Source organism: Mustela nivalis, assembly GCF_964662115.1.
Source record: "Mustela nivalis genome assembly, chromosome: 14".
NCBI classification, from domain to species: domain Eukaryota; kingdom Metazoa; phylum Chordata; class Mammalia; order Carnivora; family Mustelidae; genus Mustela; species Mustela nivalis.
Window position 1 is genome coordinate 35,745,827 of NC_139033.1, and position 128,117 is coordinate 35,873,943.

The 128,117-nt window shown below is 47.0% G+C and overlaps 1 protein-coding gene across 19 annotated transcripts; it reads right to left on the reverse strand.

Annotated features, from left to right (window-relative positions):
• Positions 1-1,762: 1,762 nt before the first annotated feature.
• ZNF532 (zinc finger protein 532) lies at positions 1,763-107,283 on the reverse strand. 19 transcript variants are annotated; one of them, XM_082699458.1, is made up of 11 exons: positions 107,044-107,283; positions 104,581-104,662; positions 104,385-104,496; positions 58,267-60,629; positions 45,070-45,251; positions 40,704-40,880; positions 33,930-34,092; positions 30,001-30,282; positions 7,484-7,596; positions 5,326-5,473; positions 1,763-3,816 (listed from the first exon to the last, which is right to left on the reverse strand). In XM_082699458.1, the coding sequence occupies exons 4-11, from the start codon at positions 60,610-60,612 to the stop codon at positions 3,322-3,324; spliced, it is 3,906 nt and encodes a 1,301-aa protein (XP_082555584.1). In that variant the 5' UTR covers positions 60,613-60,629; positions 104,385-104,496; positions 104,581-104,662; positions 107,044-107,283; the 3' UTR covers positions 1,763-3,321. The 19 variants fall into 19 exon arrangements, with proteins under 19 accessions (XP_082555584.1, XP_082555583.1, XP_082555585.1 ...); XM_082699457.1 differs by lacking the exon at positions 107,044-107,283 and adding an exon at positions 106,291-107,011; XM_082699459.1 differs by lacking the exon at positions 107,044-107,283 and adding an exon at positions 106,355-106,397.
• Positions 107,284-128,117: the final 20,834 nt, after the last annotated feature.

The following is a 128,117-nucleotide window of genomic DNA, read 5'->3' on the forward strand; positions in this document are numbered from 1 at the left end:
GTTACGTTTACTTGATGACCATGGCTGAGCTGGCACCACATCTTTACCAATTTAAATGTTATTACTGTGACAGCCATTTATGTTGTTCAAATATGGGCCATCTTCCGTATTCTGGGCATGTTGTAGCGTTGTACTTCCAGCCTCCTCAGGAGGAGGTAGGATCATGAAACTGGTTTTGGGCAATGAACTGTGAAGAGTGACATCTATCACTTCTGGTCCAGAGCATGTAATCACACTTCCCTTTGCCAGAAGAACGAGCAATTTCAGTGACAGTGGGAATAAGAGGACAAGGGGGTTTGGAGCTATGTCTCCTTAGTCAACTGACAATGAACATTAAATGTGACCAAGAAATAAGCTTTGTTGTTTTAAGACGTTAAGATTTAGGGTTGTAACCACAGCGTAACCTATCCTGTCCTGATTGATACACTCCCCCACCTTCCATCCTAAATACTGCCACTGACTGGTCTGGTTTTATCACTCCCCTGTGCAAATAACTCATCTCTGTCAAAGAGTACAAGCCTTAGTCCATCATTCAAGGCTTTTTACTGTTGGCCTGAGCCTACGCTGAAAGCCTCAGCTCACCCACAGAGAAAATGGGCTTCCTAAGAATTCAGAGCATGGCCCAGTTTCTGCCTTTGGTCTGAAAATACTGTTTCTCCATTCCTCACATACACAACTTCATCCAGGTCTACCACTAATGAAGAATGGGTAGAACTACAAGTTCCTCTGCGGATTTCTGGGCAGCAATCACTGTGTTGACCCAAGTATTCACATCTTTTGTTAATGGCCAAGAATTTTTCCACATAGCTTCTTTCTAATTGGTCCTTCTTTCTGAAACAGCTATGAATTCTGCTGTTTTGTCCTTCTTGGCTTCTAATCTCTTCCATAGACTCATCTCCTCACCTCTGTGCTTATTCCAGGTAATTTCTCCACAACCTATCTTCCAGTTCACCAATTCTCTCTTTAGTTGAATCATCTGGGTTCTCTCCCAGGGCTACAGCCTTGTGTGCTGTTTTTCTACTCTGAATTTCCATTTCTTCTTCATTTTGGATCTCAGGGCATTCTTTGAAACCTTCTTGGATGCTCCAACTGGGCATTTATGGATGCTAACTTCATACCGGCAAGCATTTCTGGGTGCTTTAGAAAGGCTTTCACTTTATCTGATAAAAAGCCATAGTGCCACAAACAAAAATTCTAGTATCGTGTTTTGCACATACTTTTTATTTGTTGAATAAATGAATATTTGTCAATATGTACATAAACACATAGAGCGAGCACTACGATTTAGAGCAAGAATATCTGGGTTCTAATACGTGAAGCCGCTTCCCCACTGTGGGGGCTTAGGCGAAGAACTGCATCTGAGCTCAGTCTCCTCGACTATAAAACTAGACTATGAAGACCGTGCAACCCACCACACAGGTTTATTGCAAGGTTCATATGCAGAAACACATGAGAGTGCTATGATACAACGCAGAGCAATACAAGTATAAATATAACAAGTAACAGCAATGGAATTTCAAGTGTAGGAATCCTTTAATCACACCCTTGCATTATACCCATGAATCGATGGAGTCCACGAGAAAGTGACAAAGGGCTGACTGCCAATGAGAACGAATATGTCGTTCTTCCGGAGGTGGGGGGTGGGGCAGGAGGAGGAATTCTGCAATATTGTGGCACCTGTTCCTGCCATCAAGCACTTCCTCAACTTCATGAAGATGCCAGACCACCCCCCCCATCAAGAACTCTCTCACAGAAGCGCAAGGGCCAATGTCCCACGTTTATTTACATATGAAATGTGTTTAATACAGTTATGACGGACGTAGTGCGTAACACCTGACAGCAGCAAGACCTTCTGAGGAACCGAACGTCGACTACAGTATATCATGCAAATATCTATATATACACAAACGAGTTTCTTTTCTTAAAAAAAGAAAAAAAAAGTACAAAATGTGTTTAGGGGATAAATACAAGATATAAAATGCAAACGAAAACACACACACAAAAAAACCCAAAACGGAAAGATAGAACTCTCCCAGAGAACTATAAACGGAAGGGACAGGGGAGGAGCCCTGCTGTGTTTCGAGGCAGCAGAACCACTGATATTGAAGATGCTTATTCAAACGACCGAACTGGAGCCCGGTGGCTCAGTGCGTGACCGCCCGGCCCATCGCGCCCCGCCCCTGCTGCACTGACAGGTCGGCGGCGGAAGTAGAGCATCCCAACTCCAAGTACCGGGACGTCTGGCAGTAGCACCCAGAACAGGAAACGCCAACTCTTTAGACAGCAAAGGGTTATTAAGTCAACTGTGATTTTTTTTTCCTGTCAAGAGCCAGAGAAATACTTGATATATTTAGTTGTGTCTTTGTAAGAGTTAATAAATTACATGACAAAAAAATTCGACTATAGAAATCTATTGGTCTAACGACAGGTGTGTAAGTTTTTACAGTAGTCCAGCCCTTGGGCGACTTGACGACCTTGTGCTCTCTTGGCCGGCCTTGCAAAAATCCACCCAGAAGACCACCAGCCTCTGGCTCTTCCCTCGGGGATACCCTTCCTTCCCCATTCTACAGTGGAATTAAGGGAAATGTACGGTCCTTCCTGGAGTTCGGGCCGAAGTTTTGAATCCGCCGCTGTGAAGGGAAGCTACCTGCCGGGCTGGTTTCGACACCGTCTGGCGTGGCCTGGACACGCCAGGGGTGCGGTGATACATCAGAGGCGCACTGGCCGGCTCAGAGCAGGCACGTTGAGGGTAGTGCTAAGACACTTGAAAGTCCCTAGTGTTTTTGAGACCCACGATACCTACAATTTATGTAGTTTAATTCTAAAAATTAAAAACACTAAAAAAGGCCTTATTTTAGCCTGGAGTTAGTTACCCCGTTCAAATTGGTTAACATACAAAATGGTTTATTTGAATTCAGGAACTGCCCCTGTTACTAAGAACTCTGTTTTAAAAGAAAACAGTACAAAAAGAAAAATTCTAACCCAGAAAAGAATAAAGGAAAAAAAAAACACCAAAAAACCAAAAAAAAGGGAAAAAAAAAAAAAGACCTCAAAACATCTTCCACTAAATACTGATACAAACATGTAACAAAGAGTATAAAAAAGTTATTCATTTAAATATATACAAACTCTTTTAAACTCAAATACTGTTTTAATACTTATCGAGGATGTACACGACCAGGTGAGGAAGGACACTCGGAGAGAATATATTGCAACAGCCTAGACAGTACTGTTAACTCTATTATACTGCAAACTTTCTGTAACAAAAATGTCTCTTTTCTTCCAATGTGGACAGGGATCTTCCTTACGGAAGGGCTGTGGCTATTTCTCGGCCGAACTCACTCTTTTGGACTTGATGAAGGCCATGCCGTGTGTCCGCATGTGAGCATTTAAGGCAGCTTCAGTTTCGAACGTTTTCGCGCACACTTTGCACTTCCGGTCGGACACGGCGCCATCGGGCGACTCGTCCTCGGGGCTCGGCTTGTTCTCCTGCTGGTTCTCCTCCCCGGCCCCGTTCTGCTTGGACACGGGCTGCGGCTCCTTCAGCTTGTGCACGATGAACAGGTGCCTGGACAGGGACACGTGCGACGTGTAGCAGAGGCCGCACTCCCGGCACTGGTAGGACGAGCCGTCCGACTTGTGCTGCGGGATGTGCTCGTGGAACTGCAGGAGGTTTTCGGTGGTGAAGCCGCACACGGCACATTTGTGAACCTTGAAAACGTTGATCTTGAGCTTTTTCAGTGGCTGGGTAATTGCCCCTCTGGGAGGTCTGAACTCTAAAACTGGTTCTTCCAACTTCCGCTTGGGGCTGGGAACCTTGAAGAGAAGAATAAAGGGGACGACACGAGTGAAAATCGCTCCACCCCCCGGGGGATCCACGACCGGTTCTCCGGCGGACTGTGGGATTCAGGATTTGGGGCTTCCTACAGCTGCGTGTCTACCTACCCCCCACACACCCCTGCTCCCCTGGGGCTCCTGCCTCTCATGTGCTGCACACACAGGACCCGAGCTCCTACATTCCCAGGCATCACGGCCGCTGTGGGGCCCCACAGAGGACAAATGAGTCCCTGCCCCCCCCGAATGCGGGCTCTGACACAGCGGGACTGAAAACCACAAGCCAGGAGATCGGCCGTCGGTCAGACCCCAGGAGGACAGAGCAGGCCATGGAATGGGGCTGGGACGAGACGGGGGTTTGGGAGGCTCCCCGGTACCATCAGGAATGGCCCAGGGACCGTAACACTCCAACAGAGGCCTGCTGTGGGGAGGGCCGGGGGCCGGGCCCGGGAAGCCGAGGCAACAGCCAAGCCAGCAGGTGGTGCGGAGAGGAGGCAGGGGCTGGGCAGAGAAATGCCAGGGTATGGCCTTCTCTGGGACTGGCACGGAAGGTGCTGGAAGGCCCAGCTGGTCCAGTTCCCGAGCTCCCCCAAACACTCACTCCCCTTTGTCACACGGCTCACCTGCCAGCCATGCTTTTCTCCTTCCCTTCTGGCTTTCTAACTCTGATCCCTCACGCTTCCAGCTCTCCGAAAGAGGGACACTCCCTCCTCCCTGCTCGGTGGCCCATCTTTTCGGCCCGATGACGGGGCACCACTCACACACAGCCTCGGCCTGAAGCTGCCCTTGCACAGAGGTTCTGTAATTCTGGCCCAACCCCCTCCCCCTAACCCCATCCGTCGAGGGGAAAAGATTACAATTCAATGCGGCTCCGGTCCGGCTTGTACTCTGACTCGGCTTTACTCGACGATTAACGCAGAGGCTGTCTCCCAGGTACATCCCAGACCAAGGCCAGTGCCAAAGACAGCAGATCTCCCTACACGTCTGCCGGACGGCTCCCTCCTCGAATAGCACTTGGCACACACACCCCTGATACGCAGGCTAACATATACACAGTTGTCTGAGTCAAGTTCGCTACCCACTGACCTAAAGACAAGGCTAATCTGTGACTTTCTTTCTTACTATGACAAAGTGAAACGAAGAATCTCTTCACTTTTCTTAGGTACCTTTCACAACCGACACACTGCCAACAAGATAGAACCTAGCTTCCTACGTTCCCTCCGGCTAAGAGACCGTTTACGTGAGTCCACACAAAATTCTGTAACGTATATACGCAAGGAGATCCCTAAAGCTCTTTCTGGAAAGAGACAGAAGAAACTTAACAGCTCGTAGAGCAAGATGAAAGATCAGAATGGGTGTGTGGGGAGATGACCTATTATGTTATACCTCCATGCATAGGCTCGGGTTTCAAAAAATTTAAAGTGAACAGCATGAATGGAAAAAGCAAGTCAACACAACGTCACTGTAAAGAGAACATCTGCAATGTTTGACCTTGGCATCTTCTTTTATTTCTGTTTCCTCCTCATTGGTGGCTTCTGTCATTTCTTTCCAGTCAGGATCCTTAATACCGTGCATGAGCTGGATATGTTTCTCCAGCATCAACCGTTTCGTAAAGGTGCGCCTGGAGTCTGGGCAGTGCCTGTGGAGCAAAGACAAGGAGGTCACCTGCCTGCCGGAAAGTCACCCACGCTGAAGAGTCCGCTCACCGAGGAAAGACCTCCACCAGCCAATGGAACGCTCCGTGGGGTCAAGATCATCTGCATGGACACCACTGGTCCGAAAGGAAATAGCGATTTCACTGTGACTCGGTGTCCAATTTGTGAGAAAAGTTTTTGCAGCCTTTGTAAAAGGCTTTCTGTCGCTTTTCTGTGTTCTCATGGGACCGGCCTAATTCGGTTCAGATAAAGTATTTCCTGTCTAGGTTTGGCTGAGGTAGTACTTAATTTATAATTCCAGAGGGCTTTAATTTTGAAGTAGAGAATATCAAATTTCAAAAGTTTTCTTTACAATGACTCAGTGTTCTCTCAGAATTTATGTCTTAAGACATACTTTAATGTGAAAAAAGTCCCTCGCTGATTCCTTCATGTGGATGTTAAGGATTCCTGCCCAAGCTGCCGTAACAAAGAGAAGACAGGGTGTCTAGCCCTGTCACATTCCTCACCAAGACACAAACACGGTGTCACAGGGCTCAAACTCATGGGTTCATTCAGTAGGCTAAAAAGTAGGCAACTCAATGATATCCAAAATGGGTCACTCTTTTAAGTTTTCACTCCCCTTTGTGTGGGAGAAAAAAACCCAAACCTATAGATTATGACTAGTTTTTTCCTTTAGAAGGTAGGAAGTCACCATTTTCTTAATGAATGGACAAAAAGAGACAAAGTTAATGGCCATGGTGACTACAGATGCTGTAAGGCACACAAGAAGGAAACTGCTTCGGTGAACGGGTGTGCACAGCACCTTGGGCCCTTACGCAGAATCAAAAGGCTTCTGGACATTCTGTAATGACTGGCCCCACACCCTGATGATCTCGTGTTCGAGGCCCGCTCCTGGGACAGCCTCGGGAACCGGCACCAACACCACAGAATAAAGGAAATCCGCCAGACAATCCAAGCACCTCGCGGCCTCACAGTGACTCCCACGAGAAAGACATAAACCTCTCTGAGGAAGGACAAAGCCACGCCAGAGCCCCTTTCCACCTTCCTCTCGGCCAGGGCTTCCTGGTAAATTCTCCGACCCTTGCAATGCGGTCTCACATGCGCAGGCCTTGGTCACGGGATGCTCTCACCTCACCAAAATCACTCCCAGCTTCAATCTCACCGAAGGCGGGTCGGTGTCCCAGTCTCCCTACCCAAGAAACCTCCCCTAGCTAACTGAGAACGGTGAAGTCCCGGAGCCCACAGCCAACCTCCGCGAGCGTCCCGAGCCACATGATACCCTGTGCCCGGTCATGTCACACGCGCCACGTGGCCACACGGCTTCTGTGTCCGTCAGTCCTCTCTTTTAGGAGAAGTTATACCAATTCACTCGAGGCACACTCTGGCTGAGCAGGTGCTAAACTTTTCCACTAAGGATACAACAAGTTCTGATTCTCACATACAAGGAAAGAGCTTGTGGAGGTGCAGAGCGGCTCTACCGTCCACTCAGTGTTCTGGTCCACTCAATTCCTGGAATTTGGTCTCTTCGCCAAAAGCGTGTGCTGAGAAAAGGCTGCCCTTCACAAGGGAAGAGGCCAGCCTCGTACTGACTCCACGACCGGGCGCTATCAGAGTCCGCTGTGAACCAACCAACCAGACGACCAACATGCCAGTGACTGCTGGCAGCTCCCTGGGCCTCTCATGACCAAAAAGCATCTCATTCGAATGTGTGCCTGCAAATCAACCACTTCTCCAAGATGCTCAGGTGTAGGAGATGTACAGCTCTGGACAACAAAGCTGTATATCCCCAGGAGCATACGGGATAGGCAAGAGGCTACTCCTGTTTATTTGACTTTTTTTTAAGTGTTACAACCCAGTCAAGAAACTGTATGTCAAAACAAGAGAATACGGAAATCTATAAACTACAGCAGAGAAATGGAAAGTTAACGGCAACATATGAACGTTTCCGCTTTGTTAATTTCCCTGCACTTCCCACGTTAGAAATCACGACTTACGAGCAGGTGTAAACTTTCCTGATGCCTTTGTGCTTGATCCGATTGTGACGGCACAGGCTGTGTGAGGAGCTGAAAGATTTGTCACACTGGCGGCAAGGGTGTTTTTTCATTTGCTTCAGTAGGAGAAAAAGAGATACAGGGTCACTTAAGGGAACAAACCCCGAATCGCCTTAAAAATTAAGAATGCTTTCATAATAGTTCAAGTTACAATAAGCAATACCGTTCAAGCAATACAACGACAACACAAAAAGATTCTTCTTAAAATGTAATAAAAAGGAGGGCCAAGGCTGGGGTAACCACGCAGGGGCTAAGTAATTTCTAGAGAATGAGAGAAATGTTACCTTAAGAGTAAAATATTACATTTTTTTCTCAAAACGCTTACAATGTTGATTCAGCAGAAACCCCTGCATTTTTGAAAACATCACGTTATCTTTGCAAAAGAGACATGTTATTTTTACCATATCATATAGTAGACATTATATGAAAGCAGAACACTTCAATAAATACCAGATAAAAACCATTAATTTGCTACAGATCCAGAAAGAATGTTAATTCATCCATTGCGCCACTTTCAATTAAATCTCTAGCTGATTTTCAACATCGTGAGTCCCCGCCCACCTCACCGATGAACGATTCCTACCATAAGAGAAGAGTTTTCCAAAAGGTCTCTTGAATAATACCATTTAGTTATTCCAAGAACACAAGAATGTGAAACCACTTCATACAAGCCACCACTAGTGTCTCCGGCGTGTGTGTGCACGTGTGCAAGGCCGAGTGTGCACAGGGGCCGAGGGACAGTGAGAGGGCCAGAGAAAGATCTCAAGAGATACAAAAGTCAAAGTGAAAAGCGACTTTGGCTATGATGATACTTGTGTTAATTCAAAAGATTCTCATGAGGAAACTCTGAAGCAAAATTAGGCAGCTTAACCCTAAAACACATTCTTTGGGTACCGTCCGCACTGCAGCCTGGAATCAACCAATGTGGTTTCACGAGGAAATCAGATCAAGAAGTAACTGCCAGCCTCATGAATGGAGCATCTGGCAGGAGCCTCCTGGACAATCAGGCTAAAGAATGATGAACAAGGTCTCGTGTGAAATAATGCCACTATTTTTGACAATAAGAAGAGGGAAGCAGCAAATGCGGGCTAAGTGATTAAAGAAGTGATAAATATTTTTATTTTCTTTTTAAGATTTTATTTATTTATTTGACAGACAGAGATCACAAGTAGGCAGAGAGGCAGGCAGAGAGAGAGAGAGAGAGGAAGAAGCAGGCTTCCCGCTGAGCAGAGAGCCTGATGCGGGGCTTGATCCCAGGACCCTGAGATCATGATCTGAGCTGAAGGCAGAGGCTTTAACCCACTGAGCCATCCAGGTGCCCCATGATAAATATTTTTAAACAATGTTTTTACACCCATCACGTGATAAATATGCCCTTACTCAAACTGGTAAGCCAACCTATCTATTTAAGTGCTGGAGCTTGGCTCTGGTGACCCAGGAATGGGCTGCTGCCTTCTCTCTACTGCTCACAAGTCAAACCGTGTCGTGTGATCCTGGGGAAGTTTCTCCACAAACATCCAATCCCCGAACTTAGAGTTGGGGATTGCCCCAGTTCCTTCCTCAGAGGGTGCTGGGAAAGCGGGGAGGGGTAGGGAATGAAAGAGAGAGCACAGTCCTTGGGCCACAGAGAAATCCTCATTAAGTATTCTTTTGTGAATAAGGATAAAGTTACATATCCACTTTCATTTTAAAAGTGGAAACTACTGTCTTTTAAATGAAACACATTGGTGTGTAAATGCTCAAAAACCTAGACAGAGGGGAAGTCTCTTCTCCATGCTGAAGAGTCCTGCCACTGCTTTGATCGTTTTCCTAAGCGTGTGATCTGGGATATTATGAGAATAATCTCGGGGCGGCGGGGAGGATGGGAAACAAAGGAATAACCAGCTAAATCCCTCTGAGCCACACTCAGGTTCTTCAGAATAGAGTTTTAAGGGGCGGCTGCGTGGCTCAGTGGGTTAAGCTTTTGCCTTTAGCTCAGGTCATGATCCTGGGGTCCTGGGATCGAGCCCCACATGGGGCTCTCTGCTCAGCAGGGAGCCTGCTTCCCCCACCCCGCCCCGCCTCTCTGCCTACTTGTGATCTCGCTGTCAAATTAAAAAAAAAAAAATCTTAAAAAAAAATTTTTTTTTAAAGAAAAGAGTTTTAAGAACAGTCAAGCATGAGTAGTCCTGTGTTTCAAAAAAGGTACTGAAATATCTATTGATATCTAATTCCTGCAGAATTTTTTATCTATAAGATGGACAATGTTAAGATCCTGGAAGAGTTAAAACACAAGACATTTTTCTAAAAATAAGACAGTTATAGCAAATAACCATAAAGTAAGTGGAGAGCGGACATACAGCTTTCCAACCATCCAACAGGGCAAGAGGCCTCGGAGGAATGCAAATGGATTCTCCATTAAGATGAAGGGTTTGAAATTCCATTTCCTGTTATGGTGTCATGATATTAATATCAAATCAAAATTTTAATAGAGAAATATCAGTCAAGAAGTCCTCAGTAGGTAACACATTAAATGAAAGCAGCTTAGCTAAATCAGTAATTACTATTTTCAAAAAGAGTTGACAATGTGTGAGATACTCTTGTTCTCCAACATCTTTATGAAAAAAAAAAAAAAAAGCAGAAACGAGCCATGCAATCCCCAAACAATGGAGCAGGGTTTCAAAATCAGTGGTGACAAGAAAATCACAGGCTTAAACACCAGTCTCCAGATCAGACTGCCACATTCCCATTACCTAAGAAAACAAATTACTTCCTTCTTTGTTAAATTTTAAATACTAACTTATTCAAAGGTGCTGTATCTAATTTATTTTCCTAACTTCTACCTCTTCAGTATTACAATACTGAAGCCACTTTCTGACACAGAAAGCAATTTTATCAACCAAACAAAAATGGGGGAAAAACAACTGTATTGGAAAAGCACAGTCTATCGTCACTCGGTTTTCAAGACTGATAAGGTCATTTGCCTCCTCCAGTTCCAGTAGTACGAGCGGATTTTGAGGGAACCAGGGCCCTGAGTGGGCTTCCGGCAGTCAGGTTTTCCTACTCAATTATGAGTTATTTTGTTTTTAGGTAGAACTCTCTGAGGAAGCAGTGGAAGCACAGCTGGGAGAGTCTGAACATTTTTTAAACTTTAAATACCAAATAAAACAAACACTTGGGTACCTTTCCTAATCGTTCTCCCTAACCTCCGATTGTTGACTCTTCTGCCTTCACATTCTTTAGGAAAGAAAGCATCAGCTCTTCTTAGCATTTGCTTTCCAAGGGCCCTCACTCTGGGCTCAAGTTCTGAGCTCTAGGATTTACAACACCTCTGCAAGCCATTCTTTCTGGGTAGTACTTGGTGAATGTGTTTGAAATGTCATGGGCTCACACACCGGACACTTCCCATTCTGATAGCTAGTCCCTCCTTGTGTCTTGGCTTGAAGCCCTCTTTCTGTTTCAGGAGACTCTCAAGAAGGGAGAGACGTTCCGCTGGCCAGACATGCACTTGGCCTTGTTCTGCGATTCCTGTTTCCAAGAGGTTATCGGCCTCCCAATGACTCAAAGAGCTTCCTCAACTCCAATCAGACATCCAACCCCACCTCCCCACCCCACCCCCCACAGATTCAGGACGAAAGGGAGCAGAATGATTCCCAAGCCATGATGACAACACACCCTCCAGCTCTATCCTAAACACTTCCTACGAAAAAGGAAAACCCCAACCACCTGTATAAACTTCAGCCTATCACAGCAGTAATCCCACTGGACAGAACTCCTAAAACCGTGGGCCCTTCTTCACTTGGAAATCTAGTCTACAGATAACACCCGCACGCCTTATGGTCAGTTCACATGTATCATGGGTCATTTGCACGACACAAAATCAAGCAAGAAAAACCACATGGCTTCCGGCAAAAATGAAGTTGGGGCGTAACACTCAAACCCTGTCAAGTGACACACCTAGTAAAAATGGCAGAGCACGGACTCAAGCAGGATGCCTGGGAAAGGCGCACCGGGGGTTGCGGCTTGCTGGGCTTTTGTGAAGCGGAGGAAGGAGGATTACCAGAGATAGGAGGGTCGGAGGGAAGGCGTAACCTGGGGTGAGCACCAGTGTGACTCCATGGGGAGAGGAAGTCGCTGACCGCAGTCTGAGGTGAGCGCATGCGTGTTTTGTGTATTCCTACGCGACTCCGTTCCACGGTTTTCTGCGCTCACCTAGTGTTTCTCAAGGGTGATATCACACATGTGCAAACTGAAAATTTATGTTAGGCTCCAAATGTTCCTCCCTGAGAGATCAAATGCATGAGAGGATCTGCTCCCAACAGAAGCGCTACAGCAGGACAGGCAGTGTAGACAGGTTCTTTGGGGCAGCACTGCGTGTGATGGGGAAAGACGGGAAAAAATCTGGCTCCACCGAGGGAGAGCTGGTTAAATGAATTATATGCACACCGACTGCTACATTCTTGCCTTGCAGCTGTGGAAAAGAATGGCAGATCCTGATGCACTATAAAACATACACTACATGGAGAAGCAGCTGGTGCGGAAAATCAGATTCGTGAGCTGCGATCTGCGTGGTAAAGAAATAAAAACAAGAACAGGTATGCATCTCTGAGGATACCTGCACAGAGACGCTTCAAGATACATAAGACACTTGGCGCTGGTGGGTGGCAAGGGTAGGAATGAGGCTTTTTGCCCGATGCCTTCATATTGTTTAGATTGTGGGAAAATGTGAATATAGCCCGTAGCAAAAAGTTGTTCTTCTGTTGCCTCAGAAAAAAAGAAAAATTCAGCCAGATGTACTGAGGTATAACTTATACAATGTAAAACCCACGGTTTTTCACGTATGATTCTAGAAATGTCGACAAATAGATACAAAGTTGACAGAACAGTTGCATCAGCCCTAAAATTCCCATGTGCCCCTTTACAGCTCTGGGCACCCACTGCTGTGTCTTCTTTCCTCTCCCTCGTTTTGTCTCCTCCCTTCGTCCCGCGGATGGAAGCATGTACTCTAGCGCCTGGTTCCTGGAGTCCGGCTCCTTTCCGGGCAGAACACGTGCAATCCAGCCGGGCCGCTGGGCGCATGCGCAGCCCGTCCCTTCCCACCCCGGGGGCCGCGCCACCGCCACCGCCACACGCTCTCCGTTTATCTGCTCCCCCACTGAGTGACATCTAGGTTGTTCCCAGCTTTTGGGACTTAGAAATTAAAGCCCCTGCAAGCGGGCACGTACAGGGTTTGGCATCAACATATGCCCTTATTTCTCCCTGGGAGTGAGATGACTGAGCGCCAGGGTGGAATAAGCAGGAAACTGTCCACCGTTTCCCAGAACGGCCGCCCCTGCCAGCTGCTCTGCCGCCCTCCCCGTGGCGGTCCCGCAGGGCAGCCGGGAGGGCCTCCCTGTGCGGTCACGTGCGTTTCCCTGAGAGAGTGTGAAGGTAAGACTTTCAGTGGACAAGACAACCTACTTATACAGTGTCCCTCTCCCTCCGAGGAAACACCTGGAACTCCACGAGTTTCTGGTTTTCCGTTTCTATTTCAGGAGGCATCTCGGTGCGGAGCGAGCGCCTGGAAAACCCAAGCCGTAAATCGCTCATCTCTGTACCCCTGGCATTCCGCACACAGAAGGTGCTCCGCGAATGTTTGCCGTGTGAATCAGTCAAGGAAAGAATAACTGAAAACACAGTTATCTACTGGAAAAATATAAGCAGGTTCTAGAAAGTAACCTAGAGGAGCACATTTCGGGTCTCGCGCTGGACACACGGCCAGCACGGCTTGTTGCCCGAGGCCGGGGCAGACCTGCCCAAGTCGGAGTTCTGGTAAGAGCCGGTGGACAAACCAAGCTACTGAAGACAGAGGCGAGAGGGGTCAGAGGGCAGGGAGAATCCAGACAGGAAGGAAGGACAAGTCTTCCTGCAGGACTGGAGAGAAGGCGCCCTCTGCAGACAAGTGTACTGCTTGCTGTGGCCAGGGGGGTGGGGGCAAAGGGACTGGGGGAAGGAACTCCTGCCCCAGCTTCCATTTCGTTTTTCCTTTGTAAAGATTTTATGTATTTATTTATTTATTTGAGAGAGAGAGAGAGAGCACAAGCAGGAGGAGTGCAAGGGGGAGAAGCAGACTCCAGCCGAGCAGGGAGCCCAACATGGGGCTTGATCCCGGAACCCCGGGATCCTGACCTGAGCCCAAGGCACACGCTTAATGGGCTGAGCCACCCAGGCGCCTCCCGGCAGCTTCCATTTCAAAGAGAAGTATATATGGTGCATCCAGGTAACCCAGTCTTCCTTTTTTTCCCTTATTGTTGCTAATTATAAAAATTACACTTATTGGAAAATAGATGAGAGAATAGACTGCCTCGAATGTCACTGACTGTCAATCTCCAGCTATATCTTCTTCCCGTTTCTCTTCCAAATCCACATTCATGTGCATTTAAGAGTCTATGTTATACATCTTAACATGTATATTAATGTATTAATGTACATGTATTGTAACATGATTTTTTTCACACACAGCTACACATATTTTGACATTTCTGTGTTTTTCTTAACACAACATAGTATTCTGTTGTATAAAAGGGCCACAACTTATTTAACTATCTCTCATTAATGATTTAGGTTGTTTCGAATCTTCAGTAATTATGGGCAAAAATTTCTGTTGTCAACCAACTACTTCTGTGATAGGAATTTCTGAAAGTCTTTCTAGTCTAGAAACCATGAAAAATGTCAAGGCTCGACACTTCTTGCCAAACTGTCCTCAAAAAGGAACCCCCTATTGCTGTAAGTCAGGGCTTATTTGCCAAAATTCTCACCATTCGACTCTACCAAAATGGCAGATAAAAGACTGTACTGCACTTTGTTTTGTTTTTCCTTAAGACCTGGACGTCTAGATGCTGGACATCTATCTAGACATTCCCGAGCCACTTATCTTTCTCTAGTGAACCAGTGAGGAGGCTATCTGTGACAATCCAGGGGACAGAAGAAGTGCTGTGGGTTTGGAAAGTCAAGGTGATGACAAGTGATTCGATTCGGTGTATATCACAAAGGTAGGTCTGTGGACGGGCTGACGGTGGATGACAAAGGAGAGAGAGAAGGGTGTCAAGCAGAACAGTTACCAGTTACTGACCAGGAAAGTAGGAGAGAAGCAGGTTTAGGGAAGGAGAGGAATCAAGAATTACATTTTGGATACATTGAATTTAAGAAGCCCATTGGAGATCTAAGCAGAGACACTAACTAAGTGGTTAGATTCAAGTACGCAACTCAGGGGAGCGGTCCAGGCCACAGACAACTCTGTGAGCTGGCTGACTGTGGATGGCATTTAAAGTCATGGGCCGGGATGAGCGGTTTCTGAGAATAAAGGGCACATCAATATTTACAGGCTGGAAAGAGGAGAAAGACCCAAAAAAGCTACCGGTGAGGCAGGATGAGAACCCAGAGGCCTAGCTAGCAGAGAAAGCATTTCATTCAGAAGGACCTAGCCGACAACCACTTCAACTCAAACGACAGCACTGAGAAAGCCAACACCCCCGGGCCCAAGTCCCTCGACCTACAGAACTAGTCGAGGAGTTTCTGTGGGGGCAGTAACAGGGTCGCCTCAGCGGGAGGCGGGTGGGGAGCACAGGGATTCAGAGCCATCTCAGGGATGTGGGCTGTAAAGCGGAGCAGAGGGAAAAGGTGACAGGCGAATGGGTCGGGAAGGCCGTTCAGTCAGGGTAAGAGGCACCATGGCAAACCTTAGGATTTTAAGAATCTGGGAAAAAGTGAAGATGCAGGGGACAGTGGACAAGTGTGGTGGTGAAGCCCTCCAGTGGCCCGAGAAGGGGCTGGAGGGAGCGCACAGGCAGAGGGATGGGCCTCACGGGGCCACAGAGTCACCCTTGTAACCGCAGAGGGCAGGATGAAGGGGTTTTCATCACCTGTCTCTCCTTGGGTGTGAGAAAAAATCCAAACTTCTTGGCTTTCCTTTCTTTTTTTTTTTTAATTTTAATTTTTTAAAGGTTTTATTTATTTGACAGAGAGACGTGGTAAGAGAAGGAACACAAGCAGTGGGAGAGGGAGAAGCAGGCTTCCCGAGAAGCAGAGAGCCCGATGGGGGGCTCGATCCCAGGACCCTGGAATCATGACCTGAGCCGAAGGTAGACAATTAACCCACTGAGCCACCCAGGCGCCCCACTTGTTGGCTTTCAAGACCGTCCACAATCTAATCCTCTGCGCACCACTCCTGACTGCATCTCCTAGAACTTCGTAAATGCTGCATTGAAAGCCACTCAAATCACATCTTCTGAAGACAATGGCGCCTTCCTCCCTTGCCCTTCAAAGACAGCCTTCCTTCTCCTCAAGACCTACTCCAACCTTTGGCCCCTTCGGCCAGCTCTCCTCTTCTTTGTACCTTCAGGGGCAGATGTCTTTGGACTTGCCTACCTCGCCAATCCCAACCTCGACCATAGCCTTCCAGGGCATCACACTCTGGAACGACTTCTCAGCCATCACTTAGGATGTCGTGGGGGGCTGGGCCACACCCCTCCTCCGCTCTTACACTGGGTGAATTCCTCCCAAGCATCCACCAGGTACATAGCAAGATAGTATTTCTTTCTTTCTTTTTTTTTTTTAAGATTTTATTTATGTATGTTAGAGAGGCAGAGAGAGACAGCATGAGCAGGGGGAGGAGCAGCAGGCAGAGGAGGAAGCAGGCTTCCCACTGAGAAAGGAGCCCAACACGGGACTCGATCCCACGACCCTGGGATCATGACCTGAGCCGAAGGCAGACACCTAACTGACTGAGCCACCCAGGTGTCTTGCAAGGTAGTGTTTCTTCTGTGAAGCCTTCCCGGGCATCCCCTAGCCCCGGCCAATTCACCAAGAAACAGTGATGCTCAAACCCCTGCTTCCGTGGGCCTCAGAGGCGACTCTAATCCTTCTTGTCCACGTATCACATGCAACTTTAATTTTTAATTTCACTCCGTCTTCCTCCGACCTCTTTTAAGCCTGTGCTGTATTTTATCACTTGCTCTGGTCAGAGCCTCAGAAAGCCTGAGCAGAAAGCTGAACGGGAAGCCCCTTTCCCTTAGTTTTAACTACAGTCCACCCTGTGATTCCTCTAAGGCCCACACTAGCGGCAGCTTTAAAAATATTTATGCTTTTTTATACCCAGCTGTAAGCATCTGTAGGACAAGAACTATTATCATTTCTTCTTTAGCATAACAAATGCTGTGCAACTTGGTAAATATTTATAGAATTTTTAAAAAAAGGATACACACAGAAGAACAAACATGATGAAAGCTAAACATTCCCAAAGTACGAAGGAATGGCCTGTCTAAATAGTTTCAGAATAGTGCCTCGTCCCTGTAATATGCAAGTGCCCAGATAAAGCAAGGACTGAAAAAGAGAAACTGTATAGATTGATAACCTGAACAGGCCAAAAAAAAATCTAGAGTCTACTACGTCTCCCATAAAATAAACGAGCTTTTCTATAGAATAGAAATGTACTAAGATTGCATATTAATTACAACCCAAGAAACTTGCTTTTTAAAAAAGAAATTCACTGGGGCGCCTGGGTGGCTCAGTGGGTTAAGCCGCTGCCTTCGGCTCAGGTCATGATCTCAGAGTCCTGGGATCGAGTCCCACATTGGGCTCTCTGCTCAGCAGGGAGCCTGCTTCCTCCTCTCTCTCTGCCTGCCTCTCTGCCTACTTGTGATCTCTCTCTGTCAAATAAATAAATAAAATCTTAAAAAATAAATAAATAAATAAAATAAATAAAATAAAAAATAAAAAAGAAATTCACTAAAGAAGTATGTAACATCCTCAGTGTATGTATTACATGAATAAAAGTATAATTTTCACTGAGAGATCCTGAAACTTTTCACCAGGTTATATATAAAAGAAATAATGCTTCATAGAGATTTCCCTGTCTTCATCGATTCATTTTAGATCCAAATATCGTCAGTGTGTGCCCCCAAAACTGGGCCCTCACTTTCCATTTATAAGATACCACCTACAGTTATAGAGGATAAGTTGTTGGGTTGTTTTTTTTTAAGACTTTATTTATTTGACAGAGACAGTGAGAGAGGGAACACAAGCAGGGGGAGTGGGAGAGGGAGTAGCAGGCCTCCTGCTGAGCAGGGAGCCCAATGGCAAACCCTAAACGACTGAGCCACCCAGGCACCCCGAGGAGAAGTTCTAAGCCGCAAACCGGCTTATCCAAGCCACCCACACTGTCCTAGAGAAATGTTTTTTTACATAGGCAGGTAGCCTTCCCCTAAGTGTGGAATACTGTAGGTCGTAAATTCTAAAGTCCTCACTGTGAATTTAATGTCTAGGACACAAGCGAGATCTTCCGGTCTCACTACATCCCAGAATATACAAATAAATGGGTAGTGAGCTGAGCACAGCATAGGAAACTCAGACTACATATGTCTGAAATCATCAAGAAAAACAATCTCTTGAGTACTGAACCATCCAAGTTTCTACAAATTGGAACGGAGTGGTTTTGGGGAAATATTTAAACACAGAGTATAAATTTAGACCAGAGGTTGGCAGACGTTTTCTGTAAAGGGCCAGACAGTAAATATTTTAAGCTTCGCAGGCCATAAAGTCTGTTGCAACTACTCAACTGTGCCTTGCAGTTCAAAAGCAGCCACAATGATACATAAATGAGTGGGTGTGGCTGTGTTCCAATAAATTATTTACAAAATGGGTGGCCAGCCTGTGAACCATAGTTTGAGAACCCTGATTTAGACCATGGTCTTACACTCTTGGAGAAAACAGAGCCAAGTCTCAAGTCAGAACCAAATCTAGTTAACAGAGTAGGTGATCAATCCAGGAAAAAAACAAGCTGGAATGCTAAGTAAGAAGGGTTTGTTTTTCCTACGGCATGCTCAGGCTATGTCCTGGGGACCGCCAGGATCACAGTACTGTCTCTAGGTCACTGAGGCCACGGCGGCCATAGCTAGTTGCTATGCTCGCTTAAAAACAACAACAAACAAGGGGCGTCTGGGTGGCTCAGGCAGTTAAGCATCCGGCTCCTGATGTCAGCTCAGGTCACGATCTCAGGCAGGAGAGATAGAGCCCCGTGTCGGGCTTGCACTGGGTGTGGTGCCTGCTTCCGATTCTCTTTCCCTCTGCCCCCCTCCCCCAGCTTGCACAGGCTTGTGCACACGCTCTCATTAAATATATAAAGCTTTAAAATAACAATAAAGGGGGCGCCTGGGTGGCTCAGTGGGTTAGGCCGCTGCCTTCGGCTCAGGTCATGATTTCAGGGTCCTGGGATCGAGGCCCGCATCGGGCTCTCTGCTCAGCAGGGAGCCTGCTTCCCTCTCTCTCTCTCTCTGCCTGCCTCTCCATCTACTTGTGATTTCTCTCTGTCAAATAAATAAATAAAATCTTAAAAAAAAAAAAAATAAATAAAATAAAATAAAATAAAATAACAATAAGGGGCACTTGGGTGGCTCAGTGGGTTAATCCTCTACCTCTGACTCAGGTCATGATCCCAGAGTCCTGGGATCGAGCCCCACATCAGGCTCTCTGCTCAGCAGGGAGCCTGCTTCCTCCTCTCTCTCTGCCTGCTTCTCTGCCTACTGTGATTTCTGTTTGTCAAATAAATAAATAAAATCTTTTAAATAAATAAAATCTTTAAAAATAAAATAAGTAAAAACATAAAACAACAACAAACGAAACCAAAACCAGTCTTCTAACTTTCTGGTTGCAGGACTAGGCGGTATGTGGATGACGTCGTACAACCAAGAAAGGAAAACCCAGAGCCGTGACTGAGGCCGAGTAATGAAAAGCCAAACCCAGAGCAGACAGGAAAGAAACGTGTCCCACGGCAGTCTCTGTGCCCGGAGTCACATCAGACCCTGGGGCCGGGGGCAAGGGGGACGCCAAGCGAATGACAGACACTCTGACAGGCTGCCAGGATCGTGGCGCCGGAACTCCACAATGCCTGCTGGGGTGTCGCGGGGTCACCACGGGTACGTGTCAGCCCGGGGCCTCTGCTTCTACCACAAGGGACCAGTGGGGACATGCAGTGGAGCTCTGGGGCTCCCGTGTACAGACCCAAACAGACCCCGTGTCCCTTCCCTGTCAGCAGACTCACTCGCCTCCACGCTCCTACACCCACTTCACTAAAGGTCCTCCCCAAGCCGCCCTGCTATTTCCCATCCTTCCCACTCACAATGAAAGAAACAGCAGCGACAGCGCCATGGGCTGTGCGTGGCTACATTTCACTGACTCTAGGACATTCGGACTCAAAGGCCACATGAGTACGAGAAAACCTTTGCTGCCAGCTTCTTCTGGGTCTGGTCCAGCTTCGCTCCCCATCTTCTCAGCCTCTGTTTCCTCAAATACATGCGTATAGATGGGGGACACATTATTTCTCTATTGTCTCTGTTCTCAGAGAATCCAGTCCTTAAGAGGGACCACAAGAAAGAATACAGTGGGTTTCGGTGGTTTTTTTGCCCTTTTGATTTAAAAAGCAACCTGAGTAGGAAAAAAGTCACTGTGAACGATATGTCCCCTCCAATCACTGTTACAAAAGTATAAATATTATTACAGAATAAAGATACTAAAACATAGTGTCTGAAGACTAGAGTTGGCTCCCTCTGCAATCATTTATTTCCACAAATCAGAAGACAAAAGAAACTAGACATCCCTCTTCCAGATAATCACTGGTTTTTATCCGATCATCTGTTAGACGTCTGTAAATACGCTCAACAAGCAGGCACAGAGATCCCACGAGCTACGACTAAAACCCACTGACTCCAGGCCTCGGGCACACGCTAACCCTCCTGGCTGTCTGGTGAAACGTACTGATGAGGTCCCGCGGCCTGGCACCATCGACTGCTCAGGCTGAAGGTCCCAGACTGCGTGACCCTGCAGCATCCCTGCTTGGTGCTGCTTTCCAACCTTACAATTCCTCGGCTCTGAAGGGCTCTGAAGAGAAAAGGCCTCTGTGCACACAGAGTCCCACTTTCTCCCCTGACGGCCCTTCCAAAGGCGTCCATACAGCAGTGCGGGCAGTGGACACAGGAAAAGCCACGGGGCTTGCTGAATTAATGAATTATGGAATCAAGCAGCAGAATCTTCTTCCTTGCTCATCTCCCCTGGGGCACTGGCTCTTCTTCTGCCAAATAAGATCTGTTCTCACCCCTAACCTGGAGACCCCACACTCCAACCTGGAGACCCCACACTCCAACCTTGAGGTGGAGGGAGGGGCTGCTGGGTTCTAGCCATTGCGGCACAAGTTAAAGTCTGAAAACGGCGACAGTCCTTCTGGGTCTCAAGTCTTCCTGTCTACTAACTGAACTGAGTGGGGTTTCGTGAGCTCTCAGTTACCTTCTAGAGCCATTTTAGGGTCCCTTAGAAGTCAATAATGGCTAGAATGGCTTTTCTTTCTTTCACCACCCCCCACTTAACGGTATGCAGAAATTGTTTTCTGCTTGCTCAGGGCTTGGAAGAAGTATCAACTTAGACACAGAATCCTATGCTAAATTCTTTTCTTTTCTTTTTTAAGATCGTATTTATTTGACAGTGACAGAGACAGCAGAGAAGGAACACAAGCAGGGGGAGTGGGAGAGGGAAAAGCAGGCTTCCCGCTGAGCAGGGAGCCCACGCGGAGCTCAATCCCAGAACCTTGGGATCATGACCTGAACTAAAGCAGATGCTTAATGACTGAGCCACCCAGGCGCCCCTCCTACGCTAAATTCTTAAAATCTAAAAATCTGGTCTGCCACTTGGATTTAGGGATGTACTTTCCGAAAGAAATTACAAATCCATGCTGCAATCCTGGACAGGAACATAAGTCTCCCCACATAATACAGCAGATCCAAACATCGTACCAATGTTCTAAAGCCTAATGACCATGTTCAGCACTGATTGGACGGAGAAACCTAACCCCAGAGCAGATGTGGGAACTTCAAGTCTGGGAGGAAACCACTCTCCTCCCCGAGCCCCATGGGCACAGGAAGGGGCAGAGCTTTGACAGATAAGAGGAAGGGCTGTGGCGGCCATCAGTCTGGGGCGGTGGAAGCAGACAGAATGGAAACTGCTCCGTCTGTGGCAGAGGGAATTAAGCCTCTGGCTGCAGGCGATCTTTTCCATGAGAAAGCTTCTTAAGCCAGCAGGGCCTGGTACCGAGCTCCCAGCACCTGAAGCAGACAAGTCAAGAATAGTCTTTCTCCTGTTCAGCAGCAGCACCCGCCTAGCCTCCAGGGAGCTTTAACTGCCTTAGCCTCTAGTGATAAACAGGAAAAGCCCGAGGCATCCTCCTCAGACTCCCAAATGAGAGAGATCAGGCCTTGCGGGCAAGGTCCCACAGTGGCCCAGCTGTCCGTAAACATCTCCGTGGTGGTGGGCAGCACCCAGCTCGAACCAGCAGCTGCTTGCGCGCCTTGCTGGGGGCGGGCTTTTGAGAAGAGCACCGTGGGCGCCCTACTTCAAGTGCAAAGGTACAACGTGGTCTCTGTAGCGCCGGTGACTGGGCCACACTGAGGGTCACAACAGCCTAAATAACCAGCACACCACTGCAGGCCCCCTGTGCGCTTTCATTCATTCCACAGTACGACGGGCTCCTCCTTTTACGCACTGGGAGTGCCCTGCCCTCAAGGAGATCACAGAGGGTCAAAGGCAGAACACAATGAAGACCGGATTTCCACGTTGACCTGGACTGCAGCAGTCACAGGTACATGGAGAAATAGAAAGGGGCCAAGTAGGCTCGGCCACTTCTACCAGCTGCGACTAGCTGAATCCGGTCTACGCGAGCACACCACGCAACGAGTCCAGGAAGAAAGGTGCACGTTGAGGGCCCTCGGGCAGCTCTCTATGGCTGGAACCACAAGGAGAGGCACAGCGGAGCAGGTGTGGAGAAGGTGCACGTGACAAGGGCACTGCACTCCACCTTAAACACACACAGGGAGGGGCCCCGCAGGACACACAGACTTGTATTGTACTCTGAAGAGATCAGACCCGCAGCTGGGGGGGGGGGTCTACCCAGCTGGGTGGAGGTCTACCCGCGAGCTCTGTTACCAGCTCCCGGGCTCTGATCACAGGGCAGTTGGACCCTCCAACGGGGCCCCCAGCAGCTCCGGCTCAGGCCCCACCAGTGCCTAAATCCTAACAGACTTCCAGAGGCAAGCCCACGGGTCCGGTTACTGGGGCTCAAAACATTTACACACTGGCCTACCACTCTGTATATTAATTTTATTGTACATCCCCAGATTTGGGGTTTTACACTTAACACCCAACAGGGTGTGTGGTAACATGCCCTGTCCCACAGTGTAATCAGAAAACATGCGCAGCGCGGCAGTAAGAGAAGTTAACAGAGAAGGCGGGTCTTTTTCTTAGACTACATAACTAGGTGTATGCAAATAAGTACTTGCAGTCTTCACCCTTGTTTGGAGAAACCTCCGGTGATTTTATAGAAAAATGCCTCCTGGGGTGCCTGGGTGGCTCAGTGGGTTAAAGCCTCTGCCTTTGGCTCGGGTCGTGATCTCAGGGTCCTGGGATCGAGCCCCGCATCGGGCTCTCCACTCAGCGGGGAGCCTGCTTCCTTCTCTCTTTCTGCCTGCCTGTGATCTCTCTCTGTCAAATAAATAAATAAAATTAAAAAAAAAAAAATGCCTCCTAAAGTGGCTATAACAGACCCCTGACCACATACAGACATTTCACCCTAAAAGCAAATCTTCCTAAGACTCCAAAAAACAAACAAACAAAAAAAAGCATCTATTCTGGCCAAAACCAAAATTTGGAATAATATACTCTTATTTGAGTCACATTTTCTAAATAACTTATTAATCTTTCTCAAAGGCATTTTATTTTTCTTCATTTTCTGTCCCTCATGGAATCGTCAGTAAATTTCAGACATGGAAATGAGTCGCCCACTTGTCATTTCATCTTTGAATTCAGAGTGCCACATCTCCTAGTTCCTTCTCTGCATCTCTGACTTCGCCTCCTTTCCATCTGAAGTGGGCGCAATGGGCCCCTGAGCACCCCAGGTCATTCGGCAGCCACAGTACAGGTGTGATCAACACTGCTTGCCCTTCCCTCCCCTTCGGTGCACACAGGACCACACACTTCACCTGGGGCTGGTCACATGACTCCTTCTGACCAATGACGCACTGCGTGTCACATCCAGAATAAGGGCGTGTAAGGACCGGACGGATTCTCCAGTCCGTACCCCCCCACACCCCCGGCCCTACAATGACCCCTATGTGGAGAGGGCGGGACTGAAAGAAACCACCTTGATCACTGAGTCATCAGTGGAAGGACAGCTGCCCCACTGAAGTGCCAAAACTCACAGCAAACTACATGTGCAAGAATAAACTTCCTGCAAAAATCAGTGAACTCTAGGGGATTTTACTGCCACACAGGATAAATGGGGGGGGGGGGGACTCTCAAAGGGCAGACTTCTTATTTATTTATTTGACAGGCAGAGACCACAAGTAGGCAGAGAGCCAGGCAGAGGGGGGCGGAGGGGAAGCAGGCTCCCCGCCGAGCAGAGAGCCCCACACAGGGCTCAATCCCAGAACCCCGAGATCATGATCAGAGCCAAAGACAGAGGCTTTAATCCACTGAGCCACCCAGGTGCACCCTCAAAGGGCAGACTTCTAAGAAATGCAGCTCTTCAGGTTCCATCCCAAACCTACTGGATCAGAAACCACTGGGGTGCAGCCCAGCAACCAGCCTTTTAATAAAATCTTTTTTGAAAAAAAGTTCCATAATGATCTCTTAATGTGTAGGGCAGCAGATAACCAAATGGCTATAAACAATTATCACAGATCAGCCTGTAATTTTCTAGATCCGGACAAGTACAGGCAACTTTCACTTTTTAACTTGCTATCAGGTTACCTAAGTGCAGACTGTGTGATCTGACCTCATGTTATCTCATTGAGGGGATCCTAATTTGAGGTTCCTAGAAGACCCCTAAAGCAATCAATAAAGAATGTCAGGCGGTGCATGAGCCCCTAAAATTGTACATAGAATTCTGTGTATTTGTACATTTATCTGGGGAAGGACTCACGGCTGGGACGAGACCGTCAGGATAATGATACTGACGAGCTCATCTTCCTGTTTTTGTATCTGAGAGCAGGGACACAGGGAAGATCAGAGGATTTCTGTGATCAAAACTATTTAATGTCCAAACCTAGACGCAACTGACACCAATTCCCCTTTCCAAATGGGCAACATCACAAACCATGGAAGCTACAATAGCAGATTTAGAACTTGTCCTCAAAGAGCACTGTAATTTAAAAAGGCAGCTACAACCTGCCCATAACAAAACAATAATATCAGCTTTAGAAAGTGATTGATTTTATTCTTTCTCTGTACTGAAGTTCAGTTAAGAATCGTTTCTAAATGTGGCTGCTTTGGGGTGTGCAGGAGGCCCAGCTAGTTAAGCCTCCAACTCTTGGTTTCAGCTCAGATCACGATCTTCCCCTCACGGGATGGAGCCCCAGGTCGGGCTCGTCACTCAGCATGGGGTCTTCCTTGTCCCTCTCTCTCTGCTTCACACTCTCTTTCAAATAAGTAAATAAAATCTTAGATAATCAATCAATCCAATCAGACTGCTTTAACTACTCTTTTTTAAATGGCTAAAATAATAATGTGGCAAATTGTTCTTAAATTATTACATCTCTGTAGATTTTTATGGATTATCTGCCCCCACTTTTTAAAAATTTATTTGACTTAATATCTAATTACAACAAATTACTTAAAAAAATTTTTAAAAACCACTGGAAGTGGATAGTGCATGTGTACTAGTAAAAAATATATATATACATACATTACTGAAATAAAGAAACTAGCTACTAAAAATAAATAACTAGCATAGCTGGAACCATGGTTTTGAACCCTGAAGACAAACCTCCTGAAGATCTTTGTTTTGATGTGGAACTCCATACAATATTTTTAGTAAAAAATTTTTTGAATAGGAATTGAGTAGAGAGAAAAAAAAAATCAGAAACAATTATTGAGACCAAAAGAGGCCATCTTGAAAAAGCAGCAGTGAATTACCCAGACAGGAGTTTTTAATTTATGCCAAGTAGGCTTACTCCTATCACAAAACCTTTTCTCCAAAATAACTGTATTAGCAGCAGTAACACTAAAGCAAACCGCTGTGGTTGGTAGAATGTGCTCACATTATTCTCAAAATTATATATACACACACATTTATTTTTTTAGGCATGATTACAGTATTAAAATGAAGTATCCCTTCATAGTGCTCTGGGTCAGAACATTTACGTAATGGTATTTCACTGGGTAATCTGATGAAATCAGATCTTTCCAGTAATTTCTCACCTGGTGGAAATAAAAAATTATGCTCTCCTGGGACATTTAGCCAGATACCATTTTCAAATCCCTCATCATTTCATATTTATGTCTCACCTTAAATCCAAAAGGACTGGAGGCCACTGATCACCTCACAGCAGTTCCTTCTAAGTTCCTTCTAGACACACGACACTGTGCGGTCCCTAAATATGTGATGACTCCCATTTTAAAGAAAAGAAATTAAGTCTAATGGGGGATAAGATGTCGTCCAAGTCAGCACTCATTCTTGATCCATTAATTCGAGAATTATCTACCGGCGTGCTGTGGGCTAGGGACAGAAGGCCCCCAGTTGCTCCGGATGGGAACTGAAGAGGAAGAAAGCATGAAGCAGCTACTGGGAGAAAGCGGTAAGAGGCAGCCTTCGCAGAGGGATGAGTCAGGGTAAGGGAAGCCGGGGCTGCCCTGGAAACACGTAGGGGAAGGGGCCGAGGAAGGCTTTCCAGATGGGGTGAGATCGAAGCTGAGACCCAAAGGACTAAGAGCAGTCAGCACCAGGGCAGCACACTGCTGTAAAGCCCCAGAGACGAACGGGCGAACAGTGTCTCAGGCAGGTGGGGCAGGGGCCCCAGGGTGGCTCAGCTGGTTAAGCATCTGCCTTTGGCTCGGGTCACGATCCCGGGACCCTGGGATGCAGCGCCGCGTCCGAAGCAAGTCTGCTTCTCCCTCTCCCTCTGCCCCTCTGCCGGCTCACATGCTCGCGTGCGTGCTCTCTCTCAAGTAAGTAAGTAAATGAAATCTTTTTAAAAAATAAATGAAGCAGGCAGGAGCAGTCTCATTTGTCTAGTGCACCCTACGTGAGACTGGGGAGATTGGAGAGACCCGGGGAGCCACCGGGCAGCTGAGGCCAGTGGGAACGCACTTCAGGGAGGCCTCTCTGAAGCCAGAGTGGCCTGAACAAAGATGGAAGGAAGTGTCAAGCCAGATTGGACACCAGGCCTTGGGCAGCAGAAGCCGCGGACCGGGGGCAAGCCTGGGTTCCCCATCGGGCAGACCAAGAGCGCCTGTGAATTGTCCAAGAAGCTGAAAGAGCTGAGAAAGTGGTTGGATTGGGGGACTGGAATGCAGGCAAGAAACCACAGCTGGTTTCTTCTTTCTGAGACAGAGATGTGGGAGTTATCTGCACATATATACAGGAAGTGAAGTCACGAGAGTAACCGAAATTTCCCCACAAGAGAGAGAGGGGGGACTGTTTTCCAGGACAGACACCTGATGGGCACTCCAGCAACCATGAGAAAACCCAGGAGGGAGAGCAGTATTCAAACTTAGGGTAGAAGATGCTTTTAGGAAGACCTGCCAATCATGCGAAATACTGCAGGGGTGAGGGCAGGGGAGGGTCAGGCTTCAGCCAAGGTAAAGACGAACCTTGTCCAGTTGCCTTGACAATAAGGAAGGTGGGTGTGGTGAGCTGACACCCACAGGTGACCAAGGGCGGGGGTGGGGGACAGGAGTGGAAAAGTGAAGCTGGCAAGGTGCCTTCATGGCCATCAGAAAGAAGAGAGAAAAGGGCAGAAGGCAGGAGATTTGAAGCGTGGGGTTAAATGAATATTTGGACAGGAGGGAAGAAGAACAGAACGGGAACAGAGACGAGGAGTCTGTAGGTGGGCTGTCCGGGAGTGCAGGGTTCCAGGCTGGTTCACATGGTAGAACTTGGTCCCTGGTTTCTGACGCACGGTCAGGCCTCCATTCATTTCACTGGTTTGTATGAAGACGTTTCTTTCCTTCCCTTCCCCACCTCCCTTCAGCTCTCTCCAGAGGACGAGGGAGCAGCATGGACACTGCAATCTAATCTATCTGCCTCCTTCCAGAAGGCGGCATCTCAGCTTCTTCAAAGCTAATCCCAAAATCCCACTAAGCCTAACACTTCCTCTGGATGAACGAACGGCTGCCTCCAGTGGAAACAGACGCGCTGCCCACAGCGTACCCGCTCCCCCCCGCGAGCGCTGCACACAGCGTACCCGCTCCCCGCCGCCAGCTCAGCACCGGCTTCCGTCCGAGAGCAGGTAGTCGGAGTCAGTGTTAAATTTACCCCCACCAAATCTGTCTTGGAGCTGCCCTTCATCTTATATTCTAGATCCAAAAATTGTTGGATGTGCAAGATAAAGGCAGTTTAAAAAAAAAGAAGAAGAAAAGAAAGAATTTTAAAATGTTCCAAGCTGGATACAAAAATCTCAAATGTATACATAATGAAAGCTGTGGGCTACTAGATTGAGGTCTGCTCCTGTTTTAGTATTTGTAAAATCCAGTTTGGCTCCAAGGAAAAAAAAAAAGCTTTTTCCCAGAATCAGCACATCAGGCTTGGCAAAATAACTATGGGCAGTGAATTCATACAGGAGATTAACCAAGTACTGCCCCTCAAGAACTGCCCAGTATTGGCAAGAGTATTCTGAGATGTTACAGTCCACGTGGCAAGCTTGAACTTGAGATGATTAACATAAGCCATGTGCTACTGGAGCCATATATATTCTGTAAGTAAGTAATATTTACACAAAGAGAGAATAAATTAAGCGTGTCAGACCAAATAAAGACATGTCAGCTACATGAGCTGCTCCAATAAAACAGTATCAATGAGATTATGAAGTCATGTTTGAACACTTAATTTAACAAACTTTTTTTTTTTTTAAAAGATTTTATTTATGCATCAGAGAGAGAGAGAGAGTGAGCGAGTGCATGCCGCACACCCAGGAGCATGAACAGGGGATGGCAGAAGCAGAGGGGGAAAGCAGGCTCCCGGCTGAGCAGGGAGCCTGATGCGGGGCTGACTTCAGGACCCTGAGGTCACAACCTGAGCGAAGGGCAGATGCCTAACCGACTGAGCCATCCAGGTGGCCCTCACTTAATGGACTTTTCAAGTATCTAGTATGTACTAATCACAAGCCAATTCCTAGATACTTTTTACACAGGTTCCTCAAGGAAAACAATTTGGTTCTACTGCCTTAAGTTAAAGCAGTTCAAGTGGTTTCTTTAAAAGTATGCTGTATGGATCATAGTATCACTGAGAGAAAGCAGCTGCTATTAGGTGCCTCAGGATTTGATACAGAAACAATGTAGCACCTATTTGTATCTAAAAATTCAACCTGGATCTAATCAAATTTCTAGGAATTATGGGATAAAGCGAAGCAAATTAAACAATATCAAAAGAAAACAATTGGGACACCTGGGTGGCTCAGTTGGTTAAGCAGCTGCCTTCGGCTCAGGTCATGATCCCAGCATCCTGGGATCGAGTCCCACATTGGGCTCCTTGCTCAGTGGGGAGCCTGCTTCTCCCTCTGCCTCGGCCTGCCATTCTGTCTGCCTGTGCTCGCTCTCTACCCCCCCTCTCTCTGATAAATAAATAAAATCTTAAAAAAAAAAAAAAAGAAAACAATTACCCATATCCAGAAACGTGCACAATAATCTACAGGACGTATAACCCAGTGTTTCCAAGAAATCAACAGCAGGTTAAAAAGTAGAACAGAGGGGCGCCTGGGTGGCTCAGTGGTTTGAACCGCTGCCTTCGGCTCAGGTCATGATCTCAGGGTCCTGGGATCGAGTCCCGCATCGGGCTCTCTGCTCAGCAGGGAGCCTGCTTCCCTCTCTCTCTCTCTCTCTGCCTGCCTCTCCACCTACTTGTGGTTTCTCTCTGTCAAATAAATAAATAAATAATCTTTAAAAAAAAAAAAAAAAAAGTAGAACAGAGTGGAGGGAGGGCTACTATAGAAGAAGAGACGACAGGTCTACAAAAACCAAATGCAATACAGCTTCTTTCCAGATCCTAACGGGAACAATCCAACTTTAAGACTACTGGAACCGTACTACAAAACTGTCTTGCCAGTTTCATGAGGTCTAATAATGGACTTAAAAAAATCCCTATTAGTTGGCGATGTGTACTTATTATTTAAAAAGGAGAAAGATATATATATACACATAAATATTCCAAATCCAGATTTTTCGGTGACTTCTGAGTTCCTGAGCTTCTCCTGGATAGCTTCAGGAAGGATGCAGTAGCCCTTCCCACTACCAAACCCAGGAAAGAATCACATGAAGTCATACAAATACTAATAGTTTTCCAAACATCACTTTCTCTTTCTCCTCCTTTCTTCCTTATCTGTTCATTATTGGCAGAGCCAAGCTCCCGAGTGCTGGACGTCTGCCCAGTCCTGTGCTCTTCCTCACACCCATGGGTGGCCTCTTGCTCTTACCTTCCCGTGCTCCTTCCTCACGTGGGAAATGTAAACATCTCTCTGCGTGAACAAGCGGTCACACTCCCAACACGTCCAGCCAGGACTGGCCACCTTCTTGGGTTCCATGGATTTTTTCACAGGTGATGGAGATTTCTTTTCCAACTTCTCTTTCCCATTCATGGATCTGGTATCCTCTTTGTTTTGATTTGCTGAATTTTGAGTTGCAGGCTTAATGCTCAAAGGCAAGTTTATACCCAAGTTTGGAGGCCCTTCAATACTTTTCAATGTTCCATGCATAGACTATGTTACAAAAAGAAAAGAAAGATCTATCATAAATGGTTACCATGGAGAAAAGCACATGTGTGGACTATTCTTGACACGTTACAGATATTCCAATAGGATTTTATATTCATTCAGAAACATTTCTTAATAGAGCAAAAAGGAAACCTATGCAAACAGACACTTAAAAAGAGACAGAGGGGAATTAACTTTTATGGTTGCTCTGAATTATGCGTTCCTAGTTCCCAGTAAGTTCTGAAAGCTTATTTGCTTGTGCCATTTTTAAATTCTTTCAAAAATAAAGCCTTCTGCTTTGAGTCCAAATTATTCCCGGCTCTGTCCTCCCCCAGTGAACCAGTGAGTCCTCTCCGCAACAGTCTCTTCCTGGGGAAGGAGAGGTTTACTTTCACACCTACCCAGAGACATGGGGCTAGGCTGATGCACGGGTAGGTGTTCGAGACTCCTGGCCAAGCCCCCTTCCACAAACACCTAAGACAACAGCGGGGCCTTCTCCCTCCCTTTCAGACCCTCCACATTCTTGGGACATGTGTAAGAGTTTGGGTTTTCATTGGGGTTTTTTGGGGTACCGTCAGGATCCCCGCATCCTATCCTGATCTGTCCCGTCTTCCCAACAATACCCAGGATTCTAGGCTGTATACAGTAGGGACTCAAAAAGCCTTTTACAATTGCTTAGCTTTATTGTCAGAAACATGACAGCCCCAACGGCCATCCCACTCAAACTCAGAGGACTCCAAATTCTACTAGGGGAAAGCGGGTGCCATTTGATCCTATGGAGCAGCGTGCCTTTGGTTTTTGTTTTGTTTGTGTTCTAGAAACAGAGTCCGGGGGGGGGGGGGGGGAGGCAACTAACTCTGTGCCTCAGTGTAGAATTTATCTTTGAACAGGCCTTCTCGTGTTATCAGCCTTCAGGCTAGAGTCCTGAACCTACAGAAAGGCACAACATGACACACGTTTCCCAAGTGTTCTAGGCCTCCTACATCCTGGAGATTCACACTGAGTGTATCTCGACTCCATATTCTTTCCTGATGTTGGGAGTCTGAAGCGGCTCCCTCCGGGTACTCTCCGTCACACCTTCCCAGGCAAGATCACCTCTCATCGGTGCTATGAATTTGCCAAGCCTCCTTACAGTCTTACCCCAAAAAGAAAAAGAGGGGGTTCTGTAATTTTCCCATGAGCAAAGGTGTCAAGTCTATCCAGAGGATCCTCAAACTGGTCTCTAAAAAGAGGCCTGGGAGGAAAATGTCTTTGGCACAATAAAGTCTGCAGGGAGGCAAGGCGTGAGCTCGGGACAGCCAGAAAGCCGAGCACTGGCTTCTCTGCCATCTCACAGGGCAGAGGCTTTTGGGTTTCCAATGGCCTTTTCCAAAAGAGAAGTCAAGTGTTTACCTTTTTAACCATTTAAAACCCAAAGAAAACAAAAACCCAAAATCTTCTAGTAAACTTTTTGTAAGTTTCTAGGCAAATACACTTTTACAAACTAGAAAGTTGAAGAGAGGGTCATGTATTTAGTAAGTATTCTTCGGTGAGACGACCTTGCGGTGCTACAGGAATTACAGAAAAAGCAGCAAAAAGTTCTGCCTTGACAAGAGGGCAAGGTCATGGGTGCTACAATGGAATTTCTACTTTATTCATTCCATTTTCACATCATGAAGTAAAAATAGTTATCGTTTATTAAAAGCAAAAGTCTTTATCAAATAAAAGAAATACCACTTAATTATTTTAGAACTGATTTTTCCTTAGATCCTGTAACAAGTAACTTGAACAACTGTAACTTGAAATTTGCTTTTTATGGAAATGCCAACATGCACACAGGGAATCAAGCTATACTCTGGAAGAAGAAATGCTACAAACTGATTAAGCGAAAAAAAGATCTACCTTGAAAAGAACATGTATGGGGGCCCCTGTCCTGCTTTCTCTTAATTTCCTCTTCACAAAAAAGTGAACAGCACAGGTATCAGGTGATATAAATAAACTCACAAGAACTAGTACAAATCTTAAAACTGAACACAAAAGTAGAGTGCCCCTAAAACTTTATCTTTATTCTTACCCAGCCCCAAACACATAAAGGCGGGCTATTTTAAATGTATAGGACATACTCGAAATGAGAACATGAGTATTCCCACTGTTTTTCGTGTCATGTGGTCTCGTAAAGGTTCAGATGAATAAAAATAATTCTTTCCTCCTTGTGGCCACAGGATTTTGCCACCCCTCTTCAGTCTCTACTCTTGGAACCTTGTATTCCTCCAAATTCACTATTAACACAAGGAAGACCCTAACCACAATGTCAAGGACCCCACTTCCAGATGTAAACATGAGTTCCAGAAAGCAAATACCTTAAAAGCCTCTTAAGAAGTTAACCTTTCTTTCTTTTTTCCCCCCTGTAGAAAGTATGCTAAAATATTTGGGTCTAATTCCAATGTCACTATGTTTTTATGAGCAGTTTCTAGGGTTTGGGGTTTTTTTTTCCCCCAGTCAATCATTAAGTATTTGTTGTCAAGACAGTTTTGTGATTTTAGTGAAAACCTTTAAAATATCTTAAGAGGATTTTACTGTACTTTAAGTGATAATGATGAAATGTATCTCCCATGCACTGATTCACTGTAGTAATGCCACAGAGCCACTACCTTAGCCCGGCCTCCAATGAGCAGACCCTCCAATGGGCAGGCGTTAGGTTCTTTGCAATAGGCAGTTATGCTACATGAGCTCACATCTGCTCAACACAGGAAATTTCAAGGATTAACAGCCCATTCATCTAATTAAGATGAGACAGGACTAACTTGGGAGACCTGATTGGCTCACCTTTCTTGTATTCCATATTTAAAAAGAGAAGAACTAAGAGGAAGAGAGATGGGAGTTCACGGTATCAGGACACTGTTGCTTTCTCCTTTTAAAAAGTCAAGTCACTTTAAGCTCTGAGAGCTCACAGATATTACGTCCTTACCACACAGGAATAAAACTGCTTACCCTTTCACAGTGGGCAGTTAGGAGGCTAAGACTAAGCACTGCCCTCCATGAGCTTCAAAGGCTGTAAAGAGATTTAGGTGCCCCTTTTGGGGTTTGGAGGGTGAGAATTATCCAACCTGGACATTTATTCATTTCGTTAACTGAACACTTGGCAGGGGCCACTCTTCTATCCTACACATTTTACCTTCGATTTGCAAGCAACCTTGATAGAAAAAAAGACTAGAAAAAAGACCCAGGGGAATCAATTATCATATAAATTTAATCGCTTACATAATTTCAAAGGAAAACCTTCATTTTTCTAATACACCGATATTTACAACGAATTAACACAACTCGTCAGAGTCCCTATTTCTAAGTCCATTACAACAGGACTTCTCAAAAAAAGGCAATTTCACAGTCGTCATTTTCACATGCAGGGACAGGAAGAGCGCTAATGCTTATTTCTCTTTGAGAGCCACAGCATGCATGTGTTACTCTGCACTGACCTGTCACAGGACGCAGATAAAAAGCATCTGTCAAGTGGATGATGGCATCGTTCTGTGAACTGCTCTGTACCAACAACCAGCATCCATCCCTTCCCTCGAGAGCAGGCATGCCTTCTCTTCACCTGCAGCTCAGCCCTGACTTACAATCAATGAATGGGTCTGCGATTGACTTAAAGGACACGAGAGATGCGCACACACCTTGATATGGTCCATCATGAGTTGCTTCTGTGCATATAAAAGAGAACAGTCTGGACACTTGAAAACAGACACCTTCTGGTTTTCGATGTGTTGGTCAAAGTGGCGATACAGCAGGGTTTGCAGGGTAAAAACAGTGTCGCACATGGAACACTTATATATTATTCTAAAACAGAAGAAGTGCGTGGAAATGTCAGTCAGCCCTCATCTCGGAAGCCAAAGGAACTGCTACTTTACATCTCATCTCAAGAATTCAGGCGGCAGGAACAGTGAGAACACATAAACACGGTAAAAAGAACAAAACAGTTTAGCTGTGAAACAAACTTTTGGAGGCAACCGGCATCACTCAAGGGCAGATCGGTCTTAACATTTCAAGTAAAGATGCATTCAACCACATTTGCATGGAAGTCTAAATTAATGACCATTTTACGACTTACAGATCTATAGCGGACACTGTTTGTACAAGACCTTCACCTGTTCATTACTTTAACACAAAGCAAAAGCATCTTGGTTTTTTGGTTTTTTGTTTTTGTGTTTGTTTGTTTGTTTTTTTTAAAGTATTCTTTAAGGGAAGACAAAGAAGGCAGCTGGGAGGTGGTCCCCTAACTTGAAAAAGCATCTGATAATGAACTAAGGAGGCCTGTTCAACTCCAACGCCGGCACGAGCTCTTATTTGTCCCAAGTTTTCTTTTCAAGTTGGGGGAAATTTTACACTTGGATTGCAGTATTTCCCTACATGTTCTCAACACAGAAAGCCCTACACAGTCAACAATTATACACGCCCCACCACCCCCAAAAAAAGAGAGACAGACAGAAAGAGGGAAAGAGAAAGAAAAAAGACAATCCATACCACCGTTGTTTCAATTTACATCTACTGAGCTTAAAATGGTTTAAAATACCGTCCACTACACACCATTTCCCTACCCAGGGTTAGCTGCCAAGCAGCCTCCCTAAGCTAACTCAGACCTGAGCCTTCTGCACACAACCCCTTCCAACCACTAACACCGTCCACTGAAGCTCAGGCGGGAGGGGAAAAACTAGACTCCCCAGCCACCAACTTCCACCCCCAGGGGCTTCGCTGCTCGCTCCGGATGCCCATGGAGGTCCCCTTTCTCCCGTAACTGCCCCAGGTCTTCCTGGTCCTCAGCGGAGGCCTAGAGACACCACCTGTGCCTCCTTTGAAGACAAGCACAAAGAATCTGAGGAAGCAGCTCAGGAAAATGGCAGACAAACCCGGACTGAAGGTCAAGTCAGAGAAGCAGAGATTCCATTTGTTGCTTGCACAGCAAGGTCAAAGAAAGGAAAGCTTCTGGAAACCACAGGTCTTCCCTCTCGGGCTCTTTCTAGGAAAGCCCATCTCGCTTCCCAGTTCTCTGCCAATAAATGGCAGACTTAGCTTTTTTTCACCTTTTCCCACATAAAATGTATAAATTTAATTGGATGAGCGGCACACGTTTTTACGAGGTCTTGACATATTAATAACTGAGTGCAGATCACAGGCACCTGTGGGGAAAGAAGGGGATTTTCGAGGACTTGGGGACATCACCACACAGCTCAAAGGAGGCACCCTGATGATGTGCTGTCGTGAACGGTACCAAGTATGACGAGGACGGTCACTTCCTTGCTGTTTAAAACAGCTTAGAACTGACAAGAGCTCAAACGGGCAGTCCTGTCAATCAGGGAAGGAAGAGCAGCTATGGCATTTCTCGCAGATTGTGCGACAGACACACGCCAGTACATGGGGAGATTTTCCTGAAAATTCAAACAACAGGGAACAAGACAGTATGTACAACACGTTCATTTTTTTTTCAAGGGCATCGAGAAGACACAGAAGGTCACACGACTGCCATCATCTCTGCCAGACGATACTATACGTGCTCTTACTACCTTGTCCACACTTCTTGATTTTTCTGTAATTACCGCAGAGCAAGAGGGAAAAAAGAGCAGCCTCGGGGAAGGAATGAAGATTAACCATCCAGGCTAAGAATTTTTCTCAGGATTCTATTCTTACATTTTTTAGGAAGAACTATTGCATGAAAACTGGCAGGGCCCATTTTCCTGCCTCTACATTCCTTTGGGGTGGGGTTTTGTTTGCTTTGACTTTTTTTTTTTGCTATCCACGGAATAGCAAAGAAAGTATAAAATAGGCGAAAAACTATTTACTTCAGCATTTTTCTGAGAAACAGTTTGCTGGTATAACACTGGAACACCACCCCACGAACTGCTAGTGCTTATCCAGGGAGAGGCGGGGACCATATGGCGGGGAGGCCTGGCGGGCACCTGCCTGACGAAGACCGCGCAGGTCGGCATCGCTGCTAGAAGCGCGCACGGGCACTGCCGGTCCCTGATGGGACACAAGGAGCCTCCTGCCAAGAGGACGTGTCCTGCGTCCAGCTGCAAGAAAGCACGACGGACGGAGGGGTCCTCCTGGGAATGAGGGGGGCCGAAGACATGAGAGGCGGGGGAAGAAGTAGCAACTGTTCCAGGCAGAAGAACCCTGACAAGACAGGACGATTAAATGCAAAACATGTTCCTGGATAGGATTTTGAACCTGGCGGGGCGGGGGGGGGGGGGGGGGGGGGCGGGGGGCATTTTCTCATCTATTAGAGAAATTTTCATGGGGTCTACGCATTGCGCAGTGATGTAATCACACCAATCTCTGACTGGGAGGGCTCAAAAGGGGGTGCCACACGTGGGTGACCTGTTTGGGAGGAGACGCAGAACACACTCCAATGCTTAGGTCATGCTGCCCCACTATTGGTCAACGAGAGAGAGAAAGACGGAGAAAGACATGGTGGGCGCGAATGTCGGGAGCGCGGCTGAAGGCTATCACCGTAGCGTCCTCCGGCTTCCCGGGGCACAGAAACTGCTGAGAAATGTGCAAATGGTGCTCATGTTAAAAAACAAAGCTCAAATCAATGAACCTCACAGACACAAGAGTCAGGACATAAAAGATCGAGCAAACTCTCCAACTACAATGGCCGAAAACCACGGGACGTAGCCAGGCAGGGGAGGGAAGCCCGGCAGGACGGTGAGGGTGAGGCCCGCGCGTGCGCAGGCCAATGCTTGGGCACGGCGTGCTGGGGGAACAGAAACAAAGAGTGTGGCTGGGTCCCCACTGTGGGAATGGTGGGCGACGTCCTGCAGAGCTGCCAAGGGCTCTGAAAGCCAAACCTGTATGTTTGACTGGATTCTACCCTAGTTGCAAGACTGAGGGAATAGTGGGTAACCACACTAAGAGCAGGGGCAGAGGGAAATGGAGAGAAGTGGGGAGAGGCAGGGAAGGGGGGGAGGAACTGAAACCTAAAACCAGGCATCTGGGTGGGCTCCTCGGTCGAGTGACTCTTGATCTCAGCTCAGGTCTTGATCTAAGGCTCACGAGTTCCAGCCCCATGCTGGGCTCCATGCTGGACCCTAACTTAATTAAAAAGCCTAATAGAAGGAAGGAAGGAAGGAAGGAAGGAAGGAAGGAAGGAAGGAAGGGAGGGAGGGAGGGAAGAGAAAGGAGGGGAAAGAAAAAGGAAAGGAAGAGAAAAAAGAAAGCTAAAGCTAAATACCCACACTCAGGTCCAACTTATAGCAACCCAAACTCTCCAGAATAGTGCATAACCCTCGAAACAAATGTAAAAGCTTATGGAACCAAAAATGCTAAGCTCAGAAATCACTACCACAAACCACCTCCTTCATTACTACTGAATCCAACTAAGCGCAAAGCACTGGCCTGAGCAACTGACCATCCGCACGTCGCCAACAGGTGAACCATGTCACGGACAGGCTCGGGGTGAAGAGACTCTGCCGGATGCTGCACAGATCCCAGGGCCACGGTTCAAATTCAGCCTCATCTCACTCCAAAGCCTCCCGTCGTTCTGCTCTTAAAATTTAGTACATGCTGAACTGATTCAGAAACTCTGTCTCTTATATAATCCCTAGACTTTGGAGGTCTCGCTTCTCACATACATTTAGAGTGGCAAGTCAGAGGAAGGCACAAAATAGCAAAAACCCTGCTGTTCATCAGACGTCAACGAAAAGACGAAAATAGACACAAACCTCTACCACCATGAAATCCAGGAAAGGGCATTCAAAATGAACTGGAAATCACCCAGAAAGGATTAAAGAGGGCTCACCGCTTTTTTTTTTTTTTTTTAAGACAGCAGGGTAACAAGCCTGACCACACACTGAAAAGCAAGAAATACAGCACTGGAACAGTGCCTGGCACATAAGAAACACTACATCAATGTTAAATAAAAATCTTAAAAAAAAAAAAAAATACAGAAGCAGAATCTGAATTTCAGTTTGAGGTGCTGGGACAACAGGACTCTATGGCGCTCTATTTTTAGACCTCATATAGTCTTGAAAGAAAATGGGGGAGGGTTATTTTTATATTGCTCTTTAAAAAAATTAATGCACACCATTTGCATACCCTTGTCATTTGCATAACCACCTGTGAACCCAATCCTGCTAGATTTCAACACCTGAGTCTCCAGTGTAGTCAGGGCTACTGATTTGGGAGGGAGGTGGGGGGCTTACATCAACAGAGCAGAGATGGATTTAATGTCAAAAGGAAGCTTCTGAATCACGTGGAGGCCAGGTAAGTGTTTCCCCAGGCACAGCAAGGCCTTATGGGAGGCGGATTGGGGCAAGGTGGCAGGAAGAGCGAGCTCAAGGCCCCCCTGTGATACAGTCGTGCCCCTTGGAGCCTGACGGGCAGCACCTGGGGTCCTAGCCAGGCTGCAGGTGGCGACTCGCCTCGACCAAGCACTGCCATTCACTGAAGGGATGCGGCTGAGTTAAAGCTGCCTGGGTTGGCAGCTTTGCTGCATTTTATCCCTAATTTTTTTTCCCTTTGGCTTTACAATTTAAAATATAGAGGTCGAGCTGGTACTTATTAAAGAACAATTGTAGCAAAAATAATTTTAGGAAAATACTGGAGTAATTTCTACCTATGCATTACTCAAACTGGAAAAATACCATTTTAGCTTACCTTAATCCATTGCTGCCCTGTATTCCCAGGTAACAAATACTATTCCGGATGTCAGTAAAGTTTTAATTATTTATTTGAATAAAGAACCTAATTACGGGCACCTGGGTGGCTCAGTGGGTTAAGCCTCTGTCTTCGGCTCAGGTCATGATCTCAGGGTCCCGGGATCAGGCCCCACACTGGGCTCCCTGCTCTGCAGGAAGCCTGCTTCTTCCCCTCTCTCTCTGCCTGCCCCTCTGCCTACTTGTGATCTCTGTCTGTCAAAGAAACAAATAAAATCTTTAAGGGGAAAAAAAAAAAAAAGAACCCAATTAAAAACTGTATTAATGGGGCAAGACACCCCCTTAGCACCTAGAAGCTTTACTACCATGAACAGCGAGGACCTCAGAGCTCACTCAAGTGTGTCTTTGGGGCCAAGATACCAGGTTATATACGGGTCGCCTGATCAGTAGTTTGCTTCATTTCAAGGATCCACAGAGACCAGAGGGGAGGTCTTCCTAGAACAGAATTCCAAACTTTATCCTCACTTTCTAATAAATGCTCCTATAGTGTTCCGTCATTAATATTTCCCCAAACTAAATGTTACCGTAAAAGGCCGGCCCACGTCACGTGGCTTGTCTGCACGTCTTCCCTCTAACACTTCCATGATCACGGAGTTACGGCAAAACACATCAGTAGCTTCGTGCAACAGACTAACCTCACACAACACACTCCACCTTGCCATAAATGATATGGGAATGAAATGAGCTTCACCGCGAGGCTGTGACCCAGTGCTATGCACACAACAAAGAAGAAATGTGGAAAGGACCAGTCCCCGGGCCCCTCTGTGCTCTGGACAGAGGGACTGTGTGCCACACATTTTAAATGTCACCTCCCTTCAGCCTCACACAGACTCTGGGCTGGAAGCACTACCCTCACTTTACAGGGAGAAAAATGGATGCTGAAACAGAGCCCGTGACAGTCCCAGCCCTCACGGCTGCTGGGGGCGTGGAGGGTGGCAGGCCTCCGAATCCAAAGCCCACACTCCCTCCTCTTGGCTAAGCTGCCTGTGACGCAGGCGGAGGCCCAGGTCTGCTCCAGGGTCACTTTGTTATCAAAGACTCACAAAGCAAAAAGTGCCCAAAATAAGGGCAAGATTAAGACAAACATGAAATTTGCTTTTGCTAATCAATGACTTAGACTGGCTATGAAGTTAAATTCACTGACCAGTGTTTTATTTTTATTTTTTTTTTTTAAAGATTTTATTTATTTGACAGAGAGAGATCACAAGTAGGTAGAGAGGCAGGCAGAGAGAGAGAGGGGAGGAAGCAGGCTCCCTGCTGAGCAGAGAGCCCGATGCGGGACTCGATCCCAGGACCCCGAGATCATGACCTGAGCCGAAGGCAGCGGCTTAACCCACTGAGCCACCCAGGCGCCCCTGACCAGTGTTTTAAATGGACATTGGTACCCTTTAAGAAACCAGGTTTATAAAACAAAAAAGGGAAGATGACAGTATTTTATCATTCCCCTCAAACTTAGTTGTTAATATCATCTTAAGAAAAAGGACAAAACTGATAAATATTCACTTGCTTTGTGACAGCTGAAGGGCATAAGCAGAAAGTGACATTTTTGGCCGGAGGCTTCCCCTGGAAGGAGCCGAAGGGTGCCGGGAGTGACAAGACACCGGCTGGACCTCCTGCTGCTGCGACCTCTTCGCAGTGGGTCTTTCCTTGTACCTTAAGTTTTATTTCACAGAACTACCCCGTCCTCTAAATCCCTGAGCAGGCAGTGGCATGAAGTCAGAAGGCGGCAGGACTTACTTTGGCTCTCCTATCTTGACGCCGGGATGCTGTGTGTAGGCATGGGAATGTGTGCTTGGGGCAGACTTAAACGCCATGGGACAAATAGGACACTTGTAGAAGACTTCACAGTGAGAGCCCTGGATGTGAGACTTCAGAGCGGCCACGTCAGAGTACACGACATTGCAATGGACACACCTGCCAGGAAACAAACACGCGGTCGTCAGCACCGGACCATCACACGGGGGCACCTTCACTGTCAAGGTCAGCGAAAATGAGCATCTTGTCAATGGCCTCTTGAGGCTTCTCATGGCCTTTAGGAAGTAAATCTTGTTTTGTTTTCTACTTAGAACAGGTCAAATTATTTTTATATACTTAAGAAGGAAGATCATGAGAAGGAAAACAAAACTCAACTGCCCCATGTCCTGTGCGTCGTCGACACTGCCGGGAGTTAACACCCACATGTGGGGAGACCGGCGGAGTGTGGAGGCGGTACCAGGCCCAGGGAACACGGCAAGACCCTAGGTCTTGTGGCTCTGGAAAACACTTCCACATGCTGGATTTGAACCCCAGCCCCTGAGACTCCTAACTACCCCCCAATGCCTAAATGGCATTTCCAATGGAAGAACTCTTCACCGCCTCAACCTACAGCCAACAACAGAGGGGCGGAGGGAACCAATCAGTACTGGCTTCGAAGCCATGGCCATGGTCTCCGGGGACACACTGATTTGTTCAATGGATCTGCAATGAAGGAGGCCTGTTCGGTAGACAAGGTTAACCACCTAGACTGTCTCCTGGAAAATAAGCTCATGTACACTTACATTTGTTTTAAGAAGTATCATGAATTATAAACTCCTGAAAAATCAACATGGCTAAATAGTCTTTCGAACTAACTTCTTTACTTCTTGAAAGTGTGATCATTGGATTAGCTCGGGAACGGATCTCATCTAGTCCTTGGGAAACAAGCTCTGACGCTTAAATGTACTTCTTCCCAAGCTCTTCTCTCTCCTGAAGGGACTCTGGGCAACACTGCTCACATGTCTGCTTGATGACGGACTGCCCCGTCTTCACACCTGAGAACTAACCTGAGGTGGGCTCTGCAGACACGAGTCTGTGGAGGTAAACCCGCAAGGCACCTGAGCGCCTGAGCGGAGCCGTTCCTGGACGTGAAGGTGGGGATGGATTTGGGGAAGCAGAACCTGGGGAAGGGGGACTGCAGACAGGGCCTGCCTTCCAGCTCCATTATGCCTGCATGAATTTAAGGTACTTTTATTCCTAGAACCTTCCGCATTCATGGAGATGCTTCCCAAGTCACACAGGAGCGGGATTCTCTGACGCATGGGGGTTCCATAAAGCATGCCTTGTTAAGCTTGGCCGGCAGTCCATATAAATTGTAACTCGTGTATTACCATTTTAAATGATTTAAGGCATAATGTTCAGCAGCATACACATTAAAAAATACACTAAATCTTATCAGGAGATAATTAAGGAAAGCTCCTCTATCTTATCTACTAGAAGTGTTATTTTAGGCAATAAAGCCACCCATGCACAATGAAATTAGTTAGGGTTAACCTGAACTTGTGTTGTCTTCAAGAGGTCACTGATCCTCTCTGGGCCCGTTTCTCATGCATAAAAGGAGAACAGTTGAACTCAAGTCACGTTTTAGTTCTTCTCAACCCTACAAGCCTGATTCCTACGTTAAGAGGAGGATCCCATCAAACAAAAATGGGTCACTAATGAAACAGAAGGGTCCTCTCCACCGGCACCACAAACAGAAAAATTTTCTCATCAAGGGCAGGAAGGTGGTGTTCAAAGGGCAAAGAATGAGGAAGGGCAGAAAGACACAAAGAACTAATTCTCTGATTTTGTCTGGACTGGGAAGAAGATTTAATGCTATGGAAAAAAAACAGGAAAGTAAAGCATCTAGACAACAGTGGAAGGAAAAGGCCCAAAGAGCACCAACAAGGCCAAGGGAAAACCGTCCTTAACGTGAGGAAGGAAAGCAGAGAATTCACAAACCAGCTAAGAAAAGAGAGAGTTTTGTAAAATATCTGCCCTCAGATGGAAGAAAATTTTCTGGGGCACAGAGGTCAACAGGGAACAGAAAGACGACAAACAAACAGAAGACAGGATTTGAAGGATTCACACAGTATCTTAATGCTACAAAAATCCTATCTATTAATAAATATTTCATGTACCTGAGGTCCTTTGTGTTTCTCTTCATGTTAAAAGTTAATTTTTTTTTTTACTGTTTATAGTATACAATCCTATATACCCCCTTTCGAAATGCAAAGCCAATGGATCAAGAAGTTGGAAAATTCATAAAAACCTAGGAGTTTCTAGTAGAAACCTAGAAACCAACGACCAGGAGCCAGGAGGGACCACTCTCACCCTCCGGGAGAGGCGGTATGATCAAGAAGAGAAAGAACAGGCTCACTGAGTCACGAAGGGACAAGTAAGGCATGAGAGCTTTTTCAGAGACTTCTCTGACCAAAAAAAACAAAAACAAAAACAAAAAAACAAAAACAAAGGGAAAATGATGGGAGTAGAGAGCCAGAAGTCCTTCTCCCCATACAGAGTTGGGGGAAATAACAAGGCCAAGGGACTGCTAAGTCCCTGGCAAATATCAGGCAGGATCATTATTTGAAGCAGCAGGTAAAAAAAATTAAGGTCAAGTATTTTCTTCTCCCACCAAAAGAGGTAAACACGAACTACACAGAATACACACACAGAAGCATTTTTATAGCTCTTCTAAGCCCCCAGTCCAAGGGAAAAAAACCTGCACTAAACACAAAATATTTTAAAAATTCCAAGTGCCAAGTGGGGGGCAGGGGATCGGCTTTTCCAACTGCATTGATTGCTTTTAGCCTGGGTGCAGAGCTTGTTTTAATTCAGGAAAGGCACCAGGAATAGTGAGAATTGCAGAAGTCCTACTTCCTTTATTCATTCCCCCCTAAGTTTACTTTCATTATACTCAAAAAAATAAACTCTTGAGGAAAGTTTGGCATCTGTTAAAAGAGGAGCAGAGAGAAAAATGGGGCAGAACTGCTTCCCATGACTAAACAAAGAACCCTGTAATAACAGTTTTAAACCCTGGGGTAAGAACCAAGGTACCCTCCTACCGGCTTTGTAGAATGAAGGGCACCTTCAATGTGTGACTTTCCTCGGCACCTAGAGCCCGCGGGCATGCACTTGCTTTCTCTGGGGCATCTCAGTGTGGCCGGAGCAGGCTCCACGCCGCCGTGGCCAGAGGCACCACGGGACAGAATTACCACCCCAAATCTCTAGTTCCTTAATTTCCAAACCTAACGTTTCCTACGAGGGTGGATCCGAATGCATTAAGCATTCCTGCGTCACAGGCTTGGAGGCATGTCATAAGACCGAGAACAAAGTCTCTCTTAGGGTTAAAGAAAGGGACAGAGCCATCGATACTGCTGTGACCTGAATGTAATGGAAATAAAACCATCAAATCATACAGACTAGTCTTCATTTTCATTAAATAGCATTAACTGTGCAACTAGAACATATTACTGTGTATTCACAGTCTAACATTTAAGTTATAGGCAAGCAAACACTTAATTTTAAGGAACACACACAGTACAGTAATACCTCTATTAACAAAGACACTGTGTGGCAACGGCGTGCTTTCTTGGCTGACCTTCGTGGGGTCAGAATAGAAAAGGCACAGGAATGCATTTCAGAAGGTCACCACATGGAAGGCAAAGCTCCAGTATATCATCACTCCATGCTCCCTAAATGAACATTAGATTTGCCAGATGTTGTAACAGATGTTATCTGAAATTCTCAAGGGGCAGTAAAAGGGGCCACAGCTAGGATGTACAGAGACGAGGGAAACGCCTGAACTTGGGTAATGAGGAAAAAGGGACAGAGGAAGATTGCCTGGGTAGAAGGTTCTTCCACAAAGAACGATGATGTTAGGAAAGGGCAAATACCCAATCCTTCGACAGGACGAAATAAAAGAGACCATGCATCTGTTTTGCTCAGAGGAGACGTATGAAAGGGTACAGAAATGCATGGTGCTCTTAGAGGGGTTCAAAGGCTGAGAATGTGACAGCAGAAGGTTGCTGGAAAGGGTGCAGACAGGAAAGGCTCTAACAGTTCATCCAAGCTGACCGCTGGCCCATGCACGGTTTTGCAGGAGGACGGGCTCCATCTACCCTCTGGAGTAGGGGACCAGAAGGCTAATCCCACAAAGATCCAAACAGATCAACGCCACTGCACATGGCCTTGGTTCCCAGAGGATCTGTTAATTGAGGTATCACTGTATGACCCCGCAAACGGTGTGCATGGACCCCTCAGAACTCGAAATGCCGCGCGGTGACAAGCGAGCGGGCTTTACTTGCATGTAAGCAAACAAGATACTGACCGAAAACCAACTCTCCGTGTGTAGTGCAGACAGTTCTTGGTGACGTGGCTCTGGAAGTGCACCGACCTGCAGACGGCCCCGCACTCGGGGCAGGTGTAGGGAGATTTGTGCTGATGGATTCTCTGGTGTGAGGCGTAGCTGCACTGGTTAGGAAGCAGCATCTGGCAGATAGTGCAAGTCTTCTAGATAAACCAAAGGGGGGAGACAGGGTTGGTCCTACGAAGGACTTTCTAATATGCAAAGAAGCGTGGTTAAAATCCCCAATTAACGGAACATTGCTCACGTCAAATACCAGCTCTCGTGGCTTCTAAGCCCAAAGAGAAAGCAAAACTTGAAAGTTAAACGTTTAAACCTAACATCCCTTACCCTGGAAAAGAAAAATAATAGGTGCTATTCTAGGTAATCAGGGTCCACCCCAAAGCAGGAGGTAAAGAGAATGTCAGTTTCAGGTCAACTTTCAATTCTGCTTTTACATTTTGTTCAGTGCAGAGGAGGGATGTTAGAGGAGGTAATCTTGCAAATTACATTAGCAAGTCAGCTCTCATGTAGAATTACATGTTTACAAGCATCTATCTCAAGAGTAGCCAGTTCTCACAACCCATAAAAAAGTTTCTTCAGAATAATAAAAAATAGAGACTAATCCAATTTGTTGGTTTGTTTCTTCTTTCTTTTCCCAGTCACTTCAGTTACCTGAACTCTAAAATACAGGAATACAAAAGAATGACCCACAGCAATCAGCTGTTGTTTTTCTACTTGAGTCAGTCTTTCAGTGGATAAGCTGGACACTGTAGGATTTATAATGAAATCAGTGAACTCCAATTCAGATACATAAATTTCGAAATTAAACTGCAACTCTGTAAAAGCTTAAAGTCTAGTCCCATATAAAATAAAGACAAAAATGCTCTTTGGAAAAGGCCCTACATTTAACTAATCAGGAAAAACTGAAACACTATTTTTGATCCCCTTAGATGTAAGCAGTAAACATGGCATATTTTTCAAACACAGAAACAGCAAACTTAAGGTAAATATAAAGTGAGGACTACTGCATCCACTCCAAAAATAAACCTAACACAGCACAAGACAGAATGTATTCAAATTCTAGTTAGCCATTAATGTAACCAGAATCCATCACCTTCTAAAATGTCTAACTTACACTAAAGTCAATTAAAGAAATCCTCAAAATACAGACTCCAGCGAAGATTTAAAATGACCTTTTATGCTGAGGAGTTATAAAATTTTTAAAAGATTTCGTTTTCTTTTAGCTTTTGAATCCAGTTTCCAAAATTAAGGCCTAAAACTTCTGAGCAACTAAAACTATGGAAAACTAGAAATTTGCTTGAAAAAAATCTATCCGGTTTTCCTCCTAAAAGGACTAAATACAAATATTATCTCACAAAATGTTTATTATAATCACAAAATAAAGAACATTATAGGCAGCTTTAATGAGGCCAGCGTCATTTAAAAAAAAAAGCATTCCTTGTCTAACAACATATACAGCCAAGGTTAAAACAAGCCACAACAAGAAAAAGCCATCTGCACCTTCCGTGCATTAGAAGATCCTGTGGATGTCTACGCTATCACAGGTAAATCACTGGTTCCTTTGAACTCAGGTCTTCTATTTGCTTTGGCCACATGGCCATCAATTCCAGGCAGTAAATCATAACATGTGCATGTCCACACGCACCTCAGACATGGACCCCATTCCATTACAGGCCAAGCGATGAAGTACTTAAAAATACATGGAAATGTAACATTCCATTCAATTCTACTAATGATCTAGGACTTGGTACTGAGATCACTGGGAAACTGTGTGTAATTCTGGACCTCAGAGCTCACTACTTCATTTGTTAGAACTACCCGACCGTTGCGTTAGGGTTCAAGTGGACACCATCTCTACAGCTTCTCCTTTATCTAAAGCAACATGGTCACACTAGTTTATGGTAGGGAAAAACAGCAACACAAATAAAAGAAATTCTTTAAAAAAAAAAAGCTGAAAGTAGCTTTCACATTCTCTCTCGTCAAGATCTATCAACAAATATCCTTCATGATACGTACAAAATTCACAATGAATCATTTAATCTTCCTTGTTTGGACATTTATTTGTTTATAATACATATTTAAACAGTCACAGAAATCCTGGTGAAGTGAAAAGGTTTCGTTGCTAGCAGGTTAACTAAAATAAGTATCAAAAGGATTCAAGAAGAGAAATTACAAACTCTTGAGTGTTCCTTACAACAGAATTCTTTAACTGCAAAGACTACGAAAAACGTTAGAGTAACAGATACCAGATGCGAACGACAAATACCAACCTTGCTCATACCCGTTTCCTGGAGAGGGGAAGAAGCGGTCCCTCCGTGACGCACCATGTGGCTGGGCGGTCCAGCCCGTGGGGCTCTGTGAGGGCTGCTGGCGGCCATCCCACCCCCATTTCCTGCCCCGGCCACGGACTAGCTCCCTGTGTTTGCACCCACCCATTTCCACTGACTAAGGCTCCTCACCCACTTTAGACACAGAAGTTCAAAGAGGAAATGGGAGCCAGTAGGCACGACCACCCCAAATCAAAATGCTTTCATATTTTGCAATTACTGAAACGGGAGAATTCAGTGGCTGGGGATCACACTGGTGACGGTCTTACCTCTAGTTCACACATATATACTCATGCACAGACACTGTATTGGCTCCCACATTTCTCTCTGGGTACCCACTTCTGCTCCTTGCCTCCCTTCCGTCTTGAGAAAAAGCATGGTATTTTGGTTGTAGACACTCTCTCCTTGATGCTTGTGTTATCAATAGTTGAATGCTCACATGACTCGCGTCCAGCCGTACTCCCCGGAGTTTTTGTCTGTTTCACTCTACCTGTTTCCGGTAACGCTGTGCTACCCCTGCTTCCCCAGACAGGGGTACAGCATTTTCACAGACTAACCCATCAGCTTCTCTGGGATACTTTGACCTCATGGTGATGACAGCTGTTTTCTGGATTTAGGGATAGAATAGCACGGGGGCAGGTCAGTATTTCTTTGCGGTTTTACAAGAATCTGACTTTCCTTTCCTTTTTTTAAAATCAAAGAACTGAAATATATCTGAAAACTCTAATTCTCTTCAATACAAGTTGAGGCTATTTACAAGAGGATAAAGCAGTTTAATGTGACAGTACTTAACTGAATAGAGAAAAGTATACTGTCGGCCCTTGAACAACATGGTTTGAACCACGTGGGTCCATTTACGCAGGGATCTTATACAGTACAGTAGTGCTATGTAGTTTCCCTTACTTGTGATTTTCTTAACATTTTCTTTTCTCTAGCTAACCTTATTATAAGGCTACAGTATATAATATATATAACATACAAAATATGTGTTAATCAACTTGTTTATGTTATCGGTAAAGCTTCTAGTCAATAGCAGGTTAGTAATTGGGGGGAGGGGCCGGGCTAAATGGGTGACGGGGATTGAGGACACTTGTTGGGATGAGCACTGGGTGTTATATGGAAGTGATGAATCACTAAATTCTTCTCCTGAAGCCAATATTTCACTACATGTTAACTAACTAGAAATTAAATAAAAACTTCAAAACAACCCAGTAGGCTATTAGTAGTTAAGTTTTGGGGGAGTTGAAAGATATACATGGATTTTTGACCATGTGGAGGATCGGTGCCCTTAACCCCCACACTGTTCAAGGGTTAACTATAATAAAATGCACTTAAGTGGCTTCATTTGTCTTCTGACATTTTACTTATAACATCTGAAAAAGGAAGTACTTTCAGTACTTTGTAAATAAACAGCTAACTTCTATGCTGGAGCAGATTCCTCTGCTCAGAGAACTGCTACTTTTTAAAGTTAAGATATTACCTTTCCATAGTCAAGTAACACAAGAAAGCTACAGGAAGATAAAGCTGAAGAAAAAAAAAATCACATTCCATACGTGACAATTAGTCACACTGTGCCTGCTCCGCAGACCCTGGCCCCGCCTCCCGCGGCCCTGGCCCCGCCTCCCGCGGATGCTAGCTGGGAGGAAGAGGAAAGGGACACATCATGGCCCCATTGAGGACTCGGGGATGCCAGAGCGGGGGCATCCTCCTTGCATGCGAGAGGAATTATCTGAGTAACAAGGAAAATAATTCCACGTGTTGCAATTCATGTTTTAAGGGTAAAAACTGCCTGCAAATTGAGAAAAGCTAGAGAAATAGGAGTAAATACACCATGTATTGTGCTTACATTTCCAACACACCAAAGCGGGCAGCAGCCTGAAACAGTGGGTCTGAAGATCAAAACACGGCGGACGAAGAAGCCCCCTTGCTACGGAAACCATGTCTGTGTCACTGACACTAGTTCCGTAGTCTTCTGGCTACAGCAAAATCACCCCCAAAATAATACCAGTAATAATAAAGCACACCAGTTTGCCTTCTGACTCTTACTTTCATCCCATTTTACAATGAATACACAGAGCATTTCATTTCAGATCTCGCTTAGATTGGAAATAACACAAAACAAGATTTATAACAGAAATGACTCTGACTCCTTTTGTTTCCAAACTGGTGGGTCGCGGTGGTTTTTGTCCTCAAGTCATTCTGTTACACTGAAAACTTCTAATAAGAGCTGACAGTTATAGGAGCACATTTACAGAAAGCGGTCTGGTCAGCACATTAAACCTACTCAGATGATAAACACGGGAGAAAAGGTTGATAAGGTAGAAGTGCAAAATGGGACACTGCCCCATCCAGCCAGAATTAAGTTAAGCACTTAGAAGAAGAGCAGGACCAAGCAAGAGCTGGAGTCTACGGCTAGGAATATTGTGGGTGGGCGAGGGCATGGAGGTAGCCTCCCTGGTTTCCAGAAGCAACTGCCCGGGCAGAGGGTGGCTAGAAACGAGGCCTGACCGGGGCTGCTCAAGATAATTTAATACACGTGGTGTGTTGTGTTCACAATGTGCAGAAACTACACTGAGTCAGCAATCCCTGAATATGGGACCACGGCAGAAAAAGGCACCTCTGCCTGCACTCTAGGAGCTGACATGGCTAGAACCCAAGATTCCATTCTCTTCTAATTCCAATGCTCCCTGTCATTGCCAAATGCTTCTAGATCCGAGGTTATCAGCATGACAGAATAATGAACCAGCCCTTGGGCACTCCTGCCTGGAGTCCCCATTCTGCCCCTCACTGGGTATTTGTTTCTCCAACTGTACAATAAAAGGTTGATCAAAGGACCTGTAACATTCTCTGCTACGAAAACATCCTACCAACTAAGAGGTTACAGGATGCACTTCTAGTCTGTTCTTGGCTAAATTTAGTCATGATTTTACTGAGGGGTGAAGCAATGACATTCCCATACATTTTAGTATCAATTATTAACAGTTCAGTTGTTGCTCTTAAATACTTCATGGAGAATCGGGAATCTTCTCCACCCTTCCACCCACTCCTCTTCTCCGTGTGCCCCAAAGCGGGGATTATTAGAAGCAAATAGGTCGGAATAAAAACCTCCAAGCAGGGCAGATGTACGGGTGTTACAAAGTCAAGCGCTTGTGTGGCTCCGTGTTCACAGCACAGCTCGGTTCCATGGCGGCTGGGTGGGAAAATGACTCACCCAAGATTCCTCACCATCTCCTCTGGGAGATCAGCAGACAGGGGCAGGGTGGTCCGACCCCAGCTAAGCATGCCTGGGGTCCTGTCCCTATCCCATGTCAAGAGTGAGAGGAATTCCAGGACTTGGACTCCAGCTGGGCCTTGCGCTAAACCATACATTTTCCAATTCCACTCTCAGCACCAGCAGGTGTGCGGAGCAAGAGGCCAGTTATGAGTAAAGTGGCACCCTTGATTCCCTGTGTCAAGCATTACTTGGGTACAGATGGTCCACAGGACATTTGGAAGAGGAGTAACTGGCAAATGCCACTAAAACCTTCCTTCATCCCATTACATTCTCGAAAGTTCTGGAAAGGCTGAACGCGCACATGTGAGGAGACGGTAGAAGGAGATCAGCACGTGTGGCCACAGCTGGGATCAACAGAAGAGACCCTCTGCTGGGTTCCAACAGGCACCGTTGGGAAACTCCTGGAAGGACCCATTCCAACAGCAACGGGAGTCAACATCTAAACGGGGAGGAAATCAGAGATGAAACGGAATGCTGACTGTGCTCAACCGCGATCAAGTGGTTCCCAAGGGAAAGGCTGGGTGGGGTCTTCCGAGCCTGGGCTCCACAGACAACAAACAGAAGAGATTCGCCACCTCATCCCTGACTGCTTTTACAGGTGGGCTAAGAGCCAGGATGCGTGGAAATGGACCTGGAGAACAGAGAGGAATCAAGCGGAATGCTGTGCTCACAAGACATCTAGTTCCCAACACAACTGAGAGTCACAGGCTGGAAGGCTCAGGGTGAGCCTAGCGATATAATCATGGGATCTCTCCCTGAAGACACAGCAGCTACACAGGAGGTTAATACAGCGAAACTTCCACTTATGGGGGAAATTCGGAAATACAAGAACCTTTCCCTATTCCTTCCACTAAATACCACTGAAACTCCTGGGCATTATACATAAAACAGACATTAACAGACTCTGAGAAGCAGAGAGAAGGCGGCAGGCTGGCTAGGGACCTCAGGAACCTGGAACTCAGTGATGAGTTCTCTCTGTTTCTTTCTGCCTCATGTATCTCCCCCATTTGGAGCTGAAGAAACTGGCAATCTGGAAACACCAAAAGATAAGAGACAAAATAATAATAATAATGGTAATCCCCAAGAAAAGCCTGCTATCACTAGCCAAAGGACCAGGGAAGGGTCAGGCTAACAAAAGAGAAAACTTTTTAGGATAACGACAGCTTCAGCCAACCACCACAGGAAACACCACAGCCCCACGCCCACCGGACCAAGTCCCAGAGCAGCCCAGAAGTCCACCCTCTTCGGGCTGTAGTAAGCTGTCCCAGCACCACCGCCAGGATGGTGTCAGAGAAAGCCAGTAGGGAAGAGGGGTTTTCATCCCTACATCAAGTGACAGAGTCCTTCTACCAGCTCAAAGGTGGTTTAAGAAAAGTCCCCAAAGCAATCTCCAGGCCCAGATGGTTTCACTGAAAAATTCTATCAAATATTTAAAGAAAAATGAACATTAACTGCACAGTCTCTTCCAGAAAATAGAAGAGAACACTTCTCAATGCTTTATATAAAGCTAATTCTAACCTGTCCAAAACCCACCAAAGACAGTATAAAAAAAAAAGAATATAAATGTAAAACTCTAATGCAAAATATTAGCAGATAAACTTCACCAAATATAAAAAGAATCATACAGCCTGAACAAGTGGGATTCATTCCAGGAATGCAAAAGGGATGGCTCATCCCTGAAAACTCAATATAATTTATTTCCCCAAACACTGAGTCGAATAAAGGAGTTCAACAAAGTCAGGGCAGTACATGATAAATATAGAAAAATTAACTGTATTTCAATATAGCAATAATGAACATGTCAACACTGAAAAACAGAATACCATTTACAATGGTTAGCAGAGAAAAAAGAGCAAAACAAGACATTTAGAGGACTCGTATGATGAAAACCACAAAACAATAAAAGGAATCAAAGATCTAAATAAACAGAGAGGGGAACCTGGGCGGCTCTGCCAGCTGAGCACGGAACTCTTCATTTTGGCTCAGGCTGTGATCTTACGGTTGTGGCACTGAGCCCCACGTCAGGCTCCGCACTCAGCATTGAGCCTGTGTGTCCCTCTTCCTCTGCTTCCCCCGACTCACGTACATGTTTTCTCTCTCTCCCCACCAAATAAATAAATTTTTTAAAATCCTTAAAATAAATAAATAAATAAATGTTCACGAACTGAAAGACTCAACATAGTAAAGATATTGATTCTCCCCAAACTGATACAGGTTTAAGGTAATTCCTATCAAAATCCCAGAAGATTTTGTAGATATAGACAAGACAATCCTAAAATTTATAAGGAAAGGCAAAAAAAACCAGGATTGCTAAAAATAAGTCTGAGTGTCGACTATACTTCAATTAAAGAAAAATAACTATTTTGAGAAAGAAGAATAAAGTTGGGCATACCAGTGTACTGGACTTTAAGACACTTTATGGTCACTATAGTCAAGACTGCGTGGTGCTGGTGGAGGGATAGACATGTAAATCAATAGGACAGAAGCCAGAATCCAGAAACAGCCACACACAACTACACCCAACTTTGGGGCACTTAGCTGGCTTAGAGGCAGAGTGTGCAACTCTTGATCTTCAGTTTGTGAGTTCGAGCCCCACACTGGGCATAGAGATTACTAAAAAAATCATATATATAAGTGTGTGTATAGATATAATGTGTATATATATCTATACACACACACATATATAGACATCCCCAACTGATACTCAACAAAGGTGGTAAGGCAATTCAACAGTAAAGAACCGCCTTCTGGACAAATGGTATTAGAGGAAGAAGATGTGCACAGGCAAAATAAACAACAATAAAACTCAGTGTAAATCTCATACCTTATATAAAAATAACCCAAATGGATCATGGGCTTAAATACAAAAACTAAAACTATAAAACTTTAAGGAAAAAACACAGGAAACATTTTTAGGATCCAGAGCGAAAATTAGGCTTGACAGCAGAAGCACGAATTGTAAAAGGGACAATGGATACAATGGACTTCATTAGAATTGAAAGCATTTGCTCTGCTAAAGACCTGTTTAAGAGACGCAAAGGCTCTGGGGCACCTGGGTGGCTCAGTCATTAAGCGTCTGCCTTCCAGACCACCATCCTGGGATCCCGGGATTGAGTCCCACATCGGGCTCCCTATTCAGAGGAAAGCCTGCTTCTCCCTCTCCCACTCCCCTTGTTTATGTTCTCTCCCTCACTGTCTCTCTCTCTCTCTGTCAAATAAATAAAATTTTTAAAAAATTATTATTTAAAGAAAAAAAAAAAAGATGCAAAGGCCCAACCAGGAGAAAAGACTCGCAACCACATACCCAGCAAAGGAGTAGTATCTAGAATACAACAACAACTCCTAAAACTCAACAGCTAAAGGACGCAAACATTGTCTAAATAGAAAATGGGCAAAAGACTTGAGATATTTCACCAGAAAGAACATCCAGAGGGCACGGGAAGAAACACATGAAGAAGGACGTTCCACATCATTAGCTACTAGGAAACTACAAATTAAAAACATGACAGTTATCACACACCTACCAAAATGGCTAAAATGGAAACCACCACCACCAAAAGCTGACAAGGGAGCAAAGAAAAGGCATCACCAGTACCCTGCCCAAGGAATACACACCAGTTCAGCTAATCTGGAAAACGGTTTCTTAAAAATATAAACGTGCAACTACCATACGACCCAGCAACTGTACATGTGCGCATTTATCCCAGCAAACTCCAACTCATGTTCACACAACCACCTGTACACAAATGTCTGCAGCCGCTTCATTCGTAATGACCCCGAACTGCCAACAGGGCAGACTGTTCTTCAAAGACCGAAAGGGAAACACCCCGTGGACAACCTCCCCGGGAATCCTCCTCAGTGATTTCAAAGAACATCCTCCTGGTACCAGCCGTTACAACCTCTGTGAGTCTCCAGGGAATTACACTGAGTACAAAAAGCCAATCCGCAAAGGTGAGACAGTATGGCCCCATTTACAAAGCACTTCTGAAATGACAACGGAATAAAAACGGAGAACAGATTAGGGAGGGGCTGCTGGGATTTAAGAAGTGGGTGGGAGTGGCTCTAAGAAGGCAATCCGAGAGATCCCTTTGGTGATGGAATATTCTGTAGGCTCAGGGCACTGATGTCGATATCCTAGTGATGACAACTGTTCTACAGTTTTGCCAAGTGTACTACTGGGGGAAACTAAATAAAGGGTATTTATTTCTTATATGAATCTAAAATTATCTCGAAAAGTTTAATTTTAAAGTCAGTGATTTGAGAAGGAAGACCCAGGACATCGCACAGAACTCTACAGCATTATCAGACAAAACTTTCAAGTAATTATGGTAATTATAAGTAGAGGCGGGCAGCGGGTAGGAAGGGAGGCGCAGGGAGGGCAGGAGGGCGGGCAGGCAGGCAGAAGAGCCCCACTGCCTGTGAAGGGGTACACCTCTCTCTGGGCCTGGTGGAGTCGAACGCTGGGAGTCCATGAACGAGGGGCAGTCGTGCCAGGGCCCTGAGGTCACACCCTTAACTTTCACAACCAACAGAGGCGGCAGGGGCAGTGTAGGCACCCGCTGTGAACAGTTCCCTAACTAAGACCACTCTGCAGACCTAGGGAACCCTGCCCCGCGAAGGGCTCAGTTAGTCCAAAAGAGAAAAGGAGCAGCCTGCAGGCACGGGCTGACCTTGCACCAGATTCCTGCTCCAGAAGGAACGGTCAAAGGGGGAGGCCCGAGGGGGCTGTTGCGAAAGCAAGGTAGTCCGCCCTCTCGGTCCACCAAAGACTTACCGAGAACGTGGAAGTCCAGAGAAATGGAGAGTAAGTGTTTTAATTACCTGACCGTAGAGACAAGAAAGGAAAGATGGGGTTCAGGAAAGGCCGGGCCTTGAGGGGCCTCAACTTCTACATTTTGTGAGAAGATGTCGTGTTTTAAGAGCCATTCTCAGGGAAGTAACAGTTTACGCCGGGAGATTTTTTTCTCCAGTTGAATTTAAGGTCACCAACTGTAAACGGACGGTCACGCGAACGGCAAACCGGAGAAGACGAGATGGAAGAATTTTCCCGCTTCTCTTCTGCTCTTCCTGTCCTCAGCCCCCACCTCCACGACCAGCGGTGCCAGGTGCCACACCAGGTGCCCGCGACGCATGAGGACGCCCCTAGCTTCCACGACCCCTGAAGCGGGTACAGTGACAGCCACGTGGATCCCACAGACATCCCGGACTGGGGAAGGGACTCGGGGCTGGCTGGATCAAACTGAGCGCTGGTGAAGTAGCAGCCAGGGCCCCCACCCCCACGGAGAGCCACGCAGGCTGCGCTGCCGAGCGAGAGACCAGGCTGCCTGCCTAGGTCCGCAGGGGAACCCTGCTCGGGCCTAGTCCAAGAAGGTCAGGGAAGTATGCAGGGTCGCAGAGGTTCTGGGCAAGGACCCCGACAAGACAAGGGGAAGTGGGGAACAAGCAGAGTGTACCCTGGGGCACATTCAGCTCTCCAGCTGGCCGTGCCTGAACGTGCAGGCAGCTGAGGCTTGTGACTGTAAACATGAAGTGAGTGGACACTTAGCCAGGCACAGTCGAAGAAAGAAAATGCAACTGCTGGGGGACAGGAGTTGGGGGAACGCTTGGCTCGGTGTGCTTCTGGCCCCAGAGCTCATGTTATTCAGCCGTGACTCACTCCTAAACATTCCAGGTGAAACGTGTGAGCAACACTATACACCTGTCCCAGCAAAAGACAGAAGTCAAGGTAAAACAGTCACGCACACGAGAAAAGATGTTAATTTCCCCCCAGTGTGACCCTCGTTTGGCTGCGGAGCCAGACCAGTCGGTGGAGAACAAGAGATGGAGATACCCATGGAGGAAGGGGCAGGCCTACCTCCCCGCCTACACCCCTTCTCCTTCCTCGAGAAGACGAGATCCCGAAGAGAACAGAGCCCACGGGAGGGCAGCTCAGCATGCCTGATACGGAGCAGCACACAGGATGCTGGAAGGCGGTGAGAGCCCCCGGAGCCAGAACCGCATCTGCCACGCCGCTCAGAGCACCAGCAGACCGAGAAACGAGGCAACACGACACACGCAAGGGAGGGAATATCACCTTCCTGATGAAGCCGTGACAAGGGAAGAGGCCCCAGAAAGAACCCAGGCCCTGTCACCGGGATATGCTGGAAGAGCACGTCAACCCCCGCCTTCCTGAACCAGCCACCCTCCCCCGAGTGTCCCACCGTCTGAGCCAAGGAAACCCAAGGCCGAGAGAATGCTCTCAAAACTCTAATTTCCACCTGCACTAAACTGAATATCCAAAGAAAAACACAATGGAGGTATTCTTGGTCTTTTGGTCGCCCAACTCAAAATCCCACCAAGAACTCGACTCAGGAGTCGCCCTGGAGGAACGGATCGTGACAACTGAACCCGACGCCTGGACGGCAGCATCACCCCAGCCAGCAAGATACAGAGGCAAGCGAAGGAAAGCTCAGCTCGCTGCCGGGTCTCCACAAACACAAATGCGAGCCAGCGTGTATCAGCTCAAACTAGGACCCAGCATGTCCAATTTCACAAGTTCTCTGCTTTGGACAATAAATCGTACGGTCTCTCTAACTTCAATCTGGTTCACTGGAAATACACAGTTACTTCCATTCCAAATAAGTATCATTATCTGTAAAACGCTGCTCTATTGGCCCAAGGATGCCTCATAGAGAAAAGCGACAGAAGATAAAAGGACTCACTGATGCCCACGGTCACGTGTATGTACTTCACCAACATCAACCTACACGTCACCTCCCCCCTCCCCCAAAAAAGCTGTAAAGAAATGCAAAGGCATTTTCTACTCAGATGGAAACGGTTTTCCATCTGTAGCTTAAAGTCATTGTACTAAGGACTATTACTAAAGATACTTCTAGACCGACATCATAAGTAAGCAGGCACACCATATAAGTGGGCACCAATGAAGTCTGTTTAACTGTACAAGACAGTAATTCTAAATAACATGAGGACTTTTTTTTTAAATCTCCAAATTGTCATTAATAACTCAACAGGTGATTTAACCTGACTTGAACATTTCATACAAAGGCATGATCCTCTCATTGGTCAGATCTCAGACTTCCTGCATATATGCCTACAATTACAAACTCATTTACCCTAAATCTGAGGTGCCATTAACTCAACTAGCACACAGTTTGTCTTTAAAAAAAAAAAAAAAAAAAAAAATGGTGGCTCAGTGGGTTAAAGCCTCTGCCTTCAGCTCAGGTCATGATCCCAGGATCCTGGTATTGGGCCCCACATCGGGCTCTCTGCTCAGCAGGGAGCCTGCTTCCCTTCCTCTCTCTCTGCCTGCCTCTCTGCCTACTTGTGATCGCTCCCTCTGTCAAATAAATAAATAAAATCTTTAATTAAAAAAAAAAAAGCACCTTCCCTTTCAATATTGTACAACTCTATGAAAACTTTTCTCTTGCACATCACACACACACATACACACACACAGCCATCTGACTGAGCCCCCGCCCCGAAAATCGAGGACAATGTATAGAGCACTCATGTCTACGGATTCGTCACCGAAACACCAAAATGTAAGGGATACTCTACTTGTCCACTCGTATCTGCAGCCTGCTGGAAGTGTGTAGCCAGCGACGTCTCGTCCTGGAAAACCTCGTTGCACTCCAGACATTTCAGACTATGCCTGCACAGCTTGGAGGGGTCCTCGTCTAGAGGCATAGCTGGAATGATGGGCGTGCTCGAGGGAGCGGATATGACGGTCCCGGTAATGCCAGACTGAATTTTCGCTACAGTGTGTGTGCTGGCCCCCACGGAGCTTGGAAGAGCGGACGATGGAGTAGAAGTATTGCTTGACGGAGAGACAATCATTTGATCAGCTGGGACTGGCTTTAAGATCAAGTGGGAGCACTGCATCACAACCCCCTTTTCCTTGTGCCCGCGGGCGTGGGAAAGGAGACTGCACTTGTTGTAAAAAACGAGGTTCTTGGTACAGTGGTTACACGTTACTTCGATGCGCACGCTGCGTCGGTCGTAGTGTTGGGTCAGGCTCTTTTCGAGGGCAAAGGAGTCCCCGCACTCCAAGCACTTATACCCGCGGGTCGGTAACGTGATGCCTGCGTTGGCAGGAGGACTGAGGTTGGGGATGTAAACTGGGACTGGGTTGACGCTGCTCAGCACCTTGTTGAAAGCTTCCACCACGGAACTCTGCAAGGACGACACCACCTGGACCCGAGACACCTTCTTGGGTGGTTGAGAGGCCGCTGCATTGATTATTGCCTGCTTTATTTGCTGCTGAGGTTTGGTTAGCACTTGGCGGAGCTCAGAGGTGGCCTGGGCGCCCTGAGGCAGAAGGTTAAGGTTGGCGAGGTGCACAGTCTTTGGCACGAGTTTGGCGTTGGCCAGGCTGGATGCTGGCACCACAACGGTTTGCTGCTGGATGGCGTTGGCGGCTTTGATGATGGCGCTGCTGGCACTCTGAACGGAGGCAGCAGATATGACCGTGGCTTTGACCGTCGTGTTGTTAGCGAGCTTCAGATTGATGACCTGCGAGCCCGCCGTCTTCACGGCAGACACTGGGAGGAAGGCGGTTGCCACGGGCTTAATGGTGACCTGTTTGGGGGTCAACTCTGCAGGGGCGACCGCATTGGTGACCACCGCCGACTGCAGAGGTGCTCTGGGCGGGGAGGAGAGGACAGCAGCCGAAGCCGGAGCGGACAGGAGCGACGTCACAGACGCCATCACGGAACCTGCCTGCTCAGAAGGCTTTTTCCCAGAGTCAAGATCGACCTCTGGCAACACCCTTGTCACTGTTCTCTTTATTTCTCCAGAAGATGTCTTAATGGTTTTGATGCGGACTTTGGGGATTGCTGGTGTCGACCCTGCGGGAGAGGACGGTGACCCCTTGCTGCTGTTCTCACTGGAGATGCTCCGGGGACTGTCCGGCTGCTTCAGGGACGCTTTTTTTGTCCCGTCGATGAGGCTCTGGGATTCAGGAGACTTTTCCGTGGCTCTGGGACTGTCATTCGCTTCCTTAGGTAACGGAGAGGACCCCTGGGAGTCGGCCACCGGCTCTTTGCAGGAGTCAGAAGCAGCCTTTTTAGCACTCAGGGCTGCTATCGCAGCTATACATGAGGACAGCTTGGATGATGGCTTTGACCGTGACAGGGCAACACTGCCGAGGCCCGGGTCGCTCTTCTCCGAGCTCGGCTTCCCCTCGTGGGCCCGATTTTCAAGCACCTTTTCAGAGTTTTCCTTCAGCTTCTCCTCTGCTTTTCTGGCTTTAAAAGGTTCGTAAACACTCAGATTCATGGAATTTGTTTCTGTTTCTCTCTTAACAGCTCTGTTTTTATCTAAATTGCCTGCAGGAGAGATTCCAGTTTTGTTCCCGCTGTCCCCTCCCAGCGCCTTTGGCTTGTCATAGTCCTGCTGGGCAGACGACCCCGTCAACACGTTCGACCGGAAACCAGAGCGCACGTCCTCCTTGTCTGGGGGGTCGTCCACTTCTATCTTCTCGTCGTCCTCAAACTCTTCAGCACTTGAGATGGGGCTGAACTGGCTGAACGTGGAGTCTTTCAAAGTCACCTCTGAGGTAGGCGCATCTCCTTTCAAGGACTTGGATCCATCTTTGCCGTAACTGTCGAGAGAGGACCCGGTGAGAAACCCGTTGTGTAAGCCGTTGCCAGTGGGATTGTGGCCGTCTTTCTCGGCGCCCTCGGCGGAGTCAATGTTCCGAACGTTCTTCACGATGACACTGACGCCCACGTCGGAAGAGGAGGGCGTGTGGGAGTCCTCGTCCCCGTGCGCGTTCTGCTTGATGTGGCTTTCCTGGTCATCGTGCGCAGACTCGATGGCTGCTTTTGGATCGACCATATCTGGGATGTCAAATGCTGCCAGGAGGTCATCAAAGTCTGGGGTCTTCATATCCCCCATGGTCATGAATTTGATCAAACGTTCTGTCAAACGAACAGAAATAATTCCATCAGCAAGGAACACTCTATAATGATAAGATAAAACATCCCTCTAGGACTTACACAGGGATGATCAGCAAGAACGAGCGGGTTGGTAATTGCGCTTCCGAAAACTAGGAAACTCTGAGTGGACGAACACCCAGAGAACATGTACAAAGCCTTGGTAATTACAGCTTCAAACCAATTTCCCCAAAATGCTGCGCGGCATTACCAGCACGGCGGCTCTCAAACAAGAATGAAGTTCACTGGCACAGGTACAGCACAAAATTTGTCCTTTACCACTGGATTCATCACAGTTTTCACAAAAAGCTACTCCCAAACCTATTTTAATCTCTACAGCACTCAATTCCTCTGGCACAATGTGCGCGATTATGGTCACCATCACATTTGGCCTATCCCATTAAAGGGAATAGATGACAATCAAAAAACCAATTACAGATTTCAATTCACCCACACAACACATGAGCATCCCAGCCCACCAGGGGCTATCTGCTGCTAATCAAGTTTGGCCTGAGATTTAAAAAAGAAAAAAAAATTCCTAAGAAGCTTTTTTAATCAGTTTTTATCAAATCCTAATTTTCTCTATTATGTTTGGGGAAAGATTTTAAAAAAAAGGCTAGCATCCCTTCCTTCTCCCTCCTCGGTTTAGTGCTTTCAGTGCTGAAGGTAACATAAGGTCATCTCCTAACTGCCACTCCACTGGCACAGATGTTGTCCAGCCGACTGTGGCTGCCGGGCCATGGCCCTGTGGCTGACGCTGCCCTCGGCACGTACACGTGGACCCGAGGGCATGGCAGAGCCTGGGAGAGGGCAGGCCTTCTCCTCTGCACTGGGGCCAGATTGGGGTGGGTCACATTCTGTGAAGTGCTCCCATTAATGTCAGCAAACTCCTGGACGGTAAAAGGACAAGAATTTTAGGAGAAAGGATGGTCATACCCATGGCTAAAGATGAATGATTATAAACGCATGAAATGCTTGGGGTCTTTAAAGGGTACCCTTCACCCCATCTGCAGAGGACACAGGATCGTAGAGATCGTAAGAGAAGCTCCACTACCAGAGAGATCCCTCTTCCTGCCTGAACCTCAGAGCACTCTGTTTCTATGCCCTTCTGGTGTGTAGCCCAGCACGTGTGTGTACTTGTCTCTTCATACCTACTGATCTGTCAGCTGACTGAAGATGGCAATGTCTCGCTCATCTCTGCACCAGAAATGCCACATGACTAACACACCACGAGCCAGGGGCCAGCACACTGGACTGATCAGAAAGATAGGCCCAGGCCCAGATCATCACTCCCTAGCTCTGGGACCCTCAGGAAAGGAGGGAACCTTTGGACCTATTCCTTCTTTCTGCTGTGGAGGGAGGCAAGCAGTCAAGAAAAGAAGGAAAACAGGAAGCAAAGTTCAATGTCAGAAGGGAAGAGGGTTGCAGCTGATTTTAGGCAACTTTCAATGCAAGAATCAGCCTAACTGATCTAAATACATTTATTCCTAAGGCTCTTTCATCTTCAATACTTACTACTGTTTCTCCTTTGAAGTTAGTTAGTTAGTTAGTTAGTTAGTTAGTTATTTGACAGAGAGAGATGACAAGTAAGCAGAGAGGCAGGCAGAGAGAGAGAGAGGGAAGCAGGCTCCCTGCTGAACAGAAAGCACGATGTGGGGCTCGATCCCAGGACCCTGAGATCATGACCTGAGCCAAAGGCAGAGGCTTAACCCACTGAGCCACCCAGGCGCCCCCCCCCGCCGCTTTTTTTTAAGATTTTTAAAATTTATTTTGGTCCTTCTTTAAATCTTCTTTAAATCACTGAGAAATTGTCCTCCACATTCTACCAAAGTATTTAACGATTTTTCTTTTGGTACGAAATGCAAGAGATCATACATTCCTTTTCTTTTTTTTTTTTTTTTTTTTAATTTTATTTATTTCTTTGAGAGAGAGAGAGGCACAAGCAGGGAGAAGGGGCAGAGGAAGCAGAAAAAGGAGACTCCCCACTGAGCTGAGAGTCGGACGGAGCTCATCCCAGAACCCTGGGATCATGACCTGAACGGAAGGCAGACGCTTAACCGACTGAGCCACCCAGGCGCCCTAATCACGCATTCCTAACAAAACCTACACGGGGGCAAGGCAGACTTCCTACTGAGATGACAACAGGCAATACCACTGAAAACACAGAAACCTCAAGCCCATCAGTAGGCGGTAACACACCCCCCTTGGCTTACTCACGGACTTTGGGACACATCCCAACGCTGCTCATTATCTGGGTGGAAAACTATGACTGAAGAAGAAATTAGCAGGCTTGGTTCAACAGGAGCCATAGAACAAATCACCTTCCATTCATGTTTGTCCTGGTCAATACAGGACTGAAGAAGTCACATATGCCTTTCTCTACATGGTCTGCTTGGAGAGAAAACAGCCCAGGGCCACCCTTCTCTCAGACGGATGCCTGTGGGACACACAGGGAATACTGGATCCTCAGCGTCAAACTACAGCCCCGAGAACACAGCAACACTTCTAAGTCGATACTGTTATGAAAATATCTATGACGAGTCATACTCACTGCAATTCTGTGATTATGATTTTCTTTCTAGAATGAAATTGAACATTTAAACTGCAGAATACAGGGAATGAAAAATCCATCTGCAAGATAATTCCCACGCAAGAGTCCACCCACTTAGGAATAATCCCAGAATGTCACTATATTTATTTTTAAGCAGCAAATGGCAATTGTAAGTGAAAACTCATGATAAAATTACCATTAAGGGGGCACCTGGGTGGCTCAGTAGGTTAGGCGTCTGCCTTTGGTTCAGGTCATGACCTCGGGGTCCTGGGCTACAGCCCCACGTTGGGCTCCCTGCTCAGCGGGGCGTCTGCTTCCCCCTCTCCCTCTGCCCTTCCTCATGCTCGTGCACACACACACGCTCTCTCTCCCCCCCCTCTCTCAAATAAACAAAATTTTTAAGAAATAAATAAAAACTAAAAAATAAAATAAAATAAAATCATCATTAGCAAAGCACCCAGCCCCTGTGGTTGATCTCTACCAAGCACGCTGACCGAAGTGTAGAGATCATGGTTTTTAGAGAACTTAAGACAAAGAATCACCAACTACTGCCCAACTCCCACCAGAGCAGAAACGGTCTGAAGAGAGTTGAAACACTGTGTTGTGTTTCTTTAAGCCACCACTTATCCAAAGCTTGGACCCACGCTCTAGACGTCCCAGGGAGTGGACAGGCTCTGTCCTCTCTCCATCCTTTCTTTACGGTGACACCGGATTTATGTCACGTGCCCTCTCCTTAGAACAAAAAACATCATCCAGTTTCCCATCATTCATTCCCGAGGGCAGTCGGTTCAGGAACAAAAAGAACATAAAAGGCCATTCAAAGACTCACAGGTGGTAGGCCCAGGACACACAATTCCAACAGATGATAAAAGGTCTCCCATAGAACAAAGCCTGCTTTGCAAGTGACAGCTTGGATCTGCAATGTGACTGGCACCCACGGGCAGGCACCCGTGGGAGACTAACACGTGAACCTCATCTTCCTCTCCTGCTGACACGAGGGCCCTGCTGTCCCACCCACACGCAGGGACGCCCACACTACCGCACAGCGTTCTGTCACTCGGTCAGTGGCAGGACAGTGTCCACCACGCCGCCCACATCTTTTCCTGTCACCTCACCACCCCCGCCCAGCCAAAGCAGAGTGAAGGCTTGGAACACCCCAGAGAGGATCCCCAAAGCCTGCGAATGACCCCAGGGGTTGAGAGGACATTCGCCACGCAGGAGCAACTCTCCCTCCATCGAACCGTGGACTCCCCGCTCTCCCGTCCCTCTGTGTCACCTAAGATTTATACTTTCTCGGCAGGAAGTGGGTAGACTTGAGGGCGAAATCATGGGACCTTCTGAAAAGCACTGAGGTGATGGCAACTTAGCGGAGGTTTCAAAAACTCTGAATCAGCCCCGCTGGTGCACCTGAAGGAATCCAGATGTGAAGGTCACAGACACAGGACAGGCATGAAAACCAGAGTGCAAAGCCCAGCACGTGCACACGGCACTGGCACTGCCTGGAACCTAACATCATGGGCGGGGGGGACCCGCGTCTGCAGGGCTACAGAACCAATGTACGGAACACTGCTCTCTGTAACTTCACACTTCTTACTTGGTTTCCGGAAATGTTTGTCATCCTCACAATCCCACTACCTATCACCTGCTCCCTTCCAGCATTCTGGAAGGCAAGAGCAAATTCTCCACTTGGGGGAACAGAATGTTTAACTCCCACTTCATTTCCCAGTTATATCAGGTACAAAGAGAAATGTTTATGTTTAAAAGTTTTCTCTCCATTTTTCATCCTGGTCCCGAAGAACCACTGTGTTGAAAACATTACAAAAATAAATTTCAGTCTTTTCTTTTAAAGATAATGGACAGGGGTGCCTGGGTGGCTCAGTAGTTAAGCGTCTGCCTTCGGCTCAGGTCATGATCGCAGGGTCCTGGGATGGAGCCCTGCGCCGGGCTCTCTGCTTCTCCCTCTCCCACTACCCCCTGCTTCTGTTCCCTCTCTGTGTCTCTGTCAAAAAAAAAAATTAATAAAATCTTTTAAAAATTTTTTTTAAATTAAAAAAATAAAAGATAATGGACAGGGAACTTGCTTGAGCATCTCTTTCATTGGACAGCTTGGTCTTCAGACAGAATTACCTTTAGTTGTTGTAATAATGTCTTCTATTTCATGCATATTCCATAAAACATACCTTCCTTCAAAGGCACCAACAGTCTTTTAATTTAAAACTAAACCCCATATAAATAACCTAGGATTCACTAATAGCATTTGTGCCTAATGCGGAATGTCCTTTTACCCACTGGAAATACTGGGGAGGGGGGAATGCTAGGCCTATTTACAGAAATGGAAACTAAAAGAACTCGAGTCTGTCATGTGATTGCTTTATTCTCTCCTATGACATGGACAAAACATTTCCTTTCTTACCAAAGCCTCTTAAAATTATAGAAAGCTATTTCATCTTTGTTGGCCAAAGTCAAGAGTTATCAGGTCCAAGAAAAATTTAAGAAAAACCTATTCACCCTTCATCATCCTTCGTACACTTTGTGATGAAAGAGACCGCTCTTCCGGGACCTGTTTTCCAGTTTCATACTTGAGACCAGCGGCGTAAAAGGCTCAGGGATCACTTAGCCGGGAAGTGCTAACTTCAGATCACCCCCGGACACCTGCCTGCCCATGCCTGACCCAGCCTCCATCCAGGTCTGACCCAGCCGCCGTTCTGCATCCAAAATGACCATGCAAAGGCCAATCTGGACAGCGAACACACATCAAATCCACCATTTAAGTGGAGAAACTGACATTTTAATTTCATGAAAACCAATAAACTCCAAATCATAATAATCCTAAAGAAAACCATAGTACACACTGACCACCTTGACAGTCTTCCACAAACTTCCCGAAGAACAACTGTGATAACAGAAGCCCTGTTATTCTTCTGGGGGACTATGTTCGTCACTATTTTCTAGCACCGTCTGGACACCGAAGCCCTTTCTGAAGAAATCACTCACTGAGTAATGAACATAACTCATACTTCTAACCTCCTTGTCTTTCCTTCAAATATAAAACGTTTTTGTTTTTCCTTTTTTTGAATGTAGTCTCCACACACAGCATGAAGCCCCAAAGCAAGGCTAGCTCACGACCTTGAGATCAAGAGCCGGTTGAGCATCTGACTCTTGATTTCCGCTCAGGTCATGACCGAGCCCCGCTTCAGGCTCCACTCAGCAGGGGGTCTGCGTGGGATTCTCTCTCTCTCTCTCTCTGCCCCTCCCCCTGCTTTGCTTGGTCTCTTTCTCCCCCCACCAATAAATAAATAAATTAAAAAAAAAAAAGACATTTTGCACACAGGATGAAGAGAACAGAATATACATTTTGCTAATTCCATGTGAATTAACAAGAAATTAGTAAATATAGTTGCTATTTATCCATAATAGATTTACTTGTTTCACTAAATCCTCCTATTCATCTTGGTATGATCCTTGTATCAATTCTCAATAACGCAGATACTTTGGCCAAGGTAGGGTGTCCTTTTTCAGTTAATACTTAGCATTCCTGGGGCTCCTGGGTGGCTCAGTGGGTTAATCCTCTGCCTTCAGCTTAGGTCATGATCTCAGGGTCCTGGGATCTAGCCTCCGATCGGGCTCTCTGCTCAGCAGGGAGCCTACTTCCTCCTCTCTCTCTGCCTGCCTCTCTGCCTACTTATGATCTGTCAAATAGATAAATAAATATTTAAAAAAAGAAACTTAGTGTTCCTGATATGAAATATAACTGATGGGAAAGTTCAAGCCCCTTCTTGGAAATACAGACACAGCACCACAGTATTCAGGGCACAACCTTGACAGACACAAGAATACCAGCCCTTCCCTGTGGTTCTTCTATGTACTGCCCTCAAGGCAATACACACAGGCACCTCCCTGCCCTCGTGGCCCCTCCACTCTCCTCAGCCCTTCAGGAGAAGCCAGCAGAGCATCCTGCCACATGAGCAAAGGGTCTCTACAAACCTCAGCCCTTCCAGAAGCTCAACTTGCAATTTTTGGCCTATTTCCCATGTCACTGCGCCTGAGGAAGGTCCCCCTTAGATCCAAACTCTCAAAGCGCAGCCATCTTGAGCTCCTTTGCTTTTCCCACGGAGGTTCTCCAGTGGCCAGGAGAACTTCTAGAGAAGACTGCAGATCCCTGTTCTTTATCCCCGCCCCTGGGGAACCCCAGTCTCCCCTGGCTCCACGAAGCTCTCTTCCACATTGCTGACTCCCACGCTGCCAGCAGTTCCTAACCTTCCTTCTTACCTGCTTCATACCACCTTCTCCCTGCCGTCAGCTTCAGAGACGGCGGGCATCAGACGAGACCTCTCCTAGAGCCCAGCCTACCTTCTGACCTTTCCCCCTCCCGCACAGCTGGCCATCGCAAGCCAGTCCTGCAAACCCACTGCGAGCTGGCCGCCCCCCTCCCCTGCCCTCTCGACCACGCCTGTCATCTCTGCCTGCTGGCTTAAAGAGGCTAATCTTAGCCCGCAGACCCTACTGTCAGCGCTGCCTCCAGGCAAGTGCTCAACAGCTGGGACCTCTAGCTCCGTCCCGGCCCCTCTGCAATCCACTCCTGAGACCACCGCTAAAATCCAGGCTGTAGGAAGGCATCTGGAGGTGGAGGAACAGTTCTGTATCACCATTTCTGGGGTGGATACGTATTTCTTTGTATTCGTGGAGACTCAAAGAATTTACTCCATGTAAAGAGGGGCGGAGACGACCAGGAATAATGGGAGGCCCAAAATGTAGAGCAACAGTAACAAAGGACCGAAGTCCCTCACCGCCAACAGTATCAGCGTGTGGGAGGAGGACGGAAGAAAGAACTCGCTGAAGCCCCGAGAAAACACAATCCTGACCGTATGCTGTAAGGCCGCAGAGGAGGGAGACGTGCACATACTCTCTCCTCCGCTTAGTACAAAAACTGCCGAATCAGAGTAAGGTCTGCGATCTCGTTAGCAGCAGAGTACCGGGGAGAACTGCTCCCCCGTGACCTGTGGTGACGGCGTCTTAATGACGCAGGGTGGTCAGAGCCAGCAGGGTAAAGGGTTCCTGGAAACTCCCTGTGGTATCTTCGCGGCTCTTCTGTAACTTACAGTAACTTCCAAACAGCTAAATGAAGACAGTACTATCATTTGGTCGTGTACAGCTACTAAACAAAAATCAAGCAAGCGCATCGCGGCTGGAAAACGCTCCGTACCACGACCCCGTTCCGTGGCCTGCGTCCTTTCCCGCCGCCGTGGTCTTACAGCAGAATTCCAGGCCCCAGGCATCCTTGCCTCTCGTGAACCCCACAGCACCACCAGGAGCCCACCAGACTTCTCCTGACTCCCTGGCTCTCCCCTCCCCCCGCCTGGGTCCTGTCTAACTCTATACTTCCCTGTGTCCAAGGGCAGCGGCAGCAACTCCCACGGTCCCCACCACCTGCCCGTTCACAGAACTCAGGCACTTCCGCATTCAGCCCTAATTCTACCTGCAGAGCCGCCTTTCCGACCTGCCCGTTTCGTGCTCCACTTGGCTCCCCCAACTGCTTGGCAAAGTTAACCTAAAGCCCTCATGTTCCTCCCAACCTGTTCCTCCTGAGCCCTGTCCGGGTTATGTCGATGATTTTCACCTTTTCTGTGAAAACATGAAAAGCCCTCAGGCAGCATTTCACAAGCAATGAAACAGACGTGACTTCTGTAGGATCTTATTAGGCTTCTCGCCAACACAAGGCTGAAATACACACAGTAAATGCTGGTTTTTCTACACAGGAACAGACTCCTTGCAGCAGGATAGCTAATTATCATGCTAATGAATTATTCTAAATCTCTGAAAAGAAAAATGCGGCAGTCCCCAAATTCTGATCTAACCAAAGGTCCTTATTTTCTGATCCATGAATACAAATGCCAAAATGATTTCCCAAAAGGATATACCAATTTCTGTTGCTTCCTTTATGCATTAAAAAGGAGTTATTTTAAGCTCAATCTGCCTCTCAACTTCATAAATATTTATTAGCAAATATCTAAGGCAGCAAAAAGATAACTTATTACATACTGATTTCTACACTATTGGTTATTAGAAAGTTTGAAACTTTTCCCACGTGGTTTGCTTACCAGTTGTAAGAGAAGTATTTGTTCACTGAATAATGAATGGGTGCAGAGGGAGATGATGAATATCCTATTTACTTCTTTCTGCTGCTCTACGAGGTAACTTACCAACCTATGCTCTTGTCGCTTAGCGAATAATAATCAGGAAAAGCACACAAAACCCATCCATACAGTTTCCTAAAATAAATTAGTTTCTATGGACAAACCCTGATGAAGAGAAGAAGCATTCAACATCGCAGCTACACAACACCTGCAGACCACAGTTGGGAGGGCACAGTGCCTCCCTCCAGCTCTGACTTCCTCATGCCAGAAAATTTTCCACCTAAAAAATGAGGGTAACAGTATATACCCAGCCCCGGGGATACAGGAAGGACTGGGTACTTAACGATTATTTGAGAGAGGGCACTGTCAAAGTCAAACACACAGCACAAAAAAGCACAGAAAGGACCCGATTCAAACAAGGAGTGGCCACTGGTCAGAGAATTTCAAGGAACGTTCCTCCTCCTGTCACCCCACAACCAGTTGGGAGATCTATACCCAGGGCCAGGACCCCTTCCTGGCCAAGCATTCAGGACCGCATTGTGGAGAATAGTTTGTGATTATTAACCTTCCTTCTCACAGGGTTTGAGCAAGAGAAGGAACCAGCTAAGTGGACAGCACTTCTCGGGTGGGGAGGCTGGCCCTGAGGGGCCGGGGGGATGGGAGATCCCACACAGAGCCCACTGGCTGGGCTGTGAGCCTCGGTAAGGGTCAGAGTTAGAGACTGGGGCACAAATCAAACCCACCAGATCAAAACCATGGTGGTAGATAAAAGAGATGCCCAGACAGAGACGGCACGGCACCGTCCTCATCAGAGCCCACCTGCTCCCGACGGTCCCCAAATCACAGCAGAACTACAGTTCATCCGGACACAGCACCTCACAGTTTACACAACTTCCCACCAACAGCCACTCTCCCCTGAAGATGGATGGAACGTTGGCAAAGGTCACACCTAAGAGATGGGGCTTCTCGAAATCCTCAGAACCCCTGCAAACAAGGTTTTCCCAGGGGAGCCCCAAGAATTGTATAACACTCTTAAGTTCTGAATCTTGGTTAATTAAAAAAAAAATCAATCAATAATTAATGTGATCTGAGGAACAGAAAAGAAAATAACGTATACCTCCATCTGTTTCGAGATTCACACTCAACAAGAAAGTGGTTCTCATATAGGATTTCCCATGAAGGGCAAATATAGAAGAAATTACATCCTGAAGATGTGAATTTTCATACTGTTCCAGTCGCCTACACTTTGCTTTAATCTCCTCCATTTAACTCTGTCACTACCCTTGGCAGTCCCCGTCATCAAAGCCACACTGTAAATTGGGAAAGGCAGATGCAACCCTCCAGTTCCCAAGTCCATTTTATTTCATCTATTTGTTTTGCTTTCATAAAACCAAATGCTCAAAATTTAACGTTAATGAGTTTTTAACTATCTCCCGAAGGCTCACAAATCTGTAAAAATTCTTGAGAAGTGTAATAAAAGATACAAATTGCAGACCAAAAATATCATCGACCCAAATTCAATCCTGTTTGCCAGATGCCTGTTCAGTGTCGATACTGAAACTCAGGCCACAGAAAAAAGCTACTTAACTCCCCACCCAAGAAATAATAATTGTTTTAAAAGATCTTATTTATTTTAGAGAGCGTGAGAGAGCGTGTGCATCTGCGTATATGCTCGCGAGCAGGAGATGCACGGGAGGAGGAGGAGGGAGAATCCCAAGCCAACTGTGCTCAGCTCGATCCCACAACCCGATCCCAATCAGGGCCGAAATCAAGAGTCAGACACTCAAACAACTGAGGCGTCCCAGAATCTAATTTTGTACTGATGTAGTCTTCTAAAAGTCTGAAAGCTAGGGGCACCTGGACGGCTCAGTCATTAAGCATCTGCCTTCAGCTCAGGTCATGACCCTGGAGTCCTGGGATGAGTCCCACATCGGCTCCCAGCTCAGCGGGGCATCTGCCTCTTCCTGCTCCCACTGCCTGCTGCTCTCCCTGATTGTGTTCTCTCGCTGCCAAATACACAAACAAAACTCTAAAAAAAAAATCTGACAGCTAGACAAAAACCATATCCTGGCAGTCTTACAGAAAGAATCGCAAAGTGAAGAAGAAAATGAGTCATGCCAGAAGGTGAGCCCGGCGCTGGTGCAGATGCCTGGCCAAGCCCGAAAGTGGGGACAGCAGCACACGAATCACGGCTTCTGACGCATTCCCCACTAAAAGGAACCAGGGTCCCTTGGAGAACTGGCTGATTCTAGGTTCAGGCAGGAAATACACAACAGGGGCCTGGAGCACCTAGTGCTGGTAAGGAAAAGAGGGCCCGAACGACACGACGACATTGACAAGGACACACAGGTCAACTGAAAGAGTGGGCCATGGCCAGAGCTGGTGCGACTCGGGCAACAAACAAAGCAGGGCTGGATTATAACCCAAAGTATAAAATAAAAGCCCGTGAGCCCCCGACGACACAAAGGACTAAAGGTCTCAACGGGATACCGCAGGTAAACCTCCCGCACAGGGGAATTCTGAATGACCACCCTGGCGCCCCCCTCCTCCACAGGGGAAGAGGATTCCCAGCTCCTGGAGTGACTTTCTTCCAAAGAGGACAGTGCGGAAAGGGAAAGAAAAGAGTAACTTCCGGTGGAGAAGCCTGACAACCCCTCTCTAGAGCCAGATGACCAAGGTTGGCATCCAAAGTGGTAACTGGCAGGTAGAGCAGGTCCCGCGCTGATGTGGAGGAGAACAGCACGTTACCCCAGAAACAGGCTTCCTCAGTCCAAGCACGAGAAAGACGCTGCACAAAGCCCAGCCGCTGCCCACTCTGCAAACCACCGACCTCCGCTCCTCCGAAGCACAGGGTCATGGAACACAAGCAAGTCTGAGAAAGCATCACAGCCAAGAGAAGGGTATGGAGATGTAGCAACCAAATGTAACCTTACATCCCGCATGGGATGCCAGAACAGAACAGGACATCGGGTAAAAATGGAGGAAATCTAAAGAAATCACAGGCTTCGGTTAGTTTGTTTTTTATAAGTGAGTAAGACGGGAGCCTGGGTGGCTCAGTCAGTTAAGCACCTGCCTTCGGCTCAGGCCCAGGCACCCTAAATAAATAAATTTTTAAAAAATAAATAAAGAAAAGCAAGAAAGAGGGGCGCCTGGGTGGCTCAGTGGGTTAAGCCGCTGCCTTCGGCTCAGGTCATGATCTCGGGGTCCTGGGATCGAGTCCCGCGTCCGGCTCTCTGCTCGGCGGGGAGCCTGCTTCTCTCTCTCTCTCTCTCTCTCTCTCTCTCTCTGCCTACCTCTCCATCTACTTGTGATTTCTCTCTGTCAAATAAATAAATAGAATCTTTAAAAAAAAAAAAGAAAAGCAAGAAAGAGATGATAAACAGCTAGCCAAGAGGGTGGAGGGCACGAAACGTGAAGAGGGCCGGGGACGAGCAGTCCCTGCACAAAGGCCACACGTGGGCGGGCCAACAGCATTAGAAACAAGGTATTCCTAAAATGTTGACGGCACAGCTCTCTGTATGGGGAGATTAATTTTCCCTTTTATCCTCTTACCAATAAGCTGCCTCAAGGTCAGCCACTGACAAATCAAAATGACTTAACTTTTTTTTTTTTTAATTGGGACACCTGGGTGGCTCAGTCGTTAAGCATCTGCCTTTGGCTCTGGTCACGATCCCAGGATCCTGGTATCAAGCCCCGCATCAGGTCTGGGCTCAGGCCATGACCTCAGGGTCATGAGATCCCTCCCAGCATCTGGCTCTGCACTGGGCATGGAGCCTGCTTGAGATTCTGTCTCTCTCCCTCTTCCTTGGCCCCTCCCCCGCCCTTAAAAATAAAGCTCCTCCTAAATAAAGGTTTGGACATACAGGTCACATGGAAATAAATGAATTGTTTATGCCTCTCACTAAGATTTAGGTATCTTCTAACAAAGCTGGCCTTTCCTTCCATGATAACACTGTAAATGGGATCTGCCATCCAAACTTTAGCAGCCATAAACACAAACTGCTGCTTCCCTTTAAATAAAGTATATGCGGAACGCTTTCCCAGTCATCCATTGCAATCCACTTGTGAAGCCGATACAACGAATGGCCTGCATACAGGAAAACAGAACAAGGTAATACATTTATTTTTTTTTAATTGTGGTAAAATACTCCTACCACAAAGTTTACCATCTTAACTAAATAATTTTTTTAAGGAGGCCCCAAGACCTGAACTGAGATTGGAGTCGGACACCTAACCGACTGAGCCACCAGGTGCCCCCTAACGATATAATTTTTATAGGAAAACTATATAAAAATAATAAAAGCAAAAAAAATGCTACCTACAAAGACCTACAGAGGAATAAAAAACAATTAGCTGAGCTAATTGTCCCCCAATGTATGCTGAAAGTGTCTTAAAACCTCTAAGGGGCAATTTAACTCACACATTCTCCAAGGTTTGGACTTCAGACTTCTGATACACACACACACACACACACACACACACACACACTTTCTCTCTCTCTCTCTCTCTCTTGAACACACAACTGACTCACTAAACATTTGTAGTCATACCACAGCCACTCACTTGAGAGAGATTCAAACCTAATTTTTTTTTTCTGAGATATCCAGTTCAAGGGCCTGAGAAAGATTTACGATCATACCTCATTTCAAGTCTCTTCCGTGGAGTTTCCCCATCTACCTGTTCCTCAAAATCAGACTCCCCTCTCCCTATACTGTTTTTCTCTCAGACACTCAAAATAAGAGTATCCCCTCTACTTCTCTCTCAAAGAGTCCTGCCCATTTTCCTCAGAAACGTCACATCTGCCCTCTCTAGAATGCCTTCCCTCCTCTTGCTGTGAACGGGGTCACCTCACACCTAGACAAAGACAACACCTGACTCCCCATCCTCTCATTCAGGACTGTCTGACTCAACCAGCTAAACTCCATTTCAACCATTATCTATCACTGCCCTCTATTCAAAATCCTCAAATCACTTTCCAAACTACAGCCAAACTCCTTGGCCTGACCCCACAGTCCCTAGCCAGCTGAGTGAGAGCCAACCACCGCCAGGCCGCACCCGGCAGGTATGCCCTGCAGACACACCTTTCTTTCTTGGGCGTCGTGATTTCTTGGCCCGGAATCTTCCCGACACACACACCCCTCCATTGGCCGTGTTTGAGAACCCATTCGTCAGGTTTTTCTCAAAGAGCCTCAACTTCATCTTTTTAAAAATGGGCACCGGTAACAACAGCCATTGCACAGGACGGCCGTGTAAGTGAAAACATGTAATACATACGCAAAGCACAACACATCAGCATTATTCAAATGCTATTTTCTGGGGCACCTGGGTGGCTCAGTGGGTTAAAGCCTCTGCCTTTGGCTCAGGTCATGATCCCAGGGTCCTGGGATCGAGCCCCCCATCAGGCTCTCTGCTAAGCAGGAAGGCTGCTTCCTCCTCTCTCTCTGCCTGCCTCTCTGTCTACTTGTGATCTCTGTCAAATAAATTTTAAAAAAAAATCTTTAAAACTGGTAAATGTAAAATAAATAAATAAATAAATAAATAAAATGCTGTTTTCCTCCTCTCTGTTGATTTTTGGGAATAGCAAAACAAAACAGAGGGGGAAAAAAGGAAAACTGAGTGTTTTTGAGGTGAGGAAGTGAAGGAAGTTGGAGGTGAGGATGGTGTGGCTGGAGGAAAAGGAGAGCAACTTGGCAGAGCAGAGGCTCTGCTGCCTTACTACACCTCATTTCCCATCACAACACACGGCCTTCCTCCTCCTGTGCAGGCGCCCCAGTCCCACCACCAGCCATTGCTAGGATCACCAGATCCTACCTGGAAAAGAACGCCGTTTCCTCAGAAAAGGCAGCGGAATTTCAACTCGCAAAGCAAAACACCTCAACAGGTCCCTCGGACTGTCCCGAGGTCCCTCAGACTGTCCCGTAACCTTTTTCCCTAATTTCGAAACTCTGTCTTCCGAGCCAAGCATGACTGGCTGCGATCTCAACAACTCCTTGCCCAACCTTGGCCCAACCCACACGGCTAGACCACGTTCACGCGCCGACGGACACGGCGCCAGGCCCTGGCGGCTCACAGACCGGGCCCCGCGGAAGGGCCGAGCTCCAGCACGAGCAGGTGACGAGCAGGTCACCACGGGTGAAAGCCACGCTAGGAGCCCTCGGGAGAATTCCCCCAGCCGGGAGCCCCACCCCGAGGAGCGGTCCCCAAGTCCTATACCCATGAACCAACACTCCAAGAGAAGCTAGAGAAGAAAGGGAAGGGACAGACGAGGCTCAGAGAAAAGAAAAGCCAAAGCAAAAGAGAGCTAAGAAGTCCTCATCACACTGCCGAGTTATCTACCCAGTCATCCAGCTCTCCGGCAAGTGGAGGGGCTGCCCCTTCCTTGTGGAAAGACCAAGGGAGGGGACCTAGGTCCAGGGGAAGAAGACCACGGTCTGGCGGCTGTACAGGCAGAGCGACATGGGGAAAGGGCTCCCTGGCGGCCACCCCAAGAAGAGGTTAGTGTCCACTCGGATGCTCCCTGAGGTCACGCTAACTCCTGACTGCCCCCCCGCAGGCGTGCGGGTCATCACTTCTACTAGGGGCGGCGTCTGCGTTTGTCCTCTCTCTAGCTGGCCCCGTCCATGCTCGGCCACCGCTCGTCAGCACTGCTCTCCAAGAGCAGGTGTTGACCGAACGATGTTGAAAGAGAGAAGTGACAGAGGGGTGCCTGCCTGGCTCAGTCGATGGAGTGTGCCGCTGTTGGTCTCGGAGTCATGAGTTCCAGCCCCACGTAGACTGTAGAAATTCCTTAAGAAGAAAATCTTTATTTTTTTTTAAAGATTTCATTTATTGGAGCGCCTGGGTGGCTCAGTGGGTTAAGCCGCTGCCTTCAGCTCAGGTCATGATCCCAGAGGCCTGGGATCAAGTCCCACATCGGGCTCTCTGCTCAGCAAGGAGCCTGCTTCCTCCTCTCTCTCTCTGCCTGCCTCTCTGCCTACATGTAATCTCTCTCTGTCAAATAAATAAATAAAATCTTAAAAAAAAAAAATTTAAAAATTTCATTTATTCATTTGACAGAGAGAGACACGCAAGAGAGGGAACACAAGCAGGGGGAGTGAGAGAGGGAGAAGCAGGCTCCCCGCTGAACAGGGAGCCCGATGTGGGGCTCGATCTCAGGACTCTGGGATCATGACCTGAACTGAAGGCAGATGTTTAGCAACTGGGCCACCAAGGCGCTCCAAAACAAAATCTTCAAAAAAAAAAAATTACGAAGTGACTGAAAGTAATCTACTTTCACAGCACACAGCCTCCATTCCCTTCACCCAGAAAATACTGGGGGCCTGGATTCAAAGGCTGACCTTCCAGCTCTGCGTCAACCCCCCTGCAGAACCACTCCCCAGACACTTGAAAATCGCTGAACGCCAAGAGGACACGAAGGCTTAGCAATTTCCAGCTCCAAAAGATCCAAGTTCGGGTCAAGCAAAGACGTTACACATGGGAAAGAAAAGAAAGAGAGAACATGCAGGAAAATTCCCACGTCTGTCAGAGGGTCCTTCATCAACCCCTGGAATGCAGAAGTAGAGAAACAAGCGGAGTGTTGTTGTGTATTAATATTCTGCACAGGACAAGAGCTTCCCATGAAAGAATGCTCACTGCATTCACGAGTTTCTTTTCCCTTCCCTCCTCAAGTCCTACAAAAATGACATTAGAAGTATTTTTAAAAGATAAAAATAGCCAACACAGAGACAGAAGTATCTCCTACTGCTCAGGGCTGGGGGCACCGGAGAAGTGAGGAGGGACAGCTAACGGGAACAGAGCTTCTCTCTGGGGGATGAAAAGTCCTCCAGGTGACCATGGAGATGGTTCCACAGCTCCGCGAGTGCACAGAAAACCACCGACCCGTACACCGCACACGGGTGACCTGCGTCTCTAAATAAAGTCCCTACCAAAAATTACCTACACCATATGCCCACAAGGAAAGGACAATGAGAATGGAGTCAAACCCAACAGAAGACACCAACCAAGTTTTAGGGAAAAGGAAGAGAGGGCAGGCGAGTGGCAGCTGGCTCAGCAAGGTCAAGAAGTTGTGTCCCAAGGTCATGAGGGAGGCTGCCACGGAGCCGGAGCCGGAGAGTTAGTTCTAGGGAACTTCAACGCTCAGGCCTTGGACTCAGCAAAGGAGACACTGCGTGTGTCGGGAAGACCGGGGTGGGGCTCCAACGGGGAGTGGATCCAGAGCCCTCGTACCCTTCCCCCGCCTCCTGCAGGCTGGAACAGCTGGAGGGGGGGGGGGCGCGCTCCGGGTTACGGGGAGAGCCAGGGAGGCTTGGGAGGCTTGGGATTCAGAGCCCCCGTCGTGAACGATGAGACGGAAAGCCTGGCCTGGGGCCTTCTGTTTCCTCCACCCCTCAAACCAAAAGCCAAGTTTACTCCCCAGACAGAAGCAGGGACGAGTCTCCTAAGAAACAAAAGCTGCAGTTGAGAAGATTCCAGATGCTGGCTTGTGGGGGCCTGCAAAAAGGGTCCAGCTCCATGAGTCATCAGAGAAACACCCCCCCTCGCCCTCCCCACTCCCACCCAGCTTTTCATGGCCTTGTCCTTAACTCGGACTGCCAGACCTGAGGGCAAGCCTCCAACAGGAAAGAGACCAGAAGAAATAAAGAATTAAAAAAACAAAAAGAAGACAGACATGCTGCAAAGAGTGGAAGCATATCCACACAGAGTATCCTCGGAGAAGACGGAAGTGGGCATTATGGAAAACACGCACTCAAAGAGTAAGAAGGAACTTTTAGAAATAATAATTGAAACAAAAGATCAAACAGGTAATAAATACATAAGTAAAGCCAAGGAACGCAGAACTGGAAAAGATCCAGACAACAAAAGGGCAAAGGCATGAACATGGAAAGTTCACTCCAGTTGGTCCAACATCTGACTATGGAGAGTGTTTCAGAAAGAAAAAATAAAGAGAGATACTATCAAAGAAAAAATGCAGGAGTGACTCCCCAAGACTAAACGCACCAAGTCTCGGGAGGCAGGGGCCAGCACGGGCTGCCAGATAAAATACAGGATGCCCAACTACATCTGAATTTAGATCGACAATGATCCGTCTCTCTGCAGAAGTATGTTCTGGTGCTTATCTGGGCACCTTGTGTTTTCGGTTTGCTAAATCTGGCAACCCTCGACCTCTGACGGCCTAGCACAGCAAATGACAACAGTCCAGAGCACAGTGAAATTAAAGGAACATCAAAAAATTTAAGAAGTACAACAAAGGACTGGACAGCGTTTCCATGGGTCCCCTCAGCAGCCAACAGGGCAACTCACACCTGTCCACAGGCAACAACAGCCCTGCCCTGGGCCTGTGCTTTAGGCAGCCATTTCCAACAGCACCAAGCACAGAGATTGGTTTTTTTTTCCTTTGGTCTCTTAGGAGTTTTGGTTTTCCCTTTAGTTTCGGGCACTGTCCGAGTGAATAGGAATTATGGGAAAGAGATGGGGGTGGCGTGTATGTGGAGACCACAGCATTGCTCTGGGCTCCCAGAGCTCCTTAACTCCCAGGGGCACGGAAAGTACTGAGAATCTTCAGTCACAAAACTTAAGTGGGAGAGAAGTTCAAGAAAATCATGCTGGATGGCAACTCCACCCATCCGGGCTCCCTGGGAAGCCTGCACTGCTGTCCGCAGTGGGCTCCGGGGGCTCCAGGCTAGCTGGGCTCCCAGGGCTGCTCGGAGCAGGAGGACGCCGCCTGCAGACTCTGGGTCGAAAGGGCCAGGCGGCAAGGCCCTGGGTGGGACAGGGGACCAGGCCAAAGACACAGCTTGATTTAAACCTTTTAAATATTTAGGCATATGGCATATACCTTTTAAATATTTAAATATATTTTTTAAATATTTCATTATACCTTTTAAATATTTAGCCAGCTGGTCTCCTTTTGTAGTCTGGCCCCAGGCTCTGCTCTGGAACATCAAGGGCGGGTCTGGGGGCCATTATGACTATTACGACTATTATTATTATTCCTCTTTTATATACCAGGCAGAGCAAGTTTGAGTACCTCACTCAAGGACACATGGCCAGTCAATGCTGGAGGATGGACAAGAACCCACACCTTCTGCCTCTGTGGCCCCAGCTTGTGATCTCCACCAGGAGATCAGGAGGCAACATCTAAAATGAAGAAGTCCGAAGTTAGCATGTGAGTTTATTACTGAGAAACCGGAGAGTCAATAAGGGAAGATCAAAGAGGTGGAACTGACTGCCCGCAGGGATGAGGACGGCACCCTGTGGTTCTTTCAAATCTATGTACGTGTATTACTTTGACCCAAAAATTAGAACTGTTAGAAATCATTAAGTAACGATCTTAACGTCACATCTCTCCCTCAGTAGAAACAACTTAAAAAAAAAAAAAAATCACTCTGCTCCTCAAAGCCTCGTTTCTCCAAAAAAGCATAAAACCTACTCACGGCTTTTCCTAACGCAAATGCAAATCTGTCACAATTAGAAAGCAGCTCCACTAATTGTAACCCTTAGGGCATTACTGCATTAAGTGTGGTCTCAAAATTGTTTACAGTGAAATATGGCATATTCCCTTACTGGTCAGAAAAAATGTTATGTAACTGAAAACCCAGAAATAGTCTTTTTTTTTTTTAATTGCAAAATTAGGCTACATGAATATTCAGGAAGAAATTTTAAGTGTGTTTTTCTTTTTCAGGTCTCTCTCCCTCCAACCTCAACGCGTTGAGAAGACCCTTACTCAGTGAGAGTTAAAAATACAGGAAGCAAAAAGAGGTGTGGGGGAGGATTTGGCATCCAAATACTTTCAGATTATGTATATTCTAGAAAACTGCACAGCTCATAAAATTATTTGTTTAATTCGGAATCAGCTGAGCTCTTCCGCCAAGCCTCCCGAATCTAAGAGCACATGTAATGAAATGCAAATAACGATCCCCCTCCCTTCGACCAGGGCCAGTATCAAAGAGAAAATTCCAACCCTGGAGAATTTTTTTGTGTTTTCTGTTCAAGCCCTGGGGAGGGAGAAACAGAGAGAAAAAAGAAAAAGGCTTACAACCTAAGACTTGACCCCAGAACAAAGCCATGGCCGTTTGAAGAATGCAGTCGGGTAGCCTTTTATGTCTCTAGCTAACCAGGCTGCCCATTTTAAAATGTGAGGTCACACAGGGCTCGGGGCCCGTCTCCCAGCGTGTTCTCCGGCTGGCTTACCTCCATCCGCTCTATTCCTGAGCCTCATCTGACTTCCTCCTGTTCAAAGCCTCCCGAGGACACCTCTAACTGAGCAACCCCAATCTGTCCAAGGTACTGGCCTTTCTAAGGCTTATCTCCACCATGCGTCTTTGTTTTATTCATATGATACCTTTGAAGAAGGCTCTGAAGTGGTTTATAGTAAGAGACAGATAAGGACCCGAAACTGCAGAGGGAGAGGCATCCCCCGTGACGCAGGCGTCTGAAGGCGTTTGCGCCCTCCGTCCTCACCCTTCACCCCAGACACCGGGACGGCTCCACGGGATCCTGGCGACACGCCGGATAGAAACTCTATTTCCACTTAGAGGAGGTGCCGGGTACAGGCACATTCACAGAGACCTAAAGCAGAACAGAGGTTAGGGGCGTGGAGGAAGGTGGCGAGGAAAGTTACCACTGAACTGGTTCAGAGCTTTTCTTGGGGGCGATGAAAAAGTTCTGCAGACAGGGATGTGTTTAATGCCACTGGTTAATTAATGCAGATGGTTAAAACAGTAACTATTATGCTACACATATTTTTACCACAATTTAAAAAAAAAAAAAAAAACTGCGCTGAAGAGAGAACAACAGGGAGGACAAGCAAAGTCGGATTTTAAAATGAAGATTTTCAGGGCACCTGGGTGGCTCGGTGAGTTAAGTCTGCCTTCGGCCCAGGTCATGATCCCAGGGTCCTGGGATCGAGCCCCGCATCAGGCTCTCTGCTCAGCGGGGAGCCTGCTTCCCCCTCTCTCTCTCTGCCTGCCTCTCTGCCTACTTGAGATCCCTCTCTGTCAAATTTAAAAAAAAAAAAATTTTTTTTAATAATAAAAAAAAAAAAATGAAGATATTTGAGGCGCACCTAGGTGGGCCAGGCAGCTAAGCATACTTCATCTCAGCATGAGTTCAAGCCCCATATTGGGCTCCACACCGGGCATGGAGATAAAGCAAGAAAGACAGGAAGGAAGGGAGGTAATGAAGATTTTGGAAATTCCAAAATCCAGTACCCTTTTGTGACCAACTTTAAGGAAATGGGCTAATAAGTATCAGGAGAATGCTAGTAACCTTCAGCAAACTGCAGTCTGAGGGGTACAGAGCCCTGATCTTTAGCATTTACCCATTTCAGTGTTTGGGTACCCCCACGACAATACACTTCGGAGGTTACTAACACAACAAACATGACCACTGTGGCTGAGAAGAGGCGCACGCAGTGGGCGAGTCAGCCAGTGAGGGGCAGCTGCTACCCAAGACATCTCCACGGCACTATGTCCCGAAGTGTGTTCTGTTTATAGACATTAGGAGGGAAGAAACTTCTGAGTAAAATGGTTAAACATTTAAACTGGTTTCCTGGGGCGCCTGGGTGGCTCAGTGGGTTAAGCCGCTGCCTTCGGCTCAGGTCATGATCTCGGGGTCCTGGGATCGAGTTCCGCATCGGGCTCTCTCTGCTCAGCGGGGAGCCTGCTTCCTCCTCTCTCTCTCTCTCTGCCTCTCTGCCCACTTGTGATTTCTCTCTGTCAAATAAATAAATAAAATCTTTAAAAAAAAAAAAAAAAAAAACTGGTTTCCTTACCACAAGGCTTCCCTAAATATCTATCCCCACCATCTTTTGAGCTCTTTATTTTCTTTTAAGATTTTATTTATTTATTTGAGAGAGCAAGAGAGAGAGAGCGTGCGAAAGGAGGTGGGGGAGGGAGGGAAAAAGCAGGCTCCCCACTGAGCAGGGATCCTGACTGGAACCAAAGGTAACTGCGTAACCAACTGAGCCACCCAGGCGCCCCATCTTCTGAGATCTTTAACACATCAATATCCACTTTGAATCACAAAGAGGAGCTGCAGCATGAAATGTTCACCACATCTACTGGACCTCCAGACCCTCTTTTTCCTCTATGAGGGACTCAGAGGTGTCCCATGTCTTCCGGGAAGTATTGCCACAAAGACATGAGTCTTCTCATTTGCAGCCCACAAAGAGACACCACAAAGAGCACAGATGGCCAGGTGTCCAGAAGGTGTCACCTTCTGTAGAGCACCACCAATACCGGGTGTGACCAGCGCACCCTGGTAGACAATCCCAAGTGGGACAAGCCAATGTGGGTCAAACTTTCCGGACAATTTACACAGAGGAGCCCAGACAGCCTCTGATCACTGACCCCAAGCCACAGGATTCGAGGGCAGGAGAAAGTCTGGGCACAGTTTCTTTTGGTCTTTCCTGTGGAATATTAACTTCTCTCCAGGACCCACAACACATCTCTTAAGATCCCCCAAAACCTTAAGGTACATTAACCTCTAAAATATTCCAGGTAGGGCCCAGGAGGAATCTAGATAAAGCTGCCCAAATATCTACAGAAAATTGATAAAGGAGCTCAGTTCACAGAATGCCAAGGAATGCCTACACACAGGGGAAGACCAAATGTAACGGAAATGAAGCCGGTAAAAGAAGGATGAGAGCAGCAGAAAAGGCAAATGATGAATTAATTCCTCAGGGAAGGCTAAGGAGGTCAATAATCTTAAAGCCTCGCATATTAACACCCAGAACGAGTCACGGTTTATTGGATTTGATTAGTAAGAATATTACTTTCACTTATTATTTCAACCCCTCCTAAGGAACAGAGGAAAGGCCTTCCGTGATGAAAATCACATATTTATGTTTCTTTGCAAAAGTGCTGAGAATGACAAGGCCAATGATCAACAGGATCAGACCATTGTGTTCCTCCTTCTCTCAAGTCTAGAATCAGAGGAAATGGTTCTCCCATCTCTCTACCAAAGACCATCAATACAGGACAAGGAAAAAGCCACAATAAACCCAGCGAACATGTTAGGGGGGTTTTCTGAAGGTTCAGGATATTTGGAACCATCCAGCCAACCAACAGGTAAGTAAAATTGAGGCCACCATGACTCCATGCCATCACTGCTCTCTCTGGCTTACGCACACAAGAAACGTAAGCCAAACCCTTTAGAGAAAAGAAAATAGTAAGGCCAACCATTTCATGGGCAGGCCAGGTCTTCAGACAATTCTAGTAGATTGAGTAATAAGCACGTAGGTCCAAAAATGTCTACAACTTCCCAATGAGCTCATTTCCAATAGTTAAGAGTTAATGTACCCCCTGACAGGAGGAGATTCATTGAGGTCTGAAGTAACTCCCAGAAACTTCCAATTATTCTTTTACTTCTTCCTTTGAAGAACAAATCAGAAATCAGAAAATGCTGATCTCATAACCTGGATTAACCAACTCGCTCTCTTTATTGAAAAGCATAAGATTCTCTGTCTACTAGGGCTCCTGGGTGGCTCAGGTGGTTGAGCATCCGACTCTTGGTTTCAGCTCAGGCCATGATCTCAGAGTCATGAGATCGAGCCCCACATCGGACTCTACTCTAGGTGTGGAGCCTGCTGGAGACACTCTCTCTCCCTCTGTCCCGCCCCTCTCTCTCCCTCTCTTCTGTCCACTGAATGGTACAGAAACAAGAGGTGAAGAACCCCACCAACTCATCCACCAGCCGCAGAACCCAGAGTTCTTTCATGGGAGTTCTGTTACAGTAATGGCATCCCACCGCCTACGGCTCTTTCCCTGCTAGCCAATACAACAACCTCTTAGATTCTAAAATCCCTATGTAAATGTTGCCACTCCAACAGAAGCACTCTTAACCTGAATGCTCGGGTGGCATCTTTGAAAAAAAAAGCTTATTTAGCCAACAGGCTGCCATTTATTCAAATGTCTTTCTTTCACCCCTGGATTTTGAAACCATTTTTATTATAAGCATAATATATGCTCTTCACCAGTCCTCTAAAACCCAAAGACATAAGCAAAAGTCTCCAGGAGGACCACTAGTCAGAGGTAAGCTCGGATAACAAATGGGATATAGACTTCTAAATGCATACAGAAGCATAAATACAAACACACATACATATTTTTAACATACTAGGCCTTGTCACGTTCAACCATCTCTCTCCATGTCTATGCATGTTTCCATCATGTCAGACATATGTTCGTGTGAATTCAGCGCACACATTTGCTCAAGAATACCCTTTTAAATTTAGATTTTGATATTTTCCAAAGAGATTTTTGCCAAGGCAAGGAACCACGAGAGAGACCTTTCTTGGAGAATTCTTGCAAAAATAAGAACACTTCAAAAAATAACCTTTAAGATATACAGTGTTGAGTTTCACCCATTTGCGTTAAAATTCTGAAGACGTATTTTTAGCTCGTGGTAAAATGAAAGATGAGGGAAACAGACATTATAATCATTTACTCATGCTCTTAAATCATAACCCTTATGTTTAACTTCTGTCACTCCATCCACCGAGAGACCACATATTCTTGATTTCACAGTAAACTAGGCTTCTCTGTGGATAAGCATTTATCCAGAAACTTATAATATATTTATGTGTATTTATCCATGTCTGATATCGCAGTATGCTTTCCCCGCCACTCTCCAAAGGGATCGTAGCCTGAAGGAAGTCTTATCTAAACAATAAGCCACTTCCCTTGCTTGAGGAAAGGATGAATCCAGAAGCTCAGCAAGCTTCCTGAGAAAGGGCAAACTGGTTGAAGCTGCAACTTAATAGCCTATCGTGCTAGGATGAGAAAGAAAATCCGTAATGGTCAACAATTAAAAAAAAAGAAAAAAGCTGGTCAGGAAGACATGCGAAGTCACTAGTCAACTTTCTAAGGTACATTGAGTCAAACTGATTATAAGTCAAATTCTTATTTTAAGAGGCTTCATACATATGTGAAAACACAGATGAAAACCCAAGGATAAAAAAACTTTTTTGGGGGGGTGGATTTTATTTGAGAAACATAGCAAGCGCAGGGGGGAGCTGCTGAGACAGGACCCTGAGACCATGGCTGGGCCAAAGGCAGACACTTAACCAACTGAGCCACCTATGCGCCCCAAAAGAAAACTTTTTAACCCCATTCATAAGGTATAATCCATTTATCTGGTGATTTTTAATGTGCATCAGTACAAGGGTCCCAGGTCCCTCTAAAAAGGAAGGAGGGAGCCAGTTGCCTATGAGGTCCAAGAGAAGAGGAGAAAGAAGGTGGAAGGGAAGCAGGGAAAGAGGAGGGGAGGGTGGAGGGGGGAAAAGGAGTGGAGAGGAGGTGGGAGAAGGGAGGGAGAGGGAGGGGGAGGGCGAGCAGGAAGGGAAGGGGAAACAGGAGGAGAGGAGAAGCAGGGAACAGAGCGTGCGTGCACGTGCACGCAGAGAGACATACACAGCTAAAATAGTGCCTGGTTCCTACCTGATATGCAATTCATCATTATACTTTTTGTTACATTTTACATTTCTCAAAAAAGATAGGCAGGGAGACAGAAAAGAACTCTTTACCAGAGCAATTGAGACTGAGGGGATTTTAGCAAGCAGATACCAGGTACAATTAAAAGTAAAAAAAAGAAATACCTAGAAGTCGTTAAAGAGGTAATATCCACCCTTCCAGGAAAGAAATGGGGCCCTGAGCACAGTTACTGCCCTCTAGGTAGAAGGAAAGCAAATGTTTGGATAAGCCCAGGTGATAACAGTTAAGGACTGACAAGGGTACTTAATTTTATTTAGGAGTTTATATTTCTTAAGCACCTGCTCCACTTCTGGAAAAATGTCTTCTTAAATAGAACGCTCAAGTTAATATGAATGATGTTCTTAGTAACTATATTTTATAGGAAATATAAAATATATATGAAAAGGCAAATAAAAGCAACACGAATTAAAAAAAGAGACATACGGATAAACGTTACATGGCTCAAGAGAGACCACCCTGGATTTCAGGTAAAGCCTGAACAAGCACCCCTTTCTTTGTGCCAGCTACCTGCAAACAGGGAAACTCGGGCCTTATTGACCTCCACCTAGCTAACTTCAGAGCTTCTGAGTCTTGTGTGTTAGCTAAATTCTTGGGAAGAAGGAAAATCAAGAAAAGAGAAAATACGGTCCACAGTATGCTGGGGGAGGGGGTGGCCAGGGGAGGAAAAGACTGAGTCAGATACATTCTCACCTTAAAAAAAATAAACAAACTCTAAAGAAAAATAGCTGATTTCAGATTTATAAAATTAGAAAACACGTAATATCAAGCCATGACAGCATACATTTGAACCGGCCCTCTTCGTGTGGCGTTAACTGATTTAGTATTTCATTTTCCTTCATACTTTGCTAAAATCACATACAAATTCTAAAATGCCCAGTTTCCCACATTTTGTCCATTAAAAAAAACTATCTGAGGGACACCTGGGTGGCTCAGTCGATTAAGCATGTGACTCAGCGTTTGGCGCAGGTCATGCTCTCTGGGTCCTGAGATCGAGCCCCAGGCGGTACTCTGCGCTCAGAGCAGTCTGCTTGGGGTCCTTTCCCTCTGCCCTCCGCACCCCCCACTCATGCACACATGCTCTCTCTCAAATAAATGCATCAAATTAATTATTTTTTAAGTATTAAAAAAAAACTAGTAAGAATTCCATCCTGAGTCTGCCTGTATAACATTAAATATCCCATAAAGATTATGTTTTAGGGCGCCTGGGTGGTTCAGTGGGTTAAGCCGCTGCCTTCGGCTCGGGTCATGATCTCAGGGTCCTGGATCGAGCCCCGCGTCGGGCTCTCTGCTCAGCAGGGAGCCTGCTTCCCTCTCTCTCTCTGCCTGCCTCTCCATCTACTTGTGATTTCTCTCTGTCAAATAAATAAATAAATAAATAAATAAATAAATTAAAAAAAAAAAGATTATGTTTTATTATTCAAGTGATTAAAGTCCTTTTAAAATACACTGGGTTTCTTAACTTAGACCAGAACATAATCACAGAGAATCCTTGCGGAAGACACAAAGTTCCGATCCTTCCGTGTTCTGACTTCCCGGAGCAGAGGACAGCCACGGAAAGACAACCGTAACGGCAGAGCAGTAAAATAATTTTCCAAAGCAAAGCACTAACCTAACAAAAACACCTGCGGAGGGCTCCTTTCATGTCAAAGCCCCTGCTCAAAGGAAAATCAATGTGCATGTGATTTCTAGTCCTGCGGGCTCCCGGGGTCCCAGGCTGAAGCCTCAGTCACTTCCTCAGGAAATGGGCCTGACCACAGTCGCCCCCAGCTCAGAGTGCTCTCCCGCAGAGAGGGTCTAGGATTTGGAAGAGGACACGTTCGCCACAACTAGCGACACTGGCTGGTCCCACAGGACAGAGGCTCCTGCGCCCTCAAGCCTGGGGCTTCTGCTTTGTTTTGTGGCTTTTGTGGGGGCCCAGGTGGAAGGTGACGGGTCCCTCACTGCCGCAGCTGCTCAGACCCGCTCTGTATCTCCCTCCTCTCCCACCAGAGGGTCTCGGGGACCCAAAAGGCACATGACACAGGGTGCTGTCTGACGAAACCGCTATCAAACATACCCAAATTAAGCCCCTCCAGTCAATCCACGTGACCACGGTTTTCTTTTTCTCGCTCAAGAGTCAAAAATAGAATTGTGCTGACATGCCCAGAGTGGTAAGGTTTTTGAGCCGGGGAACATCTACTTACTGAACATACAGAGCTTCCAAAAATACCTGTCTCAGGTTTTTCTTTAGAAAGCGGAATGTCGATTTAAAGGGCAGGGCTGCCCTCAGGTTAGCATTTCAAAGCATGGTTCTGCGAGGAAAGCTCCAAGCAGAAGGAAGAACTGACTGACTACCAAACCACCGCAGGCGACCTGAACCCCCAGACCTCGCTATCAGAACTGTTATCTGGCCGTGCACGCCCTCCCTAGGGCTGTCCTTCATTTCACCTCCAGGAATTCCTCTGGAAACCCGGTAATCCACCTGGTCTCACAGCTCTGCAGGTATCTGGTCTAGAACAACAAAAAGGTGCTCAGGGCAAGGGCTTGCCCAAACAGACCCCGGGAGCTGCTAACGATGAGAGAGAACTTTCAGCTAAGGAGATTACCAAGGGAGTCTCACTGTCCAGCAGCACACCCACGACCAATAAATCCTTCAAGTCCAGACAGGGGGGAAAAAGGCTCTTCTCCTTAGGTTTTTCTTCTTCCCCTCCACAGGAAAAAAGGCAAGGATTCCATTTCCTGTACCTGGACTACATGACATTGACCTTAGGGCACAGGGACAATGTTTCAAACCAAAAAAAAAAAAATTAAATCTTCCAAAGTGAGAGGCACTGCTATAAAAAATGTTTGATGCAGCAGAACCCTGGAAAAAATGGAAAGGTTCGTCGGTAGAGAGATGACTGAATCAACTGTGATATGTCCGCTTTATAAAACTGTGGTGAGATTGACCACCTTAACCACTTTTTTTTTTTTTTTAAGATTTTACTTATTTATTTGACAGCGAGAGAGGGAACACAAACTGTGGGAGTAGGAAAGGGAGAAGCAGGCTTCCCACCGAGCAGGGACCTGGGGGATCACAAGCTGAGCCAAAGGTAGCTGCTTAACAACTGAGCCACCCAGGTGCCTCACATTGAGCATTTCTAAGTACACAGCTGAACAGTGTTACCTACATTTACATTATTTATAATACATCCTTTTACATTATTTATAATACATCCTTTTTATGGAGTATTACGCAGTCATTAAAGTAAGGCAGACGAGGGACACCTGGGTGTCAGTTAAGCCTCTGACTCTGGGTTTCAGCTCAGGTCATGATCACATGTGTCCTGGGACTGAGCACCCCAACACCCCTTCCCCAACTCCCCTCCCCCCAACTCCCCTCCACCCCCACACTGGGCCCCCTGCTCGGTGGGGAGTCTGCCTGAGGATTCTCTCCCTCTGCCCCTCTCCTCACTCTCCACAGTAAATAAACAAATCCTTAAAAAAAAAAAAAAAAGTAAGTGTGTTATAGATACTAACATGGAACCATCAAGGTACACCATTTCGTGAAAATAAAAATCAGGTCATAAAACAGTATCTAAATTACACTAAAATTAAAAAGAAAAAACAAGCATACTGCATTTTATATGTTTCTACATATAGGTATGTAAAATGAAGAGATATGTAAAATTCACAGAAAGGATTAGGACGCACACCAAACATTCTGTCACTTGAATCCAGAAAAGAGCAGGGGATGATGGGAAGGCAGGGGCAAATATTTTTCGGAGTTCATCCACCGAATGTAGGTGTGCATTTTCAAAATTTCATACCTACAGGAAAGTAGATGAGAGTTTATATTTCTTGTGAACTTAGGGATAGTCAAAGTCACCAATCTTGGTAAATTCTGTCAAAGGCACTTTTGCTCCAGCCCCATTTCCCACCGGATTTACGTTCTTTTAACTGAAAGACCCTGGTTCTGGTCATTTGCTAATTCATCAATGAGTTTAGAGAAATACTGAAAGGGTCTGGGCTAAACCTGTCACCATCAATAAACTTCAGGAAAGTTCACCACGTCCTCTGCTTAAAGTGGGTTATTCAAAAGGTTTCATGAGAAAGTTAAAAAAAAAAAAAAACCACCACTATTAGATGTAAAGTGCCTTTTTTTTTTTAAATGAAACATGTTTGGTGAATTCCAGTATTTCAAACTCAAGAAATCACTTGCCCATTTAAATGCTGAAACAAAGGATCCCTACCTTCAAGAGTACTCTTCAAGAGCAGAACCCACAAAAAAGCTTTAGCATTCCTTTGGCATTTTATAAATACCACATTTTTTTAGTAGCATCTCTACAATTCTAGCTTGAAGCAAAGGATCGATTTGCTAAATTACAAGTGATATGTTGAGTACACAATGGAGAACTTCAAAGTAATTTTCCTTTGTCACCTGAATAAGCCTTCTCAGTTTTCACACATAAACCCTAAATCCTACAATGGAAGGCTTTGTCCCTGAAATGCTACAATCAAACCAGCAGATCCGTTTTCTATGGTTTCTTACTCATTTTACCAGCGTTGTTGTTTTTTGTTTTTTTCAACTTAAATACTAAATTTCAAATATGTGCAAACAGTTTTGAGACTCCTAGCATTAGACAACACAGAAAAGAAAACCAGCAGCTCACAGTATGTTACACTCCTTGGGGGATCTGCACAGTTTCAAGATGCCCGCTTGCCTGCTTGCTCGCTTTGCCTGGCGGTCTTTGTGGGGAATTCTCACTGCCCCAAGTTTTGAAGTATCGTTCTTGCCCTAACGCTTTCAGTCCGTGGTTCTCAAGGGGGGCAACTCCCCTTCACCATCCCCACCCCATCCCTGCCATCTAGCAAGGTCTAGAGACCTTTCTGGCCATCACATGTTCACGACAGAGGGTGAGGTGAGGAGTGCGTATCAGTGTCGGGGATGCGGCCGTCCGTCCTGCAATGCCCAGGACAGCCCCACAACACAGCACTGTGCAGCTCCAAATGCCAACAGCACTGAGGCTGAAAAGCTTTGCTCCAAGTAAACAAGAGATTTTCCCATCACCACCCTGTCCTCCCCTCACCAAGACCTAAACCTCTTAAAATCACCAGAAACCTGCCTTCCCACCAGCCCCCAAGTCACCCAGGTGGAGATGGTGGCCGGTCCCTGCAAGCGCCTCGGCCCCCTTCCTCTCCACCCACTGAAAAGTGTGCTCGGAGGACTCCCTGCATCCCGATCGCCAACGCTCTCACATTCATTTCAAACTGAAGCCATCACCTGAGCACTGAACGATTCTCACCAGACACGTTTCATTCAAAACATGCTTGGGATTATGAACGGTACTGCTTTCATCGATGAGCTACAACTAAGAGCCTCGCCCCAAAGTTACCATTCACAGCAGGCCAACTGGCTGTGGACCTTACAAATAACTCACTCACAAATTCTCTTCCCGGGGTAGAGAGGAGGCAGAAAAACACACAATGAATCACATCACTTCACCAATCACTATATTATATAAAAAGGAAAAGATCGGAGGAAGCCCTGGCCCTCCCCCTCTCGAGGCCCTCCTATCTTTCACTAAGTTCACATCAGTGACAGCCAACAGCCCGAAGGATGTTCACCCAGGAATGTTCCACCAAAAAGGGATCCCATAGCCAGGGAATGTGGGAGGCGCTGGATTAAATGTGTGCGTGCATGCATACACACACACACCGCTCTCTTCCTGGACCTGCTGCTGTGAACTCCCAGAGAGAATCTTCATTCTGGGGCCCCAGGCTGGGAGGACCCTCCAAGAGGACTGGTGGCCAGAAGCCTGTGGGTGAGACATCTTTGGGACACGCTTGCAAACAAGGTGTAAGTAGCTGTTCTCCCTGGAGACGGCTCTCGGCAAAGAGGAACACATTCTGGAAGGGAGTGTGCCGGACCTGCGCCATGCCCGTTCTCCTGACGTTGAACTCCATGTTTCTCCCAGCAGCTCCACTCCCCGAGCTCCTCCGCATTAACCCCGAGACAACTCAAGAAAGAGCAAGGGAACAAATCTATTCATAAAAAGCTGATCCTAAAGGGGCTGTGCCTTAACCTTAATGCCGCCAAAGTGATGATAAAGACATTGACTGGCGGGTAATGACTGCCAAAGGACGCTGTCTGTCTTGCCAGACGCACACACCCACAGGTAGAGACACACGTGTGGTCAAGAAGACAAGTCAGGAAAGGCAGCAAGGGTAGTTCTCAATGTTTACCTGCCTTCAGCCGCCAGAGCCACATCAGTGTCCCAGAGCAGGCCAGAAATACCTCTCGGACCTCAACAATAGGAGAAATACTGGCTGACCCAGAAGCAGCGGCTTTGAACCTCAAAGACACGTGAGCCTGCCGTGGCCAGGCTGCAGAAATGACATCTGTAAACCACAGTGTGCAGTCATGGCTCAAAGCACGGGCTCCGGAGGAAGACAAATGTGAGTGAGCCCTGGCTCTTCCCCTTCCAAGTTACGAGACTCTGGGCAAGTTACTTCACCTCTTCAAGCTTCTGTTTTCTCATGTGTAAAATGGAAAAAATAAGACCCACTCCAGAGTTACTGTGAAGGTTAAATACAAGAAGCCAGGGGCGCCTGGGTGGTTCAGGCGACTGAGCGTCCGAATCTCGGTTTCAGCTCAGATCCCGATCTCAGGGTCGTGGGATCGAGCCCCGTGCCCAGCTCCCTGCTCAGCACGGAGTCTGCGTGTCCCCCTCCTTCTGCTCCTCCTCAGCTCTCTCTCTTTCTAAGAAATAAAATAAAATCTTAAAAACATAATAATAATCCAGGTAGTTACTTACTTCTACCTGAATTATCTGGCATATAGTTGAGTCCTAATTACTCTGGGTTATTATAGTATCAAAACAAGGTCAGGGAGGGGATTCCAGCAATGAAACCCCAACTCCGGTGCTCTCAGATAGGGGATAACAAGACCTATGCCATTAGAATTCCCAGCCACTACCTGGGACAGAACAAGCATCCAAAAGTGCCTCCTGCACACAGACGGCCCCACAAGGTCTTCTAAGAAGCACAAGAGACGCAGAACAAAGGTTTCCTGTCCTCAGTGACCTGAAATAAGAGCACTGTGTAACCAAAGAGGTTACAGCTACGTGTGAAATTCCAGCGGAGGTCGACAATATCCTAATGCTGCAGATGAGGAGAACACAAATGTTTTACAGTTCTATGAGTCATCCAAAATCAAAACCATTAAAGCCTCATTATTACTACTCAAGTGCTGAACTACGTGTGTTTCATCTTTCCCCAAATTAACATCGGCCAGATAAACCAGACTTGGCCTTCTGCCAAATAGGTATGTGCTATATGGAGCCTCAAACACAAGCAATAATGTGCGTGCACACGCGCGCAGACACACACCCCTGCCCGGGAGAGGCCTCAAATATACAGCAACGTACCCATGAGCCCTACACATTAGGCCTGATGTGTAGCCATCTAGCCAAATTTCCTGCCTCCAGTGTCTCATTCCAATGCATAACTCAGATAATTGGCCTTCGCCATTTACAAGAGCAAATGCTGGAAGCTAAACATATCGTTTTTGTGATTTTGAGTAAACAGAAAATCAACAAAAGAGTCCCAACTCTATGCTCAAAAGAGCCCCTTCACTTTAGCTACTATACCGGAGAATGCTAAACGGTGTAGGATTGGGGTCAGGAAGACCCCGGCACGGATGCCAATTGCCAACAACTAATCCTCTGCATGTGTGTTAACCTCTCAGAGCCTCAAGTTTTTCAGGCATACAACGGGGTAAGACCACCCCCTTGCCAGGCAATAGATGTGTCACTAGGGGGTGTTTCACTAGCCCAGTGCAAACTACCACCCGCGCAGTGCTGGCGTAACCGGGCCCTCCAACTCACAGCTGAGCAGACAGGACCTGTTAGCTGCAGGTCTGGAGAACCAGAAGTGGGACTAAGCAACACAGGGGATGTTACTAGGACTTTCATTTTTAAGATTTTATTTATTTATTTATTTTACAAAGAGACAGCGAGAGAGGGAACACAGTAGGGGGAGTGGGAGAGGGAGAAGCAGGCTTCCTGCAGAGTGGGGAGCCCGACACGGAGCTGGATTCCAGGACCCTGCATCATGACCTGAGCTGAAGGCAGATGCTTAACACACTGAGCCACCCAGGTGCCCCGTTAGTAGTTTAGACAGGGATGTGGGAACACAGGAGCTGTGGGACAGTCACCATTGCCAAGTGCACCGGAAGGAGAATGCAGTTCCACCAAAGGAGAGGCACAAAGACACAGCAGAGGCCATGTGGCCCTGAAAAGAACACAGAGTAAGCTCAGTACAAGAGGACACGGGAGCCCTCCCCAGCAGCAGGCGTGGCCTCATCGTCAACACCTTCTCCTCCGGAGTGAGTTTGAAAAGCCGCATCTTGATCATGTGTCCTATGAAGTCAGGCAAACTCCAAAGGATCTAGTATTTTAACACCTTTCCGCATCCACCTTGCGTACAAGGAACTACTGCTTCTCCCAGTCCACTCTCCTAACCTCAACCACCTGAGCAACAAGTGCCCTGACCTGCTACGTCACAGGAAGGCTGCCCCGTAGAGCTGGTTCTGATTCGGTGATGCAGAGATCATCGGCAAAGGCAGCTCATCTTGCCCTCATTCCGGGGGCCTCTCCTCTGAGCACACAGTCCCCGTCGCCCAACTGCTGCTGGCCTGAACTCCTACAGAGCCGCCGCTTCTGTGGCCTCATGCTCCACTGGTTCCCGCCTGGCCACTAGACTCGTGACCATCCGTCCAGCTTGGCTCTGTCTTCTGACAACCCGAGTGTCTGTCTAGTCTCAGACTCCCAACTTCTCCTGACGCTTGGCATGCTCCGAAAGCCTTTGCACTTACGACCTCCCCGCTGCACTCTGAACTCACCCGCAACTCAGACTGAACTTCCACAGTCCCAACCCCTTTCCCCACGGCTGGCCCCACCGCCTGGCCACCCTGAACACCCAGCCTTGCTGCCACCCCACCCCCAACCCACCCCCCCCCCTTCCAGCAGTCTGGGACTCCTCAGCAGCTTCGCTCACGGGCCAGGCAGACACCCCCACCGCACCAGGCACCGGGTCCTGCGCCAAGCAGGGAGCTGACAGATTTAGCCAACAATTAAAAATCCTGTTCACTGTGCCAGATTCATATATCGCAGAACTCTCTGAGTCCAAATTTCCAGTAAGATCTAAAATTCAACTCGTGTTTCTGTGAAACGGAGTTTTCTTACAGAGCGATGGGGACGGTAACCTAATGTATCATTTAATCATCATTTAATCATCAGCTCATTGAATCAATATGCGTCCCCAGATTTAAAAAATACACGGGAGCTGCCTGGGTGGCTCAGTCATTTGAGTGTCTGACTCCTGATTTGGGCTCAGGTCCTGATCTTGGGATCCTGGGATCGAGCCCCAATGTCGGGCTCCGTGCTCAGCAGGGAATCTACCTGAAGATTCTCTGCCTCTCCCTTTGCCCCCTTTAAAGATTAAAAAATGTTAAGATGTTTTTTAAAACTTGTTTAAAATTTGAAAAATTTTAAAATACACTAAATTTTGCACAACCTCTTAAGAGCTCAAACACACAACACATCAAGCTCCCTCCTGAAACCCTATTTCTGGTTTAATCAAAGACCAAGACCTCCTGATCCAAGGACTCCAGGCCAGCTGCCTTCACCCTGGGCTAAGAAGCAGGTGGTGGTGACGACTCATCCCTCCACACTTGGGTGTGAGGTGCGCACTGTAACTCCCATTCTAAGGGAAAGTCACAAGCCACCTCAATTCCTTGTCAGGCACGGAGGCAGAAACAGTGGCAGGCCCACTGCTCCGAGTCCTCATCTCTCTCAGATACAGACTCTGAACCAAACACAGCACAGTCACCCCCGAGTGTCGACTTAAGGCCGGTCTTCATCACAAGGACTTCAAACGGAGACCCCTGCCACATAGCTCAGTGTTAAAATTATCTTGTATTTTATCAGACGACAGGTGCCGAAGGGGTTAGGATAAGGAAGGAGGAGTGATGCACTTATGTAAGAACAGGAATATGTCGATCCGGTCCAACTGTGTGTACACAGAAATCAGCGTTCATGCCCAGCTGGGCACCTGCCACCGAAAACCAGTTCTGGCCCCATGTGCACTTGCTGGCATCCCAGGCAAAGCCACAGGGTGAGGCCCTGCAGAATGAGGCAAGTTTTAGAGAGTCAGATCACTCTGGAATCAGAGGAAGCATGTCCAAAACCCAAGGAAGGAAACAGCGCAGACCTCCGCTACCCAACGTGGGGTCCAGCAACAGGTCACCATGACCGGCGTGAGCCCGTTAGAGGAAGGACAGAACCCTGGCCCACTCAGCCAACCGGCATCACTGTCTGCACAATCTAACACAGCCCCAGGGGATCTGCATGCAAATTAAAATGGGAGAAATGCTATCTAGACAACAAGGGCACCCGGGACCAGGTATGGGACTCTGAGCAAGAGGAACAAGACAGGAACACCAAGCAAGAACCATTATTCAGAAAAGGCAGTAGGACTCCCAAGTCAGCTCATCCCTGGCCCAAATCTAAGGTCTGTCACTCACGAGCAGTACCACCCTGGGCCAGTCACTTCACCTCCCCAGAGTCTCACCGGGAATGGTAATCACACTTCACAGGGGACATTAGGTGTAAGCATCTAGCTTACGTGGTCAACATGTGATCTGCACTGGTTCCCTGTCCGTTTGGAAGCAGCCACCGGCCTGGCACGGCTGTCTAGACCCAATAATGCAGAACTAGAGACATGAACTAGAGACACGTGTGAGAGAAGAGGGTCCAAACCAGCGGAGCATGAGTTTCTCTAACCAGGAGGCATCACATCGACCTTCCACTATCTTTTCCAACCAAAAGGGTAACTCAACACAATGAACTTCAACACTTCACGGCACCAGAGAGATTCTACCGCTCAATTTCTTTAGATGTCCATCTAACGTTCCAGGCCAGCCCTGTCCAACAGAGAAAGAATAAAAGCCACACATACAGTTTTAAATTTTCTAGCAGTTACATTTAAAAAAGAAAAAAAGGGGGGGGCAAAACAACATTAATAATTTTAGTTTAGTAATAAATTGTATTCAACCACAAGAGCCTTGCTTTAACATGTAATCAATATGAAAAAGTATTAATGAAATATTTGCATCCTTTTTTTTCCCCTTTTGTATATGTCTGCAGAACCTGATGTGCGTTCCATGCTTATAGCTCAGCCCAGTTAGGACCAGTCACACTGCAAGCAAGCACTCTACGGCCCTATGGGGCTAGCGCCCACTCTATCGACAAAGAAGTTTTAGACATTAAAATATGACCCGCAGGTTCCTTCTCCACTCAGACTTCTGTCACCACCATATCCCGGTGTGCAAGATAACAAGTATCCAGTCGCTGCCGAGCAAACGTGGGAAGCAGCGTGCCATGGGAGCAGGGACGGAGCGGAGGCTGTGGCTAACCTGTCATATTTGCACAGTCAGGTTTTGTTTCTTTTAACTCTGGTCAACATAAATTACATCAGCTAGGCTACAGCCACCACTGATGGGGCTGGATTTTTCTGGAAACAAAGTCAAAGTACGAGATGATAATGACAACATTCATCCAACGTTTTCCAGCTACAAATGAATGTCGAGCCAAGTGGGAACAAGGACACTGTCCTCCTGCCTACATTTCCCCGACTTCTATACCAGATATCGGGCAGCTATCACTGAAGACAGGCCGGGAGACACTCAACTGTGGGCCAAAACAAAACTACTTAAAACTGAGCTAACGGGCACTACAGGAGAAATAACGCCCTCTACGATGAGAAGAAATGTCAGCAAAGGCCCTTCCCCTACCCCAGGGAAGCTGGGAACACAGTACAGCAAAGATCCAAGGGAGGACTCACCCTGTCGCAGACACTCTATGAAGCACCTTACATGTTCTTAATCTTCGTAACGACCCTCAAAAGAAAAGCAAGGCCTAGAATTTAAGGAACTTGCTCAAGGTCCCATGGTGGCAGAATGCAGCTTGAGGTCACCAAGAGCCAGGCAAAGGCCACTGAAAATCCCCGTGGACCAAGCCCCCCGATTTCACTAGAACACTCAGCATGATCACGTCTCAAACTAGAGACCTCAAACTACCTCTCCCATTCTTGCTATGTTAAATCAGCAGAACAGTTCAAGACCAGCTCACCAAGGAGAACCTGTGTGGTTCACAGGACCTAACGATGGTATGAGGAGCGGGCATACACACCACCCAGCCCATAACAAACTGGGGGGCAGCGAGACAGTCTGTGATACACAAGCTGCCGCAGACCGGGAGCTGAGAGTGCTGGGTTCCAGGTCCACCTACCGGCCCCACTCCCCCCCCAGTTTGGGCTCACTGCAGAAAAGGAGATTAGTGTACATCTTTGAAGTATTTCCAGCTAGCAGACCTTTAAAAACAAAAACAAAAACAAAACACAGGGCTCCAAATTTTCTTAGGTTTTCAGCTACCTAACTGCGATTCAGATCCCTAGAAAGAATTCTGTTCCTGTCGGAAGAAAATGATCAAAATCAATACCCATAATGAGACCAATGAGTCAACCTTTGCAAAGCCAGAGTTTATGTCCCAAAAAGGAAAGGCTGAGTTGAGAAAACATTCAAGAACAACACCTTGATTTTATCTTTAGGCCTCTCTAAATCCTACAAGATGCCTGGAATTTCTTCTTACGTCAAGCTGTACTAATATCTAACTGAAAACAATACAAAACCCGCATCTTCTGTCCCTAAGGACCATCAATTACAGGCAACTTAGGAGGGAACACTTGGGACAGCTAAAAAGGCTACTTTGAGTTTGTCTAAAAATTACTTATTTCAGTCTCCAGATTTAGATCAAGTAGAGTTTGCTTTCCTCCACTCATTCTAAAAGAGGAAAAATTTAGAACTTCCTGTCTGCAGAAGATGACTCAAAGAATTCTTTAACTGTGTTTACTTGTTACTGAAACTAAAGATTCTTCTCAGCACTACTTTCAATCTGAGTTCTTTCCAAAGAACAAATAAAAACAAAAATGTCCCTGTTCCTTCTCCCTTCCAATCTGTATCCTCACCCGACAGTGCCCAGTACAAATGTCCTCTTCTCAACCCGCTTTCTTGCACCGTCTCTGACAGAGACTCTCCTCTCTCCGTGCTGAGTGAAGTCAGGAAAACGGGGCTAATTACAAGGGAGCCTCAACTGTGTCCCAGACTTCTCCACGACACGTTCTCACCTCAGCCATCGTCAACTGCCACTTCTAACGTGAACCTTATCAGTGCCTTTACTGTCTAGGGCCTACCTGTGCCCTCTCAGGCTCCTCCTCCACACCCCTAAACACCTTCCAGGGTTTCCTCATGCTCTGCTCCCCAAAGCAGAACGGCCTGGTGGTGAGGAACAAGCCTCAAATTCTGCCTCTGGTATGACTTACAAGCCGCCTTGGCCAGGGTCTTTGTTTCCCACCTGATCACGGGGATAAAAGGACCCAGCTCCTCTCGCTGGTTCAGTATGACGGGAGATAACCAGCAGAACGGCCTCCGGCCTCCAGGATGGGCTGCGTGTCTGCAGATGTCAGCTACTAAGATTACTTTCTGCCTCTCCGGAAATGTCTTGCCCTCCCATTTTCCAAAGCATGCGTGGTAAGTTCCTCAGCTGCTCCTTCTTTAAGGCTGTGACTATATAAACCATTATCTTATGGAAGCCCAAACTCAACTTTTTTTTACATCTTTCTTCTATCGTCTCTGTTCCATGCCCATTCCTCTAGCCCAAAGAGATCCTGGCAACAAAGGACACCTCCATGGGCGACCCAACCCAAACTTGACCTCACCGTATGGAGCCCCTTCACATCCGCCCTCCGAATCTATTCTGCCTTCTGATGGAGGTCTGTCCCAGACAAAAGCAACCAGCAGCAAATCACCTCAAGGAGCAAACTTGGCGCTGTCCTGTTCCTCCCTCTCCCCCCCCCCTGCCCATGAGTACACACCCCTCCCCCACCTACCACTCCATCCCACTGCATCGCCTGGGGTCAGGCCCTCCTCTGTCCCGGATTTGCTACGGTGGTCCCCTCCTGTGACCTCCTTGCTTCCAGCGAGGAAAGCCTCCCTTCTGTCCTCAGACACTGCCCCAAGGCCGAAGGCTTTCGGCTTCTACCACCTCCACAAGAAAGTCCTCACTTGAATATTCTGTAGAGAATGACCTTCTGGTCATTCTGGCCCTTGCCAGCCTCCTGATGTCCTCGCCTCCTCTCCCACAGCCACCCGGCTCTCCCGGCCCCATGCACAACTCCAGGCTCGCTCAGTGTCTTTCCAAAGGACTCCACACTCTTCCCCGGTCTCTGCCTGCTGTTTCTCCTCTTACCCATCTTTCCCGGTTCGCCCCAGAAGCCACCTCTTCGAGGGCTCCTCCCTCTGGACACTGGGCATTAGGTGGCCCATTCACATTCCTGTCATAGCACCAGTAGGCTACTTCCCACTCCAGTTTTCTCTCTGGATTCCTTTTCTCTTGGTACTCCCAGGGCCTAGCAAAATGTCTGGGGCTTTGTAAACATTCAGTAACTGTAAAATGGATGAAATAATCCCCCAATTAAGATCACTTCCCACTTCTCGGGCTCTTCTCTGTCTCCAGTACCCAACCTTGGTCTGAAAAAATGTTTAAAGTTAAAAGAAAACAAAAAAAAAAATTTTTTTTTAATCTCCCCGAGTCTCCCAGCTTCACTGCCTGGATTTTGCTTAAATGTTCTCATTTCCTTAAAAGGCATCAAACCTGAACAATACCTTCAGATATTAAAACCACACCCATATTCTGGCAGTCAAAAACTCGGGCAAATCATAATTAATAATACGTTGTTTACGCAAGTCTGATTTCAACAAAGAACTTCGGTACCACTTTCCGGGACTGTGATTCTGCTGTTGTCTGGCGTGGCCCTGAACCTGAAGACAAATGTCAAAATTAAACTGCCAACTGTTTCTGAAGAGACGAAAAATGATTGCTGTAGGAAATAAAGGATATTTTACCACCGGCAGTTTTCTGTTTCCACTTTTGGCTAATTCCGATTAGTTCTGGGTTATAAAGCATGTCATCCCGTTAGTGAGTGGTCCTATTATCATAATCATCTCTCGCGCGTCTTCAGATAATGCTCCCTGCGACGTCTTACTTGGGAAGTCTTAACTGCCGCTGACAAGGCCAGCTCTCTCTCTCGTGAGCTGAGAGGAAGAGCTGAACGTGCTTTCGCTTGGACTTCTAATTCTTAGGCACTGACCCTATGACCCAGCCACGCCACCTGCCCCCCATGTATTTAGGGAAGAGACGTAAAAACTTAGGTTCAGACAAGAGCCTGTATGCAAATGTTTAGAGCCACCTTACTCGCAAGCACCCGCCAAGCAGAAGCACCCCACACGTCCGGGGGAACGAAGAAACACACTGTGGTATGTCCATATCGCGGTCCACAGCTTGGCAATGGAAAAGCAGCCGGTCTGGCTACACACGGCAACGTGGATGAATGTCAAATGCGCTTTGCTAAAGGAAAGAAGCCATTCATATGACATTCTGGAGAAGACCAAATATAGGGACAGAACAAACCGGTGGTTGCCAAGGGTTTGGGTGGGAAGAATCTGACCACCAATGTACAGCAGGAGGCAAGTTTCGGGAGTGACGGAACCACTCCCTGTGGACGGCACGGGTGGACACACAGCACTCTAAGACTCCACACCACAGAGCAGATTTCACTGTATGTAAATTTAAAAGTTTAAAAAGTTAATTATTTAACCATGACTTGGTTAAAGATCATCCCTTGAATGTAATTAACACACAGGTGTAGATTTCCTCAATGCTTTACTGCGGATGTGATTACTGTACTGATTCGGGTGAGATGTTAGGGGAATGAGGAGAGAGCAACCCCAAATCTTTTCCAGATACTTTCGGTTTCCCTCGCACTGGCAACCATCCCAGGGCCCCATATCAGGACAACCTCTGCTCCAGCTGTGAAGAGCTAGATGGGGAGTTCCAACAAGGAGATGAGGGACCTTATTCAGACCCAAGAGAAGACAGACCCAAGAAAGCATTTCAAGGGAAGAAATAAAGAGGACCGGGAGACACAAATCTGAAAACTCGAACTCATCCGAGGCAAAGGTATACGCAGAAAATTCCACCTACGTGGGCCCTGCCTCCCTCCTAAACCCTTCTTTTAAGGAGTCAAGGTGGATGGGGGCAGGGAATCTCTTTGTGAGAGAAGAGAGGGGGAAAAGAGAAAGCAACAAGCCTCCTCTCCTGAACCAGGATGCTCAGAGTCCTAAAAGCCCAGGATCTAATGTTCCTTAACACGCAAAAAAAAAAAATCCAAAGAAGCAAAGGATGAAAACAAAGGTTCAACACCCTGTGACACTTTCTTTCCAGCGTACCCTCATCAGCCAAACCCACACATTCTTCCTCCAGAGGGGATGGCCGGCTTGTCACCCTCCTCAGAACCTGCCGCAGGGGATCCCTGGCAGGCTCCAGGTGTGGCCTTCCGCATGGCGACAGTGACAGCAAGGACACAGGCCCAGCCCCAAGTGTGGGAGCTACCCTGCTCTCTCCTGGCTCTTCCAGGAAGGAGAATGGTGTTGCTTACTCTCCACACTCACATTCACATTCCCAAGCTCAGAAAGCTCTCGGTTCCTGTCCTGGGAGACCTGGGCCTGCTACATTGTTAGACCTCAGCAGGAGATCACCACCTGAGACAAACCTCAGTCCACAGATGAGCTCTGATTGCTGCCCCGGAGAACCAGCTCTCCAAGCTTAAACAGCCCTTGCAGCTGGAAAGGCTGGCCTAAATGCAAAACAAATGCGATTTTCCAGGAGCCTTCTGGGGGGAGGAGGAGTAACAAAGCTAAAAACCACAGAGAGAGTCAACCAGAACATTCTGCGCCATGCAATTCCTTACAAAAAGGGCTCTTAAAACAGACTATCAAGAAACATTGATTGCAAGGGGTTAGCTGCTGTCAAAGTTAAATAAAAACCACTGCCTTTCTAAAGACGGGAATGAAGGACTAAATTATAAAACAGCTTATTGTATTAAGCTAATTAAGGTTTATCATATTCGCCATCTGAGTTTTAGTTGGCACCAGAAAAGCAGGAGCAGCATATCGTGCAACGACGTGGATTGCGATCTGCTTTGCAAGCAGATTTCTACCACACTCAGACAGTGAACCTCTGGCAGTCGAAAATGATGTAGAATTGAACACCCATTTCAGCACAGTGATTTGTAAAGAATTTTGTTCCATCGTGTAAGCTATTTACTGGTCTATCAGACGGAGATTACATTTATCTTTATTAAATACTGTGCAAAGTACTCTGAGCTAACCGTGCACTCGCTTCCCTTTTGCCAGCTTTATCACATACTGGGTTCTCTGCGATCACATGAAAAAAACCCTTAACAATAAAAACCCTAGCATACTTGACACCCTTCACGGCAGATACTCTGCCCACCAACTGCCAGCACACAACTTAGCATATTCTAAGATCCTCGGCATTTCTGAAAAGGCTCGACTCTGCGCAAATCAAATCGAGGAGGAATAAAATGCCCTCTTCAAAGTAGGGGACAGATGTATTTTCCAATCCTGTCCTCTCTGAGCTCCTCCTGACTGTCCTCCTACCAGACCAGGACCCAGAACAAGTTCTGTGTGTCATGGAGATCATACTGGATAGGATTCTGGAGCTGCTGGCTTCCTGTTTGGGGAAGTTGCAGCTCTTTTCACCAGGAACCCCAAGGCAAAATGCTTAGTGCTCCCCCGGTAAGCGCTCACTCTCTTTGTTCTTTACTTGGCCAGACTCATGCCTGCTTTCTCCTCCCTGCTCCTCAAAAACCTCTGGCTTTGGGGGTACATACAAACACCAGCCTGAGGAGAACAGCGAGCTCTTTAAGGCATCAGATATTTTCCACCATCCACTGCTACAAAGCTTTTGAGTTAACAGGCATCTTTTCACAGATGAAGCCAGACTAGCCGGTTTCCTCCTGGTACTGCATTAGCATTCCACATTAAAATGTATGCCACAAATAATCCAATGGCAAACTCACCGTCAACAGCCCCTAAAATCAATAAAAGCCATTCCACCACTTGACTCCGAGTTGAAAAACCTTTCAGGTTAACACAGAGCACAAGGTAAAAGGAAGGTGAGGAATGAACAAAAGGCAAATAGGCTTCAGACTCCTCAAATAGGCTGCCTCGATTTGGCCAAGTCCTTCCCTTTTTTTTTTTTTTTTCTTTTTGGTCACCATCAGGATAATGCTACATGTGTGCTGCTTTAAGTCTCATGCAAACCAGTACATTCTCCACAAGGCCCTGATGCCTACCGTTCTCTAAACTTGCCTCTTTCCAGGCCTGCCTCCTTCCCAAGGACTAGCCACATGCGAATTAAGGAAGTCATTCTGATTTTGTCTTGATAGCAATCCCATCATAAAATCACCCTAATCCCATTAAACTTGGATAACATTAAGAGTATTCCCTCTCCACTCTGAACCCAAAATTATCTCCAGGGTACCAATCCACTGTCCATCTGCCTCTGCACGGACCTTCAAATAAAACACTTAAATTCATGCTCAAAATATCATATCTCACCTTGTGAACCTTGACCTTTTGGAAAGACTTTGGCTCAATGTTCAGTGACTGTCACACGGTTTTGCATTCTCTGCAAATATGAAAGGGTTAAAAGCAGCCCCAGTCAACAGGCCTACAAGGAAAAAAAAGACAGCATGTATGCCTTACAGCATCACTGGAACGCATTTATGCTCATTTCCTAGAACAATATTGTTACCTTTTGGCCTTCATAATAGTCAGAAGGATCCCCAACACCCTTTAGTAGCTTCTAAAAGGAAAAGCACAAAACAGAACATACCCTGCAAGAGAGAAAAAAAAAAAAAGCATGCAAAGTAGCATTCTCCAGCAACAAACAAAACTACCATTACAAACCCATCAGTTCATTTTGGTTTTGTTTTGTTAAAAACACAGAGAAAGAGAGAGAGAAAGAGAGACTGCAGAAACCAAGTGTCCCCACCCTAGCAAGGCACATTTTTTCTTTAATAAGGGTCATAAATCTCAGCTCCTTGTCCATCCCTTAAGCAAAAGAAAAAGGCAGGAAAAGCCCAAGTAATCTCAGACCTTGCAAACCTGCACATTTTTTTCCCTCTTCTCTACACAGAATCTTTTAGGGCTCCATCAGTCACGTACCAGTGCTGTGTGGTGTCTAAGTGTGCATTCACATACTGTGTTGGGATGGTACCTTCCTGCAAGCTCCTCTGCTTTTGGCTGCCATGAAGGAAGGAAGCTGCTATCCCACTGTAGTAGCTCAGTGACTGCATTGTGTTCAGGAGCTGATCTGCCTCAAACCAGTTTCAGCCGGTTCTGGTCACCCTACATAAAAAAGCTATGGCAACCCTCGCTGAGTTGCCAACAAGTCCCTGAAAATCATCAGCACAGAGGGGATCTCGCTAGGGGTTGCTTTTCCCTTTTAGGTCTTCGTGAGGAGGGGAAGGTCATCGTGTGTCCCCCCCGCCCAACACACACACACACACACAGGCAAGCACACAGCCTTGGAAAGGCTCACCTCACAAGCACCCCAGAGCCCCTCAGGGCCCATCCCCCCTGCCCCTCCACCCCAAAGCCCACCGCAGACACTGTTTCCCCCTCCTTCTCCTTCCCCCACTTACCTCCCACAACCTGGCTCACATCTTTGTGTACGTGTGTGTCAGTGTGTGTTCTCTGTGTTGGTGGCTGACAAAGAGCCCCCAAGAAAGCAATCTATGTGTGTCTGCTCACACTGGATGCGTCGGCTGCAGGAGCGGCCTCGGCCTCCTAGCAGAGTGGTGCTGGCTTGTTGACCAGGCTCCTCTCCGCCTGTCACCCCCACCCCACCCAGCCCCCTCCTCCCGTCCCTCTCCGCACTCTCCCAGCCCTGTCACCACCACCAGCAGCCCCCCCAGTCTCCTCCTCCTCCAACCTTCTCTTCTTTCAAGCACCTGGGGGGAGAAGTCCAAATCCCTTCACCTCGGGGTAGGAAACTAGGGATGCCTGCGGTGGGGGTGGGGGGGCCCCCGAGCTGAGGGGCAGGGAGAACGAGGGGCACAGAGGCCTTTAAAGAATCCTCGGTGCACCGCCGGCGCTGGAGGGGGTAGGAGCAAGCTCCAGCGCTCACGTGGCCCCCCTCTCTGAACCTGTGGGGCCTAGCGAAACCGGCTCGTCCTCGGCCCCCCCGAGGAAGCCGGCGGGGCGCGAAGGCCAGCCGTCCCCAAGGCCAGGGTGGGACAGGCCGCTGCAGTCAGGCCAAGGGGCCTGAGCCTCACGCGCTCACCCCGGCCCGCAGGGGTGGGCACGAGGGGCCGGCGCGCCCGCCTCTCCCCCGCAGCCCACCCGCGCCCGGTCCTGCGCTGCCCTCGCCCCTCGCTCGCCGGCTTCCCCCCACCCCCGCCGCCCCCCACCCCGCCCCGGCCGCCCCTCGCCGCCCCCCGCCCCGCGGGCGCACACCCACCCCCTTCCCGGGGTTGGCCTTCGCAGCGGTCAAGCCCGGGCGTCTGGGCCGCAGCTCGGATGACCTTTGTTCAGCGCGGCGCCGCCGGCTGCGGCTGCTGTGGCTGCTGCTGCTGTCGTCGTAGCGGCGGCGGCGGCGGCTTCCATGTTACGGGCGTGTCATCTGCATTCCCGCTGCCGGGGTCTGTGTGTGCGTGTGCGGTGGAGCGGCCTCGCCGCCGCCTGCCGCCGCCGCCTCCCGGGCTGCCGGCTCCCGCGCCCCCGGGCCGCCCCGCCGCCGCGGCCTCGCCGTGCGCCCGGCCCCGGGCCCCGCGCCTCCCCGGGCGGCGCGCTCTAGGCCGCGCGGCGGCGGCGGCGGGGCGGCCCGCCACGCCGGGGCCTACGGCTGGGGGTGCGGGCCCGGCGGCGGCGGCGGCGGCGGCGGCCCGAGCGGCGAGCGAACAAAAGGGAGCGCGGCGGAGGGGGAGGGGGCGGCCGGTGGGGGAAGGGAGGACTCGGGGAGAAGGGCGGCGAGAGCGCGAAGCCCCGCGGCCGGCGGGCGCGGACGCCCGGCCGGCGCCGACTCCGACTCCGCGGCTGCGAGAGGAGCCCCGCGGACCTGCCAAGTCTCGCCCATATGGGGCTGCTGGATCGCAGCTTCGCCCCGGAGAGCGGGCTGGTGGGGCTCAGGGGATGGAGGGAGGGCTTCTCTCTTTTTCAAACGACATTTCGGGCTCTCACCCAGTCCTTTCCGTGGCCCCAAGCCGCAACTTACTCGAGTGGAAGGAAGCAAGGCCTCGCCAAAGATGGTTGAAAAAGCCCGTGAGCCTCTCCACCCAGGATCTTGAAGCCAAGGTGGTGGTTTGTTATCCTCGTAATGGTGGCAAATAAGTAAGAAGAGAGCACGCTATCTTCAGATAAATTAAATCTGAAATTCTCCCTGGAGGGGGAAGAAGGGGCTCTCTTCTGTTTAGTTAGTGGTTTGGAGCCCTTTCGCCTTAAACTGAGCCACAAAAGAATGGAAGACACCCCCTGGGGTGGGGAGAAAGCCCTGGTGTAAAAGACACACGTTTTGCTTTCAGGGAAAAAGCCACTGGGGCCAGATTGAAACATGGCATGTTGAGTTCTTGTAGGATTTTTTTTTTCTTTCTTTAATGGGGGAATGATACTGAGTAAACAAGATGTAATAGGTGGGTCTTTAAATTCAAGAAGGAAGATGGTGCACAAATAGAGCAAGCACGTATTGTACATACAGCAGGTGGTCCCAGCCTGCAGAACGCAGAAAGATACATGTATAAACCCCGCTCAGACCACAGAGGTGTGCATAATCGTTCACACGTCCACGAAGGAGACAATATGTTACCAACAGATCAGGTATGCTCTTTATCGGGCCCTGGGTCCCGGGTCCTACCTCGTTCACAGACGTGCACTCAATTGAGAGGTTTTTTGAAAGGAGAGAGAAACCCCATGTCAAGCTAATTGTGGCTGCCCTGGAACTAGGACAAAATGGAAGGATCTGAAAAAAAAAAAAAAAAAAAGTCACCATAAGCTCTTAAAAAGGCTCACTTGTGTGTGAATGGATGGACTCTAAAGAGAATATTCCTCCAGTAGCACTGAAGACCCCCAGCATGGGAAGCTGTTGCTGTGTGTTATATCTTAAATTAGATTAATTGGCTTGTATTTGCAAAGTATGCTGCAAAGTTGAGGCGGTTGGTTTGGTTTGTTTTTAGAGGTTTTTGGTGTTTTTTTTTTTTTTTTTTTTTTTAATCTCAGTATGCCTCTCCTTTGCATTATCTTCCATTGAGGAAGCCATTGTTCTCAATTATGGAGACACTGTGATGTAAATTGAAAGTAGCATTTTTGCTATTTAAGACTTTTCATGTAAATGAACCGAATGATTGTCTCACGGAAGAGTCCTTGGTCTTTCATTGCAATCGGCAAATTGTTTGGAGTTGCACATAAATGGGCACGCGTATTTACACGTGTTTAGAAAGACCTCGGTAATCTGCAAATTTTGTCAGCCAGGGCACCACATTTATCAGTGTTGCGAGATGATGAAATTGAAACTCTCATCTTCTTTTAGCCTGAAAACGGTGCCAGAGCTCTGTGGGTTGAGTTTCAACTTTACCTGGGCTTGATTTCATTTGAAAGGAGGCCTTTTTTCTTCTCCCAAAGGTGAGCCTTTATTAGCATGCGTGTAAAAACATTCCAGGCATTGAAGAGTATACAAGGACCTACTTAGCTGAAATCTTGATGCACTACACATACTCTGATATATGAAATTTCATAACGCACATTATCCTAGTAAATCCTAAATTCCCTAGATTTGGAATCTTTGTTTACTGAACAAGCTCCCTTGCCCTGCCCCCATTCCTTCTCTTAGGAGTTGAAAGCACAGCCCAGCAGTGTTCGAATGGTTACAAGAATTGTATTACCAAAACTAAAGTCTGGATTTCTTATTTTTATCATAAAGAGGCTTCAGTTGTACAACTGCCTCGTGGCCTCATGATGCCAAATACTTTTTAAGCAGAGCTTTTTACAAAGCCCAGTGTTTTGGTCTAACTCGCGGGAGGAAATTAGTTTGAAAGCACAATTCATCATTTGCACAAACGGCCACAGATAACATTGCATCTGCTTTTAAAAACCATAAACAACCAAAAATTTTTAAAAATAATAATTTCTTGCGCATTGTCTCTGTTCTATTTTACAAAGAGGATTGCAGAGAAATCCTTTTGCCAGGTAGACCAACAGTTAAAAGCAAAGAACCCATCCTAGTCCATTCTGTAAAATTATTGAGTTTCACAACAGAAAACACACACACACACACACACACACACACACACATTTAGTGTAAGTTTTTGAAACATGACACTATCCCTCCACCAAAAAATCAACACAAAGGTTCATTCTGTTATTCTACATACGTGAGGCTATCTTGGGTACCCTTCTGCTCTGGGCAACAATAGAAGTAACTTGACTGCACGAATGAAATAAAGGATTATTTGAGTGCTGGAGATAAGAAAGAACAGAACAAAGAAATCATATTATTCTTATGCCAAATAGAAACTAAAGGAATTCCAAATCCTTTGGGATTTTGTTTGTTGCTGTTTTTTATTGCTAACTTGCAATGTCTTAGCTTTTCCTCCAATCAGTATATTGCAAAATCCCAGCTTTTCTTTCTTTTTTTTTTTTTAATCCTTTTGTGGTTTGAAACCGGCTTTGCAGGCGCATATAGTTATCAGTCTACCCGTAATACTTCACCTCCAAATTCCACTATGAATTCGGAAATTCCTTTGTTAGAGCACACAAAAGGTGTGTTCCTTGAGGAAAAGGAGACCAAAAACGAGAAGAAAAACCTTTTCTTTATCTCACCATCAAAAGGCCTTGCAAACTACTCCTAAATTGAGTCTCCTGACCTGAGCTACATTATTTTTCACCTCAAAACTAAGGTCGGCCTAGGCGGTTATAGAGTTTAATAGGTTACATTTGCTGGCTCATTTTAAAAGAAGTGATTACACTATTCAACACTAGCATTATAATTTTAAAGATCTGGAGCTGAGTGACCAGCAAAGAAAAGAAAATCCATCTTTTTCACATCAACATATTGATAGAATCGGGATTTTTTTTTCCCCCCCAAAAACCATACCCTTGAAAGAAGCCATAATCAGATTTAAATTATTATTGGCCTATGAGAAATAGACTAGGGGGAGGTCTGGGAAAGGATTCCCCTTATCCGTTGTTAGTGATTTTATAAATAGATTTTCTGTAGCAAAGCCACATCCCCTTTCTTGACCCTTAGTTAGGAAATGCCTGGGAAGCCTTTCACTCAGAGACCTGAATGTGGGGAAAGTAGGGTGTCTGTCTGTGAAAAGATAAACCGGGCCATATTAAAAATATGAAGGGTTTATTTGAGGAAAAATGAACTCAAATTGGGCAGTGCCAAACCGGAAGTGGTTCCGAGCGCTCCACCCACAGGAGCCCCGGGGAGAGACAAGAGAAGGTGCCGGAACAAAGAAAGGAAATGATGTGATTGGCTACAGCTTCAGCCCAGTCGGCTGTTTGTGATTGGGTGTCCTTAGCTTTTCCATTATGTGACCTTCAGGTATTTACAGGCCTAGATTTTGATTTGCGTACGTGGGCCACCATGTCATTCAAGCTGCCTGAGTCTGTGGCCTCCTTGTTTTAATTAATTTAACAGTTCAAAGTTGGCATTCCGTAGGAGGCCCCTGGATATCTGAACGACTTCCTGAGTCCTGGCGACTAGATGGATCCGCTAAGGTTTCTCTCCTACTGTCGCTTTGGGGCCTGACTGTTGGAAAGCCAGCCTTGCCCAAGGAAAGAGAAGGACAGGGACCAAGGAAGGGGTTGTTTTATGAATTCTAGAGAATTCAGGAAAAGCCAGAGGTATGGCGTTTGGTATACCAGCACAGAATCATCTTTGGGAATGGTGGGCCAGGGGGCAAGGCCTGTTGAGAATTTTGTAAGATTTCTTACCTCTTTGTAATGTTTACATTATGCCTGAGGATCTCTGAAAAGAACTGGTGTTTGGGCTTGTTTTCCACTCTCCAAGCCTAAGTGAAGGGAAGGAAAGCTAAGAAGGTGTCTGAGAAAAAGGGAGAGCCGTCCGGTTCATCTTTCAAGGAGGAGAAGGATCAGGCAGGAAATGAGGACCCAGAGAAGAACTGGTCTTCTCCAGTACAGAGGCTCCCTGGGCACTGTGCTCTTTGAATCTTCATCTTTGCCTCTGCCCCCAACACCCCCACCATCCCCACCAGTTAGCATAATGCCTTCTACATCCCACGGCTGAAGTTAACTAGTTATTGGGACGCCTGGCTGGCTTACTACGTAGAGCATTCAACTCCTCATCTTGCCTGATAAGTTTGAGCCCCATGTTGGGTGTTAGAGAAGAGAAGGAAGGAGGAGAGAAGGGGAAGGGAGGGGAGGAAGGAGGAAGGAAGGACAGAATTAACTAGTGGTGGGACGGCATTAACTCGTTGTGAACTAAGGAATGGATAATAAGCTCCCAGGCACCTAAAAGTAAACATATCCCATAGTAAATGTAAAGAGCTTTTGCCCCTGTAGTGGAGACGACAGTGTTTTGTCCAGAACCTCGCTTCAGGAGGTATGCCCCATCCCCTAGCTCCTGAGAACATCGGCTGCTGACCACTCCCAGCAGAGTCCGTCCCTGCCCATTGTCCTGGTACTGACCTGTGCCAGTTCCTGGGACAGGGAACTGTCTTCACTAAGTTGGTCCCTCCTCCTCCACCCCCTGCCCCCATGCCCTGGTCCCAGGTAGCAAGCAACTTCTTTCTGGCTGATGTGGAGGTACAAAGGCTTAGCCCTCTTGCCTCATATGGACTACTTCTGAGGGGCCACCCAGTCCCAGAGTTCACTGTGAATGGGCTGAGGCCTTGGTCTCCACAGCACCGTTGCTCAAGCCTCTCATTCTGCCTAATCCTGCCTTCCTCACTCCCTCACACGTCTTCCTCCAGAGATTTTCCAGAGCCCGTTTCCAGGACACTCAGCCCCAGCTCCCCATGGACTCCATTCTCTGATGACTCCCATTCCCTCTCGTCTACTTCATCATGGTGCGCTACGGATTCTACCTTCCCGGTATCTCGTGATTCCAGTCCCTTCTCTCCACATCCTTCACCAGATTCAACGCTTAGCCCATCCATCCCTTCAGTTCCCATCCCCTAACTGATCTTCATGCCTCCAATCTGACCAACCTCCAGTACATTCTCCAGGCCACTTTCTAAAGGTATCATCTTGCCACGCCTCTGCTTGAACCTCTCCATTTCTCTCCATTGTCCACAGAAAAAGGTGCAGGCTGTGTAAGCAATGAAGCCCCTTTGCCTGTCCACATCCCTTGCCCTTTCCTCCTCCATTCCAAGATGCAGCCTTCTAGAACTTTCTGTTATTGCCACGAGACCTTATTGCTTTCACCATCAGGCCTTCACCCTGCTGTTTCCTCTTTCTGGGAGCTCTACCACCCAAGCCCCTTTGTCTTATTGCCATGTATTATCTTTAGGCCTAATTTATGTTTCTCACGTGGATAAGTCTTCTCTGAACACACACAAGCTGAGTCTGGGTGTCCCTAATGTGTGTCCCTAAATTGTCCTTCCCACACAATATTTGAGATATATTTGCCTCCCTCTACGAGACAAGAAACTTGTGAGATCGGGCACAATGATACTTCGGCTCACTGAAGTCTTCCCAAGGCTGCCACATTGAGAAAGACACTTAAAAATTAGGAGTTCAGAACATCAACCTTAATTAAACACCAACGGGGTTGTTGATTTTTTTTTCAATGACATTTAGAGATAAGAGAAGATCAAGTACTTTACAATTTTTGCTAGACTTAATGACACATTTATTTCTTGCCGAAAGACCCAAAGTCACATCTCACTAGGGAAACATTGGTTATTCCTGGAAAGGGAGAAAATACAAACAAATGTTGAACGATGAAAATAATAACCAGAAAATATGACTACAAAATAAAATACATTCATTTGTCAGCAAACAGTTGGAAGACGCTTAGAAAATATTGCTGTAGATTTGAAGAAACACGTATTAGAATAAATTACACAGTGTGGGAGGATTGCCCTACTGTTGAAAGAAAAGTACAGCTATTTCTAACATGCCGCTGCTTAGGGTATATGTTTGATCCTGTTCTGATCAGGACCTTCCATAAAAACCTATTGTTTTATGAACCACTCAATAAAACCTTAGCAGAGAAGGGATATTCTCAATAATAAATTACTTCCGTAGCCAAAATAATATGCACATATAATTTTTAAGGTTTTATTTATTTATTTATTACTTACTTATATTAGTTCTCTCTACACCCAGTATGGGGCTCGAACTCATAACCCCAAGATCAAGAGTTTCAAGCTCTTCCAACTGAGACAGCCAGGCTCCCCATGTATATAATTTTTAAAACTGTGTAACAACAACTAAAAAAGCTGCTTCTCTACAGCAATTTAAAATTCTGGGATTAAATTTTAAAAATTCCAAGACGCAAATTTTACCACTGAATCATTCACAGATAAGCTACTGAAGCCAAAAAACCGAAGCCAAAAGTTTTATAGATTGTTACTGTCAGGGAGGAAGAATTCCCTCTGCTCTTCAAGGTCCTTCTAGCTGGACTAAGACTAAGAATGACACGAGACAAGATTAACAGGAGAAAATCAAATTTAAGAGCCTACCTAGGGGAATCCACCCAGATTGGGAAGTTCCAAACAGTACAGCAACAAGATGCTTCATGGGAGCTAAAAAGAGGGGTAGGGTAGGGTCAGAGGATACAAAGGGGAGAAAAGATCATTAGCCGGAAAGGGAGAGGAGATGTCTGGAACACAAAGGTTGCTCTGTTATGCAGATAAATTACTTTGGTAAAGAGGAATCTCTCTTAATACCTCTCTTCCTGGTATAGCAGGGCAGTTGAGGGGGAAGCAAAGAGCTTCTGAACCTGCTGGGCTTGGCTGGCTATTAACTTGAAATAATGTTCAAGCCAACGTGGCCCATCTTGGGGAGGCCAGCCCTTGTGAAGTTCATTTCATTTTCAAAGGGGGTAAGAAAGACTTTGCAACCCTCCCTTTACAAAGAACTCTACTGCTCTTTTTTTTTTTTTTTAAAGATACTTATTTATTTGACAGAGAGAGCACCAGTAGGGGAAGTGGCAGGCCCAGGGAGAGGGAGAAGCATTCTCCCCGCTGAGCAGGGACTCCCCCATCCTCCCCCACTCCCCTGCCTACAATGTGGAGTTGGATCCCAGGACCCTGGCATCATGACCAGAATGGAAGGCAGATGCTTAACCAACTGAGCCACCCAGGCACCCCTCTACTGGTCTTTGAAAGAGAAGGCATTTCTATTGAAATATTTGTATCACACAGTAGTTTGCTGGTTATGTCAAAGAACTTAGAGATGAGTTATTTGCTGTCCTTTTAAAAAGAGGAGTTTCAAATTTGCTGATCTTTGGTAAATGCTGTCTGTAATATGCTATCTGGCGGAAATATGTTAGAACAAAAATGTTTAATCTGATACTTTAAGGTAAAGAGAACATTTAACCATGAAAAAGAAAGTGATTGCTTTCAGGAAGAAACTCGTGCTATGGAGAGAGCATTTTAGAAACAGATGTTTGGAAATCACTCGTAGTTCGATGCTAAAAATTATGTATGAGTATAACCTTTGACAGTTATCAGATACATACACTTAAAATGTCATAAACAATTTCCAAACCGTTAACAACAGTTCCCAGATGAAGAGTTTCAGTGTGCTTGAAATCTATGTGTTTAAAATACAAAAATGCAAATGCCACATCTTCCGATTTACATTGCAGGAATGATGGACCGACTTTGGGAAACAGGGATTCATCAACTAAATTTCAACTAAACATTTTGCTTAGTTGGTAGGTGGAACTGAAAAACAAGCATTAGGGGGCGCCTGCCTGGCTCAGTTGGAAGACATGTGCGTCTTGATCTCGAGGTTGTGATTTCAGGCCCCAGGATGGGAGTAGAGATTATTTTAAAATCAGGAAGGAAGGAAGGAAGGAAAAAGAAAAGAAAGGAAAGACAGACAAGCATTATTATTAAGTATATGGTGGAAATAAATGACTTCTTCCAATGGTACATAACTTTGCGAAGCATCTTTTCCCAGTAGGACAGCTTTGAAAACAACTAAGGTTGAAATAAATGGAATTTAGAACAAGATCTTCAAATCATCTTGTCATAACGTGTTATTCCAAGATTTCCAAAAAAGAAGCATGTTCAATATTCAGAATTTTAATGAAAGCAAAATTACTCCATACTGCTACTAAAGAAAAGTAAATTGGGATGCCTGGGTGGCTCAGTTGGTTGGACAACTTCCTTCGGCTCGGGTCATGATCCCAGAGTCCCGGGATCGAGTCCCACTTCGGTCTCCCAGCTCCACGGGGAGTCTGCTTCTCCCTCTGACCTTCTCCTCGCTCATGCTCTCTCACTGTCTCTCTCTCAAATAAATAAATAAAAATCTAAAAATAAAAATAAAAATAAATAAAGAAAAGTAAATTTTTTTAAAAGATTTTATTTATTTGAGAGTGAGAATGAGTGAGTGTGGGGAGGGGCAGTGGGAGGAGCAGCCGCAGACTCCCTGCTGAGTGGGGAGCCTGCGGGGGGGGGGGGAGGGGGGGCTCCATCCCAGGACTCTGAGACCATGACCTGAGGTGCCTCTAAAGAGTAGTAAATTTCAATGACGTTGTTTAGTCCACCATAATTTCAACCTTCTTTGACTTCTATTTTTGTGTATAATTTGTAACATGACATGTTAGCATAGCACACCCTGTTTTGAATTTAAAAGTGAACACAGGAGTGTGACTGAGCTAGTGGATGAAAAAATGTCCTTGAGTGGGCAAGCTCAACGTTTGCTGGCCACAGGGCAAACGCGTACTCACTCCTTACTGTCCCTGCACTGACGGCGTAGATTTGGGTAAATATAATGCCTGTGGCGCTCATTGAGCCCGATCCAAGCATGAGATAAGTAACATCACCACAGTCTCCGAGTTTCCATCTCAGCCACTGACCGAACTTCAATGCTGCCTGGACGGCTCCCTCACAGACGGTTCCTGGAGCCTCCCTTTCTGGCCGAGCCTTTCCCTGATCCTTCTCCTATCTTGTCCCTCCCGCTGCGGGCCATACAGGGCTGTCCCCTCAACTGTACCGAGGGGAATTCAGAGCATAAACCACAAGCCGGGAAGCGACATTAGGCACCAGACAGGTGCACAGAGCTCACCAGCTTTGCAGACGGAGCAGTGAGGAAGGCCCTCCAGGTGCTATCATCTGTCCATAGTCTTTCAACCAGCGCATCTCTTACCGTCTAAACACAAATTAAGTCAAAGACGAATAAGGTAGGACCCATTCTCTTGGGGCATAAAATCAATCCTCTGGCCCCTTTGTGGCTGCCTCCCTTAATAAAATGATGGTCTGCAAGATTTTCTCTATTTGGACAATTCTGCTTGGGACACCTCTCACCAGCCCCTTCTGGAACCTTCCTCTTCCCTTAACTTCCCTGAGGCTTTTCCCCTTTCCAAAAAGATCATTCCTTCTCAGGCTTTCTTCTTAGCTGCTTTTTCTGCATTCCTATGTTAAACATGCATTCTTTTTTAAAGATTTTATTTATTTATTTGACACAGAGAGGGAGAGCACAAGCAGGAGGAGCAGCAGGCAGGAGAGGGAGAAGCAGCCTCCCCATGGAGCAAGAAGCCCAACGCGGAACTCACTTCCAGGACCCCAGGATCACGACCAGCACAGAAACAAGAGTCAGGCACCCAGGCGCCCCAGATTTGGGTTTTTGGGGTGGGTTTCTTTTTTCCATTTAAAAAAAAAATTATTTATTTGACAGACAGAGATCACAAGTAGGCAGAGAGGCAGGCAGAGAGAGAGGAAGGGAAGCAGCTGCCCTGCCCAGCAGAAAGCCCGATGCAGGGGCTCGATCCCAGGAGTCCGGGATCGTGACCTGAGCCGAAGGCAGAGGCTTTAACCCATTGAGCCACCAGGCGCCCCTATTTTTTTTTTCCTTAAAATAAGCTCTACACCCAGTGTGGGACTTGAACTCATAAAACCGACTCACGAGCTCTACTGATAGAGCAGGCCAGGTGTACCCAAAGCCCTTCTTTTTTAAATCTTCCCCTGTTGGGTAAACACATTTGCACTCAGGGTTTTAAGTACCTGCGCTGATGTTTCTCAAATCTGTTTTTAGCGCTCAAATATCCTCTAACTCCAGATCACAATAAACCGCCCAGGAAATGAGAGAAATCACTGACAACCATTTCCAACTCAGGAGGTCCAAAATGGTACCTCCTCCTCTTCCTTCCCGGGAGGCCAGTGCGTGACTCAGTGGCACCACACCCACTTCCCCAGTCCCTTGTCCTATTACACTCCTCCCTCCACATCCAGAGAGTGAGGCCGGTTCTTCCCACACTCTCCGCGAGATTCGCTGTTTCTATCCGCACTGATGCCCTGTTGTAAGCGGTTGTCCATCACCTGGTCTTACAGACATGTCGCTAATCACTAACCTCGCCCTTGAACAACCCGTTTATCAGAGTAAATACAGAGCAACCATGTTATTCCTCTCATCTGAAAGAAAAAGGTCCCTCTTGTCAGAAGCTGGCTTCCCAGATACGACCAACACAACCACTGGACAAGGCAAAGCCAAGTTCAAGGCTTACCTATGAGACAACACCTGGAAAGCTTGAGCAGTACCTGGAGGGGGTGGGGGTTTGGGTGACGTCCGGTGAAGAGTGTATAGAGAACCGGAAGCTTGGCTTAAGGTGGGTCTCTCAGTGCAGGAATTTGGCTAAGAGGTATGAGTCCAGGATTGCTGGTAACAGCAAGGAGAGGGATTTAAAGAATTTTAGAGCACAAATGCTTATGCCCTTTCCACTGAAAAGCTGATGGGTTTTCGAAGAATTTTCTCTAAGAAACAATCAAATTCGAGGCTTGGGCAAGAGAGTTCTGGAAGAAATGCTAATTAAGGCAATGAAATTGCAAAGTAATGTTAATGCAGATACTAAGGTGTAGCTTAAGTTCTCCACGTAGCGGCTGAGGTCAGGGGTAGCCGGCTGTTACTTCCAGTCTGAGGTCAGATAAGGCCTGGTGACCCGAAGGAAAGAGAACATTTGCAGAAGTATCCCCTAGAACCTACTAGAAAGTAAAGCCTTTGGATAAGTAAGAAAATTTTCAGTAAAAAGGTCTGGTCGTTTTATCCTTCGAAAATCCACAGTCTTGCCATAAAAGGGGGGCAGATCTTGCTACCTGTAAATCCAAGACCATCACAGGACACCTGCATGATCAGGTAAGTGGGATCTGAGGGAGGCACTGGGCAGATCTGGGAGAAGAATTGTGTTTAAACTTTTTAGCCTCTTAACCTCTTTATTATTTTTTTAAAGATTTTCTTAATTTTTAGGGTTGCCTGGGGGGCTCACTCGGTTGGGTGTCTTGCCTTCTGGCTCAGGTCCTGATTCCCAGGTCCTGGGACGGAGCTGTGCATCGGCTCCCTGCTCAGTGGGGAGCTTGTTTCTCCCTCTCAATCTCCTTCTGTGCTTGTTTCTCCCTCTCTCTCTCTCTCTTTTTTTTTTTTTTTTTTTAATTTTATTTATTTATTTGACAGATCACAAGTAGGCCGAGAGGCAGGCAGAGAGAGAAGCAGGCAGAGAGAGGAAGGGAAGCAGGCTCCCTGCTGAGCAGAGAGAGCCCCATGTGGGGCTCGATCCCAGGACCCCAGGATCATGACCTGAGCCGAACGCAGAGGCTTAACCCACTGAGCCACCCAGGCGCCCCTCTCCCTCTCTCAAATAAACTATCTTTTTAAAAAGTTCAGTTTTTTTTTTTTTTTTTTTTTTTAATTATCTGTACATCCAACATGGGGCTTGAACTAACAACGCCAAGATCCAGAGTCACACACCCCAACAACTGAGCCAGCCAGGTGCCCCTTCCAACCATTTTGTCTCATGTTAAAATATTTCTAGGGGCACCTGGTTGGCTCAGTGGGTTAAAGCCTCTGCCTTCGGCTCAGGTCATGATCCCAGGTACTTGGGATCAAGCCCTGCAAAGCCCCACATCACATTGGGCTCTCTCCTCAGCAGGGAGCCCGCTTCCCTTCCTCTCTGCCGGCCTCTCTGCCTACTTGTCATCTCTCTCTGTCAAATAAATAAATAAAAATCTTTTTAAAAAAAATTTTTTTTTAATAATTTATTTATTTATTTGACAGAAATCACAAGTAGGCAGAGAGACAGGTTGGGGAAGGGGGCGGAAGCAGGCTCCCTCCTGGGCTCGATCCCAGGACCCTGAGATCATGACCTGAGCCAAAAGCAGAGGCTTAACCCACTGAACCAGCCAGGCACCCCTATTTCTGTTGTGTCTGCTAGGAAACAAGTCAAGAGAAGAAGAAAACCTTTTTTTTTAAATTACCGTTCCTAGCAAACATGTGAATAAACACTTAAAATTAAACAGCAAAAGCCCATGAACAAATACAAAGCCAGGGAAGGCCTCCCTTTGTCCCAGAGCCATGGCTCCTAGGCAGCATTTGGAAAACCATCCTTGATCTGTTACAAGGGGTACTTTCCAACAGTGGATGCTACAGTCCTGAGGCGTACGTGCCAGTGTAGAAACAACAGGGACACTCAACCTTACGCCAAACTCCGATGCCGGAGGCCGGGATCTGAAGCAGCCCTTCCGTTAGCCGACTGGCCTGCCTTTAGAGACCCAGCATGCAGGGAAGTGCCTACCGTCAGCTCACGAAAGTCCCCTCCCGCTGTGCCCAGGGTAGACCTTTGAGGCTGAATTCCGTCCCCAGACCATGCTCAACAGTCTCGCGTACTGCCCTGCTTCATTCCCACTCTTCGTCCTTTTCTACCCAACCACCCAGACGTCGGGGGGGCCAAGGCAGAACTAGCAACCGAGCAGCTAACAGATCTTCCGCTGGCGACTGAGTGCCTGCTGGTGCAGAGTCCAAGTCCTGGAGCTAGAACTGCATCTCAGGGCCTCTGCAGTACAGTTTCTGCTCCCTCCGAGGCTCCTCCCACCAACGATTACCTGCTTGGCTTCCTCCCCCTCCCCTCTCGGCTCAATTGTCACCTGGTCCTAGGGAGCATTTCTGATCCACTGATCAATGACACCCTCCCATCTCCTTCCATCCTCAGCTGGCCGTTGACTCTGCTTTATCTGCCCCGTAGCATTGCCACCACCCGGCTTTATTTTTAAGATCACCAGATACCTTCAGATGCCATCTTCAGAACATGCTTACACTAAAAAATCATTCATCCTTTGTCAGAAATTCAAATTTAACTGGGCGTCTTGTATTTTTCACTTCTATTGCCTCTCTCCTTCCCACTCCCAACAGGAACTGCCTGCGGCCCAGATGGGGTCTTCTGGATTCACTGCTCCAAATCCCCAACACTTTGCATTCTGGGGCCTCGCCAGGCTTAGCACAGAGCAGGAGCTCATCAGTTTACGGAACGAAGGAAGAAAGCACAAAGCGGTACAGCACCGAGGACGTAGCGCTAACCGGGCAAAGCATGCCACATTCCCATCTGGCTTCCGCGGTCTCCTTGGAAAATTTCCAATTGTAACGGGGATTCCAAGGATGTAAACGATTGCTTTCGGGTCCAGATACTGGATTAAGACCACCAGTACATACCAGCCCGCTAAACCCTGGGCAAAGGACAGCTTACAAATCCTGCTGACACAAATCTAAATTGAGCCATAAATGGTGGCAGTAAAAACAGAATCCTTTTTTTTTTTTTTTAAACATACCCCCACCCCATCCATTCCTTGTCTTGCCAAGGAAGCCCCCGGGGACAATCCCCGGATTTCCTTCCCCAACTGCATTCACTCTTACTCCTCGGTGGAGCTCTGGTTCCCATAAGCTCGAAAACAAAACTACATCCATCAAATACTGTCCTCAACGGCGAGTCTTTAAAATGCTTGGACGTGTCTAGGGTGATAGTTTGGGCAGCTTCATTTGATGTTCTGACAACTGAGTATTGTTAGCTTTGACTCGGTTACTTAGAGGAGACTTTGTAATTCTCCCCCAATCACTCATGTGTGTTTACTCAGCTAAGTAACTGTGTGACCCGTGGCATTCCTCTTTCGGGTCTCTTCCAGGGGCAGGAAGCCGAGGAGGAGGTGGAAGCTCAAACAGCACACCTTTTCTACCCAGCAACAGGACCTGAGTGCTTCTTGCCGTGATTTAAAGTTGAAATTAACACCCGGAAAGAAACCAACATTTGTTTTCCTCTTCCTGTTCCACACCCCGCCCATCTGGAGGAAAAGAAATGGGGTGGGGGGAACCACCAGAAACTATTTACCTTTACATAAATAAATTGCCATGTATGTTTTTTTTTTTTTTTTTTACTAATTCCTCTAAGGTCTGCTGCGCCTTAACCCTCCAGAGTAGTTCCAAGCAGTGCAGGTCTCGGAACATCCTGGGGGAAAGGACCAAGTACCAAGAACACAGCGGGGGAGACGCAGGAAGAAAGTGAGGCTAACAGTTTAGGCAGATGCTGTTGAAAACCTGCCCAGAACATTGTCAAGATCCAAGAATCCACCCCAAAAAGAAAAAGCCAAACTGGTGCCAAACCTAGACAGCCCGGCAGGCTGGAGCCAAGGTTCAGAATAGAAATCCCAGAGCGCATGCCCTGGGCTGCTTTGCATTAGATCTCTTGGGAATCTGTTGTGGTTTGTCCCACACAACATGGTTTCTGAAGTTCATGAAACATTGTCCTGCCGTAACGTGCAAACGTTCGGTATTCTGACCAGCGTCTTTACGCGTTCAGTAGTTGTACTAGAAGGAGTGAAGACTTTATTGAGCTTTTGAGTGGACGGGACTCCTCCTATGCTGGCAATGACCAGTTTGCCAGTTTATTCTACTGTGATTCTTGGGTCTGTCTCCTAGTACCTTGGATTTTCCCTGAGCTGCCAGAAGTTCCTTCTGCCTTTCTAGCAGACCTGCTTCTGGCAGCTCCTCTTTTTTTTTTTTTTTTTTTTAAATTTATTTGACGGACAAAGATTACAAGTAGGCAGAGAGAAAGGAGGAAGCAGGCTCCCCCGGAACAGAGAGCCTGATGTGGGGCTCCATCCCAGGACCCTGGGATCATGACCTGAGCCAAAGGCAAGGCTTTTAACTCAGTGGGCCACCCAGGCACCCCAGCTCCTCCTCTTCTAATGAGGTTATGGAAACCAAGTTTGTAAGGAAGCAGGACTAAGCCGAGAGGAGGAGCTCCAAGTTCCTGGAGTCTCCATCTTCCCGGCAACTTCTAAGCTGCCCTTCCCTTGGCAATCTGTGCCCCTGACTTAGCTGACTTGCTGTGTGAGCTGTCCTAGCAAAGACCATACCCAACACATAGAGGGGACTTTCTCTGGGCCAGGTCCTGGCAAAGTACTTTGCTCTGTATCTTGTCTCATTTAACACATGTTCTCTCCGTGAGCCTAAGAGTTGGGTCCTGGGACTTATCTCCGTTTACAAACCAGGCTTTCTCCAGCACCCGGCCTTCCACAGTGGTCAGCGCTCAGTCCGGCCGTCGGGCACCATTTTCTGTTGATCAGTGCTCAACATGGAATCCACGCTTGAAAGCCCTGCGTCATCCACAGCCCTTCTTCAGCCTTCCCTCCACAATCTAATTGTTGCTGAGCCTGTGGAACCCTGTCTTTAACACTATGTCTCTTAGGACAAAATCCAACTCCGTTATGTGGTTTACAAACCCCTCCCAAATCCAACCCTAGCTTACCCCCCTCAGCCTCTCCTCTGGCCCAGATCCTCTGGCAAGAAACACTCAAAATAATTCGTCAGGGTCTTGCTCTTGGAAGAAAGCTGTCTTGCTTTGAGAGCTCTGCACCAGGGCTCTCAGGTTCTCCGCCTCTGCTGGGCTAACTCTACAATTCCTGTCACAGCATGGAAGCCACTTCCTCTGGGGAACCTCAGAGACCTCGTCCTTGACTTAGGTCCTCCAGCTAGGAGCTCCAGTAACACCCTCATGTCCCCCATCGCTGCCTTTATGCCACAGCACTAGGCTTACTTGCCTTTCTCCCTTGTGCACGGCAGGCTCAGTGAGGGGAAGGACCCTGTTGTCTGATTCACTGTTGTATTCCCAAAAAGTAGCCACAATCATTATCCATTCAACACACGATGGAGAAACTACCATGCACCACGCACTAGGATCCTTCCTCGAGGATTACTTAGCATAAGCTTCCTAAACTCACTGGACAACCCAGCTGGTAGATTAGGAAAGTGAGCTGTAATTTCCCGTTTAAAAAGAAATTGATCAAGGTCTCAGCTATTAAAAAAAAAAAAAAAAAAAAAAGTCTTTGCCCAGCCCTGGTCGGCCTTAGAGGTTCCCAGGAGTGGAATGTCCCTGATGGAACTCAGAAACAAGGTCAAAAATTTGCCTCAGCGGCGAACTATTAAAAAACCTCACATGAAAGTCCTGAAATAGACAACGTTCTCTTAAGAGACAAAGCCTGCCAAGGCAAGACGAGACTGTACTCCAGCGGAGGGTATTAGCATATCTAAAGAAAGAATGTGTCAATCACACGAGGGGGGGGGCGGTTAGCTTAGAACCTTGGGAAAATAAACTCCAGTCGGTATCCTTCTTTGACAGCGCCCACCCAGAACCTTCCCCGGCTGGAGGTGCCAGCTACTGCGGGTGTAGCCCGGCTCCAAAAGGATGCACCAGCAGCTGAATCAGCCGCTTACCTCCTCCGCTCTAGTTCCCGCAACCCGAGTGCAATTCCGCTTCCGCCTTCAGGCAGAGGCTAATAATAGCTCCCACGTGCTTGGTCTGCAGCCTGGGCTAGGCACCTTGGGTACACTCCTCGTTGCGTTTCAGCCCCATACAGCCCAGCTTCCGGCCAAGGAACCCACGCCTCCGGGAGCTAGAGGACTTGTCCAAGGTCAAACTGCAGATACCGAGAGCGAGCTGGGGTTTGCATCCCGGCTCGCCCAGCTCCCGGGCGCAGGACAGCTTCACCTCTCCCCTGCGTGCCCCGCCCACGCGAGCATGCCTGGACCAGGGAGAGCTCTGTTTCTCTTTGTAGAAAATAACTGAGTTGGCATTCTGGTTTATGCCCCCGCTTTATGCAGGGCTGGTTTCATGCATGTCTTCTCTGAGCAGCAAATCCATCTCAGTAGGGTGATACTGAACGGTGTTCGCTCCCACAGACGGTCTTCGACCACAGCGCCCCCCTTGCCTCCCAACAGCTCCCAAGAACACTGAAGTGGTCCCATGTCTCTATGCTTGTCCTGTCTCCCTCCGCCTGCCCTCCTGAGAGCTCTCCTTTCAAAACAGCCACCATCATTTATAGGCACTTGGCGTCCTGCTAGGGACTGAAGGTAGAATAAATAAATGGGTGCTTTCCTCAAACCATTTAACAAAAGAAACCATTTTAACATCCCAGGGGTTACACTTTTGCCAATGAAAGGGATAATCGCAGAGTCATTGTGGCAGGACAGTAGCGGTAACCTGGGACGGGTCTGTCTATGCACCCTATGCACTTGGAAGTGGTGGGGGAGATGTAACTGCAGCCTTGGTTCAGCCATTGTATCCCTGTGTGACCTTGGGAAAGTCACTTAACCTTTTAGCTTACGCATTGATGGGCACCCAATTCATGATTTTGGACCTTTTCCTCCCTCAGATCTATACAGGCAGGACTGTAGTGATGAGAGCAAGACAGTGAGAAAAATCTGGGCTGAAACCCGGCGACCTGTTTTGTGCATTCCCTTCTTTCTGCTCCCACCCCCTGCTCCCAGGCTCTTCAAACACGCGCCAGTGCCTCATTAAAGACGGAAAACCATCCCATTAGGTCCAAATGCGTGGAAACATATTCATGATTATTCAAATGATCTCCCGTAATACAGTATAATCAACGCCGGCTTCATAAATATTCATTTCCACTGTGCTAATCACTCTGTAATCTCACAAAAGGGTGTGCCTCTGTAAGCCTCTTCCCTTTGGCCCTCTCCTCCCTGCTCCCTTTGTCTGATACTCTTCTGCACTCTTAAACCTCCGAAGGTCTTCCTAGGTCTTTGCAATCTCATTCAGGGTAAAGATATTTCTGGTTCTGATCTAAAGCTTTCTTTATTTACTTCTATCTTTAGCTTATTCTACCAGAAGGTTATCTCTGTTCTGGAAAGTATATCTGACCGAGGCCCCACAGCTCTAGATTCTTGGGCATTGTACTCCGTTGATATTCCCTGTAATGGATAAGAGGTTCTCTTCACATGTATAAATGGGCGTCCGGGGCAGAGCAGTGTGCCCAGGGTGGAGGGCCACCCAGAAGAATAACACCTTCTAGTCTTCAAGGATAAACACAAAGGAAGCAATGCTCTGTAATAAGGGGTCGAATGAAGCGGAGACTTACAAGGCAAAAGCTAGCATGTTGGGAGCAGCTGGGGGCCAGCGAGCACCAGGAGGAGCCTGGAGATACGGACAGAGGGAGCAGCTCAGGCCTGAGTCTCAGGCATTCAGAGTCTCTATTCCTGCTGATCCCTGAATGGTCACACTCGATATTTTCTCCTCACCCCGCCTGGCGTCTGTTTCTCCTAAGTTGACACATTAGCCATTGATTGCAGCAACCATGTACTAAGGTTAGTAAATGCATGTGAATTCGAGCAAAGCAGAAGGCTTATAGGAAGATCCCTGTAAGACCGATGAATCAGTGGAAGTTACTCCTTTAAATGAAGTCCCCAAGGGGTGCCTGCGTGGTTCAGTTGGTTAAGCCTCTGACTTCAGCTCAGGTCCTAATCTCAGGATCCTGGATTGAGCCCCACGTCCTCATGTGTCACATTCAGTCTGGGGTTTGCTTCTCCCTCTGCTCCTCCCCCCGGCTCCCCCGCCCCCCTCCCTGTGCTCTTCCTGTCTCTCTCTCAAATAAATAAATAAAATCTTTGAAAAAATAAAAATAAATGGAGTCTCCAAGAAGCTTGTTTCCAGTCACTAGGACTTTAGATACTAGCCCTTTATCTGATACATCATTTGCAAATAATCTTCCCCCATTCGGCCAGTTATCTTGGTACAGTGGCAAGGAAGAGCCCTTATTCCTGCAAGGAACGGCATTTGCATGCATAAAACCACACGGAGCAGAACACAGGGTCAGTGGTACCCTCATTTTTTATTGGTCGCACCCAGAATAGGGCCCAATATAGTTTGTGCATTTGATGGTAAGGAAGTCTAAGGCATTTATATCTTCTGATGGAAAAAGTCACAGGGGCAAGAGGAATGTTTTTGCAGTTAAGGACTTGGGAAATTCCAGAACTGGAATAGAAAGAACAAAATTAAAGGGGAAACGGACAGTAGCTAACATCACCTCTAGGCCCAGAGGGAAGTGTAAGTTTTCTATATTGTATGCTCCTCTGTAAGATATGCAGAAATTTCACTGTTGTCTTTAATTTTATATGAGAACCACTTTACTTCTCAAGCATTTCAGGGTGTAACGAAAACCCACGGCTGCTTATAGCTTGAATAGGAATCATCCTTTACAAATGAGAAGCTGATTTCTCCTAAGCGCTGAAAATGTATAGGATGAAAATGAATGGAACATAGTCTCTAAAGCAGCGTTTTCAGTGATTTCATTTGTCTTCTTAAAGGCAGGAAAATAAGCTAGCTTGTCAGAGAAAGCTGCCTTCTACAGGAGACGTGAGAATACCGCCACGGCAGAAAAAGCACGTGGGGTGATAAAAGCCATTATCAATTTTTCATGGTTGATTTGTCAGTGGCGTCGGAGAGATAAATAATATTATTTTCTAATCCAGAAGGGTCTCCTACCTGAGATTTGCAACATTATTTCGAAAATCAACAGAGCCTTTTCTTCCCAGGGATTGTCCCCCAAATCGGGAGTCCCTGGTTTGATTTAATGAGACTTACACAAAGGGAGTTGTCAGTAACCACAGAAACAGGGCAGAGTTTTCATAATGATTATGTTTGAATTGTATTCCAGTCTGAAAAGAGCCTTTTTAATTATAGGATTTTGGGGTGGGGGGGGCGGGGTGTAGGAAAGCTGAAGAGGGAGCAGGGAGGGCCTCTAGTATTTCAAGGCCAGAGACTGAAATGTCTTTTATGTATTTAAAAGGATAGCAGGTGGGCTCCACTAACAAGTCTTAACCCCAGGACTTGGTGAAACCCTGCAGAAAATGTTTTTCATTTTCAACCCGACGTATTTGCTGGTTCTTCACTTCTTTAAATTGCAAGCTCTTCAAATAGAGCTTAGCAGGCCTGGGGGAGGTGGAGGAAAGTTCGGCCAAGGACCGTCCACAGGATTTAGAAATACCTGTGCCTAACAGAGTTCCTGGCGGTCTCAATTTAGCTCTGCAGGCGGCCAGGCCCAGAATCTGCGGCTCCCAGACCGCAGGAGGTGGGCCTGTTTGGAGCAGATATTGGACCCTGAGGCCCGGCCTCTTGTTTACCAGTACCAGAGCTGGGATTTTTGGGACAATGTTGGGTAATCCCAGCCCATCTGCATTGCTCTAGTTTAAATTTTCACTTCAAGCCTGATGACATCTTGGGAGGAGCACAGTTGAGTGAACCTTACAAATGCTCAGTAGAAGGCTAAATCCAACCAGGGAAGGTCGGGGTCCAGAGCCCGGTCCACCTGTGAGTCATGGTCGGAGGTCCAAGATCACCTCAGCATCCCTTTGAGTTCCTGTCGTCTCAGGATCAACCCCTCCTCCCCCATTCATTTTCTTTTCTAAATAAGCGTATGGAGGTATAATTTAAATATACAGTTTAACTCTTGAAGCAAATGGGATGGCATTTCAGTGGATTCACAAAACAGGTTATTTCTCATTCATATCCCGGCTTGTGCTGCTCAGTCGGTTCTCCTCCAGGCCTCGGTTCTCCTCCAGGTCGGGCGAGGGGGATGCTGACTGTCCCCGTTGGGTGCTTCTGCCATCTTGACAAAAAAAAGACACCCAAGTAGTCAATGAGCACATGAAAAAGCCTGGGTGGGGCTCAGTGGGTTAAAGCCTCTGCCTTCGGCTCAGGTCATGATCCCAGGGTCCTGGGATGGAGCCCCGCAATGGGCTCCCTGCTTAGTGTGGAGTCGACTTCTCCCTCTGCCCCTCCCCTGCTCGTGCTCTCTCTCTCTCTCTCTCTCTCTCTCTCACTTCCACACACACTCTCTCATTCAAATAAATAAATAAATAAATAAAATCTTTAAAAAAGGATTCTAAACAAATAGTCTACTTAATGACATGCATATTAAAATGTATGGGGGGCGGGGCGCCTGGGGGGCTCAGTGGGTTAAGCCGCTGCCCTCTGCTCAGGTCCTGATCCCAGGGTCCTGGAATCGAGCAGTGCTTCGGGCTCTCTGCGAAACAGGGGGCCTA

What these genes read in the sequence shown, in the direction of transcription:
- ZNF532 (XM_082699446.1), bottom strand. Translation starts at nt 106,436, where the DNA reads ATGGAAGCCGCCGCCGCCGCCGCTACGACGACAGCAGCAGCAGCCACA. An exon ending in CTGCAGATACGAGTGGACAA is followed by an intron (nt 45,252 to 58,266) that starts GTAGAGTATCCC and finishes TGGTTTATCTAG; the next exon opens with AAGACTTGCACTATCTGCCA. An exon ending in TCATGATGGACCATATCAAG is followed by an intron (nt 30,283 to 33,929) that starts GTGTGTGCGCAT and finishes TTTGTAACATAG; the next exon opens with TCTATGCATGGAACATTGAA.